General features: G+C 40.5%; 1 protein-coding gene and 1 long non-coding RNA gene across 3 annotated transcripts; one reads left to right on the forward strand and one right to left on the reverse strand.

Moving 5' to 3' along the window:
* Positions 1-319: 319 nt before the first annotated feature.
* On the reverse strand, positions 320-9,834 carry LOC141143737 (uncharacterized). The gene is made up of 3 exons (XR_012244329.1): positions 8,088-9,834; positions 2,256-2,300; positions 320-905 (listed from the first exon to the last, which is right to left on the reverse strand). It is a non-coding gene; the product is annotated as an uncharacterized lncRNA (long non-coding RNA).
* On the forward strand, positions 8,256-95,784 carry MN1 (MN1 proto-oncogene, transcriptional regulator). 2 transcript variants are annotated; one of them, XR_012244328.1, is made up of 3 exons: positions 8,256-12,035; positions 70,164-70,268; positions 85,526-85,653. XR_012244328.1 is itself a non-coding variant. In XM_073629350.1 (2 exons), the coding sequence occupies exons 1-2, from the start codon at positions 8,552-8,554 to the stop codon at positions 85,708-85,710; spliced, it is 3,669 nt and encodes a 1,222-aa protein (XP_073485451.1). In that variant the 5' UTR covers positions 8,258-8,551; the 3' UTR covers positions 85,711-95,784. The 2 variants fall into 2 exon arrangements, 1 of the variants encoding a protein (XP_073485451.1); XM_073629350.1 differs by lacking the exon at positions 70,164-70,268 and having other exon boundaries at positions 8,258-12,035; positions 85,526-95,784.
* Positions 95,785-144,179: the final 48,395 nt, after the last annotated feature.

A 144,179-nucleotide genomic window follows, 5' to 3' on the forward strand; every position in this document is an offset into this window, starting at 1 on the left:
CAGAACAACTGTAAATGTAATGAATTTGTTCACGTTGGGTAACGCAGATGACTTTATGTTATTAAAATTAAGCGTTAAAAGAAAAGTAACTTTAAAATGAACGGTACAAATCAATTGCTGCCTGGTGGATTTTTTTTCCCAGGTCACATCGACATTTTCTGGCACTAGGGGGCAGTGTGGCTGTTTGGAAGACGGATTCTACTACTAGCTTAGGTACACATACATACAATCTTATATATACATATATATATATATATATATATATATATATATATATATATATATATATATATATATATATATATAATATAAAAATCAAACAATCGCTCCTCTTGAACTGACTTTGAACTAAAAAAGAAAAAAAAAAATCATTGTTTAATATAATGAGATACAACCCTTTTGGATCTGGGCTACTACTAATTAGTCATAGATCTGCCTTTTTATGTTGCAGAAAAACAAGTTTATTAAAATATAATTTACCAACGTTACAAAAGACTTGATACAGATATAACAGACAAAAAAAAAAAAAAAAAAAAAAAAGACATTGTACCTTTTAGGTAGAAACTTTCAATAAGCAAATCAGCCTAGTGCAACAGTCAGCGAGATGGGTCCAAAAAGGGAAGGGTATTAGCAGCACGATCGTGTTTTTATTCCATCAGCTGAGCTCCTTTCAGTTATCGCACTGCATTGTACTTTAATGCTCCCATTTTATCCATCCCATAAACTATGGCATGGCAAGACATCGCAGGTCCCCATTCCCCCGTCACTTTGCAAAGTAATAATTTCCATGTCCAAATCCATTTCTTTTCTACTTCTGAAATCTCTTAGCCATCAGCAAGGAGGATAGTTCACATGAAAACTAATTACACAAAATCAATATTTAATCACAGCACAGCATCCAGATCCTGCAGAAAAAAAAAAAAAAAATCCTTTTAAAATCTACTGCAATATACAAATTGGCTTCCTCCTCCTTTCATTTACACATGCCAAGGTTGAAAATATTTCTATTTATTTCTGCTTTCCCAGCAGCAGTGGGTGGATGGCAGAGCCATCACTGCACCCTACAGCCTTTGACAACTTCTCCTCGCCATCTCTGCACTTCACAATAGCACGATAGCACGAAAAAAAACCCCAAAAAACACAAATTTCCTGCAGGACGTCAATATAACAAACAAATATAACAAATATTTACTAACGTTGGTGACTTGATATAATAAAAAATAAACACTGATCCAAAATAAAAGTTTTTTTTTTTTTTCATGCTGGGTAATTTTTTAATTACCAATCAGACTTTTGGTACAGTTTAATTTCTTTTTTTTCGATCAAAGCCTGATCTGTTGGAATGGAACGTCTTGCCACTTGCCAGTGTGCCAGGGGACGGATGCTTTAATTAAGATTACTGGGATAAATATTTCATAAAGAACACGGCCAGATGATACATTACAACAATCGTTTTTCATCTGCAAACAATTCTATCCTTTAGGCTAGGACGATTTGTGGTAATGCGACGAAAATCGCCTGTGATCGCTACACGTTGTCGCAATCCATCGCACGCATCTTGCAACATTATGGGGTTGATTTACTAAAACTGGAGCGTGCAAAATCTGGTGCAGCTGTGCATGGTAGCCAATCAGCTTCTAACTTTGGCTTGTTCAATTAAACTTTGACAATAAGTGCCGGTTGACATCAGTGTGCTGTGTGAGATCGCAAATGCAAATCCCATTCGATGTCTGTACGATGCAATTTCAGCCATACAGGTAGTATGGCTGAATTTGCATTGCATTCGGACCAAACTCGCACAGTTCCCTTTTATTAGTCCACACCAGAATCGAATCGCATGGGTGTTCACACCCATGCGATCCGATTCCTGTCCAAACTGACCGTTCGCACTGCTATATGAAAACAGAAATGGGGGTGTCATTAACATTGCATTGACACTCCCAGCAGTTTGCATATGGCAGTGTGAACTGTTGTGCGAGTCGGGTGCGATGCGGGAACCCGCAGTGGATTTGCAGTGTTCCCTCATCGCCCCTATGTGAACCAAGCCTAAAACAAGAAGCTGATTGGCTACCATGCACAGCTGCATCAGATTTTGCACCGTGCGGTTTTAGTAAACCAGCCCCTGTGCGACTATTAGCGATGAGTCACCCATTCCACAAGCATAGCGACTGTGATTTTAATAGCACAACCTCACTAACAAAAATCACCTAGCCTTGTTTCAGAGGTGTATACATTGAATAAAGCTCAATACACACCTTACAATCTGATTGTACAACCTCCTTTACATCTAGTGCAAGTGCCTGCCAGATAAGATACAAATTGGGTAGATTAGATATGTCTTCATGTTACAAAGTTTTGGTAAATCTAAATAAGTTTGAACATGTATGGCGACCCTTTAGTCAATAGCAGGAGATACAATCTAACTACCTCTAGGTCAGTGATGGTAAATCTTGGCACCCTAGATATTTTAGAACTACATTTCCCATGATGCTCACCTACACTGCAGAGTGCATGAGCATCATGGGAAATGTAGTTCCAAAACATCTGGGGTGCCAAGGTTCGCAATCACTGCTCTAGGTGAGCACAGAAGGGCACAAGGCAACTCACACTACATCAGATCAGCACATGAAAAGCTTATGTAATAGTAGCCACACACGCTTCAATTGTATTATCCAGCCCACAGGGTGGACAAACTAAAGGCAAATAGATTAGACACTTTGCTATGCAGTTGCACTCATTCACCCCAGAGCTTAGTGAATGTGGTGAAGCTTTATTTTGTAAAGAATACCCAATCAGGTGCAAGGAAAGTAAAAAAAAAAAAGAAAATCATTTTTGCTTGCACATTGGATGATGGAAATCAGCACATTCACTAAGGCCTGATTCACACCTATGCGTTGTTTTTAGTGCATTTTGCAGAAATGCACTACAGTCCATTTAACATGGTTTCCTTTGGGACACGATCACATCTATACATTTTTCAGCCGATGTGTTTTTGGAAAGGGTCAGAGACTTTTTTAAGCGCAACACGGTGCATTTTTGGTTCAATAGACTTCTAATGAACACTCTGCGGAAACGCATGTCGTGCGTTTTTTTATGCGTTTTTTAATCTTCCTAACAACAGAATCCCTCTCTCCTTAAAAAAAAAAAGAATAAAAAACACAAAATGCAAAACACATGTGCAAAAATGCACTGTAAAAAGCACTGCAGAAACAGGTCAAATGCAAACTGCATAGGTGTGAGCCAGGCCTAAGATCTGGGGGAAATGAGTGCAACCGCACTTGCAAAAAGCCCAGCCTATTTGCCTTTAGTAAATCCACCCCCATGCGTGATCTGATCAAAATGATTGAATCAGCAAACAATCGAATAATCATACACCCCCCCCCCCCTTCTGATTTAGATGTGATCAAACTGAGTAGTGGGAAATTGATTGATTGTCTTGCATCGTTCAGAATGCTTTGTTTATGGATTTGACCGTAGTTCGATTGATCCTATTATAAAGTGAGAACAGGGGTGCGATTGATAATTTATGATCATACTATTGATCAAAATCCACAAATGGGTTGACGACTTTATATATACATCTATATATATAATCTATATATAATATAGATTAATTATTCTTATTGGGAGAGACGGATCAGAAAACAAATCAATTGTTTCTAGAAGCGTGTATGGCCACCTTAACAGCTCCATCCAATGGGTCAATGACATCTTCACTGACTGTTATTATGGGGCTGGTTTACTAAAACTGGAGAGTGCAAAATCTGGTGCAGCTCCAATCAGCTTGCAGGTTTTATTGTCAAAACTTAACTGAACAAGCTAAAGTTAGAAGCTGATTGGCTACCATGCACAGCAGGGGTTTGTTTACTAAAAAGAGTGCCAAACATCTGTGCATGAAGCCGCACAGATGTCTTTCAAGTCGCACCTGAAGTCGAACTGAAATGCGGCTTTGAAAGCACATAATTTCAGATGAAGTTGCACGATTTCAAAGCCACGTTCAATGTGAATAAGGGCTTAGACCCCGTTTACACTGATGCGACAATCACTCTGACTTTGGAGCACTTGTCTCGTCAGAAGTTGGACCCCATTCAGTATAATGGAATCGTTCTAATTGGTGCGACTTGAGTCACTCCGACTTAGAAAAAGGTTCCTGCACTACAGTGATGGGAAAAAAGTATTTGATCCCCTGCTGATTTTGTACGTTTGCTCACTGACAAAGAAATGATCAGTCTATAATTTTAATGTTAGGTTTATTTTAACAGTGAGAGATAGAATAACAAAAATATTTAGAAGAATGCATTTCAGAAAAGTTATAAATTGATTTGCATTTTAATGAGTGAAATAAGTATTTGACCCCTTCGCAAAACATGATTTAGTACTTGATGGCAAAACCTTTGTTGGCAATCACAGAGGTTAGACGTTTCTTGTAGTTGGCCACCAGGTTTGCACACATCTCAGGAGGGATTTTGTCCCACTCCTCTTTGCAGATCCTCTCCAAGTTATTAAGATTTTAAGACTAACATTTGGTAACTCGAACCTTCCTTCCTTATGGGAATAAGGTCTGGAGACTAGGCCACTCCAGGACCTTAATGTGCGTCTTCTTGAGCCACTCCGTTGTTGCCTTGGCCGTGTGTTCTGGGTCATTGTCATGCTGGAATACCCATCCATGACCCATTTTCAATGCCCTGGCTGACGGAAGGAGGTTCTCACCCAAGATTTGATGGTACATGGCCCTGTCCATCGTCCCTTTGAGGCAGCGAAGTTGTACTGTCCCCTTAGCAGAAAAACACCCCTAAAGCATAATGTTCCCACCTCCATGTTTGATGGTGGGGATGGTGTTCTTGGGGTCATAGGCAGCATTCCTCCACCTCCAAACATGGTGAGTTGAGTTGATGCCAAAGAGCTCAATTTTGGACTCATCTGACAACAACACTTTCACCCAGTTCTCCTGTGAATCATTCAGATGTTCATTAGCAAACTTCAGACGGGCCTGTACATGTGCTTTCTTGAGCAAGGGGACCTTGCAGGCGCTGCAGGATTTCAGTCCTTCATGGCATAGTGTGTTACCAATTGTTTTCTTGGTGACTATGGTCCCATCTGCCTTGAGATCATTGACAAGATTCTCCCATGTAGTTCTGGGCTGAATCCTCACCGTTCTCATGATCATTGAAACTCCACGAGGTGAGATCTTGCATGGAGCCCCAGACCAAGGGAGATTGACAGCTATTTTGCGTTTCTTCCATTTGTGAATTATCACACCAACTGCTGTCACCCTCTCACCAAGCTGCTTGGCGATGGTCTTGTAGACCTTTCCAGCCTTGTGTAGGTCTACAGTCTTGTCCCTGACATTCTTGGACAGCTCTTTGGTCTTGGCCATGGTGGAGAGATTGCAATCTGATTGATTGTTTCTGTGGACAGGTGTCTTTTATACAGGTAACAAGCTGAGATTAGGAGCACTCCCTTTAAGAGAGTGCTCCTAATCTCAGCTCATTACCTGTATAGAAGACACCTGGGAGCCAGAAATCTTGCTGATTGATAGGGGATTAAATACTTATTTCACACATTAAAATGCAAATCAATTTATAACTTTTTTTAAATGTGTTTTTCTGGATATTTTTGTTGTTATTCTGCCTTTCACTGTTAAAATATTTTTGATCATTTCTTTGTCAGTGAGCAAATGTACAAAATCAGCAGGGGATCAAATACTTTTTTCCCCTCACTGTACTTTTGGTCCAACTTTGGTTCAACTTGCATTGACTTCTGTTAAAGAAGTCGTATGCAAGTCGCACCGAAGTTGCGACGTGTTCCGACTTCAAAGTCATGTGACTTTAAAGTCACAGGCAGTGTGAACCCAGGCTAAGCCTGCGGATTCCGCACCGCATCAAAATCACAACCCATTGATGCAAACCGATTCCGGAGTATATGTTAAAGCGGAGTTCCAGCTGTTTCTGTGTTTATTAAAAATCAGCAGCTACAAAAAGTGTAGTTGCTGAATCTTAATAAACAGACACTCACCTGTCCCACGGTCCAGCGATGCGGCCACCAGAAGCCTCGCTTCTCTCTCCCTCCTCTCCGCAGTGCCGGCATTGTAAGTGTGGGTACTTGGCTGTGACAGCTTGCGGCTTCACAGCAGGGTGTGCACTGCGCTGTCCTGATTGGCCGGGCAATCTTCTGGGACCTGTGACGTGTCCCAGAAGATTGCAGGGAGGGAGGGGGAGAGGAGGAGTCGCCTAGACGGCAAGACCGGAAGTGTGAGCTGGGTACCTGTCAAAACTAGATACCCACCCCACAACCCCCCCCAAAAAAAAAAATGACATGCCAAATGTGGCATATCAGGGGGTCAGGAGTCCTTAAAGCAGAAGATCCACTTTTGGGTGGAACTCCGCTTTAAAGACGCAGTGCGATTTGCAGAATCGGATTGCATGGGTATTCTGATTCTGGTGTGGAAAAAAAAGCATCCTGCACGAGTTTGGTGCGATTTCATGGCTCAAATCGCACCCTAGAGTCACTGCATGTAATTGGCACTGTGCGGTGTCCCGCATTGCATCATTGTGAATCCGGGCTAAACCCTGGAAGCTGATTGGTTTGTATGCAAAGCTGAGTGAGTGCAGAGTCCAGAGTGTGAGAATAGAGAGAAGCAATGTGATCGGGGCGATGGAGGTGAATGTTGGGGGTGATCTCAAGGCTGTGATTGGGATGATGGAGGTGAATATTGGGGTGATCTCCAGGCATGTAATTGGGGTGATGGAGGTGAATATTGGGGGGTGATCTCCAGGCATGTGATTGGGGTGATGGAGGTGAATATTGGGGGTGATCTCCAGGCATGTGATTGGGGTGATGGAGGTGAATATTGGCGGTGATCTCCAGGCATGTAATTGGGGTGATGGAGGTGAATACTGGGGGTGATCTCCAGGCTGTGATTGAGGTGAATATTGGGGTGATCTCCAGGCTGTGATGTAGGTAAATATTGGGGGTGATCTCCAGGGTTTGATGGAGGTTAATATTGGGGGTGATCTCCAGGGTTTGATGGAGGTAAATATTGGGGTGATCTCCAGGGTTTGATGGAGGTAAATATTGGGGGTGATCTCCAGGCTGTGATGGAGGTAAATATTGGGGTGATCTCCAGGGTTTGATGGAGGTAAATATTGGGGTGATCTCCAGGGTTTGATGGAGGTAAATACTGGGGTGATCTCCAGGCTGTGATGGAGGTAAATTTTGGGGGTGATCTCCAGGGTTTGATGGAGGTAAATATTGGGGGTGATCTCCAGGGTTTGATGGAGGAAAATATTGGGGTGATCTCCAGGGTGTGATTGGGGTGATGGAGATGAATATTGGGAGTGATCTCCAGTCTGTGATGGAGGTAAATATTGGGGGTGATCTCCAGGGTTTGATGGAGGAAAATATTGGGGTGATCTCCAGGGTGTGATTGGGGTGATGGAGATGAATATTGGGGGTGATCTCCAGTCTGTGATGGAGGTAAATATTGGGGGTGATCTCCATGGTTTGATGGAGGTAAATATTGGGGTGATCTCCAGGACTTAATGGAGGTAAATATTGGGGGTGATCTCCAGGGTTTGATGGAGGTAAATATTGGGGTGATCTCCAGGGTTTGATGTAGGTAACTATTGGAGTGATCTCCAGGGTCTGATGGAGGTAAATATTGGGGTGATCTCCAGGCTGTGATGGAGGTAAATATTGGGGTGATCTCCAGGGTTTGATGGAGGTAAATATTGGGGGTGATCTCCAGGGTTTGATGGAGGTAAATATTGGGGTGATCTCCAGGGTTTGATGGAGGTAAATATTTGGGTGATCTCCAGGACTTAAAGGAGGTAAATATTGGGGGTGATCTCCAGGGTTTGATGGAGGTAAATATTGGGGTGATCTCCAGGGTTTGATGGAGGTAAATATTGGGGTGATCTCCAGGGTTTGATGGAGGTAAATATTGGGGTGATCTCCAGGACTTAAAGGAGGTAAATACTGGGTTGATCTCCAGGCTGTGATTGGGGTGAATTTTGGGAGTGACAGCTGACAACACTGGGGATCACCAACTCCAGGCAGTGCATTAAGGAGACCCCCCACCCCCCCACCTCCATTCCTCGTGGCAGACAAAAGGATACCGCTGGTGCTGGCCGTGCTCTGGTAGGAGCTGAGAAGTCAGTGGCAGTGGCTGGGCTAGGATGGCAATCAATGGCAGCCCGGCGTGCTCGGTGTTGTAATAGATCAGGACCACCTTAAGCGCAGGCCCCGCCCCCTCCGCGCTGACATTGGCTGGCCGCTAGTGCGAGGAATGGATTGCTGAAATGCTAAACTTGTTGCTCGCTGATCGTAGGGGAGAGGAGACACACAGTCACACATCGGCACAGCCAGCCTTCTTCTTCTACCATGAGACTTGTCACCGAGCCCGCTCCGGACATCCAGGAGGAGCGCTGATCACCCCCATCCTCCTCCTCCTCCTCTTCATCATCCTCCTCGTCCTCCTCTCCGGTCCCCCCAGCGCACCATGTGAGCTCCTCCGTGCCCCCGATCGCTGCATGCTTCCCCCCCCCCGGGAATGATGTTCGGGCTGGAGCAGTTTGAGCCGCAGATCAATAGCAGAAGCAGCAGCACTAGCAGCAGCTCCGCCGCCGGCCAAGGAGAGAGGAACTTCGCCATGAGCGCCCACTTCAAGAGCGCTGCCTTCCACCCCGGGGGCACGTCCGGGGCTGTGGATCCTGCCATGGGAGCCCTGGGCGAGCCTGCCATGCTGGGCATTAACCTCAACCTCAACGGAGGAGAGCCTTATGGATACCATACCAGGGGACACTCGGATCTCCACCCTACTGGGATGCAGCCTGTCCATGGCTTCTTCAACAACCAACCTCCTCATCACCATCACAGTCACCCCAACCCTCACCAGCATCACCCCCACTTCCCTGCCAACTTTGCTGGGCCTGAGCCCACCGCCTCCTGTCTGCACGGTGGCCGGCTCATGGCTTACAACAACAACCTTGGCAACCAGCAAGGCTTCGGCGAAGGCTACGAACAGATGTCCGAGGGCCAGCAATCGGCTGAGGGCTTCGGGCAGCAGAGATCGGGCAACCTACCCGATTTCCAGCATGCCAACTCCACTGCCTCCAACCACGCTGTCCCGGCCCCTTGCCTTCCCCTAGACCAGTCTCCCAACCGTGCTGCCTCTTTCCATGGGCTTCCTGCGTCCACTTCTTCGGATTCTCACAACCTGGAACAAAGAAGGATCCACAACCAAGCAGGCGTCGATGCTCTGGAATACAATTATCCCAGCGACGGCCCGTCCGGACACTTTGAGGTACCTGTGTTTTCTCCTTCCGAGTCCGAGGGTCATTACGGTGCTGGTCGGCAGGTTCCCAACAGCACCTTCCCCGGTGCTTCTGTTTTGCCTAGACCTCCCGGCATGGTGGGCATGTCCAAAGTTCACCCACAACAGCAACAGCAGCAGCATGGGGTGTTCTTTGAAAGGTTTGGAGGTGCTCGTAAGATACCTGTGGGCATGGAGCCTGCAGTCAATGCCAGACACCCCCTCCTCCAACAGCAGCAGCAGCAGCAACAGACAGGTTTGATTGCCAGACAAAACTCATGCCCGCCAGCGATTGCCAGGCAGCAGCAAACTGAAGGCAATACCTCTAACCCAAACTTGCCAGACAATGGACCAGTAATGCAGAACCAGCATACGCAGTTTGAGTACCCCATTCAAAGACTAGAGAATAGAAATATGCATCCCTATTCTGAGTCCATGTTCAATATGCAGCAGGGACCTCCGCAGCAACCTCCAAATCAAAGATTGCAACACTTTGATGCCCCATATATGAATGTCACCAAAAGGCCCAGGTTTGACTTTTCTAATAATCACGGGGTTGAGAACTGTGCTGCCTGGAATAACAACAGTATTCACAATGCCGGCATTGACAGTCACCTTTCTCCCTCCACCTACCCTGGCCTCCCAGGGGAATACCCTCCTCAAGTGCCGGACAGCTTCCCCCCTGGCCCAGCTCTACAGCACCCAGGCTCCGATCACCAGTCATTGCAACAGAGACAGAACGCTGCAATGATGATTAAACAAATGGCTTCCAGAAACCAACAGCAAAGAATGAGACAAGCTAATTTGCAGCAATTGGGCCATCATGGCGATGTTAATCAAAGCAGCATTGTCCATGGAGGTCAAGTGGGGAGTATTCCGCCGCCTAACTTTGATCGTGAAGGAGGGAGGATTGGTAGCTTTGATCCTCAGAATCCACATGTAGGCCAGGAAAATGCTTGGTTTCCTGGACCTCACCCACCAGGTGACATTTTGCAGAGGAGAATGGCTGGGTCAAATCTCCCTACAGATCCTACATCCCATGATATTAATTTGCAGCAAAATGGATCAAACATGCTTTTTAGGCCGGGTGTTAACAGAATGGGTATGCAGGAGCCGCTGGGGCTACCAGGAGAAGGACATGTTCCTGCCTTACATTCTCCGGGTATGCACTCACAATATGGAAACAACATGGCTAACCTTTCCCAAATGCAATCACCGGGAGGTGGTGTGGGCATGAACAGTACCCCAGCTGACAGAAGGGGCGCTCCAGACTTTGCAGCACCAGCTATAGGCCAACAGCCAGGATTCCCATTTGTTGGATCAAATAGACAGACGACACCTCATAACCCACCTGGTGTAAATTCATCCCCGAGTTCATACCCACCACAGTCTGATTTTCAAGCAAGCCAGCGCTCAACAGCCAGCAAATTAGGGGCACTTTCACTTGGTTCCTTCAGTAAGGCTAATGCAAAGGAAAACATGTTTGGACAAAGTTGCTTAGCTGCCCTTTCTACAGCTTGTCAGAATATGATTGCTAGCTTAGGTGCACCAAACCTCAATGTGACATTTAATAAAAAAAGCCAAGCAGAGGGAAAGAGAAAATTGAGCCAAACAGAGACTGAGCTGAATGGCAACAGTGGGAATAGCTCTACTTCTGATTATTTCTCTGGGGGCTCTTCTCAAGGCAATCAGGGTCCTGGTGCTACAACTAATAACAGTAAATCTACAGGGCAGAGTGGGACATCACAACCCACACAGGGAGAAACTAGTCTTTCCCCAAACTACAACATTGAAGTCACTCCTGGCAATGATGGCAAACCAGTGACTGGAGGTGGACGAGGGAGGGGTCGGAGAAAAAGAGACAGCGGACATGTAAGCCCAGGTAACTACTTTGATAAGTATTCTGCAGACAGTGGGGGCGCAGTTGTGAGCCCAGGGCAGCAGGGCCAAACTGCCAATCAAGTAGAACCTGGTGGCACTCCTCATGATAAGCCCCTGACCTCTCCATCTTGGGGGAAAAGTAATGAGCTACTTCTGAGTGACCAACCTGACCTCATGTCATCTTTGGACAGTGGAATTCAAAGTGTGACTAAATCAGATAGTAGTTCACCTCATGTTGACTTCTCCGAAGATGTCAACACTACATATGGCAATGAAGATGAAGTTTCTTCTAGTTCAGATAATAACATATCAAAACCCAATAACTGTCCTTTGGTAACAGGGTCTCCAAAAATTCAGCGGAGTGAACACGGACTTCTTAATGGACAAAAACCCATGGGTCTAAATTTACTAAATAACACTACCTCTCTCCCGGACAGTTATGGGTTGAGCAGTACTGGGGCTGGCCACCCTGGCACCCCAGGGATGGAACAGGTCCGCACTCCTACTAGCACATCGACCCAGGATGAAATTCACCCCTTAGAGATACTCCAAGCACAGATCCAGCTTCAGAGACAGCAGTTCAGCATTTCTGAAGACCAGCCCTTGGGGATGAAAAATAAAAAAAGTGACTGTACTGCTCAAAATGTGGACAGTGAATTGAACAGTTGTTGCTCTGACAATGTCAAAAATTCTATGAGTACGATAGACCTTGACTCTCTCATGGCAGAGCATAATTCTACCTGGTACCTGCCTAATGAGAAATCATTGATGGAGGGAGAGGAAGACGACAAGTCTATCACACCTTGGGAAAAATCAAAGAGCCAACAAACCAACAAAGAAGGTATATACATTTAATTATACACTTTGTGCATACTCTGTTTCCTCCTTTAGGCATGTTACCTGTTAAAAATGCCTCTTCTGTTAAAAAAAAAATATCTATTCTTGTCAAAGGAATAGCTTCAGTACTTGACCAGCACATAATAAAAATCAAGCCACATATTCTTAAAACCTCATTTTAATTAATTTTCTATTTGCTAAGGCTAGCCAGTACAAAGAAGCATTGCTGGAACCATTCTTTATTTGCAGCCTGATTAAGCAATACTTAAATTGATCTTTAAGCCCAGAAACCGTTTTTTTTTTTTTTTTTTATCTAACAAATATCACTTCTTGGACGTTCAAATGCAAAGTGTGCATAGTTACAAATTTACAATCCTTTATTTTTACCCATACAAAAGAGGAAGTATTCGTTCCCATTATAGTCCTGATAAAATGCTATCAGTTAATTAATAGGAGCTGCCTGCAGGGCAAGGACAGAGGGTAATCAATGTTTACTGTTCAATTTACCCTAGAAGAGATATATAACCCTTTACCTTATTATCATTAGGGGTTACCACGTTTCACAAGTGTACAGTAATAGCATACTGTGCATTTGTGCTGTGTATATTTACACACTTCTATACACATAAAGAATGCTTAATATTTCAGGTTGTACATGGGACCACGATTTTAGTTTTAGGTTCATTTACCTGAGATGCCATGTGGTTTATTTTCTCTGTTAATACTGCAATAATCTATTGTAAATTGTACAGCTTTATTGTGTGTGTGTGTGTCTTGTGTGTGTGTGTGTATATATATATATATATATATATATATATTAGTACACACACACACACACACACGCATGCAATCATACTTATTTGGATTCTATGGGATGTTTTATTGAATGTTTTATTCATGTTGAATAGCTTTGTTATTCTAAAATCATTCAAGGTTTCTGAAAACAACAACAAAAGAAAAAAAAAAAAAAACTTTTCTGTAATGTATTTATTTCTTGCATGAATCTATTTTGTATGTTTTTGAAAATGTGAAATGCAATCTAATATAACTTTATTTTCACAAATCCCTCAGTTTATTGTCTTTGCTTTATTTTTTTATTTTTTTTTTAAATTCCTCCACATTTTCAGATGCAGGGTTAGGGTTGTGTGTGGATTGATGCTTGGTCATTTTAAATTGATTCCCCCTGTTACAAGCGCAAGGTGAAAAGAAAAGCATCACATTTAATCCAATCTTTTGCTCTTTCTTATTTTTTAATAGGAAGCACTCCATTCAATATTGTAATACTATGGGAATCACAGTTTGGTTTCTAAATAGCTGGATTTTTTTGTTTTTTGTTTTTTGTTTTTTTAATACTGATGTGCTCTAGTCTGACATTTGCTGGAGTAGACCACTGCAGATCAAAAGACTTAAGATATTAGGGGATAGGTTAAAGAGAAATAAAAAGAGAGTTTGGATGGTTTAAACGTGCATCATTTAATGGCCATGGTTTTGGCTGGCTTTACAGCTTTGAGTTTTGAAGCATGAATAGAAGCCCCCGCTGTTTGCCTCTTTGTCCCTGTTTAATGCTCAGCTCAGGAGGGCCACTATTTGAGGAATGAATCTTTAGCATGCACAGCAGACTCCAGAGCACATCAGCATTCCCCATGCTATGCTCAAGCCACAGCAGAAATTGCTGTGTTTGGGGCCCTTCCTCTTGAATTGGAGATGGGATTATTTGTGTTCTATTTTGCTCTCTAAATTAAAAAAAAAAAAAAAAAATATATATATATATATATATATATATATATATATATATATATATATATATATATATATTTTCCCCACAACACTATTTATCTTATACTTTTTTACGTGAGCAGTGAATTCAATTATTGTTGATAGTCTGATTATAATTATTTATCATGGGTTTAATTAAATTAGCTTTAGGAAAAGCCACTTTTAAAGTTTATTTTTCATAAAAATCTAATAAAAAAAAAATACATTTATATATATCTATATAGATAAATCTATATAGATATATATATATATATAGATATATATCTATATATATATATATAGATATATATCTATATATATATATAGATATATATCTATATATATATAGATATATATATATATATATATATATATATATATCTATATATATATATATCTATATATATATATAGATGGATATATATATAGATATATAGATATATATAGATAGATATATATCTATAGATATATATGAGAGAGAGAGAGAGATAGATCTATAGAGATATAGATCTATATATATATATATAGATATAGATAAATAGATAGATAGATCTATATATATCATTTAAATCTATATGTAAAATATATCTATATATAGATATATCTATATCATATTTAGATTTATATCTATCTCTATAGCCATATAGGTCTCTCTATCTCTATATAGATATCTATCTATGTATAAATATATACATATACACACATTGTTTTCCTCTTGTATGTATATATTAAGTGTGTTTGTGTGTACCCATGCATGTGTATGAAATACATATAAAACTGTGCATGTGTATATCATACATATCTGAATGAAGTGTTTATAAATATTCCATTGACCCCATGGGTATACACAGCCTCGGAGTTACCTATTGTTATAATTTGTGGGACATTTAGGCACCTTTAATATTGGAATTTTTTTTTTTTTTTGTTGCTGCTTATTTCTTATTAACAATAGGTTTCTTATAGTTTGGCTATACAGTGTGTAAAGTGAATCGATATACAACAATTGCTCCCTGTTCTTTCTCAAAGCCATTTTCTGTTTATTATAAGTGGCCACAAGCATTTAACCTCACTGCATAACCTTTGCTCTCCAGTGACACGTTTTAATTTAAGGGAAATAATTTAGACCATTGAAACAAAAGTGAATTAGGAGATGGAAACAGAAGGGGGGGGGGGGACATGTAAAATATGTTTTTTATTTTTGTTTGTTGGATTTTCAACAGCTTGGAAAGGTGTCCAAGTGATGCTAACATCTTACCTACTGGAAAAAAAAAAAATCTTTTTTTTTTTTTTATAATAGTCAAAGTCGGTTTAACTATACGTCTAGCGATATTTTTTCAGAATCTAAGTAACATGGTAATATGTGTACGGGGAAGGATGAGCTTTCGGGGAAGGATAAGCTTTGGTGATGAAGGGGTTAAGTCCATTATGTTTTTTTTTCTTCCTTTTCTTAAAATTCCTAAGGTCTCTGCAAATGCCTTCATTTGACATTTGCTCTGCAGGAACATGTAACCTAAAACCACACAGGTGTTAATCGAGCTGGATGTAAATGGATACAAGTTGCCCTGGATGTGTACTATCACATTTTTTTCCCCTTTATATTTACATTTATTTTATTTAATTTTTTTTTACTTCTTGATTGACTACTTATTTGGCTAAAACCTGTGATACATTTAATTAACGATCATTATTACACACTTAGTGTTTTTTTTTTTTTAGACTATTTCTTTCCAGCTGACTTTACCCATTATAAACTTCCAAAATGTTTAAAGTGCTGTTTTTGAGACTAAAGTATTACCTTTCTTATATGTCTCCAAAAGAATCTGTGCAAATACATAAAAAAGAAGGGAATATTGTTCTTTGTATTACCTAGGTAATAGCTGGTGCTATAGTTCTTTTTAAATGTAAAATAGTCATCTATGAAGGATTTGTATACAATAGACTTCATGTCTTTTAATAAATGATTTAGATGAGCTGATTGCACTGATAAAGAGCAGGCACAGATAATTCTCCCAGTGAACATTTGAAAGAGCCTGCGCTGATCTTTATGTCATACTGTATGGTGAAGGCTAAACTTTTTGTCGTAATTAGCCATCTTACCCCATGGGCAATTAAAGTATGTCTAAATTTCAATAGTGGCAGGGCATACTCTGTGACAAATTATAGCCATTAGCCAAAATGCTGTTAAATGTAATTTAAATTGCTTTTTATTTATTGACTTTCAAGGCTAGAGTAGCTGAACATTTTTACATATTGTTTCATTTGAAAAGATAAAAAAAAGACGAAAAAAAAAAAGACTGCAGTGTCTTTTAAAGAGCACCTATAAATGTTAGTAAATATCTTTCCTTCTGCTATATCTTGTATATAATTCCATTTGTTAGATTTTTTTTTAACGCAACTCTTTAATATATGATGTGCATAATATTTATAATAAATAAAAAGCTGTAAAAATGTTTTTTTTTCTCTACAGTAAAAATAATAAAATGCATATGTATATGCCATGAAAATACAAATAGTTATTGTAAAAATCAGGTATGATAAGGGTTATAGTAAAATATGTTTATGGACTTTTATTTCTAGGCTTATACAGTTGAGCCAGAGTACGGCCTTACGTAGCAAAATTCCAATTTCCAGGATTTCTTTAAAAAGTGAATTTATAGGCAGGATCCTCCTTCCCACAGTCATTATACTGCAAAAACTTTAAAGCTGAGGAGCCGGTAAATGCCCAACTCTTGCTATCTCTCTGGTACATATTTTTTAGACACCTTTGCATTTTCAATGAATGGAAATACATTCTACGTATGTGAATATTGTAGTTTAGCTTGTTAAACTATTTGTTATTGCACATTAAGCCTGGTAGTAGCGCCGGACTATGAGATAATCATTATTTCACGCATCGACTCAAGAGTCCCTTACCAGATGGATGGGAAGTTGTCATATATTTGATTATATCATTTAGACATGGCTTTTGATCTGTTATTTTTCTGCATGAGTAAGAAAAAACAGTTTTGCCTTGATATTACAATTGGATTTAAGTGAAGTGTGCCAAAACTTCAAATATTTGGCGTATTGTTGCTGTAGGTGGTATCAATATACTGCAAAGTTATGACGTTTGCAGCTAAAACAACACTCTTATCGCAATAATGATAAATACAGTTTTAGATGATTATACTGCAGGTTTTTGAATGTTTTTTATTATAATTTTTTTATTTATTTTGGTTTATATAGTAGGAAAACATGCTCGTTATCACTAATCTTTGATAGGCATCTGAAGATGAACAGTAGTAATGTTAAAATTTTGGCAAAGAACAGATCTTGTAAATGTCAAAAGTTCCTACGTGGCACATATTATATGATGGGAGATCAGCTAATAGTCATAGGAATTGATGTTCTCGCCTTCTTTCAGATCTCCACCCACTAATACGTCATTTAAAGCAGGGTTCAAAATTCAATATTCTGATCCTATGCTTGCTGTATAATGCTGTATAATGAGCTGTCAAGGAGGGGTGGGGAGCAGTCAAAAATGTCCTGTTAAATGACAGTAGGTTTTTTTTTTTTCTTATAGCCACTAACCTCCTAAGATGTAGCCGTGATGTCATAGTTTTAAAGAAATAAAGCAGATAAACACGCAGGGGCTGATTTGCTAATGGAGAAAATTTCCCTCAAATTGGTTGCATGTTTCCAGTGAACACAGACTGGAATGAAAATTACTCCTCTCCTAAATTAGCCCTCTAATCGGAATTAAGAAGACAACTAAATTGGACATATCTCTATTACTAGTATTTTTTTTTTAATTTTCTGACTACTTTTATTTTTTTTTAGTAATATTTTTAGTTTTACATTAAAGTTTACAAATAGCTTGTTGGTGTATTTTTACAAAAATATTAAAAATATTTGGCTGCATTATATTACACAGTTCAATGTTTGGACAAGGCTGAGGGGCCTTGCATATATATCAGCCATCAAATATGCGCAAACTGAGAATTTTATATTAGGAACGGTACATATTGTTTATTATAGAAGTAGTCTGTTTTGATATTTAGATAGCTTAGATTTATTTTCACACATTCTATCGATCTGTCACTCTTATCTATTTCTCCTTCACACATACCCCCCCCCCCCCTTCTGTCTTTATCTATCTATTTATCTATCTATCTCTATCTATCTATCTATCTATCTATCTATCTATCTATCTATCTATCTATCTATCTATCTATCTATCTCTATCTCATAATCTCCATTTTCTCTCTTTATGTATGTAGCTATCTATCTCTATCTCATTTTCTCCCTTTTTATCTATCTATCTATCTATCTATCTATCTATCTATCTATCTATCTATCTATCTATCTATCTATCTATCTATCTATCTATCTAATCTCTAATCTCAATTTTTCTCTCTTTATTCTCTTTATTTATCTGTCTATCTATATCTCATTTCTCCCCTTTTATCAGTATCTCCATATCTATCTATCTATCTATCTATCTATCTATCTATCTATCTATCTATCTATCCTTGTCTTTATATAAGAATTAGACATTTAAACATACTCTTAGGGTATAATGTAAACATATTATAAAGCAAACCGGTACTATTTTTTTTAACACTTTTTTTATTCTTTTGTTAGCAAAAAATCTATATTGCAGATCCAGAAGAGGCTCAGTTGGAGGTTAGATGGTAAAAGCAGATATTAATACCTCTTAACACTATAATACATCTTTCACAGAGCAGGAAAAGCAAAAAAAAAAAAAAAGTTTTATGCCAAGTTGATGAACTAACATTCACCTGCAGTGTTATTTTTTGTACTTTTTTTTTTTTTACATATATGTGTATGAGCTTCTGAGATCATGCACCCTCTGGACACTGCAATCATTTGAACAGATGACTAACGTTATACAGGATTTGCCCATTCCTTGATTGATTGGATGGGGTAAACGCAGGCTTCTGTAAAGCACCCACCCATCATTTTATTAAGTACATAATAACTCATTAAATCACACCTTTAACTTGTTATTGCAGTTAGACCATTTTATAAGCCTCTAACCCATTATTAGAGAGAAAAAAAAAATACAGTACACATACATACATAAAACCCACAAAAGTCAAAGTGACAATACTGAACGCCTACATACCCCTCTGATTAGACCTTTCAGTTTCAAGTCGTGTTCTTTCTACCAGTACCATAAATTCCAAATAACAGAGTTATGGCAGAAAAGGGATTACAAGAAAGACTTTGACCTTCGTATGGTGTGCGTACCATTTATTTTTGAATCATCCATTTCCCACTCTTCCCCATAGCCTATATTGGTTTCCTGTAGTATAGAAATGACTATAATGTACTGGAAGGCAACCATTATCTACTCTATTCCAATCAATAGTGTAAATAGCCTTAGAGAGTGTTTGTATGAAGAGGTAATTAGTCTGGGATGTTGAACTACATTTTGACAAAATATAAAATTGCCGAGTGCTTACTTTTCCTAGTTATTATGTATCCGCTTTTCTTAGAACAATAGTTTGATGTTAATGTTTAACCCATTTTTTACCCTACCGACTTAATTCCCTTTATTTATATACTGCCATAATATATTTCAAAGACGTTTTAATCTCTTTAAAACTCACATAAAACGCTAGCACATTGACTGAGAATTGTTTTTACTACAGTGCCGACCTTTTCATAGTAATAACCTGTCAGTGTTATTTCCTTATTCAAATGAACTCTGCGAATTTGCCATTATAATAACTGTGTACACAAGTAAATTCTGACCTGAAGTTAAAGCGCTGCTAAATATTTCCATCTTGCCGAAGTGCTAAAAATAATGTATGTAGGTTTGTGTAGCTCACTCTTAGGTAATAGAAACATAAGTCTTTCGATGTGATGCAGAAGCAATAATTCTAAACAGTTTTACTGGCTCTATAACAATGGCCCTGATTTATGGGAGTTGGAGCGGATATATAGTGGGCCCAGTGCCCAAAGCCACCGGTCAGGTTTCACCTGCCATGGCAGAATGGAAGATGGAATCTGATTGGTTGTCTTGAGGTGTAGCTTCACTTTTTCTTTAAGTAGATTTTGGAAAGTGAACATTGATGTTTTAGATGTTGCACTTTCAAATGGAAAAGTATTGAGTAAATCAATGCAAAGTGTAATAACGATGTGCAGAGATAGAATCCCATACCACATCTGAAATACATTTTGCCAGATCTGCAAATTATGAATTGTGATTGGCTGCTGTGATCCTTTTCTTTGCATGTTCTTTTCCTTATAAGGAACTCTGCTAATACAATATTATCTATATATAATTAAATAAAACTTGCGTTGGGGAGAGTAGATGGGCTGCCAACGTTGACCCCTTCCTTTTGACTTGCTATCATGGTGATCCAATGGCTTTAATACTTTGAGCCACTGACCTGTACAAGTATGCACGCCAGACGTTCCCAAATGCACTCTCACCTATGACACTACGTCTGGTGTTCCAGATTAGTGGGGTTGATTCACTAAGGCAAAGGGTCTGTTCATTTTGCAAGAGACTTTTCACTTTGGAAGGGGGTTTTTCCCTTTGCTTAGTGAATGTGGTGAAAATTCACTTTACAAAGAATACCCATTCAAGTGCTATTAAAAAAATATATATTATTATTTGCATATGTTTAAATGATGGAAGTCAGCAGAGCTTCACTTATTTCACTAAGGTCTGGGGGGAAATCCTTGCAAAGTGAAAAATTCCCTTGCAAAGAGAACAGCCTCTTTGCCTTTGGTAAATCAACCACAGCGACTCCAAATGTTTTGCAGCTATTGGATTAACATGAGAGCCAGACAGTCAGCATTTTCACAATAAAGTAATCAATGGCAATGTACATAATTCCCTTCTTTAAGCATTTGAATTTGGAGAAACTTGAATTTTTTTTTTTTTTTTTTTTTTACATAAAACAGACATTTTTCCAGCATGCTGGGATATTCCTTATTAACGCTACATATGCCTGGACACCCAAACACTAATTTTAAATCATTTGCCGCTTGCACAAGGTCATTGTATCTTAAGTAAGGTTTAATTTATCAGTCTGTAATTGGTCAATATAGCTTTAATGCTGGCTCAGATGTATTAAAAAGGGTTTCTACGATTTGCGAGCTTCCTATGTCATTATCTTAACAAGTGTCACTATTTACATGGCTGGCAAGCCTAAAGTATAATTATCATTTCCATTTATTCATTTATATACTATATATTGACTATATTTATATATATATATATATATATATATATATATATATATATATATATATATACGATTCTAATACCAGTTCTGTGTTTTTCTTGATGTGCTTGTACATGTAGCATGTTAAGCAGAAGAAACCTGCATTATACAAGTGCAATGGGGCACACAAGTTTAGCTATTTTTGTGTTTTCTAGGTTTTTCTTTCCTAATAGAAAGGGTTTGGACACTTGTGTTGCTTAGTGCACCGTAAACGTATGATCTATTAGTTTTAGCTTGTTGCAAAAAAAAAAAAATGTGATAGCATTGTGGGAATGTGCTAAGAGTTGGGGTACAGTGGTGTAAATTGCCCCCTTTGGACTTCTATACATTTTAGTGGCAACCAGGCATGAATTGCAGTGCTGGAAATCCGCACTAGTGTAAATAGGCTCTTAGTTATTTCACACAGGTTATTGGCAACTGAGCAGCTACAAAGATCTGGGGTCATAAGGAACAACGTTGTTAAAGTGGAATGGCGGGGGGAAGTGAACGACTGAAATTCGACCTTGCTTATAAGGCCAAATTGCCGTAGGTTTTTTTTTTCTCCCTTCTGAAGAGCTCTATGATTTTCCAACTGGTATAAATGCAGCTGGGGTGGGTAATAAGACAGTGCAGAGAGCAGTAATGATATGCACCGCACACTAACCCACAGCAGCTAACCAGCTTTTCATTTATTGGGGGATGAATTCTGGGGCTGTTTCTATAGGTGACTGCATTTTACATTTTTGTGTTATAAAAGCATGAATGTTTAAATTTCATTTAATTCATGCAGATATGTTAAACACTCAAAAAATAAATGTATACCTTTTTTTTTTCATTGTTTTATGATAAGCATAAAAAGACACCAGTTTGATGCAAATAGTCTTAGCAATAAGTGTTAAAGGGTTTGAAAGAAAACTTCTCTCTCTCTCTCTCTCTCTCTCTCTCTCTCTCTATCTCTCTCTCTCTCTCTCTCTGTACAGAACAGTGATATCATCACTGTTCTGTACATAGCCTGTGCAGAGAACAGAGGGGTGGGAGGGGCCCAGCAGCCCCACACACTACGGGATGCCTGCAGAAAACTACAGGAGGGGGCGGAGACAAGACCAGTTACCCTGCACAAAGAGAGAGAGCAGCAGTGAGCGGTCTTTATTACAGGAAGCTTCTGCTCAGAGGCTAGTCTACAGCACGAATGTGGAAAAAATATACAAAGCATTCAAAAATTATATTAGGAATATACATCCCTTTTGTATTAAGAGAGCTTGCTTATCTCAACTTTAAGAGAAGGAGAGTAATTGCACTGATTTACTGAGAGCTCCCTCTAGTGGCCAATCTTCAATTTCTATATTTATTATAACAAAAATCTGGAACCTAAACAATTAAAAAATCATATTACTTAAAATACTGTGTTCGGTTAAGCACTACAATAACTGATTCAAGCATTTACTCACTAAAAACCACTATAAATTCAATTTTTAGAACTGAAACATATATAATGCTAGCTGTGGTAGTCATAGACTTAATACTGACGTCCTGCTGTCCTTTCTTAAGAGAAATGAAAGCATATTTTCAGAAAAAAATATTATGGCTTATTTTTGTAGTGTTTATTGTAAAATACTATTTAATCTGACTTTCACACTATTACATGTTTGTACTGATTATCGTATACATTTGTTACTGTATTAAATGTAGCTATTTGTAGGGTAGGGCTAGGGGGAGCGCTGTATTTCACAGCAATCATGCAGCCCCCTCAACTAACAATTGTTGAGATAAGAAATCAGTTGCATAGGGAGTGCATTGTTTTCAATTAATTGGCAGACCCATAGGGGTTAACTTACAGAAAGAGGAGAGAATGTTCATAAAGATTAATAAAGTTAAGCTCATTCAATGGTATACTGCTTGAATATTTAAAGTGAATATAGTTATATCTTATTCAAACATTCTCTGCTACTTGAATTGTGTAGGCTATGCTTAGAAAAGGCAAGGAAAGGGCAAAAGACTAGTCATCAATCTTGCCTATGGACTCCCTGCAGCTGCTCTTTTCTCAATTATTGCCTTACTGTACCCTGTTCTGTATCTCTGTATGGAGGTGGGCACATTGGCAGAGGAGCAGGGCTTTGCTTCTTCATGTCAGATCCGCCTTCTCATTACTAGTGGTGCCTGGTGGGGTAATATACAAGAAGCAGCAGGAGAGATGGAGAAAGCACAGAACCAAAGACTGAATGAAGAAGAAACAGGGATGTCCTTGCACTGCAGGTCTTCAGGTACAGCTTCCTTTCCAGCACAGTAATGACATCACCAAAGCTTATGAGACTAGTGATCAGAAGCAGCAGTGCATTGCATCTCACACTGTAGATAAGACCTAATTTTAAGAAGGAATTCTATTAAAATTGTAATTTTTTCTGGGTGCTGCTTAGGCACAGTTAGCATTTCTAAATGTCCCCTAAAACAGTGGTTCTCAACCCTGTCCTCAAGTACCCCTAACAGGCCATGTTTACAGGTTTTCCTTTATCTTGCACAGGTGCTTTAAATCAGAGTCAATAGCTTGGTATTTTGGGCAGCTATTTTATCTAAGAGAAATTCCCAAACCATGGCTTGTTGGGGGTACTTGAGGACAGGGTTGAGAACCACTGCCCTAAAAGACCGCAAAGCATTTTTTGAGTGAATAAATCAGCCCCATAGACTTGCAGTAGTAAAACACTTACTTAGAAACAAGATCATCAAAACACATTGATAACATTAAGACCAAGCTGCTTTCTTTTTCATGTATACCTAAAAAAACAATTGTTTAAAATATAGCAATGAGTTGGGACAAGAACATAACCATGACGAAAAGCTCTAGCAGCCTATTTGAGATGTTTTCACAATAGACAGATAACATGATGGTGATAGCACTCAATGTCAACATGTAGTGAATCTCAGCCTTTTTTGCAAAGCAAAATGCAGCAATAGGACTATTAAAATTACATGAAATGGTGTCATGTGCCTCAGTGCCATTATTAAGACGTTGTCTTCACATCAAAACCCACAGAGCAAATAGTATGTCAGGAAAAATAGTGACACTGGTGCTTACGTTTCTTGCAATGGCTGACAAACGCTAAGGCATCACATATTGTACATAATGCACTGAGCTAGCATGGGGAAACAGAAGAGTGTTCTGCACTGTCACTGACTGTGTAAAATAGGACAGGATGGTACATTTTCCAGTGTTAAAAAGGTTCAAAAAGACTAAAGCTGAGGTGGATGGAGGAATGCCCCCCTGTTGGGACATTGAATTCTAAAAGTGGCACCCACCACTGTCAGAATACACTGATCAGTGGCTGCTCCAATGGCTTCTGCCTCTTTGGCAGAAGTTGATTAACAGTTTTGATCGGTGTATAGCAAGCGTAATACAGCAAAATACGTATATTTGTTATTTCTATACTGTATATGTGTTTTACAGAGATAGATAATGGTGTCTAATCTATGAGACAATAGATGTCTGGGCCTGGGGCAATAGAGGTGCCAGGATAGCACTTTCTCATATCAAGTTTCTGTTTTTCACTCATGTTATAGATGTGAATTATTGCAGCTAGTTTTATATTTAAGGATAGGCAATTGTGACAGAATCCTTGGAGATGATGGAAGAGTAAAGCAGAAAATGATAACTTGTGTCAACACACGTAGGGGGTTATTTGCGAAAGGCAAATCCACTTGAAGTGCACTTGGAAGTGCAGTCGCTCTAAATCTAAGGGGTAGATCTGAAATGAGTGGAAGCTCTGCTGATTTTATCATCCAATCGTGTGCAAGCTAAAATGCTGTTTTTTATTTTCCTTGCATGTCCCCCTCAGAGATGATAGGGCAAACAATACATAAAAATCCATGGGACTCCCAGTGGCAATGGAGGGCATGTTTATCCCACCACAATCTGGGCAGGTGTCCCCACAGAAAAGAAAAATAAGTAAAAAAGTGACTCCGGACACCACACAGAGCAATAAGCCAAGTCTAATGTATGAAGAGTATTACATTTATGTAGACCATATGACATTCAAAATGTATACAACTATAACACACTCCTGTTAGAGGTGCGCCCTTAGTTGGGGAACAATGGTGTTCTATTTTTAATGGTTGGGGACGGGTTTGCTATTTTTCTTTAAATTTTGAATGTCATGGTCTAAATAAATGTAAAACTTTTTATACATTCAGGTTGGCTTACTCTGTGTGGGGCCCAGGGTCATTTTTTTTCCTTTCTTTTAATTTTGATGGGGCAACCAATGTAAAGATGTCATGTATGTTTGGCCTAGGTTGCACAACAGCACAGTTTCTGCAGGAAGCTAGATTTCTGTGCATTTTATAAAATAATTGATATATTTATAATAATAATAACGATAAGGCTGGAAAGCAATTTGCTATTTAAAAGGGAATATTTTTTCCCTTTGTGTTTCCATAAACAAATAAGTGTTGTATTCATCAGGTGCTTTTTTTTCCCAATATGAAAACTTGTAATATATTATCTTTTTTAATTGCGGAATAAAACTTTTAAAGTGTTAAGTAGTGCTCTCTCTAGCATCTGTAAGTGATTATTTGCGAAATTTGTGTGCAAATATACTATGAGTTAAAAATACAAAATGATGCATCTAATTTATGCAAATAAACATTGCTAATATATACGGAACATATACGATTATTAGTTAATTATGTCTTGCCAAGAGTTGAAATTGTTGACACATTTTCAGCTCACACCTTATTGAATCATGTGCGAATGCATAACATGATGGAATTTCATCACCTTTACATATGCCTTGTACTCGGCTCGTCTGAGAAAACAGTTAAAAGATGTATTCCTTCTCAGACTCCTTGTGTGAGGTGACAGGATTCTGAGAATGAGGTTACTAGTATTTCATAGACATGATAGGCCTCAAGTAGCTGTGTTCTATCCACGTACAATACACCTACATGTTTTATTCACATGCTTTACTTTTCTCCCCTAACAAAATATGTTAGTGTAAGTGTGAAAAGAAAAAAAAAAAAACAATCATTGTGGAAACATGACTCTCGATTGTGTTAGGTACTTGCGTGGTTTTCTGGTATTTCTCTATAATATTGATGATATTTACATCTGCTCTGCAAATAATCTGGCAGATTTTTGCAGATGCCAAACATAGCCGACTCTGCCAGTAAGACATCAATCATAACACCGGGATTGCTTTTTTTTTTTTTTTTTTGCTGCTATCTGCATATCAAAGTGGCGTCACGGTTCCAATAGAAACCAATCAAATTCAGACGTTCCTTTTCTATCTGACATTTTTTCCGTTGCTCATAGTCGTTGGTAGGAGACAGCACATATATTTTTTATACGATCCCATTGATCAAAAACTGTGTACAGGCAGTCCCCGTGTTACAAACAAGATTCTGTAGGTTTGTTCCTACGTTGAATTTGTATGTAAGTTGGAATGGATACATGTTGTAAGTGTAACTCCAGACAAAAAATAATTGTTACATTTTTTGGATAGCATAGGGAAGAATTAACACCCCTGTAATGTTTGTTTTGATGTCTGTGCCCCTGTTCAGAAGATTTCACCTCAATTTCTCTCCCTGTGACTATTGAATTTTGAAAAATTTGGGTTGTCATGGAAACAAGGATTGGTGATAAAGCTTCAATGGAGACACCTTTTTCCCATGATAACTCTTACAGGAGTAGATTTCCTCTCACTTCCTGTTATCTTCCTCCATTTGTAAGTATGAGTCGTATATAAGTCTAATGTTTGTAACTAGGGCACTGCCTGTAATTATATATAAAAAGGATTTGTGAAACAAAAACACAAAAAAGAAAAAGGATATTTAGGCTGCCCTTAAAAGCAGCACAGCTATTGATAGATCTAAAGAAAATTGTACAATCAGTGTGTATTGTGTATGTCCAGTTACATAAGATAAGTTACATCTATTGGTCTTGGTCTGATGACAACTCATGGAGCTATTATGTTACTGACTGGTCTAGTTTACCAATTTGCATGTTTTTTTTTTTTTTTTTCTTGGCACGATCACATCCCAGAGCCACATTGCTGTTTACTAAATCTACACACTGTATATAAGTTGAGAAAATAAAAATTTCTCCTAAAGCAAAGCACCTCCAAGGTGCTTTGGACCTCTAAGGTCCAATAACGTGTGTTAATGCACGTGCCTTAAAGCAACACATAGGGGTTGATTTACTAACTGTTCGCTTTGCAAGTGAATTTTTGCTTAGCTTAATCTGGCCATACATTATACAATTTTCCTATTCAATTACCTTTAGATTTACCCTCAACTACGTAGGGCCTGCCTGATTGCATACCATTTGAAAGTGTTTAGGTTGACCTCATAGTATATGGTTTTGGTAAACCCAAAGGAGAATTCTACAAGAAAATTGTGCAATGTATGGCCAGTGAATGTGCCTCTAAATTCACTGTAACAGCATTTTTGCTTGAACATTATTGGACGATGGAAGTCAGCAGAGCTTCACCTTTTCACTAATTTATAAAGTAAACAAAGTAAGCATTTGCCTTTAGTAAATCAACCCCATAGTAAGAATGGGCCATTAAAGTATACACTGCAATAATACCTATAAATTCGCACATAATGAAAATACCCTACATTTTCCTTTTAACTCAAACATTAAAGAACTGCAATGCCGCATACACATGCTTGTATTTTCCGACGGGAAATGTTTGATGGGAGCTTGTTGTTGGAAATTCTGACCGTGTGTAGGCTCCATCGGACATTTTCCGTCGGAATTTCCGACAAGCAAAATTTGAGTTCTGGATCTCAAATTTTCCGACAACAAAATCCATTCTCATAAATTCTGATCGTGTGTACACAATTCCGACACACAAAATTCCACGCATGCTCGGTATCAAGCGGAAGAGCCGCACTGGCTATTGAACTTCATTTTTCTCGGCTCATCGTACGTGTTGTACGTCAACACGTTCTTGACATTTGGAATTTCTGACAAGATTTGTGTGACTGTGTGTATGCAAGACAAGTTTGAGCCAACATCCGTCGGGAAAAAAATATGGATTTTGTTTTCGGAATGTGCGATTGTGTGTTTGCGGCATTAGAATACCTGGCGTTTCAGTAGCTCTTGGGTAAAATACACTTAGGACCCATTCATACAGGCATACCAATCTCTACTCCTGTGCAAAAGCCTGTCTTCAGTCACCTGGGATGCATGTGCTCGAGCCGGGTGTACTGCCAGTTTTTGGAAATCTGCATCTTTCTGCATCATGATCTGTGCATAGGACCTGCATGGATGTGCACTCCAGGAAGCGCATGAAGGTCCATGCTGCCGGCCGCCTGTCATTGATTTCAGCAGGCTGTCTGCATGGAACACCTGTGCATCTTGGGCAGCTGAAGACAGCCCTTTGACAGGTGTATGGGTCGATGCGCCCATGTGGATGAGGCCTCAGGGTTAATATCATCATGCTACCATACAAAAGTTTTCCATGGCCACCTTGGAGGTTTTTATTTGATCCTACGTTGGTCTTGTTGTAAGGTAGAAATAGGAATACAACCCAAGCTGTAAGACACAAGGGTATGTGCAAGTTTAAAAAAAAAAAAAAAAAAAAAAGTTTAGTAAAGAAAGACTTTAGATTACCACATATGGTTTATGTATGCCGACATTTTGGTCAAGCTAGAAAAATTTTAATACAGATTCTAAATATGGGAAAATTTTACGCATACGTATATAATGGTAATATAAACAATTGCATTCCTTCCTTGAAGGCCTTAGTGATTTATAGAAGAGTAAAGTAGCACTTTTTGTTGGTGCCTAATATAAAAATTATTAATAATTAGGCACTGATATTGTAAATTAACATGCTATTCCTGTTGATTTTATTTTTTAAGATATTTTATATTGAAAAGTGAGTTTTTGTATATTGCCAATAAATACTGTATAATGAGCCATTTTGTCATTTCCTGTAAGGCTAAAATACATTTTGATATAGTACATATTTTATATAATTGTTTGTACTCTTTTAATACCTTTTTTTAATTCCTGGCCATGGTAAAATAAAATCATGTGCAGATGGTCTTTTGCTTCTAAAACACGCTGTGTTGATATGTACCTGTGCGACCTTGTGATAGCGTTATTCACTATTGTCAGGTGAAAGTTACAGCTCAAGCAGCCATATAATGAATTGCCTCCATTGATTGACACTGCTTGGTAGCAAAAACATTGTTACTGGCAATACTTTGCATTGTAAACACAAAGGGCTTGATTCATTCAATTTGAAAATGTAAGCATTTTGTGCAAAATTTAATTTTTCCTCGGTTCGCTTCATAATTATTGCATTATTCATCATTCACACGCAGATATTTTTTTTTTTTTAATAATAATTTTCTTTAGCTGAAATCTTCCTCACTGTGGGGGAGCATAAGGAATATGAAATATAAGGAATATGAAGTTAGAGCCTGTGATCTTTGTCTCTATACCCTGGCCACAGTTAAATAACCCCAGTTTTATAGTTTTGAGTCAATTGTATTTATTATGTTATGCATTTATAAGTCTTTAAATTGATGTTTTGATTATTTCCTCTTAGGATTATGTATTTTTTAACACTTGTTAAAGGCTATTGAAAATAGTGTCACAGAGCATTATGGCATTCCCAAAGAAAGTTGCTTTCAGACCTGCTCACCCATTATTGACTCTCTATCCAGCCTTTAGGAACAGATCAGGGAGCAAATGTGTGAACGTCTGGAGCTGTACCTGCTGGCTAAAAATGCAAAAACAAAATATTCATATTTCGCATTTCGGATTTACTCCTAAATCTTGAAATTCAAGTGAAAGCAAGTGATTAAATACACAGTTGAAATACATACTGGTATATATAAACTGTTCTAATTGATAGAAGATTTGTAATTCTACCCTTCTAATCCAGGCAACACTAGCTGACAGTATAGCCAGGTCCTGGACCTCCAGTGCAGTTAAGCAGTACACTGGAACCCAACTGTAAATATTATAAATCTTCATTGAACCATAAGTCATGGTGCATAGTAGGATACTTGGTGGTCAACTAATAAGGAAAATTAGCTAAAGTGTAGTAATCCATAGCAGCTGATCAAAAGGCAGCATATTATTGCACCATGTTATGTAACAAAATATTTGTCACTTTTCCTTTAAAAAAAAAAAATATTGCATTTGCCTGATATTTGCTAGGCTAGCATAATGGGATACCTATATTTTCATCTTGAAGCACATTCCTGTTTAGCTGGCATCTTTCCATTTTACACTATATGAATGCTCATTGATACCATTATGTAGAGGTGGTGTGAACGACACTTCATTCAAGTCAAGCTGTGGTATGAACAGGGCATATAAACTATTGTTTTCTATGTGCCCTTGTGTAGAGCCTGCCCTGTTCTATGCAGATCAACGCAGTTTAATAGAGATAGTGTAAATGAGCCCTGAGAGTAGTGTTAAGCAGCAATTTACGTGTGCTGTGTTTTGCCAGTTGTAATGCAACCACTGTTAAGGAATCAGGGCCATCTATCAGGATGCAATATTGTTGACAGCTGCCAACCAACACTTTTTTTTCAGGCTCAAAGCTACTGAGTTAAATAGCTGTCTACAGTAGTCAGTTCAGATCTGCTGATGTCAGCAAGAAGCAAGCTTTTGAATTGACCATACTCTACTATGGAGAAAGGAGGACTCATGATCATCCTCAAGCTCTATCAATATTTGCCAATGTGGTCCAGTTCTACTTTTCCAGATCTCTTCACATTTGGTGTAATTCATGTTTGTATTTAGAACTTTCCTAGTTAATATTAAATTGAGCTGCATACAGTAGGAGCCTGGAAAACATGACCTGTTACTAATCCTTAAGAACTAAAGTTGAGACAGAGCAATTCAGAAGGAAGTAAATGATGCGTACACTTGCAACTAGACCAGCCTTTTTCAACCGGGGTTCCTTGGCAAAAAAATGCCTATAAATTGCACAAAATTTGTACACAAGCCAGCAGGTAGATCAAGCCTGTCTTTTGGTTTATGCAAGGCCACAGGTTTCCATCCTGCACCATTACAACCTTCTAGCCAACTGTGTCCTAACAATGACATAATTCCTTGTTAGGGAGGACGTCGGGCGCATTCACAGCATCCTTGTTTGCCCCTCCCCTACCCTTGTCCATTGGGATCAGGGCTACTATAGCTGAGTGAGGGAGAGAAACTGAAGGAGAAGAGAAACATTGGAATACCAGTCAGTACAAGTGTCTAAAGGTGTGTTTTCTTTGTAAGAATAGATCACCTCTAACGTTGAGTGTCCTAGGCGTGTTGATGTTGCTGCATTATGTAAAACTTAGTTTATTTTTTTACAGTTTAGATTGGGTTGCCTTGAGAAAAAAGAGATTATATATTTAATGCATTCATTCCCTAGGGTTCTTCCTTCTTCCAGAAGTTACTATTGGTTCCTTAAGCTGTGGCTGATTGAATGCCGATCTGATGGTGCCTGCATAGTCCTGCATCCAGTAATACTTTGCAGAGCCAGCAGCAAAACACCATTGATCATTTAGCTCTCTGGCATACTGGCCATCACTGCAAGGGGGCTTTCTTACCACTAACCACCAATGTAGATAGCACTCTTTGCATTAATTACCAATGTAGGGGACATTCTTCCTGCTGACCACCACTGTAAGGAGGGCATTTTTTCTTACTGACCACCAGTGTAAGGTAGACAATTCTTCACACTGACCACCAACATAAGGGAGGCATTCTTCACACTGAATATTAGTGTAAGGGGGACATTCTTCCCACTGATCAGCAATGTAAGGGGTATTGTTACAACTGACCCCTGAAGAATTGATTTTAGCAGTATATCCCTGAGACCTGAACATTTTTTTCAAAGATTCCTTTTGGGTAAAGGCAAAGCTGATTTAAAGGTAGGCCTTTGTGAAAGAAGCTGCTATTGCTGACTTCTCTTTTAGTCTGGATGACATGGTGATCATTATGCTTCAGTACTTTGAGTCACTAACCCACTAGAAGTATGCAGAGAAGGGATTCTTATATTTTCTGGCTTTCATGATAACCATACTTGCTTTGGGTCAGTGTCTCAGAATGTACTGAAGCCAGTAGGTAAGCTTAATGGCCAGGCAAGGCAAGAGGAATACTTGCCCAATTCTTAGATTGTGCCACTGAGAGATCTAACAACTTGTTCTCAACCATGCCCTTTGCAATATACTGAAATCAATGTGCTGTTAATGAGGTGATTGTCAGCAAGCGGTTAAATCTCACACTAGGAAAAAGGTCGTGGGTAGTCCTAGCCTTAGGCCTTTGTTACAGTTATCTGCTTCATTGGGCTAATATATTACATGTTCAAGGCTTGTTCAATAGGACACTTCAAATAGTAATAATGATGGAAAGTTAATAGGCCCATAGCAAGCATCTGACTCTGGAAAAAGTAAAGCGGAACTAAACCTAATTTGTAAAAGACTGCAAGTAGGTATCTGTTTATTGCAGAGGACACATGTTATCTCTCTTCTGCAAGACCACACACTTACCTGCCTGCTTGCAGTTATCTATTGAATGTGCACTGAGCTGCACATGTGCAGCTCAGCGTACATTCCCATCACACTCTGGCTGTGCCAGAATGACTGACTCCTGTGCACATGCATGGGATGATGTCACCCCCCCCTCCTTCCCCATAGCCAATCAAGAAGCCAAAAACCCAGCACCCCTAAGTGGCCTGGGAGAAGATGACAGCAACCGGTGAGGAATGTAGCTGCTGTGTCGCTGGAAGGTGGATGTGAGTATTTTTCAGTAGTTTAGTATCACTTTAAATCTGAATGCTGGTTGCTGTGGGTTACAGCGTTTTGCAATTTCTCTGTACATATACTGCTGTACTAAATTACCCACAAGGTAATGGGGTAGGCAGGACTTTTTACTTTAACATCAAAGCAATTTTAAATATAGGTCACATTATACATTACATTTTTTTTTTTTTTTTTTTTTGAGGGATGGTGTTATGTTTTTTTCAGCAGTAAAGACAGCTTCATTTTGTAATACACACCTGCTGAAAAAATAACAAGCAAGGATAGCCGAATTTAAAGGAAACCACAGATAAATGTGGAGATTCAATTTCTGCCCTTCCTCTGAACATGCTTGTTGCGTGGCTACTTTTAGCTTTAGTCACCTAGGACAAGCATGCAGCAATTGTAGACAGACCCCTCGATTAGCATACTTGTTCTGGGTCAGTAGACCATTACCATTGGGTAAGCATGACAACCAGGCAGCTAGCATTTTCTTAAAGAGAGGCCTTAAGCAGCAGCATGCTTTTGTGTCACAATACATGGTTCCTGAAAGTAAATGTAAGCCCTCACATATACCCAGTGAAGTGAACAGCCTCAGATAATACACAGGGATTAAACAAATCTCCCTACATAAGTTTTACTTGTATATCTGCTGTCTTTAGCTTTCTATATTCTTTAGAAAGTTCTGATCATGTTACAGATTTTCTCTTCCTGTTCAGCACTGAGTGTGAAGTATGGGCATACAGCCAAGACAGCTTATTGGAGGCAAGGCACACACCCCCTCCCCTCAACATAGGCAAAGGAAGGAAGGAATGTGCAGTGCTGCGCTCTGACAGGGCAAGCTCTCTGCTAATCTATTTATAGCAACCTCCCTCAACACAAATTTCAGCCTGGTTTTATCTCCTGTGTTGGAGAACCTGTCAGACGTTATCATGCTGATAACAGAAGAAAAAGGCAGGAGAAAGCCACAGGAATTAGTGTTTTGGAGAGAGATAAGAAAACACTACAGATATATGTGCCCAGCTCAAATTTCATGAATAGGGTTTACATCCACATTAAGTATGTACAAACAGCGCTTTAAATGCTTACATGGCGTGTTCTTTTAGTACATATTAAATTACGGAAGGGGGTTTATTCATTAAGAAAAGGAGCAATGTGCACTGTGCAGTAATTATATAAATTTATTAGCACCTCTGGGATTTCACTTCAGTCAAGCAAATAGGGTTAATTGCAGTGGGTTGCTACTGTACTTTTTACATGCTTATGGTCCTGTTGACTAAGCCCCCCAAAAAAATAAAATGTAATTTAACATGGCTGTGTATTTTTGTGATAGGTGGCTGATGTTCTCTGGATTTTAAGATAATTTAGTAAACTTAACATCTGCACATTATTAATACAAAAAAAAAAAAAAAAGATTAAGAATTATGTGCAGGAAATCATACATTGTTTTGCGGTTGCTATTGCAATGTGGTTCTTTTGTAGTGCGCAGTAATTGTAATAAATTGACAATACAGTGATCATGTACTAGAGTGACCCTGAAAAAATGTCAATACTAATGACTATTTTATGCAAATCAATGGGAAACGTGTTGGAGACTTTGGAAAATACAATCAGAAACCAGCATTTTGCCTGGGGTGACGCAGCTATATCCCAATGGCACTAATAGTTATGAGAGGAGTGAATAATCTACAATTTTCCATTGCTAAGGATGGGAGGGGGTGGATAATAGTAAGTTTGCGTCATGTATTAGTCTCTATTTAATTGGGTCATACATTGTAATGGCCAGATAGCCCTGATTTGGTTGTGCAAGTGTCCAGTTGTATGACATTATAATAGGAGTTTTAGTGATCTGCTTTTCCTACCTATTCATTCCATGGTGTTCTAAGTTAGATAACATGTATGTAGTAGGTGTATTGAAAATATGTCAATACTGGAACCGGATGCTTGTATTTAAGTAACACTAAATAATATCCCTATTCTTCAAAAAGAATCCCTACACATCCGTTACTTAAAGTAGAATTCCAGGCTAGTACTAGCTAAGCTTAAAACTACTCCCACCCCCTTCTGACATTTACTAACTATATAATTAACTAACTAACTACCCATTGGAAGGACAATGCTTGTATTTACTATTCTCAAGAAGCTCCAGTCCGGTCACGTGATTGCTTAAGCTGGCAACGGATGCCCCACAGTAACCCTATGGGTGACATCACCGCCCATGCATTCCATCCATTGTTGGCACTCTCTCCTCTCCCATTTAGCTAGCCGCTAGGGAGATCATGTGACCGCACCAGAGTGCTCTGAGGATAGGCAAGTATAAGCATCTTCCTTTTATAGGGTTAGTAAAGGAGTTGGAAGGTGGTGGGAGCAGTTTTAAGCTTAGTTGGCTAAAAGTTAAATTCCACTTTAATGCCCTGCAATCTACTTTTCATAAAATAATTTCTTACGGTGTTTTTCTGCCTCCATGTAATATGCACCATGATTTCTCAAACCTCTTCTGTTTCCCCCTCACTCCCGTTTGCATGGAACGAGCAGTGCATGTTAGTTTTGGTCATGTGCACGTCTCTATGCTCAGTTCAACTCCCATAGTCCCCATCTCGGAAGTGAACAAGAGGGGGTGGCAACGTTCCTACATACAATGGGACCATGGAGAATGAACGTAGCCACCCTCTAACAGAAAGTCATATCTCAGCAGCAAAAAAAAAAGATGGAGATTTGGAGGTGGCTGAAAAAAATAGAAAAAAAATAGAAGGTATTTTTCTGAGTTAAGAATACATACTGTACTTGAATAGAATTTAAACCAGAGCTTAGTGTCATGTTAAAGAACTTTTTGTGAATATTAGAAACTATCATTGGTGGAATCCATACTCCTTTCTGTCTCGACAGAACTGGTATTTCCTGTTCCGAGTTTATTTAACATGGAGAATAAACACTGAGATAAACCTGCAAATGATTAGCGTAACAATGGAAAGGATGTTTTTACTAGAACAAGCTGAAGATCATCAGTCTACAGTGAGCTTGCCTTTGGTTTGGAAAAAAATGCTCGTGTTTAGCTTATATAATTTATTGCTATGTACTGGTTTTTAATGTCTGTGTGAATTGTCATTGATTAATAGAAATGACTATAATAATATCATACCCATGGAATTCACGTTTATGGCTCTTCTGATTAATTTGCTAACTCTACCAGAAATCTGTAGAATGCAAGTTCGGCTGGGCCACCTCATCCAAGCATAACTGATAACATCATAACATAACCTCTCTTCTCTACTTTACCAACTGAATGCACAAATGTATTTATTTTTCACTGTTATCAGCTTTTGAGCTACTTGTAAGGATGCCCTTAGACTAGATATACAATATAGCCACCATCAGGGCAGAAAATTTAGAGTATTATAGATCGTGAAAGGGAGAGAGATGAGTGGCATGTATTTAAATATGGCTTCTAGTTTTCTGTAAAATGGAAGAAATGTTCTCTTTTTTATTGCAAAGTTGGACGGGACCCTTGAAAATTTTTGTATAAAAACATTCAGGGATTTTGTCAATGTTATTCATGTTTCCAGTCCAGTCCCAGTCCTTCCCCCAATGTTAGGAGATCAGATGAGGCCCTGACCATTTTCTTAGATATATGGCCACAAAGTGAAGTCCAGTCCTCCCTTTGAGTACTCAGAATTGACAAGATGAAGAATTTTGGCTGTTTAAATCTCAACAGCTCTATAAAAATGTATGTTCCTATAAAAATATACATAAATATACTGTAGATCCCAAGCTTCTTCTGATAATGCTGCATAATGAATACTATCAGCAACTTTATTTATAGAGCGCACACACTGCCAATTATTTGAACAGATTGTAAGTTGACTATTTCTTGTAAAACTTTTGTATTTTGGCTCACTTGTAAAAACAGTTCTCGTATTTCAGCTCTAAAGTTGCCTCTGGTATGCACCTGCTCTGTCAAAGAAACACAGATGACCTCCAGGCAATATAATACAAGAGCATAAGCTAGACTTCCTGTTATCTTGCTAACTTCTATAAACTTAGATGTGACATAGGTCGTATAGGGAGCAGCTCCCTTACAAACTGTTAAACTATGCCAAAGTGTAAATTATGCAGTATTTATTTGATTTATTAGTTATGTTTTTTTTTTTACGTGCTGGTTGTATAATCTCTGAGCAACTGCCTATATTTCAAGTGAATGTTGACTCTTGAACACCAAGTTTAGAATGCTGTTATTATTATTGATAATGTATTTTTTGGGAGTTGTAATAAAAGCCAGTATGCTATGGATGTTTTACACCAAACAAGCACTCATCCTGTGGCTTTCGTAACATAAAGCACATTGTATGAGATGTTTTAGGTATGAATGGATTTTTATTCTTGTCTGGTATGTCTGTTGTACCATTTACTTGTGTTAGAAAGTATCCTGTTCTCTTTGTATTGCTTCCTTTGTGTGAAATACCTGGTGACCCTGCCAGTCCCCCTGCTTTCGTATTTCAAGCTAACCACACTAGGCATGGGAGCACATCCATCTCGGTGTGGTCAGCTTTCTGGCTGTGCTGAGAGAACAGTTTGCCTGTCCTCCAATCGTCAGACATGTGCTGACACCCCAGAACCCCCCCCCCCGCTCAGCCATTAATTGGTAAGATCAGTGTATTGTAGTTTCTCCACCCCATCTCTCCAAGCCCCTTACGTAGCTGATAACAGAGATTATATGATCACTTATATAAAAAAAAGGATTTTTTTCTATACATACATAAAGGTTCTAAATTGAATTTCTATTTTAAACTGAAAGCATTGTTTTACAAGGTAAGGGTTCACATATACTTTAAGCAACATTCACCAGTTGAATAAGCACTGTGCTACCCTTTATGAATGGTTGATGGAAGTGCAGTTAGGCTTTGACTGTGAATGTTCATGTGAATTAACTTAATTTATTGGCATATAGAAGGAAATTTCCATAAGTGCAATGGCATTTCTTGTTGGTTCTCAGAGAGGTGAATGGAGCCTGGTCTAAAGATGCCATTTTGCGCCAAACCAATGTGGTGTACATAGCATTGTATGCCATTGTTGTCTTATATCAGGGGTCACCAAACTTTCTAAATAAGACAATTTATTGTCCTTCAGACTTTAGAGGGGCCAGTCTGTGGCCAGTGGGAGTGAAACATTTCCTGCATTAGAGGGTGTAAACCACCAAATTTGGTTATAGGGGAGGAATTGTGCCCTACTGTTGGTATCATTGGGAGAAAGAGTGCCCCACCGCTGGTGTCAGTGGGAGGAATAGTGCCCGATCGTTGGTATCATTGGTAGGAATAGTGCCCAATTGTTGGTGTCAGTGGGAGAAATGGTGACCCAGTTTTGATGTCAGTTGGCAGAATAGTGTCTCATATCAGTTGGATGAATAGTGCCCCAAGGGCCAGATAAAGGCAGGCAAAGGGCCCCTGGGACCCAGTTTGGAGACCACTGTCTTAGATGATGATACTGTGTTCCTAAAAAAAAAAGTAAGGAACGTTTTAAATGTTTTTTTTTGTTTGTTTTTTTTAGAATTCTAAAAGGTAAATTTCAACGTTGTCATTTGAATTAGTGAGATGAAAAACTAACCATTCTCTTCACCTGTTCATGAACTTTTAGATACATAGTTAATATATGTGTTCTGATTCTTACATAGTAGTTTCATTATTTTATCTTAGATAAGTTACATTGTTAGCACAGTTAGTGTCTGTAAGGCAGGCTGCTAGTTGGGCAAATGGGCCCTCAAGCTTAGGTTGGCTACAGTGAGATGTTATTTGGGAATGTGACATTTAATGTTAATGTTCCCAGTGGCAACAGTGAACTTAGCACCCCTTTGAAAACTAAATGTCATACACTGTTGTGAAAAACATTTCAAATGTGCATGTGTGTTTTTTTAGAAATAATAATTCTAGTGGAACTGTATTACAGTTAATATATTGTATATAACTCTCATACAGTATATATTTTAATAGTTTTATGGATTTAAATGCCAAAACCCAGCTGAAAATTCATATTGCAGTTTTGTGTGGATTCCCCCAGTCTCAATTATCTACCATCTTTTTTTTTTTTTTTAACAATCACCAAGCCACCATTTTCAATAAACTTCCATCTACCTTCTGGTTTATTTATACAATAGTTTGTCACAAAATGCTGATCAAAAACATAAAATTGCCATATACGGCCAGTTCAGCAGGGACCAGCCCTGCTGGATTGACCAAATCCTCTTGGATGAGCTTGTTGGCACAAATTTTCGCTCAATCAGTGCTGCAATTCTGATTCATGTATTCTGAAGGCGGGGGAGTTCCTGCTGTCAGAATACAACAGTGCAGCCATCATCCTCCCTGAATGTATAAATGGGAATTTTTTTTTTCGTTATCAGCCAGGTGGCTGACCAAAAAAAAAAAAAACAAGAAAAAAAATCCATCTATGGCCAGGTTTAAACAACCATTTCTAGCTTTGTAATCTATGGATTGGTCACAGACAGCTTTTCAAATTTTAATGAATCCACATGTGTTCCTGCTTAACCATAGCCATAAAAAATAAGAGTGAGATTTATCAAACCGTGACATGTAATACTGCATGTTAAAGGTGGAATATTATGTAATGGTATCAAATGAGGAAATATTCTTTGATTTACTAAAGGGGGAAAAGATTTAAACAGGGGATTGCTAATACAAGTCATTCCAGTCTGTCCCACTGAGAAAGTAAAGAAATGGGCAGTATTTCCATGAATGGTAGGTGGTAAATATGCATTCCCTCCTACCTTCTTCATGATTCCAGCCCATCAGCAGTGAAACATGCTTGGAGAAGGGTCCCCAAAATAAGGGCTACCTCTCCAAAAGTTTCCTTGACCTATGCTGGTGAGCACTAAACTCTTTTGGGCCCCCTGAGTGCCAAAGAGCTTGGTGGCTATCAGTAGTAGACAGGAATGCCTTAGGAGGCAAGTTGATTTGAGCATAGTGAGGAGGCCACCCGCATGCTGTCCCTACTACAATACGAATATCAGCACAATTGCCTTGGCTGCCAAGTTGCTATTTCCCGGGTGACATAAAAAATAAAACCTGTGTGACCTGATGATTATTGAATTATCACTATGGGCAACTCATATTACATTTACCATTGAGGGCAAACTAACAGGTTCTAAGAAATAAGAAACTCCCACCCCCTTATACCTTTGCTACTCTCCTTAGTTGCTTCGTTCTTCTGCAGGAGCCACTAGAAAATACCCAGAATTTCCCTCATTGGGGGGGGGGATAATCACATGGCCCCCTTCTAGGATGCAGTGTTTGGATCTAGCGAGCATTTGCCAGTCCTTTAAACTGTTATGTGAGAAAGGAGATTAAATAATTGTATGTAAGTGCCAACACTGTGTAATGCAGTGCTTTCCAGGGTTAGGGCTCAGCACTAAAGCAGGGGATGTTCTTTCATGAAAACCTGCCACTTTGTCTTGGATGGGCAAACTGATAGTCTTTTATGCAAGTGTTTGCTTAAAATGAATGCTACCTTATTCAGCATTGTATCGCACCCTGTGTGTATTCACAAAAAAGATTGCATAAAATGAATAAGGTTTTATAAAAAAAATTGTTTTCACATGGAATGCTGTGTTTGGAGAGCTTTAGTGAATCAGTCCCTATGTTTTACACGAGAAGGGTCGTTTTTCTGAATTTGTATCAGTCAGATCATTGGTCAGTTTAGATGCAAATAGTTCTTAGCTGCGTTTTTAAAGTGTAACTCCACTTTTGTTGAGAAAGAAACCTTCCCCTCTGTGTGGTCTATGTACATTTCAAGGATTTTAACAAACTTTGCTGCAGATTCCGACCTTTTGTTATTCTGAGGAAATCGCTGTGTGTTTGTCTGTGTCCATGTGGGAAAGTGAATCTAATGGGAGTGGGTTCATAATTATCAATCAGCTGCTGCACTTGCAGGGCTCTAATAAGGAAAATTGCAAGGCCTGCATCCCTTTAGACGTGATTTCCTATTTGTTGCAGGGGATGCCTGAAATCAGACTTGTATCTTAGGCTGGATTCACACCTATGCATTTTTGGTGCTTTTTGCATTTTGCAGATTTGCACTACAGAACGTGTTCCATAGAAAACAATGTTAAATGGACTGTAGTGCAAATCTGCAAAATGCAAAAAGCACTAAAACTGCATAGGTGTGAATCCAGCCTTAGGGCAGACTTCTGGGAAAATCAGTGAGGCAATCACACAGGCAGGAAATGATATTTCTGGGGGGCGTTTTGTACATATTCTGTGTACAGAACACCTCCAGGTAGCCATGTTGCATTGCATTTTACTGAAAATTACAGCGAAGCAGATTGAAAAGGAAAGGTAATTTTTAATAACATTCAAATACAATATGACTTGTGTTGCAATTGTATACACTATATTATTTTTTTTTTTTATTATTTGCTATTTTTTTCCCCATGAAAGTGTAGTTACCCTTTAATATCTGAGTTGTAATTTTGTATCTTATATCTAGCTAATTTCTCTCTAACTAAATGCATCCAAGTTTTAACTTTTAATATAAACATTTTTCTGTGCGATAGGCTAAATTCTTCCATTTTATTTAATATTCTATCACACATCCAAGCCAAGAGAACATTCATCTTTCAGATGAGATCAAGTCAGTACCATGACCACATTCTATAAAAATAGCCAAGGAATCTTTATCCGTGACCTTTTCAGAGCTTTTTGCCCATGGATTTCCGCCAAGGACCTAATGAGACTGGGCCACTGCTAGGCAATTGCAGCTAATCAGTGAGCTACAGGTGTGATTCTCACACACAGCCAACGGCGTCATCTGCTCTTTCTCCTTAGCTACAGACAGTTGCTTCATCACTCGATTTGCATTTTACATATTACAAGCAAAAAAGAAATAAAATATGTTCATGTAGGCGCATTTAGCACAAGCAAAGGAGCAGGACTGGATGTTGTAGATATGAATATTTTATTTATACCAGTCAGATCAATTAAATTAATATTAGAGACTTCCTTCAGTAGTTGGTAATAAGCAAATAAAAAAAGAGGCACTCCAGAAAAGGGTTAAACTTTTTCCATTTGCCAACACAGTCTCAGGGTTTTCAGCATGCTGGTATAAAAACTTCAATGGAACATTTAAGTGGTTATGTCAGTGTTTCTCAACCTTTTTTCAGTCAAGGCCCCCCTTGAAATTATGGACAATCTCAAGTCACCCTTTGAGATTATGGACAACCTCAAGGCACCCTTTGAGATTATGGACAACCTCAAGGCACCCTTTGAGATTATGGACAATCTCAAGTCACCCTTTGAGATTATGGACAACCTCAAGGGACCCTTTAAAACTATGGACAGTCTCAAGGCACCCCGTTCTAAAATGTAAAAAAAGATGCTTAATTTTACATAATGCGGCAGCATCGACAAACCCAACATTAGTGGTGATTTATTCTTTTAAAGCAAATACACTTTTGCACACTAGTACTGACTAGTATTCCAGTGTTTCTCTTCTCCCTCAGTTTCTCTCTCTTACCCAGCTAATGTGACTCCAGTGCTGATGGAAAGGGGTAGGGGAGGGGCACACAAGGATGCTGTGCAGGCGATCAACACCCTTCTTATCTACACTGATGATATCAGGAGGCCAGTGGCTGGAAGGTTGAAATGGTGCACAATAAAAACCTGTGGCTTTGTGTAACTAAAAGGCAGGCTTGATCCATCTGCTTGCTTGTATACTTTTTTGGGCAATTTTTAGGCATTTTGCCAGGGCACCCCTGAAGAAAGCTTAAGGCATGCCAGGGTGCCTGGGTACCTTGGTTGAAAAAGGCTGGGTTATGTAAAACCTCAGCTCCCATTTAAAATCTGCCTTCTGATAAGCACCGGTTATTTGGGAACTTGCTGGAGTAGATACCAGTCCATTTTTTATGAGGATTTATTGCTGGAAAGGGCTTCAAAGATTGATTAAATAAAGGCTACACTTCACCAACAAACACCATGAGCAAGTGAAAAGAATTAAACTCATCCCTGAATAACCTTAAAGAGTCACTGTCATTGTGTTTGTGAAGGTTCTCATGCATCCAAGTCATGGAATAGCTAGTAGGAATCAATCACATGCTACCAGGCTTACGCAGGTAGTTACTTGGATTAGTGGCAAAATATCATTAACGCTACAGAACATGTCAAGTTAAATGTGGCTAATTACTACTAACACTACTGGAATTTCTTTTATGAGACTTGTATGACTAGACTGAAGTCTAGATGATCAGTCAGTGTATTATGGTTAAACACTTGGTTAAATGCAAACATTGGGGTGATTTATTAAAGCTGGAGAGTGCAAAATCTGGCACAGCTCTGCATAGAATCCAATCAGCTTCCAGATTTTTTTGTCAAAGCTTAATTGAGGAAATTGGGAAAGACTGTGTTTACCGTGTGAGGGTTGCTTGGTCTGTAAAACTGGGTAATCTCTCCTCCATTATGTCTTACCTTATGGAGGGTTCAGAAGCAGAGATTTTGGTTAAAGTGGAAAATCCCTTTAGAAGGAATATTCATTTAAAATGAACTGCAGAGAAAAGTGTTTCTAATCCATTTCTCTGTTATTCATACTGCAGATCAACATATCACATTGATTACATTGTGGTGTATGGTTGATGCAAAGGTGTTGACTACATTAACTATACAAACACATTAGGAGCTCTGTTATCAGTCATAAGAGATTTACTATGCACTTTAGATAACACCAACATGTAGCCTTTCTGAGCTAGCATTGGATGGTGAACAAAAAAAGATTCCTGTTTCTTGCACATCTCACTTATGACACAGCAAAACATCTGTTTATTGACAGAACTTGTAATGTGTGTGTTGCTCGTTTTATTGGTGGCATTGTTGCTTCCACTAAGAGCTCTGGCATAATAAGAAGGCAATGCCTCCCCAAATTAATTATGTACCCCCCTCCTAGAAATCCTGCATATAGTGCCCCCTATTAATTCTTCTGTAGTATGCTCACTCATTACTATAAACTCCCTGAGGTCAGTGTCTGGTGCTAGCTTTGATTACTCGGTTGTGATATGACTTCAATACATTCACTGCAAGATTTTTTTCAAAGCAGAAGAGTTAACAGGTTACGTAGTTGTTCGGTTGTGCTTAAAGCTGATCTCTGGGATTTGAATAAAAATACCTTTGTAGTGCCTGCTTCCCCCAAACTGCAAGGGTAAAAGTTAAGTCTAGGGGTAGAAGAATAAGCTGTAGTACTCACTTTATTCCTCGCAGGCTTCCACAATGTTTTCATTAGCGTTCCAACCAATGGTTGACCACTGACGTCATCGAATACGAAGCAGGAACAGCATTCCTGCAGTGTATGTAAGGGTGGTGAGGGCCCACAAACCAAAGCATCTGAGAAAAAAAGGAGAGCACAAGAATCCCACCAAAACATAATGGGATTTTAGATAGATACATGAAGGCAAGTTAAAGTAGATGTTCATCCTAATACTAAAATCTGTAAATCTATAGGCATCCATAATCTAGGAATAACTTATCCACTAATCTAGCCCTGTAAAGAAGAAATCGCTATACATACCTTTTTTGAAGCCGCTCCGGTTCCATGCTGAGCTGTCAGCGCGGGCTTCTCTGTGTAGGTGGGTGCAGAGGAGGCCCATAGAAACTCTATAAGTGACGTTGCTTCCTAGTCATTTTCCAGCCGTTGTGTGCTGTCTCCTCTGAAGCGCTTCTGCCACTGGAGACCAGACCACATCGGCTACAGAAAAGATATGTATAGTGATTCCATCTTTACAGGGCCAGATAGGTCAGTATTAGATGCCTGTAGATTACAAGATTTTAGTATTAGGGTGAACTTCTACTTTGAGCCACTGGCCAGCTTCATAAAGCTCTTTGGGGTTCTGGTGGAGACACCCCAAAGACTGAATTCTTGAGGCCACATAAGGCCCCTGCACACGACAGAAAATCCTACAACAAAATACAACTTTCGAATCGATCGTGCAATAATCTGATCATTATTACACAGCTTTTGTCCAAAATTTTCCAAAGGGACATACACAAAAATGTTTCCTGTATGATACCAGATCATGCGATTTTGGTTTAATCAGTATAGTTTTCGTCCCAAAATAAAATGCAAATACAATACATTGCATCACTTCCAAATTTTTTATTCTGTCGTATGAGAATTTTCGTACTTTAGTAACCTCTTCATTTTCAATATGGAGGCTAGCATGCAAAAAAAAATAAATTGAGTGATCATTCGTCGTCCGATAACCTCATCGTGTGTACTAAGCTGTACCTGTGTTGACTATTAAAATGTTATCTTATTTTTCTGCTGGATTTTTTTTTTATTATTGTCATATTTTAAATGTCTACAGATACACTACACCTTTGTGTTCTTTTTTAATTTCCTTTGCACTTTCTTTGTGTCTTTTTTTTTTTTTTCATCACTTCGCTCTCCTTGTTTTCTTTTCTTTCACCCTTACCCCTTTTTTCTCCCTCTCCCGTTTTCCTTTCTCTCCTATTCTTTGTTTTCTTCTTGGCCGTTCCCTGCAGTTGAACCAAGGTTAACCCCCCATCCTATTAAAAATTAGAAGCAGGGGAAAGCAGGGGGAATTTTTGCTTTGTTTTTCTAAAGCAACTGCAGTAATTGCTATTATTTCTTCACCAGTTGCCAGACCTCTCCTCACAATGGACAACGCAACATATGGACATTGTTGCAGCAGAGATCATGCTTTTGCCATATATTTGCATTTATGCATATGTATAACATGTCTTTGTCTGAGAGTAAACATGGAACGGAGAGGTAGCCAGACATTTGCTTTCACTGCACATTTGGACATGTGCTAGGCGTATTTATATATAGCATTTAAATGAACATGTAATCTCTGCATTTGTTTACAGATGGTAGATTGCCTTTGGCTGCTTTAGGACTAAAAGTACCTGCTAGCCTTTAGCCTTCAGCTGAAACTTGTAATCTAAGTACAATGGCAAAGTTAAAATTTGGTAAAGCACATATATGTAATATTTTTTTGGAAATAGAAGATATATTGTCCCAAAAAAACACATTTTGTTTGAGTCTGGCCATATGTTAGGATTAGTTGCCAGGCTGAGAAGACCTGGAGTTTGGCTAGTTTTAATGTCCAATGTCTGGTGGTTGTGTATCATAAGAGTGCATATTTCTTATTTCCAATTAGCATTTACTCTTTTGTATGAACACATATAATTAGCTTCTCGTAAGAAGAGAGTAGAAAATAAAAACCTCTCGGAAAATGCCATGTTTTGTCTTGATCTTGTTATTAAACAGGGCTTTGATACCAGGCAAACGACTCCCCCATACATAATAATGATCAACCCTAGATTTGGTCATTTAAAAATATTTCAGTAGAAAAATACTGTACAACACCAGAAAGAAAAGTTTACATTGGTCAAATCTGATCTAATTTTTAAAAGGCTCAATTGTTTTTTCCTAAAGAAAATTGTTTAATAATGGAAGCAGCCATTTGTTTTGAAGTTGATTATAAAACTGTACCATTCTCTATCAAAATGGTCATTCTCTCTGAAGATCCTAATGGTACGTGGATCACCAGTCAAAACAGTATGAGACTCTATACTGGCCGTTGTGCACCTCATATCTATGGATGTCAACAGACTCCCCTACCTGAAGGCACATAGGTAAAATAGTATTGGCTGCACTTTAACATTTTCTATAATTTATGCAACCTCTGCTGAGATAAGAAATGTTTAAAAGTACATATGTGGCTGGCGTTCATTTTCCATGTGAACATATGCAGCTGAAAAGGCTGACTGTATCTGCAAAACCTGCAGTACAGATGCTCCTCAAAAGGACATGCTGCGTTCAAAGAAATGCAGCGCAAAACAAAGGAGGCTGAGGGCAGCCTCCAAACTACCATGTGTATTGCTCCCATTTGAACAAAGCTCTGGTATAGCTACTGTGTCCAAGTACATAGAAGGGTTTACACTCATCGGCCACTTTGTCATGTACACCTTGCTAGTACCGGGTTGGACCTCCTTACGCCTTCAGAACTGCCTTAATTATTTGTGGCATAAATTCAACAAGGTGTTGGAATCATTCCTCAGAGATTTTGGTCCATATTGACATGATAGCATTATGCAGTTGCTGCAGATTTGTCGGTTGCATATCCATGATGCGATCTTCCGGTTCACCACATCCCTCTATTGGCTGGAGAGCTGGTGACTGTGGAGGCCATTGGAGTACAGTAAACTCATTGTCATGTTCAAGAAACCAGTGGTGAGATGAGTTGAGCTTTGTGACATGGTTCATTATCCTACTGGAAGTAGTCATCAGAAGATGGATACACTGTAGTCATGGACATGGTCAGCAACAATACTCAGGTAGGCTGTGGCGTTTAAATGATGCTCAGTTGGTACTAAGGGACCCAAAGTGTGCCAAGAAAATATCCCCCACACCATTACACCACCGGCCTGAACCATTGCCAAGGCAGAATGGATCATTTCATGCTGTTTACGCCAAATTCAGACCATACCACCTGAATGTCGCAGCTGAATTCAAGACTCATCAGACCAGGCAACATTTTTCCAATCTTCTATAGTCTAATTGTGGTGAGCCTGTGCGAATTGTAGCCTCAGTTTCCTGCTCTTAGCTGACAGGAGCGGCACTCAGTGTGGTCTTCTGTTGCTGTAGCCCATCTGCTTCAAGGTTGGATGTGTTGTGCATTCGGAGATGGTATTTTGCATACCTTGATTGTAACGAGTGGTTATTTGAGTAACTGTTGCCTTGTTATCATCTTGAACCAGTCTGTCCATTCTCCTCTGACCTCTGACATCAACAAGCATTTTCATCCACACAGCTGCCGCTCACTGGATATTTTCGGTTGTGTGTGAAATGGTTGTGCGTGAAAATCCCAGTAGATCAGCAGTTTTTTAAATACTCAGACCAGCCCGTCTGGCATCAACAACCATGCCACGTTCAAAGTCACTTAAATCCCCTTTCTTCCCAATTCTGATACTCGGTTTGAACTTACCACATCTTGATGCCTAAATGCATTGAGTTACTGCCATGTGATTGGCTGATTAGCAATTTGTGTTACCAAGCAATTGAACAGATGTACCTAATAAAGTGGCCAGTGAGTGTATTACAGCATTCAGAAATGTAATACAATGCCCTAATCCTGTGCTTGAGATGAGCATTTTGGTGTATTTTTCACTTATATGCTTGTAAACCCACATAAATACAGGTAAATATGTAGAGACATAAATATATTTCAGTAAATTAAGTGGAATGGATAAAAAAGTATATGCTTCTACAGGGGTGTGGACATTTAAAAAAAAAACTACTTGTCTCAGGGACTAAATCGGGGTTCCAACTTCTCGTCCCTCATAACAATCTACTTGTCCTGATAAGAAAAATAGTTTTAACCAAAACCATATTTAAATAAGGTGAAGAGTTGATGTTTTTTTATTAGGCAGAGGGGCTTTTAGGAATGTCTGGTACTTTTAAAAACAAAAGGGTCTTTATGGCAACTTAACATTGCGCTGTTTATCTCCTACTCACCTCCCTGCCTGTCTCCAGCACCGCACCCGGAACTAGCAGGGAGTGGATAGACCTTGCAGTGTAATGAGCACCGATTGGGTGCTCGTCAGGAAAGGGGACTGTCGGGCTCTCTTAACGCTCAGCAGAAGCGCATCTGCTGAACAAGTAAATAAGGCGCTGGCCCCAATGTGAAAAAGCAAAAACATTATTCCTTCTAGTTACCCTCGCACACGGAAGCACTTGGGTGCTCAGTACAAGCACATGCTGAGCAGCCTAATCAAGCTCCAGAGTCTGCTCCTTTAAGGGGGGGGGGGAAAGTAAAACCATCAGCTGGGCTAAAAGTAAAAAAAAACACTTGTCCGCCACCCAGACCTGCATGTCCCGGGCGTCGGGCAATATGATTTAAGCAATCCTTGCTTATAGACGCTGTACAGACCTATAGGCACCTAAACATGCATAAACGCAAGTATATTCACTGCATGCTTTCTACCCCCCCCCCCCCCCCTACACTGAATGTTTCTCCCAGCAAGATCAGCGTAGATAGGAGTATTTAAATGACGTCTTTAAAGTGACATTGAAGCTTAAGCTTTTTTTTTTAATAACATAACAAACATGTCATACTTACCTGCTCTGTGCAGTGGTTTTGCACAGAGCAGCCCGATCCTCTTCTTCTTGGGTCCCCCACTGGTGCTCCTGGCTCCTCCCCCTTGACCAGCGTCCCCAATAGCAAGCTGCTTACTATGGGGGCACTGGGGTGTACTCGTTACCCAGCCCCACTTTATGCGTCCATAAGATACATTAGAGCTGTGGCTCAGCCCTGTCCCCTGCTCTCTCCCCATTGGCTGACTGGCTGTGATTGATAGCAGTGGGAGCCAATGGCCAATAAGGAGAGAGAGACACCAGGGACAGCCGAGGATTCTGTGCACATTGCTGGTTCGAGAAGGCACCCAGGTGAGTATTAGGAGGGCTGTGGTGGGAGCAGCACACAGAAGGTTTTACTGTGCATGCAGGTAAAAAACCTTTAGCCTTTACAACCACTTTAAGCCTTTTGCACATGGGTAACTAAGATTGTTCAATGTAAATTCTGTCACCCCCCCCCCCCCCCCCCCCCAGGGTAGCCTAGGTGTTTCTTACATCCTCCTATAGACATGAATAGACATGCGTGACTGTACTCTGGTATATGGCAGTACTCATGGTGATATGAGTATAGTTTACAGTATGTAAAAATTAGAAAATGTTTTACTATTTGCATATGCCTGTATGCTATAGGCATTTTTGCAATAAATCCATCATATATCTGGAATATAGCCGCACACAGCTGTTCACGTCTGTGGGAGGCTGTTCATGGCACATGCAATGCCCAGGCAGGGAGAAATGCTTGAGTTTCTCAGGCACCCATGTGCAAGAGACCCTATTCAAACACTGTGAGTAAATAATCAGTATTACACAGAGTAAGGCTGAATTCACATTGGCATTAAGAGCAGGCATTTGAGAGGTGTTAAATAGGCCTCTAAAATGCCTATACACAAGATACAATAGACAGCACGATAGTGCGGTTCACACTAAGCGTTAGCATTGCGTTGCTTCAAAATTGAAGCCTCATGTCGACTCAGGAGGCATTTGAAGCCTTTCAACGCCTCCCATTCAAGTCTATGGTAACACCTCGCTAATGCTCTGGCAGGCAGTTGCAGAGCGGTTGCGAGGCGTTAAGGTTCGTTCATTTACTGTAATGGAATAGGCGTTTGTGGAGCAGTTTTAACGCTCGTCAAATGCCTCAAAACTGCCCATAAGGCGTTTGGAGAGCATTTTTAACTCCTCATTAATGCTTTAAAACGCCTGTCTAATGCCCATACTAAAGCTCATTGACGCCTGTCTGACGCCCATACTAACGCCATACAAACTCTATAGGAGCGTTTGTTGAGCGTTATGCCATGTACACACGGTCGGATTTTCCGACGGAAAATGTGTGATAGGACCTTGTGGTCGGAAAGTCCGACCGTGTGTGGGCTCCATCACACATTTTCCATCGGAATTTCCGACACACAAAGTTTGAGAGCTTGCTATAAAATTTTCCGACAACAAAATCCGTTGTCAGAAATTCCGATCGTGTGTACACAAATCTGACGCACAAAGTGCCACGCATGCTCAGAATAAATTAAGAGATGAAAGCTATTGGCTACTGCCCCGTTTATAGTCCCGACGTACGTGTTTTACGTCACCGCGTTCAGAACGATTGGATTTTCCGACAACTTTGTGTGACCGTGTGTATGCAAGACAAGTTTGAGCCAACATCCGTCGGAAAAAATCCATGAATTTTGTTGTCGGAATGTCCGATCAATGTCCGACCGTGTGTACAGGGCATTAGAAATTTAGGCAAGTGTGAACAAGCCCTAAAGCCAGCCATACATGGAATCGAAATTTAGCCGATTCAGCAGGGACAAGTTGAATTTTGATCCATGTATGGACAGGCTGGTTGTACACAAGTCGATCCATTTTCAGCCAGCGGTGCTTATAAGTGTATTCGGTGGGGAAATAACCCCACTGTCAGAATACAATAGCATAATAGGAGGGAATTGAGTATGTGGATGGGGGAATCAAGTAATTTGCTTCTGTCCATCTCGCTGGTTGAAGGAAAAAAAAAAAAATGACTCGTGTATGGGCCGCCTTAGGGCTGTTTTTAATAATGATGAACAGGAAACGATTCTATACTCAGGCATCTAGTTAAATCTTTAAATATTTAATACATTCTAAAAACATATGATGTTCTGATTGCATCTGCAGTGTTTTCGATGTGTTAGTATTTACATCAAGAGTGCACACACGTACACCTCTTTTTGTTTAGAGTAAAAACATTGCAGTTCCTTTTGTGGGGCTTTACTTTTCAGTATCAGGTATTCCTGGAATGCCACAAGGTTACCAAACCTGGACCACAAAACACAAGACGGTTTAGAAAATACACCAAAAGCAACAAAAGAAGTGTATCCACTTTCACAGCTCTAGTAAACCATGTTGATCTCAGGCCTTCCCTCAAGCCCAAAGGTGTCCCGGAGTCCTGACCACAACATTTTCTAAAATGATGTGTTGGAACTAGTCTAAGAGAAATTGTTTTGTTCAGGCAAGCTTTTCTTCCTGGCTCTCTTGTCTGGGAGCTCTGTGTATATGTGTCTGCAGGAGAGAAGCAGAGTGGAAATGTCAAGGGTCACGCAGAAGGCGGAGTATCAGGTCATAGGCAGCTACTACCCCAGTGTGAGAAACCTGAAACGTGTTCTGCAGCTTAACTGTTTCCACCCCAGCTGCTTTCCCCAGCCCGACCGAGCCAGACATCAGCTGCGCACGCTGGATAATATGCAAACTTAAATGTCCTGATGGATTTGCTTTCTGCATAATATTACCCGTTGGTTTTACAAGCAGAAGCCATTTGCCTTTTAACAACAAATATAATATCACATTATGGTTCTTTCAAGCTGTTATTAATATTCAAAAGTAATAAAATGAATGCGATAAAACCAAATGTCTGTGACCTCCGTGCAGTGATGATCTGAATAGCTAAACAGATCATCTTCCAGGAATAGATACTAAGTGATACTGGGAGCATTCTTTACCGTGATAGGACACTTGTGAACCATCTAAATTGCTTGAATCGTCCAAAAAGTGTTCAAAAGTAATCTCTGTTTACAGGCTTATCCCTGAAAAGAAAACATTACGCGATTGTTGGTTTATGATGCTAATGGATAATTATACGGAATGATAAGCATCTACACACACAGTTTTACTATGTTGATTATGCTGCCCACAGGCTGGATTGCTGCTTGTTCATACCTACCTGCATGGCAAAGCACAATCAAAATATTGGTGAATGGAGCCAGTCAGACCTCACTATGGGCACTGCTGTCCATTTGGCTTTTATATGCATGCTGAGGTTTTGGTGTATTTAACCATTCTAGTTGTAAAAGGTGCCCTAGTTGGATAACTTTCACTCAAAAAATGTTGGGAAACCACAGGTTGTTTGGTCTATTGTGCCAAGGCACACAGTTATGGATGGAGCTTTTAACCCGTAAGTAGTATCGTTTAAAAGGAGAAGTACAGACAAAGCTTTTTTGCCCCTACTTTTCCTGGGGATGACACTTCGTTTTGCACTCCTGTGACCCGTATTCAGTCAAAAGCAGGCTAAAGCCTGCTGTCGGTTGACGTCACTCAGCCGGTCCAGACTCTAGAGAGATCCTGACTATAATTAATTTTATTACACAGGATTTATATAGCCTCAACAGTTTGTGCAGCGCTTTAATGTTGGGATCCGCCCAGATGTCTGAACGGCAGCTGGCTTAGCCTTTTAGCGAGCTGCAGAGAGGCTGAGCCAGCTACTGCAGCCCTCTTCAGAGCCCGATGCTCCAGCGAGCAATAGAGGGGCAGATCACAGAGCTGGTGACTGACAGTCACCACTCTCTACTAACTTAAGTCCGGAAGCCGAGTGATCAGTGGTCATGGGATCACTCTTGGTCTTGGTCTTAGGGCGGGGGGTGGCAGATGCAGCATCGGTCTGATCTGACCTAGGTGAGTATAAATGTTTATTTTTTTTAATTCCCATGCTTCTTTTTTTAATGCAAGTACACTTGAATTATTTTGCAATGTAAAGTAAATGTTTTATTCAGGTCTCAATAGTGATTGACCCTGGGTCAAGTTTTTATTGAAGTCTATGTCCCAGCTGGGGGTGTTCACCCTCTTGATTTTTCCTAGAGACTGATGTCACAGAGCACTCTGAAACTTTGAGTTGTCACCAGAACAAGGTGCATGTTGAAATCTTCCATTGAGGACACTTGTTCTAGTGACAACTGTCTTAGGCCCCTTTCACACTGGGGCGGTTTGCAGGCGTTATTGCGCTAAATATAGCGCCTGCAAACCGCCCCTAAACAGCCTCAGCTGTTTGTTCAGTGTGAAAGCCCGAGGGCTTTCACACTGAAGCGGTGCGCTGGCAGGAGAAGAAAAAATCTCCTGCGAGCCGCATCTTTGGAGCGGTGAAGGAGCGGTGTATTCACCGCTCCTGCCCATTGAAATCAATGGGACAGCGTGGCTATACCGCGGCTATAGCCGCACTATACGAGGGGTTTTAACCCATTTTTGGCCGCCAGCGGGGGGTTAAAACCGCACCGCTAGCGGCCAAATACCACGGTAAAACAGCGCTAAAAATAGCGTTGTTTTACCGCCGATGCCCCCTACCGCCCCAGTGTGAAAGGGGCCTTAGAGAGGAATTCCCTTCACTTGAGCAGATTACTCTATCCAAATCTAAATGTGTGTATATATATATATATATATATATATATATATATATATATATATATAAAATAAAAACATTAATTAACGTCTGCATGCTTCCACAAAGCATTTTGCTGTCCCTGAAAATCCTATGCAAATGTTGACTTTCTAAAAGTCAGTATTTGCATATGGCTAAGCACACCCTCCCCATGTGACAGCACTCAGGTGTAGTAATCGGTTGCTCCATCACTGAGCATTGCACTGTGAGACTTGGTGGGCAGTTTAAGATTCATCCCATACCTTAAAATTTGTTATTTTAAATGGGGTTCCCAATGTGCATCCTGGAAGCCTAGAATCACTGTCTAGTGCAACCTGTGGGGTAGGAAGATGTAAGAGAGCCAAGAACCTCACAGCTGGATTTGGATTTGGGAAAGCAATATTGAATGGATGAAATTGTCTATTCACATCATTTTACTATGTACTCTTTGTCCGCCATAAGTGATCAAAACTAGATATGAAGTTTGTCCTTTGACCTGGCCAAATAAGTAAACGTTCATGTTTGTTGTCTATGGCCATCTTTAGAGATGAGTGATCTTTTTTAAATTAACAGTGAGCTGCATGAGTGTGAGTGAAGTGAACAGTGCTTGTTGCAGTAATGTGATGAAGATGCTTTAATTCTTTTCTACCTCTTCTGCACATAATTGGAGGTTCATAATGAGTATAGGTTCACTTTACATTTTAGTAAATCGGGCCATAAACATACTGCATTGGAGGATCTCTAAAACGTTATTTTTTACTTACTGTTTTTTTTTTTGTTTAATAAGATCTGGCTGTCTTTGGTCCCTGAAACATAATCGTTAGCAGATCTAAAAGACCCATATAGCCTTATTTTAACTTTTTGCTAGCCCCTTGAATCCCCTGCACAGCAGAAGTTAGACTAGGAAAAGAATGGGGAGCAATGTAAGCCAGTCAGGTTGTTCTGCTTTGCATAGTGCTGACATTGTACTGCAGAGAGCCTACTGATAGGTGTAGAGAGCCAATCTCATCCCTGAGCATCTGCTTCTTGCTATCCAGTCAAACACATGACCGAGTCTTTAACTAAGCAGTATTGCTTATAAGGATGTGCATACCCAAAGACAAAAATCTAATATATTGCTAACCTGTCCTTATTTGTGGTGGCTGCATTCGTTTTTATTTTTTAGCAAAGAACATTTTCAGCAAGTACACAAAAAACCTGCTGATTTTGCAAAAAAGGCCCCATTAATATGGACATACTGTTACAGACTGTGTTCTGAGCCATACACCAGTTCCACACAGTTGTACACTTAGGGATGCACTTGGAGATGTGTGCAGCCGTCCACCTACCATTGATTTTAACAGGCTGCCTGCATGCAGCTGCATGGAACGCTTGTGCTTCCTGTATGTGTAAAGATGGCTCATTGTACGGGTGTATAGAACAGTACACCCGTGTGAATGAGTCCAAATGCAGTGGCCTTGTCACTTCCTGTGAGCTGAAGTGAAAGCACACACAATGTTATCTTTCTTTAGTAAACTACTAATCTCCCCCAATTTCCCACCATGTAATGGAGATAAAGAGGGGAAGACATGTTCAAGTCCAGCCTGGGTGACCTCCATGGTTCCCTCCATAGATACAATGAAGTGAGAGAGTGTTGGAACCCAGGGGCAGGAAGAAACCCACAAACAACAAGAAAACAAATTTAGCCACCACATCTAAGGACTGGCATGCTACAATATATTACGTTTCTTAAAACTTATTAGAGAAACGTAGGTTCAGGAACGTGGCTGATGCCTGGCAGGAGTGAGAGAATCTCAGGAGTGGCTGAACAGTATTACAAATCTTTGGCAGGTAAAACAATGTACACATATATATTTCAGCTGTGTATTTAACCTTTTTCTTGGAGTTCTGCTTTCACAGAGTGTGGCAATGTAAGGGATATGGATCTGTTTACTTATTAATTCAGAATAATATAAAAAAAAAAAAATACACATTTATTTTTAGCTGGTTTGGGAAGTATCCAACTGAGTTAACCCCTAAACAAGCCCTAGTTTCCGTCCAGAGTTTGCTGAACTTGTTTGGTTGTCTCCTATGTGACATGTGACACTGCAGTCCAACGTCTATATTTACGCTGTATTGGCAATCTGAGAACACGCCATTATTTTAGATGCTGGATTGTATTGTGTTACATTCTGCAAACAAATACCAACTAGAGTGGTGACATGCATATGGTCTGTAGTATTTCTCGACCTGCTGGTTTTTATTCACGTTTTTCAAGGTATTGGCATACTGTATTTACTTATTTATTTATTGCACTAAAATATTTTACATCATTTTTTGAGTACACTAGACTCCAGAAAAATTTATAGTTAGTATGATATAGCAACTGCACACTTTCGTTTCTGCATATGATCTCTGGGATGGATTTACAGGATGACACATATGTACACTATCTAGTAAGTTGATTTGCTTAGGAATGAAAGGCGGACCTGCCAATTACAATATCACTGTGTTGCTTGCTTAAGTACAATTCGATTGATACATGAATGTTTTAAATAGATGCTTACTATGCTTACTATCAATTTTAATAAATTATAACTTGAGAATAATAGCACACCTATTTTCATGCTTAAAGAAAGAAAAAAAAACCTATAAGGCAAAGGGATAATGAGCTAGCATACTAGCTCATTATGAAACACTTACCTTAGAACGAAGCACCCGCGCCGTCTCCCGATCACTGCTGAGGTCGCTGACATTTTGCCTCAGCGATTCTTCCAGGTTCGCGGCACCGGCGATGTGAGTGGCTGGAGCTGCGCAGGAGTCTTCTTTCTGGCAAGGAGATTTTCCAGCAGCATCCGCCGGACCTTCAGAGCGCATGCGCCGCTGATGTCAGTGGCTTCATGCAAGGTGAATATTGCCTAAACCGTACAGGTTTAGGTGATATTCATTTTACCTACAGGTAAGCCTTATTATAGGCTTGCTAGTAGGTAAAAATGTGCTAAAGGGGTATACAACCGCTTTAAGAGGGCTGTATAATGGACTATATGCCCTAATATAGATTTTTGTGTTATAAAGGATAATGACACTAGTGGGCATTATTGCTGTCTACTTGACTGCTGCTGGCAGATCTTTATCACGTGTGTATGGGAGATAAGGTCACTGTGCTTCCAATGAAGCAGTCAACCTAGCCATATACCCTTAGATTTTTTTATTCAGCGTACAGTCTGAGCTATACAAGTCTGAAAATTTCCTCCATCCATGCCACATGGAGCAGATGGACGAATCCAGTTTAAGTTGTATTTGACAGCAGTTCCCAGCAGCTGCAAGAATACCAAACAGCAGTTGCATCTGATTGGATGCAGCTGCTGTTCGGCCTAAAATTTTCTATCCGCTTACTTAGATTTTTTTTAATTCAAGGCTATCAAGCAGTGGAGTGGCAACAGGGCCATCCATGGAGCAAATTGTGAGCCGTTCATTAGGAACCAGGCAAAATTCTTACTGTGTTAGGCCAGCATTCCAAGTACAGTTTACTGACGCATGAAATTTGAAGACCTTTAATCTTGCCATGGAATAGAGGAGATATACTGAGAAATGGAAAGTAAAAGTATATTCTTATCAAGTTTTATACATGATACACAGAAAAATGCAAAATGTGCCCATTAGCCACGTGATTGATGAGTACTTTGCAATGACTGTAGTGTGTCTGTTCTACCTTGAATGTCTAATAGTATTGCAGATAATTAACAAACATTGTCTGGTCTATTTTGTAACCTATGATGCAGGCCTTTGCTTCCCAAAAACAACTATGATTGTTCTCCTTGTACTTAAAGTGTTATTAAATCCACAACAGTAAAATCAGTCTGTATATGCAGTAAAGCATGCTTGTTATACTCACTGTGGAACCTAAGGGGTTAATCCTGTGAACTGGGTAAAAAGGCTGTTTGATCCTGTCTTCTCTGATCCTCACCTTTTTTTATTATCCACAATCCATCTGCTGATAGTACAGAGCACCAGCCGGCACTCTGCACATGCTCAGTTTGGTGTGCTAGAGAGTTTTAGGAGGGTGCATGTGATCAGCACAGGGCCAATTAGCACTGTCCAGACAGAGGGTCAGGGCTCAGAGGAGAATGAACACTTCTCCTACAAGCTTCAACCAGTGCTTGGCCGGATACTGATAGGAGATTGCTATATACTGTATATATGCTATATACTGCTGATGGGGAAAGGTATTTAGCAGTTTATATTTACTAAAATTTACATAATTTACTAAAGTCCTGAAACAACTGCACTTGCAGAGTGCAACTTCACTTTGCCAGGTGCACAGTGTATTTGCCTTTAGTAAACCAACTCCAGTGTGGTCAGTTTTCTGGCTGTACTGAGAACTCAGCCTTCTCTCCTCCAATGATTAGATGTGATTTGACATGCTCTACCCCCCTCATAGCCATTCACTGGGAAGATGAGTGTGTTGCTGCTTCTCCTCCCCCAGCTCTCTAAAATCCTTATGCAGCTGAGATCAGAGGGTATGTGATCACTTACAAAAAAGGGAAAAAGTATATATATTGTTTTAAAAATATATTGTGTGTATGTATATATATATATATATATATATATATATATATACACACACAAAATGTTTTGCCTTTCATCTCTACTGTAAACTGAATGGGGTGTTTTACAAGGTGGGGGTTTACATATACTATAAATATACCATTTGAAAGTGTTTTGTTATATATGTTTGAGAAGTTCAAAAAATACCTGTTGATCCTACAGAAATGTTGTCAGTTGATAACTTTAACTGTTGGTGTAAAATGCATGGAATGATGGTCACTTGATTCAGTCAGTATTGATCAGATGAGTCACATATCTATGTACACAATGCCACTTCTACCACCCCACCTAAACTCTCCAGTCTTTTGTCTGTGTTTATGGAAAGACCACAATTTGGGTCTATGGCTAGGTTAGCTCATTATTAAAGGCTATTTTTTTAACCGTGGGTCTTTCTCAACAAGTTGTATAGATGACATGTCATATTAACTCCCGCATCCCCTGGGGGTGGTGTGCCCATATTTTGAAGAGCAAAGACAATGTGAACTTACTGCAGCGAAGTAATTGTACAATACATTCTTACAAATTCCTTCTGCAAATGAATTCTAATATGTGATATTTATCTAGGAAGAAGTCCATGGTAGTGGGACAAGACATCATTTTAATTGTGCGATCATGCTGTGTCTGTTGTTGTTATCACTACAGTACATATGCTGTTTTTGTAGCCATTGAGCATTATATATTGCTTTATGAGACATCAGATGATAGTGTCTTTGTATCAAGGCAGAGAAAGCTGTTTTTGCAGCTGGTTCGGATGGAAGAAAATCTCTTTTTACATTTGACACAGATCATTAACCAAGGAGTTTAGGCCCATTATGAGCACAATAATACATGTGTGTTAAAGCCTCCTATTGACACTGCTTGAATTATAGTGTAATATACGCAAGGTGACACACTTACACCTATGTGGACATGGTGTAAAATGTCTATTAAGATTAATTCTGTAATAATTGGATGGCAATGCTCATTGTTTTCAGTCTCAATGCTATCAGATATTTCTGTATGTCTTTCCAAATGCTTTGCTAAATGTCCTTTGATGCATTTTTTAACACAGCCTTTCTCAACATTTGTACCCCAGAGGAGCACTTGAAAAAACAATGTAAGCTTATGGGGAACCACAGCTAAAATTATTCAGGGTCAGTGATAAAAATGCCATATATGCTAGTGGTCATTGGGAAGAATGTCCTCTACATTGGTGGCTATTAAAAAGAATGTACCCTACATTGGTGGTCCTTAGGAAGAATGTCTCTTACATAGGTGGTCACTGGGAATAATGTGTCGTTTCTTGGCAATCAGAGGGAAGAATGTCCCTTATATTGGTGATCAGTGGGAATAATGTGTCGTACCTTGGTAATCAGAGGGAAGAATGTCCCTTATATTGGTGATCAGTGGGAATAATGTGTCGTACCTTGGTAATCAGAGGGAAGAATGTCCCTTATATTGGTGATCAGTGGGAATAATGTGTCGTACCTTGGTAATCAGAGGGAAGAATGTCCCTTATATTGGTGATCAGTGGGAATAATGTGTCGTACCTTGGTAATCAGAGGGAAGAATGTCCCTTATATTGGTGGTCAGTGGGAATAATGTGTCGTACCTTGGTAATCAGAGGGAAGACTGTCCCTTATATTGGTAGTCAGTGGGAATTATGTGTCTTGTCTTGGTAATCAGAGGGAAGAATGTCCCTTGTATTGGTGGTCAGTGGGAAGTATGTGTCTTGGTAATCAGAGGGAAGAATGTCCCTTATATTGGTGGTCAGTGGGAATAATGTGTCGTACCTTGGTAATCAGAGGGAAGACTGTCCCTTATATTGGTAGTCAGTGGGAATTATGTGTCTTGTCTTGGTAATCAGAGGGAAGAATGTCCCTTGTATTGGTGGTCAGTGGGAATAATGTGTTGTACCTTGGTAATCAGAGGGAAGAATGTCCCTTGTATTGGTGGTCAGTGGGAATAATGTGTCGTACCTTGGTAATCAGAGGGAAGAATGTCCCTTATATTGGTGATCAGTGGGAATAATGTGTCGTACCTTGGTAATCAGAGGGAAGAATGTCCCTTATATTGGTGATCAGTGGGAATAATGTGTCGTACCTTGGTAATCAGAGGGAAGAATGTCCCTTATATTGGTGATCAGTGGGAATAATGTGTCGTACCTTGGTAATCAGAGGGAAGACTGTCCCTTATATTGGTAGTCAGTGGGAATTATGTGTCTTGTCTTGGTAATCAGAGGGAAGAATGTCCCTTGTATTGGTGGTCAGTGGGAAGTATGTGTCTTGGTAATCAGAGGGAAGAATGTCCCTTATATTGGTGGTCAGTGGGAATAATGTGTCGTACCTTGGTAATCAGAGGGAAGACTGTCCCTTATATTGGTAGTCAGTGGGAATTATGTGTCTTGTCTTGGTAATCAGAGGGAAGAATGTCCCTTGTATTGGTGGTCAGTGGGAAGTATGTGTCTTAAAGCGGTTATAAACCTGCGTCGTTTTTCACCTCCAGCCGCTGTCTCGCATTCTCATTGGATAGATTGATAGCAGCAGGAGCCATTGGCTCCCACTGCTGTCAATCAAATCCAGTGACACAGGAGCTGGGGGGGGGGGGGGGGGGCAGGGCTGAGTTCTGCTGTGTGTGTCAATGGACGCCGCAGCAGGGCTCAGGAACCAGGGTTGCCAACCGCCAGTAAATTTACTGTCAGTTTGTAAAAATCAATGATTTTTTAAAAAAAGCCAGTAAATATTAGGGGCTGATAATTTCACGCTGTGTTGACTTTTTAAGTGTAAATCAAGCAAATGACTTTGTTATAGGTATTGTCAGTGTTTCCGTATCATGTTTATACTGTTCAAATGTTCACTGTGTTAATTTTCAATAGGAGTTCTGTAATTTCTCAGGTTGCCAGTAAAAAATGTGCTCCGCCAGTAAATGTTCCAAGTTTTGTCAGTAAAAAATGCTGCGGGAGGTTGGCAGCCCTGTCAGGAACGCGCCCGCACGAGTACCCCCCGTGGAATGCGGCTCTCTGTGGGGGCACTCGAGAAGAGGAGGAGCCAGGAGTGCCATGGCGGGACCCCAGAAAAGGAGGATCAGGGCCACTCTGCGCAAAACCCTTGCACAGAGGAGGTAAGTATGACATGTTTGTTATTTAAGCTTTATAATCACTTTAACTTGCTAATCAGAGGGAAGAATTTCCCTTACAATGGTAGTCAGTGGGAAGAATGTGTCTTATCTTGGTAGTCAGAGGGAAGAATGCCCCTTACATTGATGGCCACTGGAAAGACTATCCCAAACATTGGTGGTCAGTGGAGAATGGGTGCCCCCCTTATAATGGTGATCAGAATGCCACCCTTAAGCCTGGTACACACATTCAGTTTTTTTTGTTCAACCAAGAGATTGCTGTACTACGAGATGTTAGTGCACCTAAATCACCCGCTGTGTCTTTTGTTCTGACAGGGGTACTCCCCCCCCCCCCCCCCCCCCCCCCGCCAAAATATGGGTAATGGAAGGAAGTCCTTGTGAGTGATAATGATGCATTGACAGTGCTGCAAGTATATATTCTTGCCTGCAGAGATTTTTAGATATTTTGTAAAATCTCTTCACTTAATGAGCAATTGCTACCTTACCTGCACAGTAAATTGTTGGCTGATTGCACACCAGTGCTTATGAGGACAGGCAGATCTGCCATGTTACCTTGTTGATGAGAGTTCTGTTCTTGAATGGCCTGATTTAAACAGGATGGTTAAAGTGGATCTAAAGTTATAAGGTTTTTTTTACCTTAAAACTAAACTTTGTGTAAAAAATAAAAATGGACAAACAGGCAGGATTTTTAATGCAGAAGTAACATACTTAGTCTCTTCTGCATTAAAGTTACCTACCTTTCGCCCCTGTGCGCAGCTCACTGTAGAATTCAGCATTGTCAAAGCTGACCGCACTCCCGTGCATGTGCGGGAGTGACGACGTATCGGCCCAGCCAATGAAAGCGCCCATCGATTGATACCCCGAAGCAGGCCCCTCAAAGATGTCAGTGGCTGGCGGGGAGTTTCAAGACACCGCATTGCTGGCTGGACTGAAGTTGAGTATAATTGTGATTTAATGCATTCTATGCATTAGGCCCGGTTCACACTGGTGCGACATGCGCTGCGATTTTGAGAGCACAAGTCGCATGACAAGTTGCGCCCCATTAAGTGCAATGGAACCGTTCTAATAGGAGCGACTTGAGTCGCTCCGACTTAGAAAAAGTTTCCTGCACTATTTTTGGTGCAACTTCGGCACAACTTGCATTGACTGTTAAAGAAGTCGTATGCAAGTTGCGCTGGGATGTCGTCTTTAAAGTCGCGTGATTTTGAGGTTACAGCAGTGTGACTGGGGCTTAGGGTAAAAAATCCCTATCCCCCTTCCTCACCTAAATACTTACCTGAGTCCTGTATTGATCCAATGCTGTGTCTATCTGCAGGTCTTCTCTCCCCTCTCCCGTCTTTCATGGGCTTGGCTGAAAGCTGTTGGTCAAAACCTGTGAGGAGGAAGCTGGGGAGGGAGTCAAAGCACACTGTATGTGTCTATGGTCGCACACAGCCCGCCTCAGGAGCAAGCTCAAACGTGTGCCACCATAATAAACGGCTTCCTGTGGTGGCACACAGAGAAAAGGAGCAGCTGAGAGTGCCAACAGGGGACCTCAGAAAAGGAGGTTTGGGGCTTCTGTGTACAATTCCTTTGCACAGAGCATATAAGCACAATATGTTTTTTTATTTTGGTAAAAAAAAAAAAAAAAAACTTTACAACTGCTTTAAGCTGGGCACACACATGTACAGTTTATAAGCAGTGACAACAGAAGATCTGACAATTGCCCATTTCTCAAAATGGCTGTCAAGGGACTGGCAGTGTATTTCTTTAGAAGTAGAATATTTTAGTGTTTTGCTTGGCAATAGAATATATTTTGTTGTGGAAAAAAAAAATGATGCTTAGCTAATTCCTTGGCCTTCAGATGAATCAATTATAGCAAGCAATGTGTAGATCTGTTCTATTACGCATAGCAGTCCCATGTGTGAAATCGTCTAAAGGGAGAACCAGTCAGATTTTCATGACTGTAGTGATAGGTTTATAAAGATAACTTTCTGCGACCTTTATATATGAAGCTTGTATTGTAAAGACACTGTAGCATTCAATTTTATACATTAATGATGACAATTATTATAACGAGCTGTCTGTTGAGACAATAGAAACTTTGTACTTCAATGGTAGACTATAGTCCTTGTTTACATTCGGTCCTCACATTATGTTCACAGTACTTGTAAATGGATGAAGTGAGAATATATAGCTATGAACCTTTTGCTGTCCTATCTGTCATGACTGTTATTTGCTACTTCCTATTTGGAACGGGTAGACACCCACTGTACAGGCAAGAGACAGTAGCTGCCTGTAAATTATTCTGCTCCTTTTGCAGACTGAATCTGTTGTCAGCATGGCTGCTAAGGCATGTCCTTGTGTATTCAAGCTCCTCTTTGCCTAAGGCAGCTGCCTCTTCAGCCTAAACCCTCTTAAGGTCTTGGGTAGATGATGCCTATTATTGTCAGCACTCAGCGTGTTGTTCACAATACTCACACTGTAATAAATCGAATTGAACACACAAAAAAAGGCTGTTTTCTCTCTCCCTCCCTTTCTGTCTCTCCCTCTCTTTGTGTGTATATATATATATATATATATATATATATATATATATATATATATATATATATATATATATATATGCATGTTGAGGGAGGTAATGATTTACAATAAGAACCACATCTAGTTGTAAAGTGCAGTACATTCGTAGTACTCATTCTTGCACACATAGTGTCAAAGACTCATCCAGATCTATTCTTGGCATAGCGTGATCGAGTTTGTCGACTCATCACTTTAATTACTGACACCTATGAATTGCACAGGTTCTGTGGCTGAAATGGAGGTACGGCAGTGACTAAACCTGTAAAAAAAAGATATGGCAGCAATTAAAGGGATGAGCCGGCAAATCTGTTTACACTTCTGACCATGTTAAGGTGTGACATGCATGTGATCCCAAATGAAATGAATTATAATACGTGCCCAGATACTTCGTTACATTGGAAAAAAAGGTGAATTAGAAAACAAAAGTTATCACTTTATATTAACCACTTAGTGAAGGTGTCACATGATAATTAGTTTTGCAGTACAGCCATGTATGCATTCTAATTTCCACTGGCAGTCAATAGAAATTCTTCTTAAAGTGATACTAAACACACACTGTTTCCCTTTTTCCTATGTGATATAAAGCTGTCACATAACCCAGCTCTTTCCCAGCCTTTCTGCAGGGAAACATAAGCAGGAAGAGTGTCTAGTCCTCTTCTGCTGGTCACATGTTAAAAAACAAAACAAAAACAGCATTTATAATAATAAATATTTAATATCAATAAACTGTTTTACATTGCCATACAAATATACTGTATATTTTAAATTAAATCGTTATTGTTTTGTGGAAATAGCAGGGTGTGGGTGGATTTCTGCCAGTCACAGGCTGTGTCATGCCCCCCAGCCTGTGTCTTAGAATAAGAGGGAGGTGAAGCCACTATTAATCTACATGTAATATCCCACCCCCCATTGTGTTTAGCTGGTTAGTGGGCATGGAGGAGAAGGAGGGAGGGAGTGGGCTGTCATTTATCGCTATGTATACGCTCACATGTGTGACTCTATAGTCACATGGGCTGCTCAGATGTGAAATGCTCAGTATAGAAACTCACTGAAAACTGAGCATGTGCAGAGTTTCCACCACACCTGCAAAAATCCCTAGCTCAATTGGGGACATGAACACAAGGTAGAGATAGAGAACAGCAGGATCCACTAGGTTTTTTGAAGAATACAGAAAATGAATCTCATAGTGACTAAGTGAGTATTAACAGAATGTAATACACCATTTATTGATAGCTCTTTATGATGTGGGTTTAAGACGGCTTTCACACCGAGCCGCCCATAGCGTTGGCGGTAAAATGTGCTATTTTTAGCGGCATTTTACCGTCAGATTTGCGGCGCATTTCGGCCACTAGCGGGTCGCTTTTACGGGGTTAAAAATGCCCGCAATGTGCCGCAATGCCGGCGTTGTGCCGGCGGTATTGCAGCGCTGCCCCATTGATTTCAATGGGGAGCAGTGGTGGAGGAGCGGTAAACACACCGCTCCTTCACCGCTCCAAAGAAGCTGCTGCAGCACTTTTCCTGACGCCCTGCCAGCGCACTGCTTCAGTGTGAAAGACCTCGGGCTTTCACACTGGAGACAATGGAGCAGCTGTTTGAGGGCGGATTGCAGGCGCTATTTTTAACACTATATCGCCTGCAAAACGCCCTCGGTGTGAAAGGGGTCTTAGTGACACTTTAACCACATGCCTACAGGGCACTTACACCCCCGTCCTGCACAGGCCATTTTTCAGCTTTCAGCACTGTCACAATTTGAATGACAATTGTGTGGTCATGCAACACTGTACCCAATTGAAATTTTTATCATTTTCTTCACACACAAATAGAGCTTTCTTTTGGTGGTATTTAATCACTGCTCGGTTTTTTATTTTTTCTAAGAAAAAAAAAAAGACCAAAAAATTTGAAAAAAAATTTTTTTTTTTACTTTGTTTCTGTCAGTAAATTTTGTAATTAAGTAATTTTTCTCCTTCACTGATGGGCGCTGATGAGGTGGCACTGATAGGCTGAACTGGTGGGCATTGATGAGGCAACACTTATGGGCACTGATTAGGTGGCACTTATGAGGAGGCACTAATATGCCGCACTTATGGGCACTGATAGGTGGCACTGATGAGCACTGATAGGCGGCACTGATGGGCACTGTTAGGTGGCACTGATAGGCGGCACTGGTGGGCACTGATAGGCGGTACTGGTGGGCACTGATAGGCAGCATGGATAGTGGGTACTGATGAACATTGATGGGTGACACTGATGGGCGGCATTGATGGGCATTGATGGACAGCAGTGATGGGCAGCACTGATAGGCATGACTGATAGCGAGCACTGACTGGCATCACTAATGGGCACAGATTGCTGGCACTTGTGGGCACTCATCGCTGGCACTGGTGGTGCTATTGTAATCAGGGCACTGATGATCAGTGCCCTGATTACATGTGTAGATGACTCCTGTGAGGAGATGCTGCTGATCGGCTCTCCTCGCCACACACTCTGTCGATTGTGAGGCGAGGAGCGCCGATTACTGGCATCTCCGTGTTTACATGTGACCGGCTGTGAGTGGACACAGCCAATCACATGATTAAAGAGATCTGGGTTGTGCCGTGTCCTAGCACGGCCATTCTGGGACGCCGTCATATGACCACTTCCCAGAATGAGAGCCACTCCGCCGCACTGCCATTTGACTGGCCTTAAAAAGACGCCAGTTCTTTTGGCAGAAAAAATGCCCATATAGAGCATTTTTCTACAGGCATTTAAGAGCATTTAGTGTTTTTTGCTGCAAGAAAACTGCTCTCATAAATGCAAGACAGAAGGGTTATTTTTCTGCCTCTAAACACTGAGTTTAAAATATGCCTCTAAATGTCCTAATGTGTATAGTCACATAGGATAAAATTGAGCTGCTTCTACAGGCAAAGCGCTAAACTCCTCTAGATGCAGTGGTTTTAAAGCCACTGTACATAGACCCTCAAGCCAAAAATGTGGACTTCCCTTTTATTTATTTATTTCAGGTACTTATATAGCGCGTCAATTTACGCAGCACTTTTACATATACATTGTACATTCAAATCAGTCCCTACCCTCAAGGAGCTTACACTCTAAGGTCCCTAACTCACATTCATACATACTAGGGACACTTTAGACAGGATCCAATTGACCTACCAGCATGTTTTTTGGAGTGTGGGAGGAAACCGGAGTACCCGGAGGAAACCCACGCAGGCACAGGGAGAACATGCAAACTCCAGGCAGGTAGTAGGTAGGTAGGTAGTGTCGTTGGGATTCAAACCAGCAACCCTTCTTACTGCTAGGCGAAAGTGCTATCCACTACACCACTGTGCTGCCCTATCAGGTGTTTCCAGTGAAAGGTACTGTTAAGCAGGCCATAGTTGGATTTAAATCCAAACAGTTTGATGTCATCTATGGCTTTGCCTGCTCGACAGAAGTTGAACTAGTTAACAGCTTTTGTTGAGTTGGATGTTGGAAATGTTTTCTCAATCAGTGGGCTGCACATCAGTGTATTCTGACAGGAGAGGAGTCTCCACTGTCAGAATACAATAGCTGAGTCGGGAGGATTCCTCCATCGACCTTGCTTCTGTGGACAGTGGAATCTGTTCATTTATTTCACTCCCCGGCTGATTGAACAGAAAGCGATCCATCAATGGCCAGCCTTAAAAAAGGACCCGAACTAAAAAAGGCAAGCAGAGGACAACAGACTAGTCAATATTGCCTGCGGTTTCCTTGCTGCAGATATTTACCAAATTCTTGATTTACAATGCTTTGTTCTGCACTGTGTTTCTGTATGGAGCGACCATCTTGGTAGATGAGCATGGCTTTGCTTCCCCATGTCACAGCTGTGCCTCTGATGAATGCTGATGACTTATGGGGAATATTGAAGATTCAGCAGGAAAGGTAGAGAAAGGCCAGATCTGTAGAATGAATAAAGTAGGAGCAGGGTAATTTTACCAAATTTCCTGAGACTAGCAGGCAGGGACAGTAGTGCCTTAGATCAGTCTTTTTCAACCAGGGTGCCCATGTACCCTGGGGTACTTTGAGGTTTCTTCAGGGATATCTCGGCAAAATGCCTAAAAATTGACAAAAATTGTATACAAGCCAGCAGGTGGATCAAGCCTGCCTTTTAGTTACACAAAGCCACGGCTTTTCATAATGCACTATTATGAATTTCTAGACACTGGCATCCTAATAACCAATAACGTAATCAGTTAATAAAGAGGATGTCTGTTGCCTCCACAACATCCTTGTTTGACCCTCCTGTGCTGCTCTCCCTCAGCACTGGGGTGACATTAGCCGACTGATGGGGAGAAATTTAGGGAGAAGAGAAACCTAGGAATACTAGTTAGTACCAGTGTGCAAAAGTGTATTTGCTTTGGAAGAATAAATCACCTCTAACGCTGGGTGTTCTACTGTACATGTGGATGTTGCTGCATTATGTAAAACTATTGGAATAGTTTTTTTTTTTTACGTTTTAGAATGGGGTGCCTTGAGACTGTCCATAATTTTAAAGGATGCCTTGAGATTTTCTAACATTTTAAAGGGTGCCTTGACTGAAAAAAGGTTGAGAAACACTGCTCTAGATAATCTCACACTGCAGATTTACATCTGTGAGACTAAAGGCACAGGAGTGCCTAGGCACACTTAAATGTCAGAAAATTTGACGTCAGTGCAAAATCTGGTGCAGAGCTATGCATGGCAGCCAATCAGCTTCTAACTTCAGCTTGTTCAATTAAAGGGGTTGTAAAGGCAGAAGGTTTTTTTTTTCCATTCTATGCAATAAGCCTTCTGTGTTCAGCAGCTCCCCTAAGCCCCCCCCCAAACACTTACAGTACCTGAGGTCCCTCTCTGTCCAGCGATGTTCATGAGTGTCTGAGATTCTTCCTCCTGATTGGCTGAGACACAGCAGCAGTGCCATTGTTTGCAGCTGCTGTCCATCACAGTCAGCTAGCCAATCAGGGGAGAAAGGGGGCGGGGCCGGGTCAGGGCTCTGTGCCTGAATGGACACAGGGAGCTGTGACTTGGCTCGGGTGCCCCCATAGCAAGCTGCTTGCTGTGGGGGCACTGAACAGGAGGGAGGGGCCAGGATCACAGAAGAGAGACCCGAGAAGAGGAGGATCCGGACTGCTCTGTGCAAATCCTTTAAGCTTTGACAAAGAAAACCTGGAAGCTTTCTATGCAGAGCTACCCCGAATTTTGCACTCTCCAGTTTTTGTAAATCAACCCGTTATTTTTTTAGGATAAATTTTAGACAAAGTGCTTATGCATATTTACCATTTTATATGTTCCCTCTAACATATGTAATCAATACTTTTGAATTCAGGCCCACTTTAACTCTACAGAAAAGACATTTTAAACAATTGTCTGCTTCCAATCTTGTGGCAACAGTTTTGGGAAGATCCTTCTCTGCCCCAGCATGAATGTGCCCCTGTGCACAAAGCCAGGTCCATAAAGACATGGTTTGACGAGTTTGTTGTAAAGGAACTTGAGTGGCTTGCAGTAAGCTCTTACCTTAACCCTATTTAATACATTTTGGATTAATTGGAACGCCGATTGCCAGGTCTTTTCATCCAGAGAGGGCCAACTTCATATTAATGACCATGGCTTTCTGCTTGGGATGTCCAACCAGCTTATATAGGTGTGATGATCAGGTGATAACAAATGCTTGTTTTATAGTGTAGGTCTAGTACTCCAAGGTTGCTGAATTTCTGTTTTGCTGAGAATACAAACCAGAATATAAGAATACAGACACCTCCTCCTTTCTCTTTTGACACTATCGATCATAAATCTATAGGAGCAATCAAGCAAGTGCAAAGCTACCACTGTACTCAGATATTAGACAGCCAAGCATGCTCTGCAAACACTGTGGCATGTTTTGTAGACACTTGCCATCTATGTAAATGATAAAAATCCATTTTATAAAGCTGCATAGATATCCGCATTATGCATGAAAATGTTTACATGTGCATGATGTGGGGGTTAAGCGGCCTTTTTTATTTTATGTTATGCGAAAATGAACTGTGATATAGAAATCACACATTGATATCAGTTATCTTTTGAAAAAGTGTTTTGTGATTGGCAATTACACACATCCACCTTGAGATAACCCCTAAAATGTACTTGCTAAAATGAAATTACTTTAAAGAGAAAAAAGCCTTTATCGAAATGCCCACAGAGTTTCCTTGAACAGACAGATTAAAATATTACAACATCTGTATCTGCATCTCAATTTTACATCAGGAAAATAACTATGTGATAAGAATCTATGTTTGTAGTAGAAGTACAGTTATATATTTCATCCTGCTGTGCTGACTGGTAAAATTGATTGAACTCCTTTTAATTTTAGGGAAGAACATTTGCTAGGTTTCTGTGTAGCTGCTAGCTGGAGTTTGCTACTTCTGGGAATACAAATTACAAGGATGCCCTAAAGAGGATTGAGAGATATTTCAAGGTAACCTAAAATAAACAGGAATGAGACGATGTCGATGATATTGCTTACAGCATCTGAATCTCTAATTGTTCTGCTAGCTTCCCGTGTATGATAGACATTTCTGCTCATGTTTGTGTGCCTCTTCTTTGGTTTTGTAACCAGAAACCGACATCGTAGTACCTCTACTGCTGTTTGATCAAGTAGTAGAACTATAGGTTAACAGAAACCTAAGGTGCACCCAACCCAGGGGCATAGAAAGCTACAAAGGGCCCTATTTGCAGCCCATGTGTCTGTAGTTAGCCCCTGCTGCTGGGGTTTGTTGGTGGCTTTTGGTGATTATATTTCAATTTCACCAGTTTGGGATGCTGGATGGATATTGTAAGCTTACAGAGTGTATATGGAAGGCTCCATAGTCCATAATTTTATAATTCTTTAAAGCGAATTGTTTAATCACACTGAATGTGGTAACACTGGTTTTTTCGAACCTTCTTTAATCAGCTGGACCCAGAACATTCCCACACCAGGATTTTGGGCATTCATTCATGGCATACCAAGGCTTATATAAAGACTCTGTTGTAACTGATTGTTTTATATAAACTTCCTTCTTGTCTATACCTAGAAAACCATTGTGATTTACATAGTTTCATACTTAGTCCGGTTGAAAAAAGACACAAGTCCATCCAGTTCAACCAACAAAAGGGGAAAAAATAAAATAAATTATCATAAAAAAAAATAAAAAATCATACAATCCTATACCCACTGTTGATCCAGAGGAAGGCAAAAAAAACCCCCCAGCAAAGCATGATCCAATTTCTTCCAGCAGGGGAAAAAATTCCTTCCTGATCCCCTGGCAATCGGATGTTCCCTTGATCGACTTAACCTATAAATGTTAGTATCCAGTTATATTATGTACATTTAGGAAAGAATCCATGTCTTTTTTTTTTATAGCAATCTACTGAGATGGACAGAACAAGCTCTTGAGGGAGTCTATTCCACATTTTCAGCTATTAGGCCTCATTCCCACGAGGCGGATCAACTCATCTCTGTCCGCCAGCTCAGCAGGAGATCTCTCCGTTGATCTCCGCTGAGCCGGCGGATGACAGGTCCATCTCTGCTCACTGAGCAGGCAGGGGCCTGTCAGAGCGCCGCCGATTCCTATGGAGGGATCAGATGAAAACGGACAGCATTTCCGTTTTCATCAGATCTCATCCGATGCGCTAGGACGGATTCGTATGTATCGCCGTAAGTCCGATTTGAGCAGATCGGAACGGATGTCAGCGGACATGGTAACCGCTGACATCCGTCGCTCAATGGACCTGCATGGAGCGTCGGTTCAGGTCCGCCTAAAAAACTGACAGGCGGACCTGTACTGTCCATTCGTGTGAAAGGGGCCTTACTGTGAAGAAACTTTTCCGTATTTGCAGATGAAATCTCTTTTCCTCCAGACGTAAAGAGTGCCCCCTTGTCCTCTGTGATGACCTTAAAGAGAATAACTCAACACTAAGTTCACTATACAGAACACTTATGTATTTGTACATGTTGATCATATCCCCCCTTAAATCTTCTCTTCTCAAGAGAGAATAAATTCAGTTTCATTGAGATGAATAGATGGACACTAATGCATGCTTGTCAAATTACTTTACGTTGCACCACTAAAGTGTCCCTATTGCTTTAGCAGTTCTTGTCCACCCCAACTGGCCACAAAAGCAGCATATGGTCTCAACATCACCATTTGTTGAGATTTTACCTCCAGTATGTGCATTGACAATTTCGTCCTTGGTAATGTGCATCCAGTTTTAAAGAATGAGTGTAAGACCTGCTCATATCCTACTTGCATACAAAAATAGAGTTGTACCTATGTTTATGTATTGTATATTTTTTCAGCTGTAGAAAAAAAAATAACTAGCATACCTAGAATGTGAGGTAAACAAGAGGTTATTATTTAAAATTGTTCTCTTGGGTGGCAGTTTGTGTGATTCAAGGCCTATCACTGATGCTTGTTGATTTGATGAAAGTACCTTGATAAGCAATGTACGTCAGTATACAGAGACGTATAGTGTGTCTCGCTAGTGACCAAGGAAATAGCTGTAGCCTTCTTTTTTTTTTTTCCTGTTAAGCCATCCTACATCATGACGATCAATAATCTATACTGTAATGTTCATTATGTAATGCTTTTACAGTGGGAATCCTGGCCATATACACTGTCAGGATTTATTTGTGATCACCAGCTTGCTTGATAGCCACATCTGCTAGAAACCTGTTACTCTACTCTTCGATAAATCATATCAGCAATGATTTTCTGTCATGTTATGGAAAATGAAAATACTTGTGCTATTTTTTTTTTTTTAGAACTCAAGCAGACCTTCAGAAATCAAAGCACATGTTGCAGGATTAAATTGAATTAATCCAAGTTCTGTATTGTTTTATGTAGTGTTTTCAGCAATGCATATATCACATCTCTAAATGGTTGTAGCCTACACTGTAAAGTGCAGGACCTAGCGTCAGCTGAATTGCCTGTTTTTATCCTAATGAATGAAATTAAGCTGAAGTCCAGGCAGATAAATACCCTTTAATGTAGTTATATATTCCTTTGACATAAAATAAATGTAATCTTACATACAACTAGCAAAAGTACCTGTTTCTTGATACCAACCTCATCCCCCGCACAGCAACACTCAGACTGGGAGAAGAAGCTGCAGCACTAGGAGTCAGTCAGACCCCACTGCGTGCACATGTGCTTAAATTCATAGGAAGATGAGCAGATTTGATGACTAGTCGGTGTTGGTGCTTTTTTATTGTCCAGTCAGAAGGCTGTGAGTTGGGATGTTATACATCACTTAGAGCAGAACTAAGGCCGGCCATACACGGAGCAAATTTCTTTCCTGCAACCAAGAAAGTCACTCGATTTCTCCATCAACACAGACAGTTCTGATGAGGAAATACCTCCTGCCAGACCATTGTCTTCTCCTGGTTGGGGGGGGGGGGGGGCGGAGGAGGGCAGGGGAAGCCATCCCCGCCGGGAGAAGACATTGATTATCGCTAGCGGCTCTAACAGACGCTAGGGATAATTGGAAGAGAATCCGGCAGGCTGGTTGTACCCAAGTTGATCATTCAGCCTGCCCATTAACGGCTCTTCTTTCTGAACCCGGCCGAGCTTTGAACCATGTATGGCTGGCCCTAAACCAACCCATTTAACAGTTTCCCAAAACAGGCATGTATTAAATGATAACTATCACAGTTGCTTGTGAACTGAACTGTCAAGTCAACAAATAACTTTGGTCATAGCTGTTAAATGTGCAATGAAGATCAAACAGAGACTAAGATGGCAGCTTCCTTGGCTGTAAAACATTGGGGGGTTTAGTTCCACTTTAACTCGAACAGGGGAAGCGCTTTCACCCCAGGTGACACCTGGTGTCCAAGATGTGCAATGGTGTATGGCTCACCTAAGTGGTTGGATGTATATATTTTTTTTTTTTAGCAGTTTGCCTTGAATTCAACCTTAGGCCATATATTTGCTTTATTTTCCATTGCTTACTTTTTCAGAATTCATCTTCATTTTCTACCTTTTATATTTACAAACCTGCCATGCCCACATTGCTGTTTGCAAGTCGATCATTTAATGTATTTGTTTTTAATGTGGTTGATGTTTGTCTTTTTATTGGGCAAGCTTATATTTAATCTAATCATTGATGAGTTTTTACCATAAGAACAAAGGGCAGGTGGCATCTGCCTGTCCTCTGTTGCACCAGGACCTGCCAATATTTCTGATGAGTCAGATTCAATGGATGGAAGGTGGCATCTTTAAATACTACCTTCCTTAAGGTTTACAGAGATTTTCCAGTAATTTGGACAATATCTTTCTGTGATAAAGGGTGTCCCCATAAATGGTTTGAATATCATCCAGATATGATATCAGGCTTTACACTGTAGTCTAAATTAGCAACATCTATATGTTTGGAATCCAAAAACGCAACCGTGGATTGTACGAAGAGCCATGGAAGTCTCTAAATAACAGGTGTGGTTATTATGCAGCTGGGTTTGATATCTGATCATTGCTAGGGCTGATTGTCAGTTTGAGGTGTTCTTTTCCATACAAAAAGATATTCTAAGCAAGCATACTTTACAGAAAACACCAATTACGGTATTCTGTTTCAGAGTAATAAATGCTGTGAGAAAGAATTCTAGAACTCTGTTGATATTTTATTATTTAAGCCAATCACCTTCCATCAATTTAGGGAAGTCAGAAAAATAAAAAATACATTTCTGCACTTTGCACACTGCGGTTTGCTTTAGTAAATATGCATTATATGAATATGCGCATTTGCACTGATTTTAAAAAGGAAACTATTAAGAAAAAAACATTGAGAATAGGAGAGCAGTATTCTACAGCAGCTAATCAAAATTATTGATCAATTTTCCATTAATGAAAGATGAAGCCAGGTTGGTTGCTGGTATTAACAGCTCCACCTTTGTTCCCATTGTCTTATCTTCAACTGGGTCTGATTTCTAAAAACTGGAACAAAAAGTGAAGCAGCTGACCGAAGCAGCTACAATAGTCCTGTTTCCTTTTTGCAGAAAAATGAAAGATGAAACCTGATTGTTTGCTATTGACAAGAACCCTGTTTTGTTAAAAATGTTCCTGATAAAGCAAAAAAACAAAACAAAAACTATAGTGTACAGTAGAGAAATATGCATTAACATGACACACATGCTATATATATATATATATATATATATATATATATATATATATATATATATACAGTACGCACTGTATATTGCACATACATGTAAATTTAGCAAAGCTTTTGCAAGCTTTCAAAGGCCTTCCCTAAAATAAAAAAGTCTGGCTTTTTGATATGTGTAGACGGAAACGTATCTGCCGCAACCAATATGTCATGCTGTCATGTTGTAGATTTGTCAAAGAGAAAAAAAAAATGTAACCTGTCCTAAGGCAATGGAAATTGTGTTACGACTGTCCTTTGATTCATTCTTGGTAATGTAAGTAAGCCTTGTAAATAAACTAAACTGAGATGCAGAGGCTAACTCTGTTAATTGTTATACGAGACAAGGTCGGTTCCCAATAAACCAGCCTGGATATATGATCCAAATAAACTGATGTTGCCTTTACAAGATCGCTAGCAGAGTGATTCACGCTTGGTTGCCTATCGGGGATGGCTGTTGCACACTGGACTCACGCTGTGTGAGGGTATGGGCAGCCAAGGAGCAGTAGCTGACGGTTTGTCAGAGCCTTTGAAGAAGTGTAAGGGACGAGCCTCCAGGCCAGTAGCCTTTCTAAGGATCCTCACCTCCTGTTTGTCACTTTAATCTCGCCAGCAAGCTGAAAGAGTGGAGCTGATTCTTCAACAGACCTTTAAAAGGCTGTACTCTTTCCATTGTCCACGCCTTTGATTGTGATAAAATGTGACAAAAACGGCACACAAAGCCTAACAAAATGTGTAGACTTTACTATTATGCACTGTATGGTAACTTTAGTTATTTGATATTAGCTCTGCACTTGTACAATATGTGTGTGTGTAAATATATATAGATATATATATCTAGATATATAGATATATATCTATATATCTAGATATATATATCTAGATATATAAATCTATCTATCTATCTATCTATCTATCTATCTATCTATCTATCTATCTATCTAGATAGATGTATCTCTCTCTCTCTCTCTCTATATATATTGTGAGGTCAGCGCGTGATCATAGCCATACTTTTTATCCAACATAACGTGTTTTGTTATTTTTCCAATAGTTATATATATTGCTGCACAAGCTGTTGCCACTATATAAATCCTGTATAATAATGATATTCTTTGTGAACAACACTAGAATGCTACTTGGTCATGTTTAAGTCTATTGTTGTACATTATATAAATAATATTAGCCTGTCTAACTCCCAGAATAGAAATTCCCTTTTGCCTGCCACTTTCCCCCCAGTGATCAGGCTCTTCTCTTTTTTTTCATCTTTTATCCAACACGCATGTCCACTGTTTAGAATAAGTCAGACAAGATTCCCATAGTACTGTAGACAGGGAGAACTTAGGACCTGGCCGGAAATCTTTTGTAGATCTTATTTAAAGTGTGTATATATAGTCCAAACTTTTTTTTTTTTTAAAGATCAGTACCCCTGTCAAATTTTTGTTGTGTGGTTTGTACCCCTACTAGGTGTTCACCCTCTGTATATGTCCTGGGAACCAGTGTCACTGAAAAAGAAAGTAAGTGGAAATCCAAGCCGTTATAGCTTGTACACACTGGGAGGGGGGGGGTTTACTAAAACCTGGGAGTACAAAATCTGGTGCAGTTTTGCAGAGAAACCATCAGCTTCAAGGTTTTATTGCCAAAGCTTAATTAAACAAGCTGAAGTACGAAGCTGATTGGCTACTATGCACGCTGGACCAGATTCTGAGTGCTCCAGTTTTAGTAAATCTCCCCCACCATGTTTGTTTAGCTGCATTTTTTTGCACACCACAAAACATGAATGGTGTGAACAGGACACATAGAAAACAATAGTTTTTCTGTACCCTGTTTACACCATACATGTGCGGTGGTGTGCAGCTCAACGTACTTGGTCTGAACAAACCCTTAGAATTGTCACCAGAACAAGAGGTGAGGGGAAATCTTTAAATGGGTGTTGTGAAACACATCTGTAATGTGGGATCTTTTCTACCATGATTTTTAAACAATGGCTTGATTGCATGTGTCTTATAATTTAACTTTTGTTGTGTATGGCTTGTTGTTCATGGTTTGTAAAAGTTTTTTTTTTGGGTATGTTGAGTAGTTAATATTGTAATGGGTTCAGTCCATACTTCGGGTTTTTTTTTTTGTTTGCAGGTTCTGGATTTGTTTCAGTGACAAGTGTTTAAGGAATTCTTCTCTATTTGGAAAGATTTCCTCTCTCTTCCCGTTGCATGTCTGGGAAGTGCATGGAACAGGATACAAACAACACCTGTCCCGACAGGATACAAACACCTCTCCCGAACAGGATACAAACAACAAAAAATAAACTGATAGGAGTTCCCTACTCTATCCAAACACTAAAAAAAGTGTTGATTTTGCATATACATATAAGTAAATCTGTCATTAGAGCCAGACCTTCTTTAAAAATGGCAAGTGCTCCACCTTCGGTATCTTCTGAGTTAATAACTGAAATGAGCATTTAGCCACTGAATTTAGAGCTTATGGTCTGCATACTTGCATAAATTAGTGACTCAGGACGGACTAAAACCAACGAATCCGCATTTTAGCCAGCGACCCAGTATTTTCAGCAAAGGCAACCGCCATTTTCTTCCCAAATTGTTTATGCACGGTACAATTACAGAATTGCTTGTGTTATTCAGTACATGAGCAGCTAACGTTGATATCACATGTTGGTTTATAGACTTATCTACCTAGGCTAGTTAAAGAGCAATTAAGATGGCCATAGTTCCATCGCTCATAGCGGCCCAGTAAATTTCAGTTCTTTGAAGTCAGCTGAAAGCTGAATTGAAACCTGATCAGAGAATTCCTGCACTTTGCGCAATACTCCTTTTTATATAGCCTTCTTGTGTTAACCAAATGTGCAACTCTATTCCGATTTTAGATTTCTGGTATCTGTTCTAATTTGTAAACCTAAATAACCCAGTCCGCCCATGCCTTGTAAAAACATCTACTATTTGGTTAGCTTACTAAAACTGCAGAGTGCAAAATCTAGTGTTGTTGTGCATGGTAGCCAATCAGCTTCTACCATTAAGGGGAATTACAGACAAAGCTCATTTGGCTGTACTTCTCCTGTGGTTCGTTCTGCACTCCTGTGATCCATTTTCAGCCAATAGTGGACAGTGACATTACAGAGCTGGTCCAGGCTGGGGAAAGGTGGCGACCATATGGTTGGGATCCACCTAGGAGCCTGGCCTGGCACCTGTTGCAGCCTCCCTGTGAGCCACTGAGAGCCTGAGCCAGCCAGTCCCACCCTCTCCACAGCCCAGCACTCCAGTGAGCATGGAAGGGGCAGAGCAGAGAGCCACTGGCTGACAGTCACTAGCTTTCTGCTCGTGGACCTCTGAGAACTGAGCGATCAGCAGTGTTTGGTCACTCAGTTCTCCGGTGGGGGACAGATGCAGCATCGGATCAATGCTGCATCCACCTAGGTAAGTATGATTTCTAAATAAATAAAAATCCCAAACTTCTCTTTTAAGACAAAGCAATAAGGGTATTGATAAATAAGCACACACTATCCATGCAATCTCCCTTTAAATAGTGAAGAGAAGTCTCTTTTGCACAGTGGGGTTGATTGACTAAAGAAGCAGACCCTGTTCAGTAAGCTTAGTTGCTATGGTTAAGCAGTAATCACTTGTAATACCTGATCATGTGCAAGGAATTAAAAAAAAAGAATTTTTGCATGCACATGATTGGATGATTGACATGAACACCACTCCAATGTATTGTGAACATTTTCTGTACTTTGCTAGGAAATAATTTTCTACTTCAATTGACGATGGGGTAACTGTAGAAAAAAGAAATAATTCTAGACATGGTTTTTCACAGTGAAGTAATATTTTTGTAGCTGTGTAGATATAATATTTAGGATTATCATTTTGGAGAATAATTAATAGAACATTTGGCTTTTTGGCCTCAAACGTTTCTGAAAAAAACAAAAGCAAAACAACAGTAGGTTAACCCCATTCCTCCAAACTTACTGTATATTTTCTCTCCAAAGAAATAAGATATTTTCCCCTTTTTTGATGTGGCAGTATAATCACATAAGTTCATCTTGTTAAGTAAAATATGACTGAAGTACACTTCCCAAGCTTTTTCTGGAATCCTTATTTCACTGAGTTCATTGGAGCAGAAAAGCAGAAGTACTTATGCTATCTCTCACTGTAAACCTGTTATCTCGGGCCTCCCTTCCCTTTTGCAGTTCCATGCTACATTACATGCCATGCATATTTAAAAGATGCGGTAAAATGAATTTATCACTGCTGCCTCAGAGATAACAAATGCTTTAAACTTACATATACATTAACTGTTTAATGGCACGAAGCAGTGACCCCTGTTTTTTTTCTAGGGTAATGCTTTGATTTTATTAACATCTTTTCCTCCAGGCAGAATTTCACAATATAACAGAACAATTTCCCAATTGTTTTACTGTGTATGTTATAGGTTTTTTTTTTTTTTTTTATAACATAGGATTGGATGTGGTTGTAGACGTTTCCTCTCCCATCCTAGCAGTGCTCTTTGTTGCATTTGTGGTGGTTTGTAGCCCTAAAAAATGGCTTTCATTGGCAGCCCTTCTCCTTTATCTGACAATAACTCACTCTCCAAGTGTTTTTTTTTTTAAAAGATGCCTCTAAATATCTTTTTCCAGTTATCTTCAGGCCGGTCACGTGACTCCCAGCCGATCTGCTACTACAATCCAAGTCTACAGCGGGAGGAGCCAAGATCTCCCTCTGACATTGGCCAGAAGTTACGTGACCGCCGTGCTGGCCGCTCGGCACCTCCCACTGTAGCCTCGGGTCACAGTAGCAGAGCAGCCAGTGTCAGGTGACCGGCCTGAAGATAACTGAAAAAGAGTATCTAGAGGTATCTTTTTAAACAAACACTTGGAGAGTGAGTTATTGCCAGATAAAGGAGAAGTTTTTTCTATTACAAATAGCGACCGGGGGGGGGGGGGGCAGACACAGGAGCTGACAGGCGGGGGAGTTGAGGGGGACAGAGGAGAGAGCAGATGGTGGAGGCACGTAAGCTGACCATGGTGGTCAGGGCTCAGCAGCCATGATTATCATGGTCAGTTCACAGAGGGGGACACAAGAAGTGGCAGGATCAGCCAGGTTTTTTACAGTTCAGAGAGGTGCTGGTTAGACAGCACAAGTACTGTGCTGTTTAATCTGCTATAAGGGAACAGGATCTCTTCCTTTTTTTTTTTTTTTTTAGGGTTACAAGCACTTTAAAGCTGAAGTCGTGTCTGAAGAAATTGTTACCCTTGCAGTGGTTCCCCCTCTCCGCTGCAAGTTTTAAAGAGGTAGTAAAGTAGTAAAAATCTTGATATTTTTTTTTCAGCTCCCCTGCAGCTTTATGCCATAATATGCTAGTATGCACCACATACTAGCACATTATGACAAGCTTACATATCAAATGATGCCCTCCAGTGCTACACTGTCAATCCATCCTCACCAGAATTTCCTTCTGGGATTGCTCTGTTCAGCTGCTTGAATGGTCGGGCCACTGTAATGTCACTGTCATGTCATGTTACGCGCAAGAGTCACATCGCCACAGCACAGAGCGGGTGCCATAATGTACTCTAATCTGCTCTAGCACTGCTCAATGTACATTACCTCTTACAGGCTGGGAAAAGCATTTACGGAAGAAGAGATCAATTGAGCCTCTTCTGCCATAAAAACCCCCGCTGTCAGTGTTTTTTTTATTATTTTTTAAAATATACTGTTGGTTTAAAGTGGTTCTAAAGCCTAAAGTTTTTTTTACCTTAATGCATTCTATGCGTTAAGGTAAAAAATTGGGCTGCGATTAATCGTAAATTTTTTTGATCAATCAAAATTTTTTTGATCTGTAGGCTGCATGCCCTGGGGCCGCTTTGGGCCAAGCTGTGGCTGCAGCGCAGCGCTCCGCTCCCTCCTCCCCCTCCTCCACTATATGTCATACAAAGTCTGCTGGGCATCTCCCGCTGTATGTCTCCGAGCTGAGTGTGAAAACTTTGGCCGCGCTGTGAGAAAAGTCCCGCCCTCCTCCTAGATCAGCTTGTGTGATAGACGCTGTGTTCTAGAGCTGATCTAGCAGGAGGGCAGGACTTTTCTCTCAGTGCCGCCAAAGTTTTCACACTCAGCTCGGAGACATACAGCGGGAGATGCCCAGCAGACTTTGTATGACATATAGTGGAGGAGGAGGAGGAGGGAGCAGACTGTGTAATCCAGGCACAGGCACTGACTACAGTGAAGCTGCGATTATGGGCACAGTGAGACTGCATTATGGGCACAGTGAGACTGCATTATGGGCACGGTGAGACTGCATTATGGGCACGGTGAGGCTGCCATTATAGGCACAGCGAGGCTGTGATTATGGGCATGGTGAGACAGCATTATGGGCACGGTGAGACAGCATTATGGGCACGGTGGGGCTGCGATTACGGGCATGGTGGGGCTGTGATTATGGGCACGGTGAGACTGCATTATAGGAATGGTGAGACTGTGATTATGCGCATGGTAAGGCTGCGATTATGGGCACGGTGAGGCTGCGATTATGGGCACGGTAAGGCTGAGATTATGGGCACGGTGAGGCTGAGTGTGAAGTCCTAGCGATGCCCCGCTATGTCCGGCTTCGGCCGTTGTCATAACAACGGTGCTAAATCAGCTAAAAGTAGTTGAATCTGTATGTGCGTTATAATTAATCGAAATTAGTCGATTCATCGATTTTAAAAAAATCGATTAATCGAACACGAAAATTTTAATCAGTAACAGCCCTAGTAAAAAACCTGTGTAACAGAATCCCCTCCCCTTATACTTACCTGAGCCCATTCTCAATTTAGCAATGTGCATAAGAGCCGAGGCAGATTGATAGCAGCGGAAGCCATTGGCTCCCGCTGCTATAAATCAAATGCTGTGACAAGGGAGCGGGAGCGGGCCACTTAGTCTGGGTCAATAGATGCTTGAAAGCGAGCATGCACGAAAGTCCCCATGGGGGCATTTGCAGAAGAAGAGGAGCCATGAGCGCCAGCAGGGGACACCAAAAGAAGAGGATCGGGGCTGCTCTGTGCAAAAACCATTGCACAGAGCAGGTAAGTATGACCTTTATTTTTTGTTTGTTTTTTTTAGAAAAAAGGAACCTTTGATATCATGTTAACTGCTTGTTTTATCTAGTGGATGATAAATAAGATGAATTACTTACCTTACCTTACTCCTTGCTTACCCGGCAGCCAGTGCTTTCCTCTCGGATATAATGTCCTGAGATGTGGGGGGCCCTCGGCATCCTCTTGTAGAATGCAGGACTCATGTTCCTGTGCTAAGGTCAGTCAGCAAAGAGAAGCAGCTTTAGGGGACCAGACTTACAAGGAGGAATCCTAAAGGTGTGAGGAATAAGGTAATATTTCACCTTATTCATCATCACTCAGACAAAGGGGATTTAGGCTTGGCAGTGCAGAGGGGGGGTCACTGCAAAGAATTCCCTTTTCTTCAGCCTGGTTCAGCTTTACTCTAGATATAGCAATTGATTAATACAAAGGAATCAATCAGTCTAGTAATTTTGTGTTCATTTTACTTTGGTGTAATTGGTGTATATTTTTAATTTTAGATAGTTTTGCTTTTACAACTTTTTTTGTATAAGTCACAATTGTTAGGGGAAATGATGTCTAAGCTGCAAGTAATCTGAGGGTTTGAAACATTTTGTCGTTGAGATAAGCTTATAAAGTACAGAATTGCTGAATACCCCGATCAGGGTTGTGTTAAGCGAAGGGGGTAGAGCGAAGGACTGATAAATTGGTTCCAAATGATCTGATTTATGCTTCCTCATGTATGTCCAGTTTAAAGTGAATTGACTTTATGGAAAGCAAAATCACTGTGATGTTGATTAGACTAAAGTATTATATTTAGCTTTTAGGTTTTTGCTACCACAGCTGAGATATCAGCAGTGGAAAACTAGCTGTGTTGTCACCTTTTATTTAAATCTCTCTGGAAAAAGCTGCATAGACGCTGTGTAGACACACAGCTTTAAGGCACTGTACCTGGTCGCTGCAGATAATCATTTAATTAGAAATGTGCCCAGAGCAAATCTGAGCATTGATGGATTCCACGGAAATAGGTTAGCTTATCTAACTAGTGAGGAGAGAAATTAAAAAAATCTGCACCCCCTGAAGATTTGCCCAACCTAGACCTTTTTCCCAACATATATATATTTTTCCATTTTATTTATTTTTTTTATAGTCAAAAAGCACCCCTTCCTTGTGCCAGGTTAGTATACCAGTCATATTCTTTAAAGCAGAACTTTGCCTAAAAAGAAAAGTTCTGCTCACCCTCCTCCTTCTCCCATCCTCTCATTGTTACCTTTTTTTTGGGGGGGGGGCTTGTACTTATGACAGTTTCCCGCACCTGCTGCTGCTTCATCTCCCCCCTGCAACCTTCCCGGAAAACGTCACATGTCCCAAGAGACTGTGGGCCCATTGAGAGAGCGCAGCGTGTCTCAAGCATGCGCAGTAGGAAGCTGACTGTGAAACAGCAGGAAGTCACAACCAGCTTCCCACAAGCAAGATGGGGACTTGAAGGCCGGGGAAGAACCAGCCCGGATGAGGACAGCACTGGATCCCTGGGCTGGAAAGTGTCTGTATATTTAAAGTCAGTAGCTAGAGTATTTGTGGCTACTGACTTTTAATTTTTTTGTATAACTGACCAGAGCTCCTCTTTATTATCCTGCTGATATAAGCAAATGACTACCAACTGGCTGAGGATGGTCACCAGGCTCTACTTAATAATGGAAATGATGAAGCAACTTAAATACTCTGTAAAAATACATGCTTCCACCGTCCCTTGTGAACTGCTAAGGGGGGACTTTTCTGTACCCATTCTGCTTTTCAGTAAAAAGCAATGGTTGGAGATTTTGGATACAAAAGATTCCTATGACTTTACAGTGCAACTTCCCTGTTTTAACTGAATCAATCTCGGTACAGATTTATTATGATAACTAGACCATAGGATTCCAGTAGATTACCCCAGTTTGCTAACCATATTGTGATTCCTAATTTTTTTTCCGTTGTTCAATAGGAAGCATTGTGATTACAATGATTTCTTTGCAACCATACTGTGTGTTGTTGAATTAATTAGTGTGAACTGTTGCTAAATGATTTTCTAGTGAAAGTGAAAGAGATGTTGTTAGCTTGCCAATTTAGGGGAAAGTAAGGCCTCATTTAGTTGGGCTTTGAAGTTTAAACATCCATTAATGCACGTATTGCGTTAAGACATGTTTTTGATGCGTTTATGACATGTTTTTAACGCCTTTTCACTGCACTAAATAATGCTTTCCAGGCGCCACTTCTGTGTTGATTTTCTATTGTATGGATTGCATCTCAAACTAGCTGTAAACACCACAGGAGCATTTATAGTGTTTTTGAAGCGCATTTACATTTACATCAATAGGACTGTTTGGGGACCAGTAAAGCCAGTCAAATAACATGTCAGATCAATCATGTGAACAACACTGGTCACTGCAATGCACATAGTTTTGACAGGTGTTCGAGGGGCTCCTAAAAAGGCAAATGAAAAGCCTGTTTTTGACACTATTATAAACGTAAGCATGCCATAGATGGCTCAAATCTTAGTTGGTTCAGCAGGAACCGGTCGAGATTCAAACCATGTATGGGCAGGCTGAATGTACCCATGTTGATCAATCAACTTGGGTACAACCAGCCTCCCGGATTTTACATGTGATTATTGCTAGCAGCTGTTATATCTTCTCCTGGTGGTGACGACTTATCCTGCCTCCCCCCCTCCCCCATCGGGAGAACGCAATGGCTCAGCGGGAGGGATTTCCCTGTCAACCCGTGGTTGCAAGAAAGAAATTTGCTTTGTCTATGGCTGGCCTTAGCCTAACGGTGTATACTGATATTTATATTCAGCAATTCATGCTGCCTCCCTACTCCTTCAAGCATGTGACCCTCCCTCACATGACACCAATCAGCCCTGAGTGGCCAGTGGCCAGGCCCCAACACTACCACGTGGGTTGGAGCAATGATGTCATCAACCCAAGTAAGCTCTGACCCCAGAGCTTACTCAGGGTGGACTCCTGCAGTGGCGCGGTGCCATGGATACATGAGTATATCTTGTTGGGGGGGCCCTTTCACTTATTTCCTCTTTGAACTATTAAAAAAATGTACTGAGCTTGCCCTACTTAACAAATCCCTAATTAAAATAAGGGTAGCCACATGAACACTGACGTGTATAGATGGAGAAAATTTGGAAATGACACCGTCAGTTTTATTGTATCTTTTGCTGTAGATTTACATTTTCTCCACAGAAGTGTGTAGGCTTTACAAATAAAATGTTCAAATAAAGCCAAACAAAATCCTCTTTTATTTTGTCTAATCGCTTTATAAAATTGATTGAATGCGAAGGTCAGCAGATCCATTTATTTTGTTTGTGTGACCACTGACGATCATTGTCTGACTAATAATAATATGAAGGAGGTGAAAGCAGTATATTGCAAATTGTTTTTCAAGTGCTACGTATTTATCACAATGCATTGAAGAAGATGCTAAATTTTTGTCTCATTGTTTCCCTACAGCCCACGATCTTCCCCAGAACAAGACCTCAGCAGCGGCACAGAATGGAAGCCATTTGCAGTGCCTATCAGTTCACTGCACAGATGACATTGGGGAGTCAAAGGGTAGGACTCCTGTACCTACATGGAGATCACTTCATTCTGACATTTCCAATAGATTTGGAACTTTCGTGGCTGCCCTGACTTGAAAAATGAGACAAAATAAACTTTTTCTTTTTTTTTTCTTTTTTTTTGGTTCATTTTCCTAAGAGGCCGCTAATAATAGGTGGACTAATATTTTTTTTTTTTAGGTTGGTACCTGCTTAGTGGCTTTTGGACTCGGAAGGGTTAGTTTGAAATAAACCTCATATTTTTGAAACTTTTGCCACAGTATGATACCAGTGTTAATTCTTCATCATCCAGCACATATTATACTTTTTTCTTTAAGTCATTTCCCTGTAAAGTTGACTTCTGGTTTATCTGGGCTAGAGAAGGGCTTTTGTATGTTAAACATGTATATGTATTTTCTTTACTGCTTTTGTTCATGCTACATAAACATATTATTTCTAGTAAAAAAAACAAAAACAAAAACTTTTCTGTAAAAGAAGGTTGGTGTTTCCTATTAAAATGTCATATTGTATTTGACCGTGGCTGAGTTACAAGAAAGGGAAACTGAATATTGAACTGTCTTCTGTTATCCACATTTATTCAATGAGGCTTTTATTTATTTTTGTTTTTTTTTTTGTTTGTTTGATTGATGACCTAAAATGGATATTTACAGCTATTTTGCACATAGAATTGTATGTCTTTTTTTTTATACATCATATTGTTGGAAATTGTTTGCAAAATAAATGATGAGACAAGTAAGGTATGTCTCCATGGATATCATGGCCTATGATCTCTGACTTGTGATTGGTCAAGTTGCCATGACATGTGCTGTCGTGGCAACTTGACCAACCACAAGTCAGAGATCATAGGCTGAATACTTGTGCAGGTATATTCAATAAGGCAATGGCAATGTTCAAAAAGCAGTAACCCATAGTAACAATTGAAAAATCCAGTCTTAATCTTAATCTTCAGCTTAATTTCAGCCCACTTCAGTAACTCAAATGCTATGAGCATATGCACTTTGAACTTCATCATTGTTTTTCATACTGCTTTAAGCCCAATGCAAAGGTACGTTAATGCTGAGCTTATCTAGGGCTAAATTCAGGTCATAAGGTGGTTATTGCAGAAACAATACTTGGAAACTGTTAAAATATTCACATCAATTTGATTTATTTTTGTGGAATTTATTGTGCAGATCTGTACAGTGTTCTTATTTTGGGAATTTCATAAATTAAATGAGGTTACATGTTTCAGTTATTTGGTAACATGGTGAGTTTACTTCTTTCCTTGATTAGCAAACTTCACAGTCTACTAGACGTTATATATACCATATGTTTCATTTGTGACACCAGAGGTGGACATACACGTAATAGATCTGGGCATTTTGTCTACTTGTCCTGATTTAATGGAACAGTCCTAGTTTGTGGTCCAGGGAGGCTCCACACCTTTAAAAACACATATGACCATGGTTGGGTGGATCTGACAGGGTTTTCTTAAATTAAAAATTGTGCATCCATTTATTTAAATGTAAGACATTAAAATGTTGGAAGGTATGAACTATGCTATTGTCAAGGGCAGCTTTCAATTATACTTTGCGCTCATTATTAAAAATTCAGTTTATAAACCTTGTACTTCTTCTCAAAATAGTTAGTTTAGAGAAAACGTTAGCCTAATCTTGTGTCTCTATACTTTCCCAGACTGTGGTAGACATCCCTTGGAAAACCTTCTCAGTTGATTTGCCAATTTTGGATTTTCCCTTCCAATTGCTATGGTTTTTCCCCAAGATGGGCTGGCACCAGGGATATTTGCAAAGAGCTCTTCCTCTCATAACAACAAACATCACATTTGCTCATTTTTTTAATATGAAAGATTGTTCAATGGCTGGATCCAACATGCATCAACCGCATGCCTCACTGTCATATGCCAATCATGCCCATATTATTTTCTACTTTCATTAAACATCCCAATACACAAAACCACGTTCCAAGTTGTTTTCACTTTTTTTTCAGTTGACATTGTTGACTATCCAAAAATGATCACTCTATAAAAGGAATGGACTGCTTTTCAGATTATTCTCCTTTCCACCTCCTATGCATTTCAGCCATGTACTAATGTATTATTTCTGGGACATAGAGAATAACCCTCAACATACATAATTTGTTATTTCAGTTTCCAAGAACATTTTACATTGCAGGTTTGTCTGCTTAAAAGTGAAATTCTGGTTCAGACCTCCCTATGTGGCATAACCCAGACCACCACAAGCATTTGACTCCCAACACACACACAGCTGCTGGTTGAGAAAGGAATAAATAGAAAACTTGGCAAGGTGTCTGGCCTATGGCAATGCATTGCTGCAGTCAACTCAATTATTTCACAGAGGGTTTTGGATCAAAATTTTACTTTTTTGTGGTTCAGTTTTACTGAAAAACATGTGGAAGTAGGCACCTTAATAAATTGAATTATTATTAATATGAACTATACAAATAATCTGAAATGAACTGGTTGCAAGGTTTTTTTTTGATGGTGCTCAAAATAGCACCCGTGTGGCCATGTTTTAGAATTAAATCCAGAGATTTTAACCAAAGAAACACTTTATTAAGATTTAGAAATATATTTACAAAATATTTGATCGCACTGTTGTGACTGATAAAACAAAAGGAATCTCTAAAATTGGACGGTTATGCCATGCGTGAATAACGTAGTAATGATAATGAACTATGTAAAGAAAAAAATACTGCAATCAGTTAGTCGGCATCTATTTTTATTGTGATTATACTGAGAGTATGATAGTGTGAGAAGATATAGAAGCTCAAATAAGTCAGATGAATAATAATATTTGTATGATAGTTTATTGTAAAGATAAAACACTTTTCCTTCATCTGTATGGTAGCAATCTGGGTTTGGCTCAGCATCTTTTCAGCATGTTTTTTGCAGCTCTTGATGTTGGTGGGGAGATCTCACTCCACCATGTAGCTCTGCCCTGTGAATTCTTTTTCCATGTATTCCTATGACCTTGCTCTCCAGAAAGAGGTACCAGTACATTCAGCTGTCTCCAGGGTCTTGGCTATCATAGTAGGTGAGGTGAGGCTGATCTCCCTGTTGGTGTAACAAAGGCAAAATCTACCTGAATTAGATCAAAAGGAAAGTTTTGAGTACATTTCCACTTTTCCTATATATTGTATTTGGGTTATTATAAGTGTATGCAAGGGATGAATAAAAGGACATTTAAAAATCTTTTGCATTTAATATTTTGGTAAATCGGTGTACATGGGCCAGTTCAGTTCATTTGTTTCTTTTTCTTGGGTTCCACATGGTAATAGACATAAAGCTTAATCTATTCAGTAGCATTTTGGTAGAACATTTTCAGTTATTATGCTGCATATTAGGCACATGGACCTTATACTAATAATATAGTATAAGGAATATGCTGAAAATGGAAGCATCAGTATAATTGATGTCATCGCTGGCCATTGGGCGAGTTTTAGATTGCTGTTTAAGTGACTCTTTTATTTTTAAAAAAAGTCCTGCTAGCAAGTATAAAGTGCAGGCACCTGCACGTACTTGCAGCACCTCTCTTACATCTAACAGGTAAAGCTTGGATTTTTCCAGGTATTGTGAGAACTTGCCCTTTCCCTTCTGTCCCCATATTTCTATTTGCACATTACTCTCCAATAGTACTGGAACTTTGCAGTTCAGGATGACTGGCATTGGGTCAGGCAACTAGAGGTGGAATGAGAGCTGAACCTGTAGCTACCTGCACGTTATCCTTACTACCATCTCTCCTCTCTTTAAAGTCACTTTAGGAAATGAGATAACATCTGGTAGTTACTGTTACAAGTTTTGATACCTTGGTTACATGCAGATTTAAACATTTGTTGACATAGTTTGCTCTTACATTTGTTGAAGGTGCCATTGTGCAACTTCTCTATGACCGTTGTACTCAATACAGGACTTGGAGAGTTGAGGTTCAGCTGTAAGGCAGACCATTTTGTGTGCTAATTAGAATGAAAGGCTGCCTCAACATACTGTTCTGTGACGGTTTGAAATTTAGTCTAATACTATATATGCTGAGATAGCAGGGAAAGGATTTCCCCTTGTATTGCTAGCATTTAAATATACATATAAATGGACAAATATATTCCTGGTAATGAAGGCCAGGGGGATAGCTGCCCACACTTTCACAGCTTTCACAAGTGTCAGGACCCACCATGACTCTCATCTAACAGTGATAACACATGCATTACTTCTTCTTCACTCTTCTACATAGAAGGGTTGGGATCACTCACAGGAAGCTCATTATCGCCCTTTTGCAGTTGCAGTAGGAAATGGCATAATAAGTGATGCTTCCGGCTAGGAACATTCCTTGTTTTAGTTGAGATGCCTGAGGTGGCCGTACACTAAATGATCTTTTGTTACTTGCTGTGATTTACAGTTGTAATTATGTAATGCTTGATTGGAATTATTTAATTGGATCTGTTGAATGATTTTTATGATACATGTATGGGGTGCAATCTGGGGTTCTAGATTGCTTTGTCAGTTCACATAAAATACGAGAGGGATACCAATAATATTATGAGTAAATTGCGCTAACATAAAGCAGCCAGTCAAATTACGCTTTTCTTCCGCTTAGTGTATTTAGTAAAAGATGGCTGGTGCATGTCTGTTGTGGGTTACTTCACTTTGCACACCACATTTTGAATGATAAAATAAACCCCATACCATGCATTTCTAGCCATTCCATCATTAGCGTTATATAACAGAAAAGGAATCAGGTTGAAAATGCTAACAAAGTACAGATTTTTCTATGTGCTAGCATATAATGAAATGCCTGTAGGGCACTCAGTACTGTGCACTTAATTCACCTTGTGCTGCATGTCAGAATGGTGAACATTGTTCCCTTTAGTCAATGCATTGTCATTACTTGCCATCATTTTCACCAGTCGATGAAACATCAAGCCGAGTTCACTGCCTGTCACTGAAAAACTGACCAATCATCTTGTGTGTGAACAAGGACATTTCTGCCTATGGACTCATTAGTCTATGACTGATCATTAATTTATCTGCATTCAAACTGCAATACAAGATCACCCTTAACACCATTCCATGCCACCACAGGGAATACTGGTTTAATTATTAATTTGTTTCAGGAGCTAGAATGTGGAAAGCCTAAACATTTAATCAAGGTTGTAAGCATTGGTTTCTTTTTAGAAAATGGATTGTATATTGTTCATAAAGGTAAATAGAATCCATTTATGAGTAAAATGACTCTATATTAGCTAACAAAACCAAAAATATACCAATAGCTAACCATTAAATCATGTTCTATTTCTATAAAAATGTATTTTTTGTATGGATGACCTAAAGTAAAGTGATTGTCTCTCATTCTCCTTACTGAAAGTATTTTACTTTCTATTCGCCTCCTTAGCAGAATACATGTTATTTACACACAAGGCGCTCTTTCACTTATCAGTTCTTTTAGGCAAATAAAGGAATATGATTATTATTATATTACTATATATTTTCAACAAGTCACTCCATTGTTTTTTGCCATAAGCACAAGACTATACTAGCATGAATCAAAATAAAGAATTATATGAAAAAATCAGATATTTATTTTCGAGGCATTTGCTTCCAAAAAGAGCAAATCTAATATAGCTTGGATTTTCTGAAAGTACAAAAAACAGTTGATATAAAGTTAAACTGCACCTTTATAAATGAAATTATATACATATACACAAATATATATGGGGCACACCAAAGTTACTCTGAAATTATTTGATGATTTTGATGTGGCTGCACAATCCACTATATCAGTAATTTCTATAGTCAAGTTCATTATTTTAAATAAATGTGATCATTTATGCTTAAATAAAAGAAAACATATCATTCTCCATGCTGTATAAGCAACAAAGCAGGCATGTTTTTATGTTAAATACACTGTCTTATTTTTTTTGAATGGCAGAATAGCTTGCCATCCTTAAGTGAAAATTTCACTCCACAGAGTTAGGAACTTTGACCATTAGATTTAGAGCTGTGTAATCTCCATGAACACATGGTTTATACTGTTTGCTTTGTTGTTTGGAAATCTCATCTCTTTCACCATACACTTCATCCCAGATAAGTATTGCATTTTTAGCTAGCCATGGCTGTAATTGTAGCAAAGATGTGAAAGAGCCCATGGATATGAGGTGACCTTTGCAAAATCCAATAAAGGCCAGGCTGGGGAATGACTGTATTTCTGCTAGACCCTTGATGACCTCTGCCTGACCAATCTTGAGGTTGAATTTAACCAGCTGGTCACTATTGTTCTCTTGGATTGTGGCCAGCACCAGGACTGCATAAACCAGTTCAAAGGACGGTATGAGCATACACGATTATGCTATCATTGTTCTAAGAACGTATTTATTGGCAGATGGATTTTCCAACCACCATATTATGTGCGTTGGCATTTTTAGTTAATATAAATTAACAGTGCTTCATTTTTACGTACAACACAACGGTTAGATTAGGTCCATACAAGACTGTAACTGTAAATATAATATTTTATTCATATGGCGCATCTGGTTTATATCATGAAATGTTCTGCTTAACTTTGAGTACACCTAAATGAAACAGTGTTTCCAAATAAAAGCAATGTACATGGTAGTATAGCTTGTTTTTTTGCGGTGCACCCTCTACACCACCCCCTTAATGTTATGTTACCTGCTTGAACTTTGTTACACAGCAATGCATTATGCATCCTGGAAATACACCAACTTTGCTGTGCCAGGCTGTCTTAGAAAGAAATTCATGCTCTAACAGGAAAGTATACATTTGGAATCATGTCATAACTATAACCAATTATTGGCCTCAATTCACAAACCTTTAGCATCATGATAGGAATCCTTATTTTTAGCCATGTGATTATAAATGTCAAATCTTTTGGCTTTAAAGTGGAACTAAACCCATCAATTTAAAGCAGAAGTGAACCCATCAATTTAACTGTTTCTAAAACCATTTACATTACATTTCCGGGATGTGCCAAAATGTAACTGCCACATTGCTTGTGCTCTCAACCAAACTGTCAAACCATCCAATGGCTGGTGTCATAACTGATCACATTATGGCAGTTGAAGATCAAACAGAGGCCAAGATGGCAGCTTCCTTGGCTGAAAACGATAAGAGGGTTTGCTTCCACTTTAACTGTTTCAAAAAACAGCTACATTCAGGGAATGTCATGAATACTAAGACCCCTTTCACACTGGGGCAGTTTGCAGGTGGTATTGCGCTAAAAATACCGCCTGCAAACCGCCCCTAAACAGACTCCGCTGTTTGTTCAGTGTGAAAGCCCGAGGGCTTTCACACTGAAGCGGTGCGCTGGCAGGACGGTGAAAAAAGTCCTGCAAGCCGCTTCTTTGGAGCGGTGAAGGAGCGGTGTATTCACCGCTCCTAAACCGCTCCTGTCCATTGAAATCAATGGGACAGCGCGGCTATACCGCGGCTATAGCCGCGCTGTACGAGGGATTTTAACCCTTTTTCCGCTGCCAGCGGGGGTTAAAACCGCACTGCTTGCGGCCGAATACAGCTGCAAGAACGACGGTACAGCAGCGCTAAAAATAGCGCTGTTGTACCGCCGACGCCCCCACCGCCCCAGTGTGAAAGGGGCCTAAGGGGTTGCTCTACAAGAACTGGAGAGTGCAAAATCTGGTGCAGCTGTGCATGGTAGCCAAACTGCTTCTAACTTCAGCTTGTTTAGTTAAGCTTTGACAAAAAAAAAAATGGAAGTTACTTGGTTTCTAGGCAGAGCTGCACAAGATTTTGCACTCTCCAGTTTTAGTAAATTAACCCCTTTTTGTCACATTTGCTCCAGTTTTAGCAAATGAACCCCTTTCTGTCACATTTGCTTCTCAACTGAACTGTCAAACCATAAAATGACTGGAGTCCTAACTAATCACATGTGCAGCTCCATGGCAACTGCAGATCAAACAGAAACAGCTTCCGTGGCTAAAAAGAGCCCTATGTTTCAAAATTAGAATTTTTAAAGTAATTCACTATCTGGAATGAAAATGTGTTTTCATGTATACTTTTTATATTGTTTATTTTGCCATGCACAGGCTGCTAGCTTGGAACCAATACAGAAGGTCAATAAATGTACGTGGAGTTAATGCAGATTTTGTTTGGTACACATTTACAAATATTCTCTAAAAAGGGCACATTTACTTGGCCATAGATGGCCATAGATGGTGCAAATTTCTTTCTTGCAACCACGGGTTGCAAGAAAGAAATTTGCACGATTCACCCATCAACGCAGACAGTGCTGACAGGCAATTGTCTCTTCCCGGCCAGTGGGGGGGGAGGGGCTGCTGGGAGAAGACAGTGATTATTGCAATAGTGATTATTATCAACTTGGTACATTCAGCCTGCCCATTAAAGGTTTGAATCTCGGCCGGTTTATGTTGAACCGGCCAAGATTCAAGCCGTGTATGGTCGGCTAGAACTAGAATCGGATTGGTTGCTATAGACAATGTCTAAACATACCACTTCTTGAAATTTTTAAAATGAAGAGCATTGTGATCTCACAATACACATTTGCATAATCAATTCTATAGTATGTATTTATAAAAGCCTCTTACACAGTCCTTTGGGATATAAGTAATGAAAACTTTTGTATAATATAGAGAAAAAATGGGTGTTACACATCTGACTCCTAAACACTTCTTATTTCAAGTTGTATCTGGAATATTTTCTAAATCTCTGGCTGTTTACTCTATCTGTATATCATGAAATGATTGTGCATGTTTATATTGCCATCATAATACAAACCAATTGCACTGCATCTGTCAACCACCACATTATTTCTAATAGTGCATGTTCTGAAGTTTGTTAAATTTAAAGGAAGCCATTTATTAAAGAACTCAAAGCGTTAATTTTTGGACAAATATAATGTGTTCAGGCAGGGTGACATATGGAAATGTTTAAATTATTGTAAGGGGTATTCCGTAACCATATCTACAGCTATCTACCATTGTCTATAGAATGCTGACACAGATAACATATTTTCCGTCCTTTGATTATACATGCTGAGTTGATGCCCATACATACATAAGGAAATAAAATGGGTAATAAATATATAGCACAGGCTAAAAATGATAAGAGTACCAACAACACTTCTTGAACAATGCATAGAAATGGCTGCTATGAGTGGACAATTCTCCTAAAAGCCATGCTTATACCTACCTACTGTTTTCTTGGCCTGTATTTTTATAGCCAGCAGCCCAAAAGTTTCCTAAAAGTTACCTTTGATGGTTTTGAAATGTTGCACACCATTTAGAGCGGCAACAACGTTATGGATATTTGTTAAACTAATAAATACGGAGGAAGGGGAGAGATTTACTAAAACTAGAGCACTCAGAATCTGGTGCAGCTGTGCATGGTAGCCAATCAGCTTCTAACTACAGCTTGTTACATTAAGCTATGACAATAAAACCTGGAAGCTGATTGGTTTCTATGCAGAGCTGCACCAGATTATTCATGCTCCAGTTTTAGTAAATCCTCCCCACTGTGTTTTTTTAGCTCTAGGTGATATTTTATTTTGTACCCATTGCATTTGACGAAAATGTATAGCTTGTCACATTTCTCCAGAAGCTACAACTGTATTTTTCCCTTTTTATACATAAATCGTAGCTCAAATCTTTTCATAAAACAAAATTTAAGGTGCCAAAAAAAAAAGGATTTTTTTTAATAATATATATCATATATTGTTTTCATATTCACTTTGTCAGACTGAACTGTCAATTGGCAGTCATTACATGTACTATGAGTCACATATAGTACAGCTTTAAATCATATGTGATAGCAATTTCTTTTTCATAGGATTTGGTTAATAGGATGGGGAAAAACACTGGTAATCATTACTGCATAGCAAACTCTTCTTCAAATGTTATTGCACATGTAAAATATGGAAATGTTAACTCTGCTGTGTGTTTAGCAATCTGTAATCTTTTATTGACTATTGTTAAATTCATTTTTAAATGCTTGTTTGGAAGACTGTGACAATAGCTCATAAAACCGAGTGTTATTTTTCTTTTTTTAACAAAAATATGTAAAGTGCAGTCTTCTGTATTCATGCATATTGTATATATCTGTATATGTTTTACCAAACGGCTAAATAACAATAAATATGATGTTAATGGTGATACTTGTCTTTGTTTTGCTGGTAAAGCTGGAACTTAACATTTAATATAGAAGAACGGATCAATACACAGTTGAACTACATGAATGAGAGCTGTTTCACCTGTCAGAATTTGTAGTTCTGTCCAGTCAGTCCTGAGAGTAAGTGAGGTAGTGCTCCCTTTTATTTACGATCATAAAGCCCGGTCACCTACTCTCCCTCAGCCTGTGATTGGACACTGAATGAAAAGTAGCAGAACATAAACCTCATCCTTCTGCTCACTTTGCTCTCTTGAGATTTTTTTTGACATTGCATATGCATGCAACACCTAATTGACCCCTATTTGGACTGAAAATGTATTCACTCTTGTGTATAATTTTAAAATTAGTTATCTTTCCATACGCCAAATTGCTAGTTTGGAACCAATATAGAAAGTCTTTAGTGCACATGGAGTTAATGCACATTTTGTTTGGTACATCTTTACAAATATTCTGTAAAAAGGGTCTATTTACTAAGACTAGAGAAAAAGAGCGTGGGTGTGTTGATAACCATCACATATTGTTTTAAGTTTTATCTAGGCAAAAAACGAACTGGAAGTTGGTTACTATAGGCAATGTCTACATTTTCCTTTCTTTCAACTTTCAACATTTGACCATTGTGATCTCAAAATACACCCTTGCATAATCAATTCCATTGTATGTACTTTTAGCAGCCTGTGACTGGACAGTGAAGGATAAGTAGCAAACCAAAGACCGCATCCTTCTGCTCGTCCTGCTCTCTCTTCTTGTCAAATGTTTTTTTTTTTTGTGCATGCAGCACTTGACCCTAGATATATCCCTAAATCTCTCAGCCTGCATTGCATTTTAATGAATGTATAACTACTACAGCTAAATACGCATTTCATATGTATACATACAGTATTTTCTGTTTTAACTCTTCGAAGATTTGTTAACCTGTTCAGCAAGTCTTGTGGTTTATACACAAATGCCACACTGCACAGCCAGACCTGTGGCACACTTGTTTCCTTGTTCAGCAACGCTGTTTCCTGTATCACACCTTCTCCTCCCAGTCATCTCTCTGGGTAATGAATGAGCATCTAAGTGCTGTTCAATTAGCAGGGAAGCTGTACAAGAAGCAGTAAAGCTGAAACAGGAAGCAGCAGGGTGATTTAGCTAGCTGGCAGTTCAATGTCACAAAGATGGGTAAATCGCTAGGGAATCTAAGCAAAATTACAAATCTTTGCTGGTAAAATAGTTCACATGCAAGTATTGCATCTGTACATTTAACTGTGTACCTGGGGTTTCAAGAGCCACCTTATCCTGCTGATTTCTTCAGGAGAAAGATAGGATCACCAAATGTTTTTTGGCACCTTAGGTATAGAGATTGCAGTGGAGTATTGGAGGGCAGGTTACATTCAGGCATAAAAACAGAGGTGAGGACAAAATGGTATAGCAACCCAGGTCACTATGTCATGTCATGGTTATCCACGTCATCCCTGGCAGTTTATATACATGAGATCCCCTCTTCCTCCTTCAAAGACATTGACATGCCTGCTTTGCATTCTATGTATACACAATGATCTATAGCTATTCTGAAAAAGAGTTCTATGATCACAACATACCCTTTTTCATTTTATTACATCAATATTGTAATAACTATACAAACCGTAGTTTTATTTGTCATTCTAATATGAGCTTACTTTAAAAATCTCCTTTCATGTTTTGAGTTTTGCCTGTCTGCTGGCCATCTCTTTCCACAACTTCCTGGATTCCCTGCATGATTTACAGCTTCTCCTCTGCTGCTTACTTTCAATTTCTATGGACTACAAATCCCATGGTTCCTTGCTGCCAGCAAGCAGTGATTCCTGTATTGACTCCGCCTCCTGAAACTCTACTTCTCAGCACCTCTGTAGTTCAGAAAGCAGGCTCTGTGAAATGTGAGACACAGCAGTGCCTACTGACAGGGCATAGTGAATTCAAGGAAGTAAAAATGTGGCGACCTACAAACTTCGATATCAAATAGGAGTAGGCTAGAAATAATAATACAAGTGCAATGTGGAAGTGAATATATGATTTACATTTTTGACTATCGATAGTCTTTAGGGCACCACTGAAATAAACCTGGACAGACCATGCTGCTCTACCTTGCAAGTTATCAGTCATCTGTAGATAGTGCATCCTTATGTCAGCAAATCTACTTAAGTTTCCATTACAGTAATGTGCATTTTACTGTACAGTAACATTTTACAGCAATATGTAGTGGTGGAGCAGGATTAAACAATTTGGCAGGGGCGTCTCCATTATTTATTTATTCATGTTAAAGTTCATTATAGTCCAGGCAGTTAGAAAAATGTCTGTGGGATCTCACTTTCACATACATCCTAGCTTATTATCAGCTGGAACTTGCACCCGATAATCTATTACTCCCTTGGGTGCCAGGGGTGCCATATTACTACTATTGTCTATCTAGCTTAAGCAGTTCTGTAGCTTTATTCCTCTGGAATTTAGTCATGTTTGTGACTGATTCCTCTGCTAAAAATGTGTAAAATGCTTACTTTTATGGGTCAGCGAGTGAAATGTGCATGTTCACTGTATGCATTTATTTAAATGTGTTTAAGATGAAAAAGTAGACCTGATAAAGTATAATTTGTCCAAATGAAAGGGCTGAAAAGTTCCATAAAGAACCTTTTATATTTGCAGTCTTTCTTAAAGTGTATTGAAATTAATTTCCCAATTTGTATAGAGTAGGGAAGGATGAGAAGAACCTCTGTCAAGTTTTTACTGCTAAACATAATAAATAACCAAAGCGCAAAAGATACTCAATATCAATAAATCAAATACCAGCTTCAGTGAAAAAACTTGCTAGTGCAAATATAAACATGAAAAACAATGCACCGCGCTAAGTGGTAAATACTGAACAAATTATAAAATATGTTGCATGAATATAAATATATAGCATCAATTGCATTGGTGACAGTCCCAATAAGTGATAGGAAGGTGCTTGTGTTCAAAAATATATCCGTACTTTTTGGTGCTCAGACAGGGTGCCCCACATAGATGTACACTCACCCCTCAATATGGACCAACTATCGCTAGTATGGTCAAACGTGTGGTGAGACAGCTGGAGGTATCCGTTTGCTAGCGGTTCCTGAAGTGGATATGCCTCATGCAGGTAAACATGAAAATAAACCCTTCTTAAATGGTATTGCGCAATGACGTCTCTTTCTTCATAGCTACCTGCATGAGGCATATCCACTTCAGGAACTGCCAGCAAACGGATATCTCAAGGTGTCTCCCCACACGTTTGTTTGACCATACTAGCGATGGTCCATATTGAGGGGTGAGTGTACATTTATGTGGGGCAAATTTTATAATTTGTTCATTATTTACCACTTAGCACAGTGCATTGTTTTTCAAGTTTTTACTGCTGCTTGTGGTCCCACAGGGGAGATCCATCATCTTGGTTTGTCCAACCAACCATTGTCACCAGGAATTAAAGTTATTTGTCACCAGAAAAGGAATAGAAAGAAGGAAAGCCTTGTAATCAGAACATTTGTTCTGGTGACAACTGTCTATAAGAAAGGATTTACTTTGGAGAAATCTCTTCTCATTTCCCGCAGTGTCCTAAGATGCTAAGTCAAGGAAAATCTCCCCAAGGGAATACAGACATTAAAAAAAAACACATCAGGGGTTTTATCCCTTCCACTCTTTCCAAAATGGCTTTAGATACACTTTTAGCTGGCCAGTTGCTCTACAATTTAACTTGACAGTGACTGCACAAAGTCTGATAGATTTAAAGTGGCTGGAAACCTGATTCATGAACTTTGACCTAAGCACATATATCTGTAGTGTTTTCTTATCTCTCTCCAAAGCCCTGAGTCCTGTGTCTTTCTGCTGTTTCATTCTTCTGTTATCAGCATGCTAACTTCTGACAAGTTCTCAGACAACCGAGATAAAACCTGCCTAAAATTTGTGTCAGGGTGGGTGCTATAAATAGATTAGCAGAGAGCTGGTCTATTCACAGCACAGCTCAGGCACATTCCTTCCTTCCTTTGTCTATGTGGAGGGGGGGAGGTGTGCCTTTCTTCCAATCAGCTGTCAGTGTATGCCAAGAATCCATGCTCAGTGCTGAACAGGAAGAAAAATCTCTAACACGATGTTCACGTTCTAAAGAATATACTAAGCTGAAAAAAGCATATATATATATATGTAAAACTTATGTAGGGAGATTTGTTTCATCCCTGTGTATCATCTGAGGCTGCTCACTTCGCTGGGTATATGTGAGGGTTTACATCCACTTTAACCTACAAATGTGACGTATAAGACAATTTATACCAATCAAACTCCATAATTGTTGATAAATATAAGTGTGGCCTGCTTAACCACTTGCTGACCGCCTTCCGCATGTATACTGCAGCAAGGTGGCTTGGCTGAGTAAACCGATGTACCTATACGTCGGTCTGTGCATGAGATACAGTGGGCACCGGCCACCTGCGATCCTGGTACAGAGAGGCAGAACGGGGATCTGCGTATATGTAAACAAGGCGGATCCCCCCCATTCTGACAGGGGACAGCACTGAGATCTGCTGTTCCTAGTGATCAGGAACAGCGATCTCTGTGTTGTCCCAGTAAGCCCATCCCCCACACAGTTAGAAAACACCCAGGGAACACAGTTAACCCTTTGATCGCCCCATAGTGTTAACCCTTCCCTGCCAGTGTAATTTATACATTGATCAGTGCATTTTTTTTGATCACTGATCACTGTAATAAAGTCACTGGTCCCCAAAAAGTGTCACTTGGGGTCAGATTTGTCCGCCGCAATGTCGCAGCCTCGCTAAATATCGCAGATCATCACCATTACCAGTACAAGCAATAAAAAAAAAATAAAAGTCCATAAATCTATCCCATAGTTTGTAGACGCTATAACTTTTGCTCAAACCAATCAATATACACTTATTGCAATTTTTTTTTTTAACAAAAATATGTAGAAGAATATATATTGGCCTAAACTGATAAATACATTTTTTTTTATTGTTTTTTTTTGGATACGTATTATAGCAGAAAGTAAAAAATATTGTTTTTTTCCCAAAATTGTCAGTCTTTTTTTGTTTATAGCGCAAAAAAATTTAAACTACAGAGGTGATCAAATACCACCAAAAGAAAGCTCTATTTGTGGGGAAAAAAATGACATACATTTTGTTTGTGTACAGCGTCGCACGACTGTGCAATTGTCAGTTAAAGCGATGCAGTGACGTATCACAAAAAACGGCCTGGTCATTGAGGGCGTAAATCCTTCCGAAGCTGAAGTGGTTAACGTGGCTCGGTTTGCTCTATGACACAGCGGTGACATAGGTGTCAGTGGGAAGAACCACTAACTGCAGCAGGTGACAGAGGAGATCGACAGTTCCAAAAGTGTGGTTAGTGAACATTCAACCCAAAATTGCCTTGGTACTTTGTTTCAGGTCTAACATGCATTCACCATTCTGGTCCTTATACTTAACAGGCTACAAGATGTATTGGACCAGAGAGTGCTCTCTCTGGAACTTCATAATTGCTGGCTTTGTGCAGAAAGCAAAAAGTAATTCCCAGCTGTATAATTTGTTTCCTCGGGGCAAATTATTTCCTTATATCTATGTGATACGATATTGGGTCCCCTCTGGGTTTTTTTTCTCAGAAAAGCAGGTAACTTTTCCTCAGGTTAGGGCTTTATAATTAAAAAAATAATAATTAAATAGTAATAATATTGTTATGTACAAAAGAAGGCTTAGAACCTCTGGCAAGCTTTATTGCATTTATGTGCCCATTGCATAAATTTCCCCTCACTTCCTGTGTGCTAACTGAGGCAGGAAGTGAAGTGGAATTTCCACAATGAAGACAAGGACAGCAGTGCAAAGTAAAAGTAAAAATTGCTGGAGATTCCACGTTAAATATTGAAGCCAGGAAGTCAAAGATCTTGAAGAGGGTCATATTTATCTATCTGCAGTTCTAATGTACTCCTCCCTGTACACATTTTGGAATCTGGATTTACCTCTAAAGTATTATGAAAACACCTTAAAGTGTTTGTTACTCCAGTATTACCTATTCCTGATATGTGCCTGCTGTACCATGTATGAAAAAGTATCCTGTTCTCTTTGTATTGCTTCCTTTGTGTTAAATCCCTGGTGTTCCTGCCAGTCCCTCTGCTTTCCTATCAAAAACTGACCATACTAAGCAGGAGAGCACAGTGTGGTCAGTTCTGTAGCTATGCTGGAAACTCAGCCTGCTCTCCTCCAATGATCAGACTTGTCCTGATACGCCTCACCTGCACAGCTCAGTGTACTTTTGCTTCTCCGCCCCCCAGCACTTATGCAGCTGAAAACAGAGGGAATGTGATCACTTATCATAAAAAAGAGGGGGAAAGGTATTTATATATTTTTTTATATCTATACACAAATGTATTGCTTTTTATTTCAGTTTTAGACTGATTTTCTTGTTTTACAAGGTGATCCTTTACAATCAGTTTATTGTTTATGTCTTATTGCTCAGTTTTCTAGCTTATTTGCTAAACATTTTGCACTTATCTCCTTAATTTTGTCAAAATTTTATTTACCTCTATCTAACCTAAAACTTTTCAACTAAGCTGATATGTTTATTATCAGAATAGGCGTAATAATAATGGCCTTTTTAAAAAAAAAACTGGCATATGCAATTGCCTATTATGAGTCATGAACACCGTGATTCCATCTTTCATTTAATAAACTACCTGGCCTATAAAGTAGTATTATAAGAACTGTGTGGAATTTTTTTACTGTTAGCATTCGAAATGCTTTAAATGTACTAACATTAGTGTTTCATTAGTAAATGGCTGCTAATTGTATTTAAAATTAGCATAGCCCAATACCATCAAAACTGCATTTCTATCACCTGAAGGTATTATTCATGTGCTAATGGTGGATACAAAGAGCTGCAAACTCACATTTAATGGAGTAATTACTCTAATTACTGGCACAAAGTTTAGAGATGCTTCCACATTACAACTCATTAACATAAAGACCAAATGTATGGCTAATGAAGAAAGATAACACTACTAACAATTTATAAAATTTCTCCTTAATGTATGTATTTCTCTACATTGAGAACTCTTTGTGGATTGTTGGGCAATATTCCTCCCTAATGTAGTACATTCAACAAATGTGCTGTAATAAGAGCAAAATCTGTATGGTATGTATATGCTTATGTTCCCATTGACTTCTTTGGTTTACATGCTTAAAGGTATCCATTGACAAGATATAATTGTCACCCAATCACATGCCAATCCTCTTATATATGGGTACCAGCAGCCTACTGCAGACAGCCCCTTCTGGTTTATTTGGGGGATTTAGTAACTGGGTATGTTAAATTGTTTCTGTGAATCACTGTTGCTTGTCTGTGATTCAGCTAGTGCTGAAGATGTTTGCTGCTTCTCTCAGCTTTGTTCTCCATTGGCTTAAACATGCAGGCTCTGCATCGAGACATGCATATTTTTGATGGAATGTAAAAAAAAAAAAATCATCTATCCACTTTAGAATTTCTGGGGTTTTTTGTGGAGATTACACAAACTGCCGCTTGCTCTGTTATACCTCCTCTTTTTTAAATAACAAACAAGTTAACAGGGTTTTGCACAGAGAAGCTCTGATCCTCTTCTTCTGGGGTATCCCAGCGGCACTCCTGGCTCCTCCTTTTCATCGGGTGCCCCCATGGAGAGCCGCTTTCCATGGGGGCACTCATGCTGGCACTGCTTCCATTGACACAGACAGCAGGACTTGGCCCCGCCCCCACTCTCGTGTCACCGAATTTGATTAACAGCAGTGGGAGCCAATGGCTCCTGCTGCTATCATTCTTTCCAATGAGGACAGAGACAACGAAAAAGGTGAAAACCCTTGGGTGTTTACAACCCCTTTGAGCCTAGTACACACGGGCAGAATGTTGGCCGTCATTGGCCGGTTCAATAGAAACCTGCCGTCATTCGGCTTGTGTGTGTGGGAGCCGATCCTACAAAAGCCGGCCATTCAGCTGGCTTCTTTCGCAGGCTTATGACCCAAAAAGGTCTGCCGACCGGTTCCTGATCAGAGCTCTTATACAATGACTGAGAGCTCTGACCAGAGTGTGCTGGTGGTTTGGCCGCACCCCTGTCAGAACACAATAAAACAGCAGGGAAGATTGCTGTACTAACATTGGATTTTTTTGTGGGTGGTACATTGTTGTTAGGGGGATCTATTGTTGCTGGCTGAAGGGGATCTATTTTACTGCTTTTCTTGATATCATTACCGAATTCCATACAAATTACTTAGCACCACAAAATGATACTTGGTTCTGTATTGTCTAAAAGAGGTGGTACTGGAAGGTGGGTAGGGGATGGAACCAAGGGACGGTGCTCGGAGGTGGGTAGGGGCAGGGAAAAGGGGTGACTCGGAAAAGGGGAAGTTCCTGCACCTATTGTCTGAGAAAAAAAGCCCTGCCGAGTCCTATGTTGCAGTTTTTGAGTGTATTGATGCATGAGCAACTATTTTTCCCACCTCCCCTAAACTGATTGCAGATAATGGAACTACTTGCAGTTACATTATTCTGGTTTTATGGTCCCTCAAACACTGATATCAATTGTAACTTTGCAAAGTCATTAGCAGCTATGGCAGGTTCCTTTGACCTATATAGTGGCACATTAGATACAGGTGATTACAAAAACCTACCATTAGTCATGGGGGGCTGGGGAGATCCTTGGTTGCATGCTAGCATGTTCACTTGCATAGCAAAGTAGAAACACCACTGAAAAGTGCCCTAATGTTTGAACATCCAGACCAATTATTATGGCATAACTTATGGTCTGTTTATGGCTGAACTGTGGTGGCTTCTGATTGCCATTGCTTGGATGGGGAATGGGACAAATGCCTGGATAACTGCAACCCTATTAGGTGCTCCATTAGAGTGAATAATGTAAATAGATCATTGTACTAAAGTACTTTAGAGTTGGAGTATGACAGTCCATGAGTTTCCAGGTCCATGTGGCTATTATGTACTAAAGTGTTCTCTCTATTTCTGTACTAAAGGACTCTTCCAGTCGCCACCACTGTGGTTTGGAATTATTGAAATTCTATACAGGGAGGTGCCAATATAGAAGCTTCTATACACTGTGATGACATCAGCATTGTGGCCATACACTCAATTATGGAATGTGCCAGTGTTGTGTAAACTAATAAAATTAGTTAATACATTTGAGACCTTCTGGCAAAATTTGTAGCTGAAAATGCAAGCAGTGATTTAATAATCATTGAATATTCCCATGGAATTTCAATTACATGCATTAGATTGTCAATAACAGCATGAAAGCCTTCATGCAGTGCATCTGATTTACAAAAATTATTCAAAACATTAACTAAAGAGGAGCTAAAGAAAAGAGGAACTTCAGACTAGTCTGTAGCAGATATTTTTTTCTGTGTGAAAGTCTGTTTTTTTCATGTGGGGAGGCCTCTGCTTGTCCTCACGAAATAACTAAACACTCCAATATGTTTGGGTTAGCCCGCAGGGGGTTAATGAAAAGCCCAGCCCCATGGACTTCCACCTTATCTGAAATCATGAATTTATTGAAGAATGTGTTAATGTGGTTGATTTTATTCATCCGAGGTCAAGGCTTTTCAAATTCCTTCTATGTCTCCTCCCTCCCCCCTTTTTCCTTTCACAGCAAACTTACAATGATGTTTAAACAAAGGTTTCCCAACACAAAGAACAAATTTACACAGTAAAGTTTTTTTTTTTTTTTGCTGCAACTCAAAGCCCTGTCTGGAATGATTCCAGATTTATAAAGAAAGAGAAGAGAAGAGGGGATTGTATTTTCTACAGAGCAGCAAAAAATTCCCACCTTCTGGGGAGCAAAGATCAGAAGATCCCCCACAATTTCGTTGATAGAACAAGGGAAAATTCAAATATGTTTTCTATCGCATCTTGTGTTATTTATCTCTTACATATGGCAAACCTCAAGGTGAATCACCGTCTTAATGAAAGAAAAAAATAATAATATTTTTTTATCAGTAATTGTTTAAAATGTTTTTCATACAACTTGAAACAATTTTGAGCTTCACGTTTCAATAGAGGTTTATTTTAATTAATTACTGTGTATTTTTTATTAGCTCTACATAATAGTGGACAGTCATAGGCAGATCTATGTTAAAAATAGTATATTTGAATGAACTTAAAACCTTTAGGCTTTTGTCAGGACGCAGCACCAAAATTGTTAGCGCTTGCACTTAATTCATGTACGGGGGTGCATGAATCTGTTGGAGCCCACTTCCAAGCACAAAAGAACCGAAGCTGCTCTTCATTAAAAACCTTGTGTATATTTATTGAAGTATTCCATGCACTGCCAATTCACTTGTCCCACAAGACCCAATGGGGTTGATTTTATACAACTGGAGAGTGCAAAATCTAAAATCTGGTGCAGCTGTGCATAATAGCCAATCAGCTTCTAACTTTGGCTTGTTTAATTAAGCTTTGACAATAAAACCTGAAAGCTGATTGATTTTCATGCACAGCTGCACCAGATTTTGCACTCTCCAGTTATAGTAAATTACCCCAATGTGTTCGCTCCATCCATCTATTTGTAGCCTACAAATAAGCTCCAGATAAAATGAAATATGTGAGGGCTTGTGGGACAGGTGGATGGGCTTGTGCATGGAATACTACAATAAATATACACAGGATTTTTGATGGAGAGCGGCTTTCCTTCTTTTATGCATGGAAGTGGACTTTATAGAATGTCCAAGGACTGCTAAAAGCTTGAACCCATTGTCGGAAGAGTAAAGGAGTAGTATGTTTGCAGCAGAACTGACTATTTTGCTGTATATTATTGAATCTATTGAAATCTGGCACTGAGGTTGGAGTATCCATACTGGACACTCCTTCGACAGTGGTCTCTCCCCTTACTTCACTGTGCCCTTCACACATACAGGTACATGGCCAAGAAGTATTGTAGCAGGAGTGGGTATAGCCTGATGTGGAACTGCAAGATTAGTTCCCCATCAGATTCCCCTTGCTGTTGATTGACAGAGCATGGCAGTGGGAGGATCCATAGCTAATATCCAGTCCAATTGTGACTTTTGAATCCAGCCACTGCTGTGCACTGTTAACTAAAATGAACATGGTGGGGAACTAGTCTCTCAGCTTACCATGGAACTTCGTCCACCCAGACACTAAAGGTAGATTTAGATATGGGTCTAAATTTCTCTTGCCTCTGAAGCCTGGCCCGTGTTGGATCATGCTCCAGAGGCTACTGACAGGCGGTCAGAAAGCAATGCAACACCTCCTCAACTAAGTAAAACTAGCCACACCATGTTATCAGGTCTAGATGGCTTCAATCTATGACTTAGGTATCATGTCAACCAATGCGTACTGTGTACTTTGTAATACTGGATATTGTTATTCTTTTTTTTTGTGTGTCATATATACTCCGAGTGAGCGGGGGGTGGTGGGATGGTGGGGTTGTTGAAGGGGGGTGGGTTTGGGTTTTGGTTTGGTGTGATTTCTATTTTTGTGGTTTTGTTTGTATCGTGTCAATGTTGTTTTCATATAAAATAATAAAAAGGATTTGATTTAAAAAAAAAAAAACAAGCCACACCACTTGTTAATTCACATGCATTTAAGCACATATACGTGACATGTTTGTGTAACGTAATGACATCAGTATCCACCAGGGGCCATGGACACTGACAGATGCATAAGCACTTATGAATGCCAATCAGGTGACAAGTATGAATAATAAATTTAAGAGGGTGTGTCGTGAGGGAGAGAAAACAGATTTTCATCCAATCAAAAACAAAGATTGTCTCCCATATCTCCACACCCTATTACAATATGCATATGTATAGATGCACAAAATCAAATACTATTATAAAACAAATTACTGTATTTCTCGGCGTATAACACACACTTTTTCACCCTGAAAATCAGGTGCAAATAGTGTGTGTGTGTTATACGCCGATATTTCAATTTGGGCTGCCTAGGAGGGAACGGGAAGGGGGGGGGGGGGCGGTATGAGCGCCGTCAGATTACATACAGCAAGAATCTCCTGTTTACTCTGCGGCCTCTGTAATAGGAAGTCCCGTCTCCTGGGCCGGCATTGGACCAGTGTTCTGTCTATCATAGAAGCCGGTCCGGGAGGCGGGACTTTGTATAAACAGGAGATTCTCACTGTATGCAATCTGACGGCGCTCGTCCCGCCCCCCTCCCTGTCCCCTCTGAGGCAGCAGTAATCTGAGGTGAGGCTGAAGATGGGCATTGATCAGGCTGCATGCATGATAATTGTGTACACAATACAGTATATATAAGTAATACATTATTATTAATCTACAACACACGAATCATACAAAATTATACAAAATTATTTATTATCTATATAACAGTTGATCTCCCAAAACACACTGAGACCAAATGGAACAAACGAACACGAATCATATAGCCATACATCCATATATGCGAACCTTCATTCTCAAAAACTGTCTTTCTTTATTACAACTCCTCCAATGTGGATTTAACCTGTTAATACCCACAAATCTAATGCCTGTTGGATTCCTATTGTGATACTGTGAAAAAAGTAAAGACAAAGTAGGTTCCTTAAGTCCTGTTAATGTTCCCATCATGCTCCCGTATTCTCACTACCAACATATTGTAGACCACATGGGCACTGGAGCACATATACAACAAATCTGATATGACAAGTTATACGTTTATCAATCAGATGTACTTATTAGTACTATTAGATGTAAGGGACGTTTTTCCATCTATTCCTTTTTCTTCAGTCTACAGATATTTACAAGTTTTGCACAGAAAATAACCTTTTATACCCCCCAAAAAGGAGGCTTTAAAGGTTCGATGATGTTGAGGGCAGTTATGTTCCTAGGACAAGGGATATTTTTATTCAAGAGTACAGTGGAACCTCGGATTGCAAGTAACGCGGTTAACGAGCGTTTCGCAATACAAGCACCGTATTTCTAAAAATCCTAACTCGGTTTGCGAGTGTTGTCTCACAAAAAGAGCAGGATTCAGGCCAAAGCAGTGTGCAGTACCGCTTTTGACCTGAGGTGGAGTGCACCGGAGCCGTTCGCCGCCGTTCATCGCCGTTCGTCGCCATTCTTAAATGCACAGAAAGTCCCGAGGACAGTTAGGCTGACCTCGGTAAACCTCGGAAAGGCTCGGAAATGGAGTCTTTCTGAGGTTTGCTGAGGTCAGCCGAAGTGTGCTTGGGGCTTTTCGTCCGTTTCCGAGGCTCTCCGGCACCCCCCGCCTCTGGCCGCATGCGGTATTACATCCAATTGAAGTCAATGTGGAACAAATTATTTTCATTTCCATTGACTTCAATGGGAAAACTCGCTTTGATATGCGAGTACTTTGGATTACGAGCATACTCCTGGAACGGAGTATGCTCGTAATCCGAGGTTCCACTGTACAGTGGGCATTGCCATATTTGGGTAATGATACCAGTGTCCCCAGCTTCTTTGTTTATATTTAGCTTTACAGCTAAAAGGGCCAGGGATAGAGCCCAGTGTGGGTCACACTAGACATTCCCCACTCCGAGCACTGGCATACCTCTGTGCTCAGAGCTGGTCTTAATTACCACCAGTTTCCTGATCTGTGAACTAGTAGTAATTCTAAAAGAATCTCTCACTTACATAGCAACAGGTTTCTAAAGTGGTGGAAGTTAGAACTAACTGAATCTGTTGCCTGTGTCAATAATGTTACCAAGACTGACATAGATGCTTGCATGAATTAGGCACAGGTAACTATAGGGACCTACTGCCATAAAAGTGTCATTAACACTTTATTGAATTCCCCTGATTACATTACAGTTTTACTCCTTAAGTGTGTTTCCTGCATTACTTTTTTTATTTTTAATACCTTTATTTTCATCTGATGATCTAGCCAGCACTAGGGTGATGACACTCACTCTCTGTACTGTATCTATGAAAGATCAACAATGTCACAATGGGATAGAACCAAGGAAAACCTCCCTCTCTCCTCTTTTCTGTATCATAGGGTATGTGTTCTGTAGTTCACATAGAGAACTGGGAACAATCAATTTGTCTGTGTAGATAGTATTATTTGTCCCTGATGTCATATGACACTGTCAACTTTTTTCAAATTGTTAAACATCTGTGCAAAGAAAACATTATTTCAGTTGACTGGCTCTCAAATGGTAAGCTTCAAAGGTCTCAGGTTTTTCATGAATAAAAACTTTCAACGCGTTGGTAGAATTTTTATGATGTATGGATTTTTCAAACTGAACAGTAATCTGTGTTTTGCTGCCTAGAATGATAAGAATTGTTGTTAACATTGGTTAGATCTTTGAAAAATTACATTACATTGTAATTTATCTGGTAGCAGTGTGGTAATAAGACCTTAGAAATAATTGCCCTTAAAGTATACATAAAACAAATAACAAAAATCTCATATACGCTTAAATATGCTGTATTTTCAAATGTCATTTTCAATATTTTTATTTTTATATATTCAGCTTTCGTTAAACCAATATCTGATGATCCTGCCATGAATTTTCTTGTGCAAACCCTTTCCTTTATAGGGTAACAACTCTATGTCCTTGCCTCCCAATTCCTCACTTGTGTGGTCATTTTTGTTTCAACACACATTTTTTGTGCCTGCTCCACTGTTGTCACCATCAGGAAACCTGGCCTGAGAAATGCCTTGTAGCTTTTTCTAGTAAATGCATATATGCAGAAAGAGGCTGCAGGAGAACATCAATATTAAGACGCAGCAAGGGATGAAAAAAGGTAGAGAAAGTATTTTATTTAAAAAAAAATGGGTAATATTTATGATTAGGGATGAGCTCAGTGTTTGAGCCGAACTGTCAGTAATGTAAGCAAATCGCCAAGGATTGTAGGCCATATTTTGGCAAGGATGGCACCACTGTCCCCACCCCTTCCCCTTATATTGCAGATTACAGCTCTGGGAGCGGTTATTGGTGAGTGGTGGCCTAGAGTTAGGGTCGATGGAATTCATATTGTGGGATTTTTTTGAATAAAGGTCTTGTCTTCGTGTTTTTATTTACACTCAACATTTTTTTGTGAATGAGCAGGCATATTATGTACCCCATACTCATTCATATGGGGGAGCTGTATTATTGTTAAAGGTTGCTACCAGATTCCCATAAGTCCCCCACCCGCAAACCCCCACAATCGCTGGACCAGGGTTGTAGGGAGGAGATCTTTGTCATCATTAATATTGGGACAAGGTGCTTTACCAGGAGTCCCCTTTCTGGCAAGGTGCCCTCTCTTCCCATGTTGAGGGCATGGGGCCTGCCATGATTTAGGAAGAGGGCCACACATTCCCCCCCTTCTCCACTTCCTGGCCTGCCAGACTTCTTGATTTTTGAATTGAGTTTACCCTTAAAATCCATATCAGTTCAAAATGATCTGGTAGAGAATTTCAGGGGAACTTCACACTATTTTTATATGGTTTGTTTTATGAGGTCTTATTAAAACTCATACCAGATGTGAAGGTCCTGGTATGAATTATGGTGGTACCCCCATGCCCTTTTTTGTGTGGGGGTCCCTTTTTACATCTATATATATATATATTAGACCCTTATCTAGAATAGAGAATGCCCAGTCAATTAAACAAAGAAGCCAGGGAATAATTTAATGAGGGTTTAAGGGGGACCCCAGCACCAACATCCAAAAAAGTGTGATGTCACCCCAAATTCTATACCAGGCTTCCAGATACTAATAAGTCCCCTGCAAACAGACTCTTTCAACCAATGGGTCAGGGTTGTGGGGAAGAGGCCAATGTCCTCATCAGTATGTTGAAGACGTGACCTGGTATGGTTTGGGTGGGGTCTGGTATAGATTTTTAGGCATACCGCAAAAGTGACAGTTACAAAGAAAAAAAAAATGATATATTTTAAATTTCCAGCAAATTATATTTCATTGCTGGTTTCTTAACCACTTGTCTACTGGGCACTTTCACCCACTTCCTGACCAGGCCAATTTTTAGCTTTCAGTGCTATCGCACTTTGAATGTCATGCAACACTGAACCTATAGGACATTTTGATCATTTTTTTTCACACAGCTTTCTTTTGGTGGTATTTAATCACCACTGGGTTTTTAATTTTTTGCTAAACAAACAAAAAAAGACCAACATTTGGAAAAAAAAATGTCTGTTTTTAGTAACATTTTTTACAAATAAGTAATTTTTCTACTTCACTGATGTGTTCTGATGAGGCTGCACTGAGGGGCACTGATAAGCTCCACTGATGGGCACTAACAATGCTGCACTGCTGAGGCATCACTGATGGGCACTGATAAGCTGTACTGATGGGCACTGATGAGGAGGCACTGATAAGGCTGCACTGATGAGCACTGATGAGGCTGCACTGATGGGCACTGATAGGTTGACAAGAGACTGTGTATAAAATGGTCACTCAGAATGGCACTCCTAACTGCCTGTTTAACTACCTTGGCTGGGCAGAAGATGCTCAAAATCAATCAGTCAGTCATTAAAGTACAGTAATACCTTGGTTTGCGAGCACAATTCATTCCAGAAGCATGCTTGTAATCCAAAGCACTCTTATATAAAAGCAAATTTTCCCATAGGAAATAATGGATGATTCGTTCCATAACCATTTATTCATATAAAAATTATTACGGCAAAACAAAATACAGTATAAAATGTACTGTAAACATAAAACAAATTAAACTGCACTTCAAAATACAGTACTGTACAGTAGTAGGAATCCTGTACTGTATAGGTAAAAAAAAAGAATGTGTACACTCACAATGTTAGGGAGTCTGGTGCTCATCTATTTATTACTGTATATAGAGTAAAGCTGCTGGTGTACAGTATACAGCTCTGTATGTGGCCATAGGTTGGTGCTCATCCATTTAATGCCGCTCTGTACAGTATAGTATGTTCAGTAAAGCCGCTGGTGTACAGTATACAGTACAATGATGTATGTGGCCACAGGTTCAGTTCCCAGCGCTTCTTAGAGAACTCGGAGACACTCAGGAACTGTTGACATCACTTCCGGGTATGCCCGCCCCTGCTGGGAGTGTCTCTGAGTATCTCCAGAAAGCGCTGGGAGCCACCATCGCCTGTGAATCTCTGGCCACATACAACGCTGTACTGTATACTGTACACCAGCGGCTTTACTGTACATATACACAGCTGCATTACATGGATGAGCAGCAGACTCCTTCACGTTGTGAGTGTAATTCTATTTTTTTTAAATTAAAAAAAAATGCTCATGTATCAAGACAGCGCTTGCAGATCAGAAATTAAAGGAAAAACATTTGTGTATAGATATACAAAATTATAAATACCCTTTTTCCCCTGTGATCACATTCCCTCTGTTCTCAGCTGAATAAGAAGGCCAGAGAACTGAGGGAGGAGGAACAGCAGTACACTTGTCCCAGTAAAAGGCTGTGCTGGGGGGGGGGGGGGGTTAGGACAAGTCTGATCATTTGAAGAGAGCAGGCTGGGCTCTCAGCTCAGCTAGAAAACTGACCACACTGTGCTCTCATGCCTAGCCTTTTCAGTTTTTAATAGGAGAGCAGAGGGACTGTCAGGAACACAAGGTATTTCACACAAAGGTAAAAATATAAAGAGAAAAGGATACTTTTTCATACAAATACATGGTACAGCAGGCACATGTCAGGAATACGAATTTCTGGGTTCACATATTCTGTTAGCTCTAACAAGCAGGGCTCTCTGATTCCTACTGTATTAAACTGTATTGTAATAGTACTGTCTGCCCTTATGTTCTAAAGGGCTACATAAACTGTCAACGCGATATAAATCCTGCATAACAATAATAATAAGTAATCATACTTAAATAAGCTTTCATTAGTTTGGCAATATTAAGTTGAATTTTTGTTTCAATGCTATTGCCTACTGTGGCTTTTTGTATTGTTATTACCTATTCACACCATTACATGTCCCATGCATTGACACGCGGCAATAAAATGCAGCCTGCTCTGTTTTTGCACGTGTTGCTATGTGTTTTAGCCCATTCATATTGAAAGGGGTGTTTGGAGCAACACAACGCATATCAACACTACTGAGCTTGTAATATACCCTTGTAATATACCCCCCCTTCACTCCGTGCCCCCTTCCATGACTTTTTCATCAAAATCAATAATGCAACCATCAATCCCTTCCCTCACGCCAGGGTACTAGGTTTAATCCTAGACTCTGAACTGTCCATTCAGCCCCAAATCCAACCATTGTCAAAAGCTTGTAGATTTCACCTCCGTAACATCTCTAAAATACACCCCTTTTTAACAAATGAAACCACCAAGCTACACATTCACTCCCTTGTTATCTCTCGCCTTGACTATTGCAACTCCCATTGGTCTACCTCTCCATACTCTATCATAAATGCTGCTGCCAGGCTTATCCACCTTACCAACCATTCAGTGTCTGCCACCCCTCTCCTCCAATCCCTACTCTGGCTCCCGATCGCCCAGCAAATTAAATTCAAAATACTAACCACAACATGCAAAGCCATTCACAACTCTGCCCCGAGCTACATCACCAATCTTGTCTCCAAGTATCACCCAAACCATCCACTCCGCTCCTCTCAGGACCTCCTACTCTTAGGCCCCCTAATCTCCTCTTCCCATGCTCGTCTCCAGGATTTCTCTAGAGCCTCTCCCATCCTCTGGGACAGGCAATCCCTGAAAACTCATCTCTTCACCGAAGCCTATCCCACCTCCAACAAATCTTTTACCACTTCCATCAGCTTATTCCTCACAGTTACAACCTTTTGTACCGCCTGTCCCACCAAATTAGATTGTAAGTTCTTTTGAGCAGGGCCCCCTTAATACTCTTGTATTTTATTGTATTGTAACTGTATTGTCTCCCTTTTATATTGTAAAGCGCTGCGTAAACTGTTGGCGCTATATAAATCCTGTATAATAATAATAATAATAACACATGACGTGTGCATCGCAGCACACAGCATTATGGTGTGAATAGGCTCTTATCCAGCCTGTGCAAACATTCATTGAATGGTAAGAAAGAGAAACAAAAATTTGCTTGGTTGTAGCACTGACATATCCTTGAATATGTTAAGCCTTTAATATGTTATTATGTAGCCCTCTGCATAGCTATTGATTAATGTTGCTGATATAACAGATCTTAAAAAAGAAAATCTAAAGCTGACTGCACACATTACAATCTTATTATGCAATCTTGTTTGGGTTTATCATTATCTATGCCAGGGGTAGGCAACCTTTTGAGCAGTGTGCCGAAAAATGTTTTCAAAGAAATTGAGCGTGCCGATTTTATAACAAAAAAATGTCAACTTCACACTCTCAATCACAAAAAGGATTTTTTATAAAGTAAATGCTGTAAACTACTTGAGTAGTAGTGAGAAATTAACATCCTGAACTCACGCCTCAGATCAGTCCCAATTCCTGCAACTCCACACTTCAGATCAGCCCCAATTCATGCACCTTCACACCTCAGATCACTGTGCCCCCTGCAAATCCGTTTCACCACTGTAACCCCCTCCTCATCTGCCCCACCACTATAACCCTCTGCATATCTGCCCCACCTCTGTACCCCCTGGCTCATCTGTCCCACCACTGTAACCCCCTGTACATTTGCCCAACCACGGTACCACCCTGCTCTTTTGTCCCACCACGTAACCCCCTGCTCATCTGCCCCACCAATGTACTCCCTTTCTCATCTGCCCCACCACTGTAACCCTCTGCACATCTGCCCCACCACTGTGTCCCCCTGCTCATCTTCCCCACCACTGTAACCCCTGCACATCTTCCCCACCACTGTAACCCCCTGCACATCTGCCCCACCACTGTAACCCCCTGCATATCTGCCCCACCATTGTACTACCCTGCACATCTGCCATACCTCTGTACCCCCCTGCTTATTTGTCCCACCACTGTAACCCCCTGTACATCTGCCCCACCACTGTACCAACCTGCTCTTCTGTCCCACCACTGTGACACCCTGTACATCTGCCCCACCACTGTACCACCATGCTCTTCTGTCCCACCACTGTAACTCCCTGCACATCTTCTCCACTGCCGTACCCCCATGCTCTTCTGTCTCACCGCTGAACCATCTTCTCATCTGTCCTAACACTGAACTTATCTGCTCATCTGCCCCACCTCTGTACCCCCTGCTCATCTGTCCCACCACTGTAACCCCCTGCTCATCTGCCCCACCAATGTCCCCCCTTTCTCATCTGCCCCACCACTGTACCTCCCTGCACATCTGCTCCACCGCCGTACCCCCATGCTCTTCTGTCTCACCGCTGAACCATCCTCTCATCTGTCCTAACACTGAACTTTCTGTTCATCTGCCCCACCACTGTAACCCCCTTTCTCATCTGCCCCACCACTGTATCTCCTGCACATCTGTCCCACCTCTGTTCTCCCTGCTCTTCTGCCCCACCACTGTAAGCCCTTGCTCATGTGTTCCACCGATTTACCTTCTTTCTCCTCTGCTCCTCTGCCCCACTGCTGTAACCCCCTGCTCATCTGTCCAACCACTGTAACCCCCTGCTCATCTGTCACACCAATGCACCTCTTTTCACATCTGCCCCACTCCTGTACCCCCTGCTCTTCTGTCCCACCGCTGAATCCCATTCTCATATGCCCCAACACTGAAACCCCCTGCTCATATTTCCCACCACTGTAACCCTCTTCTCATCTGGCCAAACACTGAACACCCCCTGCTCATCTGTCCCACCACTGTAACCCCCTGCTCATCTGTCCCACCACTGTAACCCCCTGCTCATCTGCCCCATCACTGTACCCCCCTGCTTTTCTGTCCCACCGCTGAACCCCCCTCTCATCCCTCCCACCGCTATACCTCCTGCACATCTGCCCCACCACTGTACCCCCTGCTCATCTGCCACATCAATGTACCCCTTTTCTTATCTGCCCCATCACTGTACCCCCCTGCACATTTGCTCCGCTGCCGTATCCCCATGCTTGTCTGTCTCACTACTGAATCACCTTCTCATCTGTCCTAACACTGAACCCATCTGCTCATCTGCCCCACCACTCTAACTCGCTTTCTCATCTTCCTCACCAATGTACCTCCTGCACATCTGTCTCACCTCTGTACCCCCCTGCTCTTCTGCCCCACCTCTGTTCCCCCTGCTCTCCTGCCCCACTGCTGTACCCCCTGCTCTTCTGTCCCACCACTGAACCCCCTTCTCATTTGCCCCAACACTGAACCCCCCTGCTCATCTGCCCCAGCACTGTACCCCCCTGCTCTTCTGTCCCACTGCTGAACCCTTTCTCATCTCTTCCATGACTGTACCTCCCTGCACATCTGCCCTACCGCTGTACCCTCCTGCTCTTCTGTCCCACCTCTGAACCCCTCCTGCTTACTTTCCCCACCGTTGTACCTTCCTGCTCATCTGCTCCACGCTGTACCCTCTTCTCATCTATGATATGCATGATATGCAGAGTGGTGAAAGGAAGCAGAGATGAGACACATCTACCTGTCCTGGCACACTCATCCTGCTGATCCAACTCTCACATCCAGCCCACATGCTTGTATGTGACGTATGTGATGTCACATACAAGCATCTGGAATGGATGCGCAATGATGAGCTCAGGTCAAGAGCATTTTCTGAAAGCAGTGGGCTTGTGTGCAGGATCATAAGTAGGGCCCCTGCAGATGAGAAAAAGTGCGGCGCCCATCACAGCAGCAAAAGTTGGGTGTGATTTTCATTGGGCTGAATACTGGCTGTGGCTTAAAGGGACACAGAGTGCAGTGGTTCAATAGTAAGTGAAGCAAAGGTTCAGGAATAATTTCAACAAAGTTCACAGAAGCACAACAGTAATTCCACAAACTGTCACCTGAGTTTTCTCAATCACGGTAAAATCCCTTCTTTCTGAGATTGGTAATGGCAACCAAGCAAGTCATCTTCCCCCAGATGGTGGACGGGGCTAGCAGGATCGTGATTGGCTTTAGCAATGGCCAATGACAGTCCTTCTCCTCCTGGAAACAGGGACCAGCCCCCAGCAGAACTGCACCCAATCTCTTCCCCATCACAAAAGCTGACGATCGCAGCTACAGCAAAGTTAGAGAACCAAACAATGTTTCCCATCTTTTACAATGTCTGGGGGCACAGTGCCTCCCCCTCAGCGCAGGTGTGACGTGGGGAACTGTGAAATTGGAATGCATTAGTGTCTCACTGACACTTCCCTGCACTGCTCTGCTGATGGGGAGGGAGTCGAGTGCCAGAAAAAGAGGCTTTGCATGCCGCTTGCGGCACCAGTGCCAGGGGTTGCTTACCCCTGAGCTATGCTGTTTGTGGCTTACCCAATTGGATTGAAATCAATTGGATTGCTAAAGTAGGTCCAGGTATTACATAGTTATTGGTAAATTTTACTGATCTAGCAGATTATATCTAAAGAAAATCTAACTTGCATGCAGCTAAATGAGCACCTTCAATTATATTTAGCAAACTGTTATTTCTTCCCTTTTGTAGAACATTGAAAACATTATTGTGACTTTTAAATAAAGAGAGAAAGAAGTGCAGCAACTCCTTGACTGATTATGTCTGAATGTTTCTCAGTCTGTAAAATGTGCAAATTATTTGGTTGCTGAAATGACTTGGGATCAATTAATTGTCTATAGAAACTCTGAAGAATATAAAGTTTCATTCGGAGCCAGTGAAAACATGCCTTTCTGGGAAAGGTTAAAGCAGTACACTTCATGGGTTTATTTTTCCAGGAGTGTTTTTTTCTTTAATAAGACAAAATAATGCTTACCCAATCCAAAAAGAATTTGTCTGTAAACTGAAGTTAAAAAAAATAGAGAAATTTGGAAAGGCTGAAAACTGCACACGTTATCAATTTGATTCTACAAAAAAATGAACACAAACAGTTATAAGAAACGTGCTGGAAGTCTGTTTAATCACTTTTCTCCATTTGCCAAGAAATGGTTTGAGTTTCCTGGTTGAAGACACTTTCCTTTTGTTTGGATTCTAGTGTTTCATCATATTTGTTTCTTTGTGTCTTGTCTCCTTGGTGATATGATTTAAAAAAAGGACGGCATAGCAAACTGCTCTTTGAATGGACATAGAACTCTTGCGTTAAATTGTCTGAGAACATGTCTTTTGAACATAGCAACCAATCAGCTGCTCCACTTCCATTCTGTTTTGGGAACCTTAAACAGAAAACCTGATTGGCTGCCATAGGCAAATGGATTTCTGTGCCCTAGGGTCCTGAATTTATTATCAGGTTTGCATTGCATAGCTGGATGCTGGGATGTGTAGCTGGTCGGCTTAAATTTGTCTCAAACGAGCCATCAACTTTATTGATTTCCCTTAATTATTTTTTGCCATACAATCAACTGTACCAACTTACAATTGATACTAGGGACTCCATTTTTGCCTCAGTATACCATTCTGGCCGATACGCATCCACGGAACGCGGGGGAAACATCCTCTGAATTGAGGCTATTACCAATTGATATACATCTATATGATTCTATGATGACCATGAGGTTAAAGGAACAGCAACCCCACCAGCGCTAATGTCCAATGCTATCTTAATTCCAGGTTTTTTAATGCAACTTAACAAAACATAATAACAACCATTCCACCACCCAATACTATATGAATTTCTTTTCTCTTTTCTTCTACACCCCTGAAGAAGGACTAAATACTTTATATCCCGAAACGCGTTGGGTGTGAAAAGAATCTCTTCATATATTTACTCTGTGCTGATAGTAATGAATTCCCTCAATATGTTAATGTCTCGTTAATTTAATGTACTCAATGTTTTAATACAATTTGTTTCCAAATAAAATTTTGTTCATTTTTAATACTTTGCTGTACTCTACAATCTTTTAAAAGTGCCTAAAAAGTCCGCTTAGGGGAACCCCTCTCTATATGTATGAGTTTCCTGGTTGAAGACGCTTTCCTTTTGTTTGGATTCTAGTGTTTCTTCATATTTGTTTCTTTGTGTCTTGTCTCCTTGGTGATATGATTTAAAAAAAGGATGGCATAGCAAACTGCTCTTTGAATGGACATAGAACTCTTGCGTTAAATTGTCTGAGAACATGTCTTTTGAACATAGCAACCAATCAGCTGCTCCACTTCCATTCTGTTTTGGGAACCTTAAACAGAAAACCTGATTGGCTGCCATAGGCAAATGGATTTCTGTGCCCTAGGGTCCTGAATTTATTATCAGGTTTGCACATTTTGGGAACCTTCCAGATGTTCCCTTTTATGTTTTCTAGTAAATGCATGAGTTGGAGAGTCTGATTGGTTTCAGTGGAAAAAAACCCACAGTTGTTAGTAAACGTTAAAGCGGGGCTCCAGGCTCCTTCAGAAAAAATGCAATACAAATACTGTAGCTGCTGACTTTTACTATTAGGACACTTACCTGTCCAGGAATTCAGCACTGTCTTCATTCGAGCCAATTTTTCAATCAGCTATCGGGTGCTGTCGCCGCCATCTATGTGATGGGGATAAGGGAAACCGGCAGTGAAGACTTGCAGCTTCACAGCTGGTTCCCTACTGCGCATGCGTGAAGCACGCTGCACTCTGTGAATGGGCCGGCTGCGGGGGAAGGAGGAGGGCAGCCGGACTTCACAGCTGGAAGTGGGAGCAGGTACCTGTCAAAGCCAGATACCCTCTCCCCTCCAAAAGGTGTCAAATGTGTTAGCGGAGGGAGGGTGGGGATGCAGACAAGCAGAGCTTCCCCTTTTGGGTGGAGCTTTGCTTTAAGCCTCGTACACACTAGTAATTTTTTTTGTTCAACCCAGCATGCCTGAACAAAAAAAACCTGACAGCTCAGGAGGAGCTGCTGTACTAACAATCCAATGTCAGTACAGCAATCTCCCCTGCTATGCTCTTGTGTTCTGACAGGGGACATTCCCCCCACCAGTACACTCCTGTCAGCGATCTCAGCCATTGACTGTGAGAGCTGATTGGTAGCTGATCGGCAGACCTTTTTCAGCCGAATGGCCGGCTTCTGTCAGACTGACTCCAGTACACACGGGCCGAATGAGTTTCTATTGCAGATGCAGATTACAGCAGATGCTGTCCGACTTTCAGCCTGTGTGTACTAGGCTTCAACCTGAACGGGGGTAAAACATTTCTAAGGTAACAATATTGTTGAAGTGAAGGTACCTTGTGGTGCTTACAAGTTCATTTGTTAGTTTTAAGGTTAATCCATTTGGCTTTGACTAAAGCCCAACTGCATCTTTTTGGATTAAATGAAAATTTTATAGCCTTTAAAAATAAAAAGCAGATTTGACTGCAATACTCATTTTCTCTATGGCACTGTTCCCTGCAAATCAGTTTTCCCGGTCCCAGCTCCTGTTCCTCTTCTGGGGCAAATGACCCCAAATGTCATCCAAACCACTTCCTGAGAATGTGTATAGAGTGATTTTTACAAAAGCATATGTGCGTTAAACTTTTTCCCTCCTGACACTCATCCTTGGCCCTCGTCATTTACTATATCAGTCAAATGCAGGACTTTCAGTGAAAAGTAGAGTCTCTGAAAGTACACCTAGAGCCCAAACTTTTTTCTATGCGTTGGATAGTGTGGGTAAGGCTTATACACCTCTCAGGGCAGAAGCATAAGATACATAAATAATAAAGAGTGATCAGCAAACCTGTCCTGGTTCATTTTGCTGAGGGTGCAGCAAACCCTGTTTGAAATTTTATTGAAATCTATTGGGGGGGCCCGGGGGGGGGGTTAATCCATTCTGACCTGTTTATGGTTTTATGGGCCCTGCCAGCTTAGAGGGTGACAAAATACTCAAATCCAAATCCTCAGCACAGGCTGGAGCCCTGGCCTAAAGCTGTACATAGTGTCCTACAGACAGCATCAAAAATATCATTCTTTGGCAGTACAAATTTGGTTGTGGAACATATTTGTTTCTTTTGCAGTTAACTTGGCTTACATTACACAACAGCACTCTAATCAGTTTTTTTTTTTTTTTTTTTTTTTTAAGCTTCCAAAAAATCCTCAGGTAACTTTAGAAACTATACAGGTTTTGACATCAAGCAGTAATTGGCCTCCTTTGACCGGCGGATTGATATTGGCTAGTGGTTATCTGAAGCTGTCGGACATTTTCTGTCATTAAGAATTAAGAGACCAATTAAGAGCAGTATAAAGTCGTCCAATGGCAGGGCGGTGCTTTTTTTTAATAAGCAAGCCTAGGCCAATATGTACTAAAAACACAGCCAAAACTTTTAGACCCCTTTCACACTGAGGCGCTTTACAAGCACTATAGCACTAAAAATAGCACCTGTAAAGCGCCTATAAAGCGCCTCTCCTGTCACTCCAATGTGAAAGCCCGAGTGCTTTCACACTGGAGCGGTGCACTGGAAGGACTTCTAAAAAAGTCCTGCAAGCAGCTTCTCTGAGACACTGCTCCTAAAGCGCCCCCTACCCATTGAAATGAATGGGCAGCGCCACCAAAGCGGTGCTTTTAACCCTTTTTCGAACGCTAGCGGGGGTTAAAAGCACCCCGCAATTGGCCGAAAAGCGCCGCTAAAATGACGGTAAAGCGCCACTAAAGATACTGACGACGCCCCCCACGCCCCCAACGCTCCAGTGTGAATGTGCTCTTACTTCAAGAATTAAGAGGCCACATATGATACAGCAGAGTCAAATTTGCAATTAGCCATACAGTTTTGATGAGCAAGACTAGGCCTAAATATCTGAAATGTACAAAAGATACAGGGCAAAGACATTGGAGAACAGGAGCTGAAGCAACAGGGAATTGATATCTGTGTGCAGACGGCCGCCATTTTGTTGAAGTCTACTAGAGCCTGACAAGCTGGTCCTGGCTGTCTTACACTACTCTATTTACATGCTGATCCAACTGATACAGGTTTGGGGGGCATTCAAGCTGTACTATTTTCATTATCTAAGGAAAGTTACACTGGAGGTATACAAACAAAGTGTCAGCTTAACAACTGGAGTCAATTTTGCATTAGATATTCATCAGGCATGAATCTGCTCAGTCATGGTTGTGTCTTGAACCTGTCAGATGGGTTATTGCACTTCTAGCTCTGGGCCAAAGAACTTTAGTTTTAGAGTGCTGGAAAAACCTCCTAATGAACTATTGTGTCAAATTCCCAAGTGAACAGAAGCACAGAAATCCTACTTCTGATATTTATTAGGTTGAAAGATCTGATTAACAGAGTTAAATAAACATTTTAAAGTCAAACAAATTAAGCATGGAAAGCCCCTATACAACAAAACTCATATTAAATAATGCATGAATTAAAAATAAGGGTATACAGCCCTTAGGTGAACATCTGAACATTTTTACTGTATAACTCTTGTGTTTTATTCATACTTATAGCCAGGTGCTTGGCTAAGAGTGAGAGTGAGAGAAATAATGTGATGCAGATGCTCTATGCTTTTAATAAACTGTCCATGCTGTCCCTAGCAACATTGCCTGCCTCCAGCCAGTAGGGGATGCAGATGTAACACTAACTCACGGTGGAGCTGCTAGTTTAAGCGGGTCTGTTACCTTCACTTTTGCTTCCCTTTTCCCGTTTCACCGGCACCGGGTCTAGGGGTTCCGTTGAGTTTACTGCTGGACGACACACGCACCAACACTGGAGTACGTTTTCAATGCTTTATTGAACAGTCAAACTTTAGGAAGTAGCAGGAAAGAGACGGAAAAGGAAACCTTCGGGAGAAACTCAAATATCTTCTTACAAGATCTTAGCGGCAAATGTCCCGGTAGAATTCAGATAATTATGTGGAATGTGTTCCCCTCATGGGACGCACTCTTTTCTCGTCTGGATAGGCCTCTCTCACCGGTCTAGCAGCCAGTACGCAGCACGAATCTAAAGTCTCTGCCACAGACTTATTTGGGGGGTAAATCTGCATGATCCTCTGCCACAGGATGTATCAGATCTTCTGCAGTGAACAGTCAGTCACAGTGCCTGAACCTTTAACCACTTAAGGACCGCCTAACGCCGATTTACGTCGGCAAGGCGGCACGGGCAGGCAAAATCACGTACATGTACGTGATTTGCCTCTCGCGGGTGGGGGGTCCGATCGGACCCCCCCCCGGTGCCCGAAGCGGTCCCGTTCTGTTCCCCGGCGATCCGAGATGAGGGGGAGGCCATCCGTTCGTGGCCCCCCCCTCGCGATCGCCGCCGGCCAATGGGAACACTCCTTTGCTGCTGTATGCTAAACAGCAGCAAAGGAAATGATGTCATCTCCCCTCGGCTCGGTATTCCGTTCCAGCGCCGAGGGGAGAAGACATCAATGTAAGTGCACAACACACTACACACACAGTAGAACATGCCAGGCATACAAAACACCCCGATCCCCCCCCCCGATCGCCCCCCGATCCCCCCCCAATCACCCCCCCCCCCTGTCACAAACTGACACCAGCAGGTTTTTTTTTTTTTTTTTCTGATTACTGCATAGTGTCAGTTTGTGACAGTTACAGTGTTGGGACAGTGAGTATTACCCCCCTTTAGGTCTAGGATACCCCCCTGACCCCCCCTAATAAAGTTTTAACCCCTTGATCACCCCCCATCGCCAGTGTCGCTAAGCGATCATTTTTCTGATCGCTGTATTAGTGTCACTGGTGACGCTAGTTAGTGAGGTAAATATTTAGGTTCGCCGTCAGCGTTTTATAGTGACAGGGACCCCCATATACTACCTAATAAATGTTTTAACCCCTTGATTGCCCCCTAGTTAACCCTTTCACCACTGATCACCGTATAACCGTTACGGGTGACGCTGGTTAGTTTGTTTATTTTTTATAGTGTCAGGGCACCCGCCGTTTATTACCGAATAAAGGTTTAGCCCCCTGATCGCCCGGCGGTGATATGCGTCGCCCCTGGCAGCATCAGATTAGCGCCAGTACCGCTAACACCCACGCACGCAGCATGCGCCTCCCTTAGTGGTATAGTATCTGATCGGATCAATATCTGATCCGATCAGATCTATACTGGCGTCCCCAGCAGTTTAGGGTTCCCAAAAACACAGTGTTAGCGGGATCAGCCCAGATACCCGCTAGCACCTGCGTTTTGCCCCTCCGCCCAGCCCACCCAAGTGCAGTATCGATCGATCACTGTCACTTACAAAACACTAAACGCATAACTGCAGCGTTTGCAGAGTCAGGCCTGATCCCTACGATCGCTAACAGTTTTTTTGGTAGCATTTTGGTGAACTGGCAAGCAAGCACCAGGCAGCGTCAGGTTAGCGCCAGTAGCGCTAACACCCACGCACGCACCGTACACCTCCCTTAGTGGTATAGTATCTGATCAGATCAATATCTGATCCGATCAGATCTATACTAGCGTCCCCAGCAGTTTAGGGTTCCCAAAAACGCAGTGTTAGCGGGATCAGCCCAGATACCTGCTAGCACCTGCGTTTTGCCCCTCCGCCCGGCCCAGCCCAGCCCACCCAAGTGCAGTATCGATCGATCACTGTCACTTACAAGGCACTAAACGCATAACTGCAGCGTTCGCAGAGTCAGGCCTGATCCCTGCGATCGCTAACAGTTTTTTTGGTAGCATTTTGGTGAACTAGCAAGCACCGGCCCCAGGCAGCGTCAGGTTAGCGCCAGTACCACTAACACCCACGCACGCAGCATACGCCTCCTTTAGTGGTATAGTATCTGAACGGATCAATATCTGATCCGATCAGATCTATACTAGCGTCCCCAGCAGTTTAGGGTTCCCAAAAACGCAGTGTTAGCGGGATCAGCCCAGATACCTGCTAGCACCTGCGTTTTGCCCCTCCGCCCGGCCCAGTCCAGCCCACCCAAGTGCAGTATCGATCGATCACTGACACTTACAAAACACTAAACGCATAACTGCAGCGTTCGCAGAGTCAGACCTGATCCCTGCGATCGCTAACAGTTTTTTTGGAAGCTTTTTATTGAACTGGCAAGCACCAGCGGCCTAGTACACCCCGGTCGTAGTCAAACCAGCGCTGCAGTAACACTTGGTGACGTGGCGAGTCCCATAAGTGCAGTTCAAGCTGGTGAGGTGGCAAGCACAAGTAGTGTCCCGCTGCCACCAAGAAGACAAACACAGGCCCGTCGTGCCCATAGTGCCCTTCCTGCTGCATTCGCCAATCCTAATTGGGAACCCACCACTTCTGCAGCGCCCGTACTTCCCTCATTCACATCCCCAACCAAATGCAGTCGGCTGCATGAGAGGCATTTTCTTTATGTCCTCCCGAGTACCCCTACCCAACGAACCCCCCCAAAAAGATGTTGTGTCTGCAGCAAGCGCGAATATAGGCGTGACACCCACTATTATTGTCCCTCCTGTCCTGACAATCCTGGTCTTTGCATTGGTGAATGTTTTGAACGCTACCATTCACTAGTTGAGTATTAGCGTAGGGTACAGCATTGCACAGACTAGGCACACTTTCACAGGGTCTCCCAAGATGCCATCGCATTTTGAGAGACCCGAACCTGGAACCGGTTACCGTTATAAAAGTTAGTTACAAAAAAAGTGTAAAAAAAAAATATATATATATAAAATAAAAAAAAATAGTTGTCGTTTTATTGTTCTTTCTCTCTATTCTCTCTCTCTATTGTTCTGCTCTTTTTTTACTGTATTCTATTCTGCAGTGTTTTATTGTTATTGTTATTATGTTTTATCATGTTTGTTTTTCAGGTATGTAATTATTTATACTTTACTGTTTACTGTGCTTTATTGTTAACCATTTTTTTGTCTTCAGGTATGCCATTCACAACTTTGAGTGGTTATACCAGAATGATGCCTGCAGGTTTAGGTATCATCTTGGTATCATTCTTTTCAGCCAGCGGTCGGCTTTCATGTAAAAGCAATCCTAGCGGCTAATTAGCCTCTAGACTGCCTTTACAAGCCGTGGGAGGGAATGCCCCCCCCCCCACCGTCTTCCGTGTTTTTCTCTGGCTCTCCTGTCTCAACAGGGAACCTGAGAATGCAGCCGGTGATTCAGCCAGCTGACCATAGAGCTGATCAGAGACAAGAGTGGCTCCAAACATCTCTATGGCCTAAGAAACCGGAAGCTACGAGCATTTTATGACTTAGATTTCGCCGGATGTAAATAGCGCCATTGGGAAATTGGGGAAGCATTTTATCACACCGATCTTGGTGTGGTCAGATGCTTTGAAGGCAGAGGAGAGATCTAGGGTCTAATAGACCCCAATTTTTTCAAAAAAGAGTACCTGTCACTACCTATTGCTATCATAGGGGATATTTACATTCCCCGAGATAACAATAAAAATGATTTAAAAAAAAAAAAAATGAAAGGAACAGTTTAAAAATAAGATAAAAAAGCAAAAAAATAATAAAGAAAAAAAAAAAAAAAAAAAAAAAGCACCCCTGTCGCCCCCTGCTCTTGCGCTAAGGCGAACGCAAGCGGCGGTCTGTCGTCAAACGTAAACAGCAATTGCACCATGCATGTGAGGTATCGCCGCGAAGGTCAGATCGAGGGCAGTAATTTTTGCAGTAGACCTCCTCTGCAAATCTAAAGTGGTAACCTGTAAAGGCTTTTAAAGGCTTTTAAAAATGTATTTATTTTGTTGCCACTGCACGTTTGTGCGCAATTGTAAAGCATGTCATGTTTGGTATCCATGTACTCGGTCTAAGATCATCTTTTTTATTTCATCAAACATTTGGGCAATATAGTGTGTTTTAGTGCATTAAAATTTAAAAAAGTGTGTTTTTTCCCCAAAAAATGCGTTTGAAAAATCGCTGCGCAAATACTGTGTGAAAAAAAAAAATGAAACACCCACCATTTTAATCTGTAGGGCATTTGCTTTAAAAAAATATATAATGTTTGGGGGTTCAAAGTAATTTTCTTGCAAAAAAAAAAAACTTTTTCATGTAAAAAATAAGTGTCAGAAAGGGCTTTGTCTTCAAGTGGTTAGAAGAGTGGGTGATGTGTGACATAAGCTTCTAAATGTTGTGCATAAAATGCCAGGACAGTTCAAAACCCCCCCCAAATGACCCCATTTTGGAAAGTAGACACCCCAAGCTATTTGCTGAGAGGCATGTCGAGTCCATGGAATATTTTATATTGCGACACAAGTTGCGGGAAAGAGACAAATTTTTTTTTTTTTTTTTTTTTTTTTGCACAAAGTTGTCACTAAATGATATATTGCTCAAACATGCCATGGGAATATGTGAAATTACACCCCAAAATACATTCTGCTGCTTCTCCTGAGTACGGGGATACCACATGTGTGAGACTTTTTGGGAGCCTAGCCGCGTACGGGACCCCGAAAACCAGGCACCGCCTTCAGGCTTTCTAAGGGCGTGAATTTTTGATTTCACTCTTCACTGCCTATCACAGTTTCGGAGGCCATGGAATGCCCAGGTGGCACAAAACCCCCCCAAATGACCCCATTTTGGAAAGTAGACACCCCAAGCTATTTGCTGAGAGGTATAGTGAGTATTTTGCAGACCTCACTTTTTGTCACAAAGTTTTGAAATTTGAAAAAAGAAAAAAAAAAAAGTTTTTTCTTGTCTTTCTTCATTTTCAAAAACAAATGAGAGCTGCAAAATACTCACCATGCCTCTCAGCAAATAGCTTGGGGTGTCTACTTTCCAAAATGGGGTCATTTGGGGGGGTTTTGTGCCACCTGGGCATTCCATGGCCTCCGAAACGGTGTTAGGCAGTGAAGAGTAAAATCAAAAATTCACGCCCTTAAAAACGCTGAAGGCGGTGATTGGTTTTCGGGGTCCCGTACGCGGCTAGGCTCCCAAAAAGTCTCACACATGTGGTATCCCCGTACTCAGGAGAAGCAGCTAAATGTATTTTGGGGTGCAATTCCACATAGGCCCATGGCCTGTGTGAGCAATATATCATTTAGTGACAACTTTGTGCAAAAAAAAAAAAAAGTGTCACTTTCCCGCAACTTGTGTCAAAATATAAAATATTCCATGGACTCAATATGCCTCTCAGCAAATAGCTTGGGGTGTCTACTTTCCAAAATGGGGTCATTTGGGGGGGGGTTGTGCCACCTGGGCATTCCATGGCCTCCGAAACTGTGATAGGCAGTGAAGAGTGAAATCAAAAAGTTACACCCTTAGAAATCCTGAAGGCGGTGATTGGTTTTCGGGGTCCCATACGCGGCTAGGCTCCCAAAAAGTCCCACACATGTGGTATCCCCGTACTCAGGAGAAGTAGCTGAATATATTTTGGGGTGCAATTCCACATAGGCCCATGGCCTGTGTGAGCAATATATCATTTAGTGACAACTTTTTGTAAATATTTTTTTTTTTTTTTTTTTTTGTCATTATTCAATCACTTGGGACAAAAAAAATAAATATTCAATGGGTTCAACATGCCTATCAGCAATTTCCTTGGGGTGTCTACTTTCCAAAATGGGGTCATTTGGGGGGGTTTTGTACTGCCCTGCCATTTTAGCACCTCAAGAAATGACATAGGCAGTCATAAACTAAAAGCTGTGTAAATTCCAGAAAATGTACCCTAGTTTGTAGACGCTATAACTTTTGCGCAAACCAATAAATATACGCTTATTGACATTTTTTTTACCAAAGACATGTGGCCGAATACATTTTGGCCTAAATGTATGACTAAAATTGAGTTTATTGGATTTTTTTTATAACAAAAAGTAGAAAATATCATTTTTTTTCAAAATTTTCGGTCTTTTTCCGTTTATAGCGCAAAAAATAAAAACTGCAGAGGTGATCAAATACCATCAAAAGAAAGCTCTATTTGTGGGAAGAAAAGGACGCAAATTTCGTTTGGGTACAGCATTGCATGACCGCGCAATTAGCAGTTAAAGCGACGCAGTGCCAAATTGGAAAAAGACCTCTGGTCCTTAGGCAGCATAATGGTCCGGGGCTCAAGTGGTTAAGCCGAACCGGCAACACTATGCTGTATGGTTACTTCTTTTGGATATGTCCTCCAGCCGAGTCACCAGGCCCCTCTATAGTTCAGCTTTGTCACACAGGATCGACAGCTCAGGACCATTCCTCTGCCGCGGTGGTAGGCCCCAGACAAGCCTCTGGACCCACCCCTGCGCCGTAGCATCATGGGCCTCCCGATCGGAGGACCACAAGGTAGCTCCTTAACGCATACCTGTCGGCCAGGAGGGCCAGCAGGTGGCTGCAAAACGACCTTAGAACATGGTGTCTGTCCCATAAATACCCCCTTCCCAGAATGCAACTCGGAGGACCACCTCCACCGAGCTTGTCTCCGAGACAGAGGAGCATCTCTACACTTCGACACGTTGCCCTTCCAACACTGACTAATGGTAACAGCGACACCCACCGGTCAGCACGGAAGCACACACAACGTCAGCCAAGCTGGAACAGGCAAACTTTTAACCTTCTTAACACACAATTTACTAAATTTACCTAATCTGCGGTAGATTATAAATCTACCAGCGCTACACAGACATGCCTAATGAACTCAACAGACCTCTATGCAGTCCACAATGGAATGTGGGAATTTAAGTTCAAGAAGGGATCCATGCTCCCTTCTTTTAAATCGTGTAAACAGGCAAAAAGATTCCAATGAGTATGGCCACGATGGCCTCTAATCCCAGGTTATGCCTTCTAAGGGGAAATGCATTGGACAGAGCTAGCGGTGTGACGTCAGCAAGCAGGGACCGGCTCACAGCCATTGCGGCTATTCTCATTGGAATTTTTTAGCCTGTTTACACGATTTACTATGTAAGTAGTATAACAATACTTTTTATTGAATAAACTCTTAAAAGCAGTATAATGCTATGAGCTCTCTTCCTTGTCTTTAATGTATGAATATGTGGGAGTAACATATTATCTAGTGACTGTTTAAGAGCAAGTCACAGTCCTCCAGAAGGGAATATTCCTCACAATCTCTTTTGTGGTCTGGTAAGCAGCCTGTTTGCCCTAAGGAGCACAGTGGTGACACAGAAGCACTTTATTTAAACAAATGTTCAGCACAGAGCACTTTTTCTGCACTTGGATGGACTGTATTTGGACTTTTATTTCTTATGTTTGAATTATTTGATTATTCATTACATTTATTCATTAGTGATTTTTTTTTGCATTTTGCACTTTATAAGAAATGTTTATTATGTAATCCTTGCACATGATTTGCACTGTATAGCTTGTAATTTTACACAGCAGTGGACATTCAATACTGGAGGGTCTCAACTGATATTATGTGATTTTTATATTCACAATAGTTTTTTTTGAGACAGCGCATTATTATTATCTTTATAGAATATCGCTGAGTTGGTGAGCTGCTGCTGTGGGGTTTTATTATCTACTGCTACAGTAAGAGACTGGACCCTTTATGAACTGACTAATAGCCATCTAGTAGCTTTATTGCTGCCTACAGGCTGGACTGGGACTGTTCTCATGTGCACCAATGGTACAACTGGGCCCCAACGCTAGCTGGCTGAAAAGTTGCGTCCAAAGACTTTCCCTTTACAGCTGCTATACAGAGACCTTTACCTATTGCTTATGCTAAGAGGTCAGGGGACATTGCACCATATCCTAGCCATTCTCCTAGAATGCACTCTTGTCTAGTTATAGCATTATTATTTACATTGCAGTTAATGCTTATATGCACTGGTTATTGCAGACTTTGCTGATTTATGTGTTGATTACTGTCAGGAGTCAGGGAAGAGGTCGATTGTTAAGAGGGAGCCCCTTGCGGCTAAGTGCAGTGCTTCCCTGGAGGTGATACAGAGAGAGCATTGCCCAAAGGTGCACGGTTTGCCAGGTGTTTGCTGGTGAAGAGTCGGCCACTTGGAGAGAACTGAGAGTCCCCGGGATGATCCGTAGGGCCACTGAGCATTTGGTTCAGCTAGGTTTCTCCAGTGGGGCAAACCAGGAACAGGAGGTGAAGACAAGCTAAGGGTCGTACACATGAGATCAGTCCACAAGTATCAGATGCAAAGTACAAGTGAGGGAGCAGACAAGAGTGTAGTCGGTGGGGCAGGCCAGGGGTTAATCAGGAGAGGATCCGAAGCAGAAGTCAGAACAAGTGGTAACGTGGAATAAGAATCATGAAAACACAGGAGCTCAAGAAACACTGGAAAGCTGACGATAATCCAGCAAGGGGCAGCTCCAACAGCAGGCTTAAATAGACCCATAAGTACTGCCCACATCAATCACACTGTGTGCCGTGGCGGACATGATTGTCTTGGGCGGGATTGGCAGTCCTTCTTTAGCCATTTCCCTGACAATTACAGTCTAGTGGTACAGAACTCTATTCTAAGTTACTTTGGCATAGTGATTATACTGTCTAGTACACTGTTTCTGAACCTGCCTTCTGTAGGTTCAGACACCTTCTTCTTCTTTTGCTCAAACTGCCATTCATTATAACCTATACCAATACATTGAGTTAAAGTGATTGTAAAGTCTTGTTTTTTTTCCTATAAAAATAACAAACATGTTATACTTACCTGATCTGTTGCAGTGGATTTGCACAGAGCAGCCCGAATCCTCCTCTTCTCAGGGGCCTCTTCTCTGCTCCTAGCCCCTCCCTCCTGTTCAGTGCCCCCACAGCAAGCAGCTTGCTATGGGGGCACCCAAGGCAAGTCATAGCTCCTTGTGTCCATTCAGACATGGAGCCCTAACCTGGCCCCCCCTCCTCTCCCCCCATCCCCCTCTCCCCTACTCCCCCTCTCCCCTGATTGGCTAGCTGACTTTGATTGACAGCAGTGGCCAATGGCACAGCTGCTATGTCTCAGCCAATCAGGAGGGACACGGTTGAGACACTCGTGGACATAGCTGGACAGAGAGTTACCTCAGGTAAATGTTAGGGGGCTGAGGGGGCTGCTGCACATAGAAGTCTTTTTATCTTAATGCATAGAATGCATTAGATGGGTCCTCATGCTGTACCTCTGAAATCTATGCTTTTAAGGGTATTATAAATCTCTAAAGAGAGCTACAAACTCGTTAGATTTAGTGCTTAAAATAGAGGATACTCATGCATTTAGAGTAGAAATCTTTAGTGTTGAAATACCTTGATGCAAGATGTGGTATACATTAGTGCTGAGTAAGCCGAATACTGACCCAGTTTCATAGTTTAGATGATCATTTCGCTTTTGTGGCTAAAGAGTATGTGTACTTTCTTACAAAATACACTTAAACACCCTCCCCAGCCTTCTTGACCTAAACCGACACCAGCTGCTTATTTACCTGATAGGACAGTCTCAGCCTACTTTGATGTTCACATCTTTATGGCTGAAATCATCTTCACTACTAGCCATGCCTGCGCATTTAGCCCTCATTGGCTTGTATATGGGCCATGTCTCAGTGTCTCTAGTTAAAAAAGATGTTCTGGGATTTTTTTTTATCTTATCGCTAGAACTAATTATGAGGGTCTACAAAAATGGCTATTGATAAGAGTAAACTAAATAAATAATTCTTCATGAGATTAAATATGGAGTTAGTAGAAATAATAGCATTTACCCCTATGAGATATAACAATATTAAAAAGTAATTTAAATTTAAAAGTAATTTTAAGGTAAATACATTTTGTTGACACTTAAGGAGTTTAATCAAATAATTTGCCTTCCCTGGTTCCTTTCCCCGATCATGTAAAGTAAAAACTTTAAAATAAAAGCCTTGTATTTTCAGTGCATATCCTGTTTAGGACCCAGTGATTATGCAATGTTGGCAGATCATAGCTGGTGGGAGAGATAAATTGGAAGTTCCGCTTTATGCCTACCTCCCCCGCCTCTTCTATTTTTGACACTTTTTTTTTTGGGGGGGGGGGGGGCAGGTACCTGATTTTGACAGATTCCCACTTCCAGGTGGATGTTCTCAACACCCCCCACCCGCAACCTTCTGGGACATGTCACAGGTCCCAGAAGGCTGCGGGACCATTCACAAAGAGCAGTAAAACGTGCGTAATGGGCAGCCCCCCGTGAAGCCACAAGGAATCACAGCCAGCTTTCCATAGAAAACATGCCAGTGCTGGGGACCTGAAGACCGGTGAAGAATCGGTTCTGGTGAGCAGGGTGGTGGACCCTTGGACAGATAAGTGCCCTTTCAATATTTAAAGCTGCTGACTTTTAATTTTTTCAAAAAGGCTGTATATATCTATAGTATACCTATGGGCAAAACTTTTTTTTTTTTTTTCATTTTGGATAGAGCAAGGGAGGGTTATAACCCCTGTCAGATTTGTTTCCGCCATCTGTGTCCCATTGCAGAGATTTCGCTTCACTTCCTGTCCCATATTCAAACAGGAAGCGAGAGGAAATCCCTGCATTTTAGGGGAATTTCTTGGGGGCGCCCAGGTCACCAGAACTAGTGCCCCCATTAGAAGATTTCCCCTCTATTACTTTTCTGTTACTTTCGCTGTCAGTGATAAAGGTAAACAGGACAAATAGAGAGGGTGAATCTCCTTAATGGGGGCACAGCAGAAATAAAAACCTGACAGGGGTTCTAATCTCTCTCTACCCTATCCAAAACGGAAAAAAACCCAGTTTTGCCTCTAGTTATACTTTACCGTCATTTTATGTCCGTCCATTTAACCATCTCAATACAGTGCACTTTCACCCCCTTCCTGCCCAAGCCATTTTTCAGCTTTCAGCTCTGTCACACTTTGAATGACAATTGCGCGGTCATGCAACACTGTACCCAAATGAAATTTTCATTATTTTTTCCCCATAAATAGAGCTTTCTTTTAGTGGTATTTGATCACATCTGCGATTTTTATTTTTTGCGCTATAAACAAAAGAAGAGTGACAAGTTTGAAAAAAACACAATATTTTTTACTTTTTATAAAAGAAGAAAGAGATTACTGCGCTAACACAAAAACATGTACCACAAGAAAAAAGCTGCAGCTCTAAATTTGTGAGATATGCACAAATAAATAAATAGTAAATAAATAAACATGAACCGAGCTATAAACAGGTGAAATAATATAAAGATAGATCCCTGAAGGACCTACATGACGTCATCGCTGAGCACCTCGTCCTGAACGGGTGTTTGCAGGCCGGCCGGCTGCTGTGTTTTATCCTTGCATCCTTGCTTTTAATTCCGTTTTTTTATGTAAGTGTAACCTTTATTCTAATAAATTCTCAATACCGACTGATTTGCACTATGGAGAGCCGTCTTTTTATTTTTTTGGGTCCTCCCTGTTGATTGCCCATTTATCCACCGGACGGAGCCATCCTGTTCTGCCTTTGTCCACACTGTGAAGTCGTATTAGGATGTTATTACTGACCGGGCACCTGGTTTACTTACAAGCTGATTTACAGCTTGCCTTTGGTAAGCATTCAATTTACCTGGTGGTGGATTTTTCACATGGTGTCATCTGAAGAATTGTTTAGAAGTATTGCACTCCTATTGGATAGCATTGGGATTTTACATTCAGATTTTATTTCACTGCTGGGACTTTTTATTGTTTATATACTTTTTTCCTTAATCACTTAGGTTGTTTTCAGTGTTTATTTCTGACACATATGTCGGTCCTTCAGGGATCTATCTTTATATTATTTCACCTGTTTATAGCGAGGTTCATGTTTATTTATTTATTTTTTACTTTTGCTATAATAAATATCCAATTTTTTTTTAAACCAATTTTTTCCTCAGTTTAGGCCGATACGTATTCTTCTACATATTTTTGGTAAAAAAAAATCGCAATAAGCGGATATTGATTGGTTTGCGCATAAGTTATAGCGTCTACAAAATAGGGGATAGATTTATAGCATTTTTATTATTATTTTTTTTTTTTTACTAGTAATGGTGGCGATCTGCGATTTTTATCGTGACTGCGATATTGTGGCGGATATATTGGACACTTTTGACACATTTTTGGGACCATTCACATTTATACAGCGATCCGTGCTATAAAAATGCACTGATTACTATATAAATGTGACTGGCAGGGAAGGGGTTAACACTAGGGGGTGATCGAGGGGTTAATTATGTTCCTAGGGAGTGTTTCTAACTGCAGGGGGAGGGGACTCACAAGGGGAGGAGACCGATCAGCGTTGCTCTATACTGAGAACACACATCGGTCTCCTCTCCTCTGACAGGACGTGGATCTGTGTGTTTACACACACAGATCCATGGTCCTGCCATGTTACCTAGCAATCGCGCGTGCCCGGCGGACATTACGGCCGCCGGGCATGCGCATCGGGTGCCCAGTGACACGCCGCGCGCGCGATTGCCTGCCGGCGGCATGCGCGCGCCCCCTGGTGGGCCGGCAAGGCGAGGGCGTCATATGACGCCCTCCCAGAACGAGAGCCACGCCGGGCGGCAAGTGGTTAAACAGGGCATATGTGCGATCGTGTGCTCGCAGCCCTGTACCTTCGGTGGCGGCACAGATGGTACCGCCCCACTTTGCATGGCGCTGCACGTGCACATAGGTGGCGGCGTGTTCCCGGAACACTGCTCGTCACCGATGCTGGTAAACAGACATTGGCCGGCAGCTGTTTACCACGTGATCAGCTAAATGTAAACATAGAGCGGTAACGAGATGTTACCGGGTTCTCCTCCTCACACACTGATCGTGTGTGATAAGGAGATTGTAGTAACATCTTGTTACCACTTACAATGTACACCAACACACACTGATTGCCCCCCCAATAAAGAGGACCTGTCACCATCCATCAAGGTACCTGTCACAGTCAATCCAAGTACCTGAGTATCTGTCACAGTCCATCTGAGTACCCGAGTACCTGAGTACCTGTTACAGTTTATCTGAGTACCTGAGTACCTGTCACAGTTCATCTGAGTACTTAAGTACCTGAGTACCTGTCACAGTTCATCTGAGTACTTAAGTACCTGAGTACCTGTCACAGTCCATATGAGTACCTGAGTACCTGTCACAGTCCATCTGAGTACCTGAGTACCTGTCACAGTCCATCTGAGTACCAGAGTACCTGAGTGCCTGTCACAGTCCATCTGAGTACCCAAGTACCTGTCACAGTCCATCTGAGTACCCGAGTACCTGAGTACCTGTCACAGTTCATCTGAGTACCTGAGTACCTGTCACAGTTCATCTGAGTACCCAAGTACCTGTCACAGTCCATCTGAGTACCCGAGTACCTGAGTACCTGTCACAGTTCATCTGAGTACCCGAGTACCTGTCACAGTTCATCTGAGTACCCAAGTACCTGTCACAGTCCATCTGAGTACCCGAGTACCTGAGTACCTGTCACAGTTCATCTGAGTACCCGAGTACCTGTCACAGTTCATCTGAGTACCTGAGTACCTGTCACAGTTCATATGAGTACCGAGTACCTGAGTACCTGTCACCGCCCTTCGGAGTCCCCGAGTACCTATCTGTAGCCCATCAGAGTACCCGAGTACCTGTCACCAGGCCATCAGAGTATCTGAGTACCTGTCACCAGGCCATCAGATGTGATCAATTTTCAGTGAAGGCCTGATCAGATGTGATCAATTTTCAGTGATTGGCACCATGGTTTGTAGACTCTATAACTTTCACAAAGACCAAATAATATACACTAATTTGGGTTATTTTTACCAAAGCTATGTAGCAGTATAAATTTTGGCCAAAATTTATGAAGAAAAATTACTAATTTGCTAAATTTTATGACAGAAACAAAGAAAAATGCATTTTTTTCACAAAATTTACGGTCTTTTTTTTATTTATAGCCCAAAAAATAAAAAACCCACTAGTGGTTAAATACCACCAAAGGAAAGCTCTATTTGTGAGAAAAAGGGCGCAAATTTCATATGGGTACAGTTGCATGACTGAGTAATTGTCATTCAAAGTGTGAGAGCACTGAAAGTTGGGCAGGAAGGCGGTGTAAGTGCACTGTATTGAGGTGGTTAAGGTTAAAAACCCTTCTGGTACCTCTGCAGCCCCCCCTACTTACCTAATACTTACCTGAACCCAATCTCAGTCCAGTACTGTGCATGAGATGTCTCTCCCTCCTCACTGGACTCTGTGAGAGCAGCATGATCCATCAGCTCCTAATGCTGTCAATGCAGAACCATTGCACAGAGCAGGTAAGTTTGAAATGTTTGGTATTTAAAAAAAAAAAACCTTTACTATCACTTTAGCTTTATGTTGCTGAGTATAGAAAAAAAGGCCTGCAGTTTGGGGCAAACGGCTGTCTGTCAGCTTTAATGTTTTAAGTAGATATCTGGACATAGAAATGAAAACACATTTTTTTTCATGAATGGTTACTCCAGAGATAATTTTCTCACCCAACTTATGCTTCGTGTACACTAGCAGCTCCTAAACTTGAGTTCAGGAACTTTTGGTGTTTTTTTGCCAAAGCTCTTAAACTCAACTCCTAGACTCAACTATATAAAAGCCTATGGGGGTTATTTACTAAAGGAAAATCCACTTTGCACTGCAAGTGCACTTGGAAGTAAAGTCGCTGTAGATCCGAGGGGGACATGCAAGGAAAATAAAAAACAGCATTTTAGCTTGCACATGATTGGATGATAAAATCAGCAGAGCTTCCACTCATTTCAGATCTACCCCTTAGATTTAGAGCGACTGCACTTTCAAGTGCACTTTCAGTGCTTTTTCAGTTGCACTTACAGTGCAAAGTGGACTTGCCTTTCGTAAATAACTCCCTATGTGTCAATGTACACATAGGCATTTAGCAGAGTTTGGGATCTGCTGCGGTTAGGTGAAGTTCAACCTTCCGCTCTTGAACACAGAAGAATTTCGTTCAGAATAGGAACATTTTGATGGCCGGCCGCAGCAAAATACAAAACGTGGGAAAACTGCAGCAAAATTGTGGTGCGTTTTGCGGTTTCCAATGGCTGCGGTAAATCATGGAAAATTGTACATGAAGCCTTACACATGTTGTTTGATTGTGTGAAAAGCCCCCAGCTGCCTTTGTGAATTTAACTGTGCTGTGTTCCCAGCAAGGTTCTCAATTATCCGTTTTGATCATTTACTGAAAAAAGTTCATATTGCAAAGTGAACTTTCTTTACTCCTTTAGTAAATCAACCCCACTGTCTGCATTAAATTTTATATTTTATATTATTCCCACACTTTATGGGTTTGCACAAGATTTTTTAATTTTTTAAATTTTTTGTATCAAAATTAAACTTGCAGGTTAATGGACTTCTTCCCAAAACAACCCATTGGTGGGTGCACTTGTTTGTGCTAAGTACATTGGATTGTAAGTGGTTAAGTGTTTTCTCCAAATGTCATGTAGAAACAGGGCTGGCACAATATAAACAAGTAAAATAAATAAATACATCTAAAATTGCCTCAAAGGTTTTTAATGAAATCTTCAGTAAACCTGGACCTACTGAAAGCCTTCAGTGTAGCATGTGTAATTCCACTGATAAAAAAAGAAATATTTGTGGATAATGCAATTCCCTGATGTGCTTTTGACTCTTAAACCTGATACACTATTATCAGCTTTCTTGTTTCAGCTGTACCACTTACTTGAAAAAAAAGCAATAAGTTCACCTGAGAGACTGTAGCTGTCTTGATACGCTTAAATATTTTATCATGGCTACAATTACAGATAATAAAACCTGAAGGGAAAGGCACAATGTCAACGTGAATAACTAAAAACGATTAAATGTATACAATCTAAAAGAGTGGATAATTGTATAAAATATTTAGAGCAAAACAATTAAACATAATAATATGCAAAAATAATTCTTACTGTCAAAAAATGTGAGTATACAGTAACAAAACATGCAATACATATACTAAGCAGTGACATAAAATAAGGAGTCATTAAAAAAATATGTTTAGGTACGTGAATTTAAAATGTAACATCTAGAAGAAATTAGCAAAAATATTATAACATGTAATGCCAGCCCAAGAGTATGCCAAGCCCAAATTAAAAATGAATGGCATAAATAGTGTATGAGAGGATAAAAGAGCATAAACATTCACGAGTGCTTTGCAGATGGTAATAGATCAACCCATATAACTCTCAGGTTGCAGTCGAAAAACAGGAACAGTCACCTTGGGACATTACGATTACGATATTAGTTTGTATATCTCTTTAGGTAAATATAGTTGTTCAGACTTTCTTAAGCCCCTTATTCAACTAAGCATCTCTATGATTTTTACTGTTCTTTTTTAATACTGCCATTAAAAATTTCTATTAAAAGAATGAAACTGACGCTTGTTAGATTCTGGCAAAATCTCATGACTATCCAGCTATACTATAGTACAAAATTACTGTTTTTCTTCCAGCTTTGGAGCTGCATTTGGATCGAGTCGAACAATTCAGACAATTTCCTCATGTCCTGTGTTGAAGGAATAAAGGTACAACTAAAATCTCAAATGTTTGTGGTCACCCAGCATGGTGTGAAGTGTGTATAGCAAGTTGGAAAAAAGAGACCCTTATGTATGAAATTGTTGGGCCTTCCAGTCCAAGGTTTCACCATACTGGGCTCCTTCTGGCAGGACCTGGAGCATAAAGCTTTCCATGACACTTCTATTGCCTGTGAGGGCTCCACAGTAGCTACCAGGGCTGTAGAAATTGAACTGCACTTATTTATTATTCTGTAACATCACATAACATTTCAGCTGCAAACATTTTTACTCAGTCTTCCATGTTGGGGGCAGAAGGACCTCCTGCCATGACAGTCAAACCATAGATCTTAAAAAAGTAACAGTTTCACATAAGGAGGGCTTATCATTCATCCAGAAATGTTCCGAAGCTCTCATTTGGTGGCTTTGTAGTAATTTTTCACTTATTGGGAATTATAAACATAGAAAGAGCACATCTTACAAGATCTCATACAGAGTCAAAGAACATCTATGTCATATTAGTAAACTACCTGTTCTTGTAACACCCTCTTAACACCTGTATCTGGTTCAAGTGTTATTTCTCCTGAGAGTGATTTACTTTTGGAATGTTTTTTCTGTGCAAGGGTCAAGAAAAAAAATGTTTTCATTGATCCATTCAACAAAGTAGTGCTCAGGAGAACTTTCGGATTTGAATTCGCATGTATGTACATATTAACTACAAGTTTTAGCAATTCTAAAATCTTTTGCTGCTGAAGGGTCTGATTATTTATGGCTGCCTTTTAATATACATGCACATAACATAGTGGATAAAGTCTAGTGATGGACACTTCTCCAGCAAGGACACAAATACAGTGAGGGAAAAAAAAGTGTTTGATCCCCTGCTGATTTTGTACGTTTGGCCACTGACAAAAAAATGATCAGTCTATAATTTTAATGGTAGGTTTATTTTAACAGAATAACAACAAAAATATCGAGAAAAATGCATTTCAAAAAAGTTATATATTGGTTTGCATTTTAATGAGTGAAATAAGTATTTGACCCCTTCGCCAAACACGATATAGTACTTGGTGGCAAAACCCTTGTTGGCAATCACAGAGGTCAGATGTTTCTTGTAGTTGGCCACCAGGTTTGCACCAATCTCAGGAGGGATTGTGTTCCTCTCCTCTTTGCAGATCCTCTCCAAGTCATTAACCTCCCTGGCGGTATGATTATTTCTGATTTTAGGTGCTGAAAGCGGTACAATTATTTTGCACAGAAATTTGGCGTTTTATATTGTAGGCCTGTAATTCTTAGGAATAGTTCACTTAAATCTGTCCAAACAAGAGTCTAGTAGACATCCCGGGTATGATAAAGTTTCAAAAACGAAATAAAAAATTATAATATAATAAATAACTATAAATAATTATAACAAATAATAATATAATAATAATAAAAATTATATAATAATGTAATCAAATCAAAAACACTGAAATTTGCTCAGTTGCAGAATTTTAGCTTTCGTTACTTTTAGTGTTTGATGACGGATCTCCCCACAAATCACTATCGCTCAATTCTGCGAGTGATTCTAATTTATTATCGCTTTTTTCTAGCTGCTCCAAAACCACTTTTGATGTAAAGAGACAGTTTTGGTTGCTATGGACAATCTCCAGTTTCCTGGCAGAAAGAACAGTTTTATATATATAAAACTGCATGCAGGACACTGGGCAGACCACTAGGGACAAAGGGGATGTGTAGTTGTTTGATACAGTACTGTAATCTGTAAGATTACAGTATGCTGTATCTATACTGTGTGTTTCACTTTTGAATTTACCGCCGAACTCCGTCCCCGTGCGTCGCAACGCTCGCAGGGAACAGAGCTCGGCACTGTGAATCGAGCGAGACACAGCTGCTCGCCGATCACAGCGGGGAGACATCGCAGGATCCAGGGGACAAGGTAAGTATGCTCTTCCTGGATCCTGCGATGCAAGCCCGAGTCTGGCTCGGGGATACCGCTTTTGGTATGTAAAATCCAACCCGAGCCAGACTCGGGAATACCGCCAGGGAGGTTAACCACTTCCACTTCTACAGGCATCATTCAGATATCATTTTTTCTGCTGGCAATTCCCTGCACTGTAAGAACAATCATATCGGCTGTTCATTCGCTTCTACCGGCTCGCCCGTGAGATTGGCGAGTCGCAGAAGGAATCCACCGGCGGCGGAAGTTTACTAACGAGAATACTGCAGACCAGATGGTCCCTGGCAGTCTCTATGACCTTCGGAGGGCGGGCGCGACATTATGACGTCACTTCCGGCCCGGCAGTTATAAACACTGCCGTGTATTCGGCTGGAAAGCCGAGATCTTTTTTTTTTTGATCTGGGGCTTTCCAGCCTAGGGGAGAGATGTGTGGAATTATAGACCCCAGATCTCTCTAATAGGAATAAAAGTGATACAAAAAAATAATTAAAGTGAAAGTGTAAAAAAATAAAAATAAAATGAACAATAAACTTTTTTTTTTTTAAAAAATGCCCCCGTCCTCGAGTGCTTGCAGGCAGAAGCGAACGCATATGTACTTCGCGCCCACATATGTAAACAGCGTTCAAACCACACATGTGATGTATCGCCGCAAACAGAGCGAGAGCAACAATTCTATCCCAAGACCTCCTCTTTAACTCTAAACAGATAACCTGTAAAAAAATTTAAAGCGTTGCCTATGGAGATTTTTAAGTACTGAATTCCACGAGTGTGTGCAATTTTAAAGCGTGACATGTTAGGTATCTATTTACTTGGTGCAACATCATCTCACACATTATACAAAAAAAATTGGGCTAACCGTAGTGTTTTTTTTTTTGTTTTTTTTTTTTTAAATTCATAACCAAAAAAACAAAAAAACAAGTTTGAAAACTTGCTGCGCAAATACCGCTTGATATAAAAGATTGCAACGGCCGCCATTTTATTCCCTAGGGTCTCTGTATGGAAAAAAATAGATCCTGTTCCCTTTAACCACTTCAGCCCCGGAAGATTTGGCTGCTGAATGACCAGGCCATTTTTTTTGCGATTCGGCACTGCGTCGTTTTAACTGACAATTGCACGGTCATGCGACGCTGCACCCAAACAAAATTGACGTCCTTTTTCTCCCCACAAATAGAGCTTTCTTTTGGTGGTATTTGATCGCCTCTGTGGTTTTTATTTTTGCGCTATAAACAAAAAAAGAGATAATTTTTAAAAAAACACAATATTTTGTACTTTTTGCTATAATAAATATCCCCATTTAAAAAAAAAAAAAAAAACAATTTTTTTCTTAGTTTAGGCTGATATGTATTCTTCTACATATATTTGGTAAAAAAAATCTGATTGGTTTGTGCAAAAGTTATAGCTTCTATAAAACAGGGGATAGATTTATAGCATTTTTATTATTATTATTTTTTTTACTAGTAATGGCGGCGATCTGCGATTTGTATCGGGACTGCGACATTATGGCGGACGCATCGGACACTCTTGACACATTTTTGGGACTATTGGCATGTATACAGCGATCAGTGCTATAAAAACGCACTGATTACTGTAAAAATGTCACTGTCAGGGAAGAGGTTAACACTAGGGGGCGATCAAGGGGTTAACCGTGTTCCCTGTGTGTGTTTCTAACTGTAGGGGGAGGGGACTGACCTAGAGGAAATGACAGATTGTGGTTCCTAGCTATTAGGAACTCACGATCTGTCACTCCTCACAGAACAGGAATTTGTGTGTTGACACACACATGTCCCTGTTCTGCCTCTCGTGTCCACGATCGCTTGTGGCCGGCGCTCATCGCGACCGTCAACCACGAGCATCGCCACACCCTCCGGCGGCGCGCGTGCCTGCTATCCCGATCCTGCGAGCCTCATGTCTGATATTGCCTTCAATTTCTACCAAAGTTGAACTTTGTAAGTTCCAGATTTGTGTATTTCTTGTTGGTTTTAAACATGCCTGTTTTACCTTAAATGGACATTTCTACTTTTATTAATGTGAACAAAAAAATTGTTATGCGACAAACATGTTGGTTTGTTTTAAAAACCTTTTATAAATGCACATGTGATTGTGCTTGTATTAAAAAGATTGATAATCAACAATGTGTGGCTTCTTCTTTCAATGCTCCTAAACTTTTTTGGTGGTAAAATTGGTGTTTTCTGTGACAATGGGGGTTATTTCCTAAGGGCAAATCCACTTTGCACTACAAGTGCAGTTTCAGTGCAGTCTCAAGTGCACTTGTAGTGCAAAGTGTCTTTGCCTTTAGTAAATAACACCCAACAGTGCTTTCTAAT

This window comes from Aquarana catesbeiana, linkage group LG01 (genome assembly GCF_042186555.1).
Source record: "Aquarana catesbeiana isolate 2022-GZ linkage group LG01, ASM4218655v1, whole genome shotgun sequence".
Taxonomy (NCBI): Eukaryota; Metazoa; Chordata; class Amphibia; order Anura; family Ranidae; genus Aquarana; species Aquarana catesbeiana.

Bases quoted from the DNA above. Each gene is read 5' to 3' on its own strand.
- MN1 (XM_073629350.1), top strand. From the start codon at position 8,552: ATGATGTTCGGGCTGGAGCAGTTTGAGCCGCAGATCAATAGCAGAAGC. The intron at 12,036-85,525 runs GTATATACATTT...GTTTCCCTACAG, and splicing joins CCAACAAACCAACAAAGAAG to CCCACGATCTTCCCCAGAAC.